We start from the raw sequence: 144,179 nt of genomic DNA on the forward strand, positions 1-144,179 counted from the left end.
GATGAAATATCTGTAAAGCTACAAAAACATTGTGTAAAAGAACTTTACACCTGCTCGATTCCTATAAATGTAGACAAGAACTCAATTATATTGTAGGATATTCATCAGGAAACATGAGTTTAAACAAATTTAATCAGCTGGTGGCAGAAATTTTGAGTCTCTATTTGTCCAATCAGTAGTAGCTCATTACATATTATTGAGCTGATGGTAAGGAAGCTCTTTTAAAAATGTATGTCATTGTTTTGTTAAAAGTACCTGGGTGTCATATTTTAGAATCTTTCGAAGTATGATGTGAAAAGTTAACTTTGCATTAAAAAAACTACTCCTATTAGTTTTAAATAGTTATCCTGTAGTGAAATCCCACAATTCACACTGTTACAATAATTTAAAAAATTGAATCTTACATACATCTTAAGATTAATCTGGAATTTTGATGAGCATACTTCTGTATTTTTACTATCACTGTTTGTAACAAACCCAAAGACAGGATACTAGCAATGATTCCTGTACTGGGAAGTCTGCAGTAGATCTGTCTATTTATTCCTCGTCTATATTTTCCAGTTTCTGCTGGAAAGTTATTCTATATCCACTAGGCTCAGAACAAGCTGTGGTAGAACTAACTGCAAAACCCATGACCTGTCTCCATATATGAGGGGGTATTCATAAAGTCTCAATAATCACCTAAAAAAATAATATTTTTTTTGCAGATACACATCTGCAAGTCTTAGTAGCCAGCAGCACCATACCACACCATATATGGGGGTCGAACCAAAATGGCCTTTGGATTTTAATGTGTAGAAGGGCTACAGACATGTACTTGCAAACAAACATCTGATAAGAATGTAACTATTTTTTTTTTATATGATAATTAAAAATTTGACAACCCCTCATAAAATAAGATCAAAGTGGAATGTTAAGAAAGCATACTGGGTGAAACACTGTAGGAAAGTGGAAGAGACTTACAGATGCAATGAAAACATCTAGTTCTTGCCTAGAAAGATTTGCAAAATTTATAAGCATTTTAAATGAAGCTGCATCCTCATACATCTCACAGAAGAGGGCCATTCAAACCCAGAAGGACTGGTAGCACTGTGATGGAATGCAGAATATTCATGTCCTATAACACAACTAAGATTAGCTTTGATGAAGCCTAAACAGAACACCAAATGTGAACATTATTGCAATTACAAAGAGACAAATGTCTATTGTCTATTTGTAGTATCTATGGAAACATTCTTGTAGAGTGTACCATCAAGACATGTAATAAGAAGGCCAGTGTCTCATGTATGTTTCATTATGGGAAAACTTAAGAGAATAATGTTCCATTCTGTATTGAAAAGTGTGTCTCACTACACCAGAATCATCCACTTTCTTCCCTTCAACAGTTGCCTTTATGTTTCTCTATTTGTTTTATTGACATTTTCTTCATATCTGATCACTGATGTTCGTCACCAGCATGCTATGGGTATTTGTCTACATTGCTGCATGTTGTCCTTTCTGTTTTTCAATTTTAATTTTATTTTTGCTTCCTTTTTTCTCTAGGCACCAGAAGGCACATTGTCCTTGCAAGCCCACCTTCTCCAGCCTAGTTATGATCCTAGTTCAGGTCCTCATACAGACTGATCCTTGGCTGTGGTAACACCCACATATTACTGTGCTGCAAGACACCTCCATTGCTGCCAGTGCTTCAGCAGTGGCTACTTCCACCTTCTGCCTCTCCACACTATGTAATCAAGGCTTATCCTCTAGCCAATGGTGTCTGTTTCAGAATCAAGCTCCAGAAACAGCACCTGCTTTCCTGTAGTGAGTTTGTGACACAGATGCTCATAGTGCATCAAATGGCACTCATTTGAACTATGGTGGCTTAGTTAGGTTGCGGCCCGAGCTCCACGGTTCACTCTGCTAGCTGCACCATAATGACTGTGTTCTCAAACTCTGTGTTATGGCTGTCTTGTATCTACTACTAGATTTTGTTTGGATTACTCTATTTGGATCAGTTTTTCTGTCAGTGATTGTACTTTTGGTGTCAATAAATATGTGTTACATTATTACAAGCTGTTTCCCTGTTTAGTAGTCCCTACAGAAGTGGCAACAAAGGAACTCAGTATAATCTCTTTTTTTTTTTTCCTGGACAGCATTTTCAACAGGGTCAGATATTAACAGTGGTAAATGCTGCTGTCCGTGAACAGCACTCAGAAGCCACACAGTTCAGAACCAGTGCCATGAATTTCCTCAGAGCATGATCAATAATGCCTCTTCAGTGGAAACTGTACTTCAAAGCCTGCTGCAGCCCAGTTGGAAAGTCAGTCTCGGATGGAACAAATTCAGCAAGAAAGGGTTTTTGTCAACACTTTGGAACATCAGCAGCAGCAACAGCTGGCACATCCTACACCATTCCCAACATATGAGGAATTTGCAGAGGCCTGTGAATCATAGAAAAAGCAGTTCCAACAGCAATTTGCTTTCAAAACAAAAAAAAATGCTGACTGTATAAAAGCTCTCTTCTTGTCTTGGATTAAGCTGCCAACGTATAGACTTTTATGTAACCTGGCCCACTGACTGAACCCTCTTTGATGTCATTTGAAGAGCTGTACTATTTACAACTGCATACAACCACTAGCATGTGCATATGATTGTGTCTAAGGTAGAATTTTATCAATGTAAAAAATACCTTAATCATGGTGTACACACCAGAACTGCATGCCCTAGTCAAAAGTATCATTTTGTCAATTCCAAACATAAGGAATCATATGCCAACATGACATTTAGGAATGCCATTATCTGTTCTGTCCTGGATAAAGAAGTTAAACAGCAACCTTTACAGTTTCTGTGACACCAAGTGCAAAAGTGTTGACCAGAAAAAAAAAAACTTTCTGGTATTCGAGAACAGCTGACCAAAACAAAATTTGTTTGTCCTGGACACATTCATGTCATTCGCTTTTGCAGTCACAGATACTGTCAACTTAGTGTCAGCTGAAGTACCTTTTCAGGACTTAGGCATTATGCAAGGAATATGCTGACATTTTCTCTCCTGGAGTTGTTTGTGCAAAGGGGTTCGTGGCTCACATCACACTCAAAGCTTCTGCTCACTCCCACTTTTTCAGAACACATCCTGTCCCATTAGCTCTTCATGAAAAGGTTGAAGAAGAATGGGGTCAATTAACACAACTGGATGTCACTGAATCAGTTGCATCTTGTCAATGTGTAACACCATTGGTAGTCATCAAGAAGCCATCCGGAAAATTGTGCCTATGCAGTGACTTCAGAACATTAGTAAATGCACAGACTCAAATTGATTGATATCCAATACCACAATCTTGAAGAATTAATGGTAAAACTCTCTGGTGGGAAATATTTCTAGAAAACAGACATGGATGAAGCCTACCTGCAGCTTCTTTTTTATGAAGTGTTTATCAACTCCTGTTAGTAAACACTCCTTTTGGCCTCATTAAGTACAAGCGTCATTAAATACAAGTCTTCTGGACTGCCACTGAACTCTGTTTCAATGATTTCTTGAGCAGTTATTGCAAGATATACCCTGCTGATAAATAATCTTGATGTCATCGTAGTAATGGTAACTTCTACTGAGGTGCATCTCCAGAAACTGTGTACACTGTTCCACTCACACTCCATGAAGTAGATTTAAAGTGTAACATGAAAAAATCTCAGTTCTTTCAGCATCCAATTGAATAATTGGGATATGTAACTCCATGTGAAGACATCAAACCAATTACCATCAACATAGAAGCCATTACAGCACTACCTAGGCCAAAGAACACCAAGGAACTGTTGGCTCTTCTCAGGAAGGTTTGCTACTACAGTAAGTTTATCCTCAATACTTCAAAGATCGTTCATCCATTGACTCAGCTATGAAAAAAGGATACCCCATTTGGTCAGACACATGATAATGATACTGCATTTAATGCATTTCAAACTTAGAAAACTTGCCTTCATTCAGCCTCTTGTTTAGCTACCTTTCAGCCTGGCATACAGTTGGTGGTGGTGGCTGATGCCTCAGACTACAGGATTGGGGCTATCCTGGCACATTGGTATTCTGATGACACTGAGCAGCCAACAGCTTATACCTGTAAGACATCGATGGCAGCTCAAATGAATTATTTCCAGATTGAAAAAGAAGTGTTAGTCATTATACGAGGGCTATCCACAAAGTACATTACGTTTAGGAATTAAAAATAAATAAAGTATTGGAAATTTTTTTTATTATATACAGATGAAAGCCACACTTAAATACTACTTTTCTACATAGTTGCCATTTAAATTAAGGCACTTATCGTAGCGATGGACGAGCTTGGAAATTCCTTCGTCATAAAAATCGGCCGCCTGCGCCTTCAACCACATGGTTACCTCTTCTTTTGGGACAGAAAAGGTGTGATTTTTGTGGATTTCCTGGAAAGAGGCACGACAATAAACTCTCAAAGGTATTGCCAAACTCTGCACAACCTCAGAAGAGCAATACAAAACAAGCACAGGGGAAAGTTGGGCTCAAAGATCTTGCTGATTCACGACAACGCCCGGGCCCACACGGCAAATGCCACTCGTGAAGTTCTCGAATCTTTTAAGTGGGAGTTGTTTCCTCATCCGCTGTATAGTCCCGACCTGGCACCGAGCGACTTCCACTTATTCCCAGCAATGAAGAAGTGGTTGGCTATGCAGCGTTTTGATGACGACGCACAGCTTCAAGAAGAGGTAACCACATGGTTGAAGGCGCAGGCGGCCGAATTTTACGACGAAGGAATTTTCAAGCTCGTCCATCGCTATGATAAGTGCCTTAATTTAAATGGCAACTATGTAGAAAAGTAGTATTTAAGTGTGGCTTTCGTGTGTATACAATAAAAAAAATTTCCAATACTTTATTTATTTTTAATTCCAAAACGTAATGTACTTTGTGGATAGCCCTCGTATATGCAAACAAGAAATTTCATGTCCTTTTGTAATGGGTAAAGTTTCACCTGATAACAAACCATAAGCTGCTTATTTCACTGTTCAGACCCTCATCACAGCTCCCCTGTAAAATGGTTCACCAGTTGCAGTGTGGGGCACTCTTCCTAAGCAGATATAATAATGAGACTTATTTCTGTGCTACAGATAAATATACTCTCCCAGCTACCAGTGGGTCCTGATTCGTCATTCAACAAAGAAGAGATTCTACATTTCTACCTCAATGATGAGGCACAGCCCAGGGTCAATGCATTTCCCATTATAGGTGACTGCACTGTGGCAGCCACAGGTGCAGAGCCCATCTTATAGAATGTGTGTCACTACATTCTGTGGGAATTGCCAAGCAGCTGCCACAAGTAAGGCGGAACCCCTATATCAATATTTTCAGCTACAACAAAGGTTGCTTTTTGTTCTTAGAGCTGTGATTGTGGCTACAGAATATACATCTCCGCAAGTAGTCATGCCCCTCTCATTACGAAACGACATTCTGCGACTTCTACTTTTCGACCACTGGAGGTTTGAGGGGGGGGGAGAGGGTATCCAGGACAAAAATGTTGGTCCAACACCATGTACACTGGCCCAGGATTCACAATTCACAGACAAATAGAACAAATTGTTCCGTTGTGCAACAAATGTGCTGAACAGCAAGTGGCTCCCAAGAAGACTTTTTCTCTGTGTCCTATGACTGTACATTCATGGGAACGGGTCCACTTGGACTTAGTTGGCCCCTTTCTAGGAACAAAATGGCTTATAGCAATCAACATATTTTCTTGCTTCCCATTAATTTTCAGCATCAGTTCTATGATGAGGGAGAGTATCATTATAGCCTTATCAAAAATCTTTCCCATCAGAGGTCTCCCCAGACATTGATGTTGGATAATGGTCCACAGTTGCCTCAAGCCTTTTGGAACTTATGTGCAACAAATGGTGTCCAACATGTTCAGGCCTCACCTTTTCACCCACAATAGTATGTAGAAGATGAGCACCTGGTGTGGACCTTTAAATCAGAATTGCTCAAGCACATTTGTGACTGTCCAGTAGAAAACACTTTAACTCAATTTTTAAGTTATTACACCTATGGCTGGTAAGAGCCTGGTGGAGCTTCAGCATAGCCATCAGCCACGCACACTTCTCCACCTCCTGATGCCAGTCCCACACCTGAGACCAGCACTGTCGGTGCTGAAGTTCCACACAGGCACAACAGTCTGTGCGCATGCATTTGTTTGTTGGAATAGATGGGTACCAGCAGTCATGCAGCAACAAAGGCAGCACAAGGTCCCCGTGCTGCAGGTGGGAAAGAGGCAAGTTGCCCACCAACTCAATAATTTCTGGGCAAGGGGTGCCATCATCCCTTCCAGTCACTTGGCATCACCACTGGATGATGATTCTTCTCTGCCCTTTCCTTCTCACCTCCAGGTACCAGTATCCCCTTTTTTTCCTCACCTCTCATGACCTTTACTTTGTGAACAGAAAGTCTTAGGCACACCTTTTTCCAGGCCGTGGGAGGTGACGAGTGACTCAGCTCAACCGTCAGCAGGGGGCCTGACTGCCATCATCCAGCAGCCTCCTGCGTCCATGCTCTGCAATCTCCAGTCACAACATGGGACACTGAAGCATTCCCAGAGACAATGGTGTTCCTACCATTTCACGTCACAGTGGGGGCCCTGGAAACACAGATGACATTGACACCCCTGGCACCTTAGCAGGCACCCTGTTTTGAGCTCTCTTGGCTCCGTCCAAGCATGATCAGACCCCATCTGGCACTACAGCATGCAGCCAGCAACACGGAGGTGGTGGGAGCTATGGCATCTGATAGTGCCATAGACGTATTGATGGGGACCCACCAGTGTGTCAAATCTCACAGTTTTTAGAGTTGCTGATGAGTTGTCTCTCTCCTGAGGAGCAAGGGATGTGGTAATGCCCACACATTGCCACATTGCTAGGTGTCTCTTTCTCCGGTATCAGCTCCTCCAGCAGTGGATACCACTCCCTTCTGTCTCACCACTCCAAGGAATCAATACTCGTCCGCCAGCCCATGGTGTCCATTCCAGGATCAGCTGCCAGGAACATCACTTGCTTCCCTGTAGCAAGTCTGTGACACAGTTGCACATATCATTGCTTGCACCATTCCAACCAGTGCCAATTTATACTAATGCTGCTTGTTTGGGTCATAGCCCAAGCTCCATGCTTCATTTCACTAGCCACATTGTAACAATTATGTTCTTGTATTCTGTGCTATGACTATCTTGTATCTACTACTAGACTTTGTTTGCATTACTCTATTTGGATCAATCATTTGTCATTACTTGTATTTTTGGTGTCAATAAAGAAGTGTTTCTGTGTTACAGTCTGTTTCACTGTGTAGTAGTTTGAAGTAACACGGTTCACGTTTTCCGTCGCCCTTCATATAGTATAGACCAGGAACTGTCTCATAGGCATGCCCGATGTGAACTCGCTGGGCACGGCCCGTGCTGCCTGAGTTGTTGTTGTTGTTCCACCAGCAGAGGTCGCGGCCGAATTCTCGCGTGCCCTCTGGTAGACGGGACTCTACTTGCGGCAACTACAGTCCGTGATGCGCCGTGCCGATGTGCGCCTCCCGCGATCTTTTTGGTGGCTACTGCACTCCTCCTCCTTTGGGGGGTGAAGCCACTGTGATCCACTGCGTCGGAAGGTGGAGCATCGTGCAGGAGTGATGACCTCCACGTCCATCGGAAGGCTGGAGTCGAGGGGATCTGCCAACCCTCGAGCCGGAACCTTCGAATATGGCTGGAAGTGACCCACACGAAGGGGCCCCTGTCGTCCCACCACTGGAGCCCAGAACAGAACGGGAGACAAGCTGTCAAACTCCAGATCCTGGTCCACCTCAGGAGAAGCAAGACCAAGTGGCGGGGATGATGGGGAAGGGACGACCACAGGTGAACCAGCCTCCTGAGAAACTAGGCCTGCGAGGGGGGCTGGCTCTCCCTGGGGCATCTCTAACGATGGCGATGCCGGTGCTGGAGCTGGAGCTACTGGAGACTGCCAAGCTGAGAACCATCGCAGTGTGGCGGAGTCACATGGGGGAGGTGCGATAGTGTCCCCTGAGAAACCAACACGGGTGCCGGCAGTGGGGGAGCCGGTGCCCGAGGGGTCGGAGGGTGGGTGCCCAAACGAGGATGTAGCTGATTTTGGTGACGACGTACCTCCCGGTCCCCCGCCTGCAAGGTATAGAGCCGGCGGCCATTTTGGCGCAGGACCACCGCCGGTATCCAACGTGGATTGTGACCAAACCCACGTGCCCAGACCGACATACCCGGTGGAAAACCGGGTACTCCATTTTGCGAAGACTGGCGAGGACCAGGCCGGAGGAGGTGCAGCAGAGTCCTAGGTTGGTGCCCGTGGAGGAGCTCTGCGGGGCTGCGTTCTCCCATTGGTGTGGTCCGATATGCCGTCAGGAAAAACGTCAGTGCCTCCTCCGCAGGAAATTTGTGCACATACTTTTTCATTTGCATCTGAAATGTGCGCACTATGCGCTTGGCTTCCCCATTCGATTGTGGATGAAAGGGGGGAGAGCAAATGTGCCGAATACTGAAGCGCCTACAAAAATCCTGGAAGGTCTGCAAAATAAACTGAGGTCCATTGTCCGAGACCAGGGTGACTGGCAGACCTTCCACCGAAAAGATTTTTGCTAGTGCCTGGATTGCAACTTCTGAAGTGGTTGAGGAGCAGCGAACCACATATGGGAATCGGGAATAAGCATCAATGACAATGAGCCAAAATCCATTGAGAAACAGGCCCGCAAAATCGATGTGAACACGTTCCCATGCCTGGGTTGCAGGCAGCCATGGAGAGAATGCTGACGTGGGAGATGCCTGTTGGCTCGCACACTGGGAATAGGCGGACACCAAGTGCTCAATTTCTCTATCAATACCGGGCCAGTACACATGTCTGTGAGCCAAGGTTTTAGTATGGGAAACACCCCAGTGCCCCTCATGTAATAACGTGAGGACTTCCCTTCGCAAACTCGAAGGAACAACCACGCGAGGAGCTGTATCTGTACCATCTGCTGGGGATGAATCCATAGATAGCTCATGTTTACTACATGCTGCATGTAGACTTTGGCTAGTTTGGTTTTTACACCCATAGGAAATGTAACTGATGTGATTGCCTCAAGGTACATTCCTTTAGCATTTTGAGTACTGAAATACTTTCAGAGGTTTTTGCCACAGAGTATTCAGATGTTCCTACTGAGAATAATGATCCAGATTATCTACATTTACATCCATACTCTGTAAACCATCGTGAAGTTTAGGCAGAGGGTATGTTCCATTGTACCTGTTCTCCCTGTCGCAGTTATGTACGGAGCATGGGAAGATTGATTGATTGAATGCCACTATAAGTGCTGTAATTATTCTAATCTTGTACTTGCAAACCCTGTAGATAACTGCATCATCTGCAAAAAGTCTGAGGTTACTATAAATGTTTCCCACAAGATCATTAATATGAAACATGAACAGCAAGGGTCCCCACACACTTCTCCACTTCCCTGGGACACAATTGAAATTAGTTCTGCATCTGACTACTCTCCAGCCAAGATAACATTCTGCATCCTACCTACCAAAAAGCCCTCTATTCAGTCACAAATTTCATTTGATACTCCAAATGAAGGAACTTTTGACAATAAGTGTGGGTGTGGTACTGAGTCAAATGCTTTTTGGTAATCAAGAAATACTTCATCTGCCTTATTGCTTTGGCCTAAAGCTTTCAGTATGTCATGTGAGGAAAAGGCAAGTTGGTTTCCATATGATCAATGTTTTCGGAATCCATACTGGCTTGCCTGGAGGAGGTCATTTTGTTCAATGTCTATCATTATGTTTGAGGTCAGGATATGTTCTAAGATTCTACAACAAATTGATGTCAAAGACATTGGATGGTAGTTATGTGGTTCACTTGACATCTTTACATAATAGTTAACTAAATATCCAGATGGACAGAGGCTACATGTGTTTTAAATACATATCTGTATTGTATATAAATATATATATATGTAATATTTAAGGAAGAAACATTGTCAGCAAAAAATCTCAAAAAGGTCTTGACTAATTTAGTTCAAATTTTCACACAATACTCTATTAAAATTTGTATGGCTATAGACTACATAGTTTAAATATATGTAGTGTATAGACATGAATAACATACAACAGGCAAATGTTATTGGCTAAAAATACCCTAATACCCCAATAAACAGAGCTCGCACTGGGAATGGACGACGCGCAAAGAGTCTCTGCATCGTCCATGCCCAGTGCGAGCTCTGTTCAATTTGACCCACAGTTTCCTGATGACTGCTGGCACATAACTTGACAGGAAACTGTGGGTCAAACTGAACAGAGCTCACACTGGGCATGGACGATGTGCATACTCTCTTTACAAATGTAGTGCTGAAGTTTCTCCATTTTGTGACTGTGGAGCTCTGAAACAGAAAATCAATCACATTAGACGTGAATGCCTCTTACGTCCCTACCAGGAGAGTTGGAGCAACCTCATGAAAGATGATGATATGGCTCTTATATGGATTAAGAACATAGATATTGACATGCAGTTAGTTTTATAAGTAGTTTTGTTTTTTCATATTCCTGTTATATGCAGTATTACTGTTATATATAGTTTTACTAATGTTATATACCTGTCATTTTAAACAGATGTGAGCCATATGAATAAATAAATAAACCCTAATAAACATGCAAATGGACATAGGCTATATATTTTTTAAACAACATTGTACAGGTTTTCTGTTAAAACTGACTACAAGAAAAAAAATTCTGTGCTGTGGAAATGTGTGGCTTACTTTTCTGTCTCACAGTCTATTTTAACTATGATATCAGGGCATTCAACTCTTCTGTTGCCTTTGGCCCTAGTATCTTTCTGATGATTTTACCTGCTTCCTTTAATAAGTTTTCTAGGTCACCTTTTATGTGAAGTGTTAGGGTTTCACTAGACTACAGGACTTCAGGTTTTAATACTGTATTATAGTGCCTAATATTAGTGTTTTCGGACAAGGATTTTTTATTGTACACATGTAGGTTCTTCCATAGGCACTTAAGTTTTTGGAGGTGAATGTTTTGTGCTATTTTCTCTTGCACTGTAGGTTCAAGGTCTTCTCATAAGTATTTAAAATATGGCACTCTATTGATATGATTGTATTTGTAGTCAATTTTGGGTATCAGATTTTGTGGTGATGAATTCAGACTTTAGGAAAGATATTTGCAGACCAACTTTCTCTGCACATTCTTTAAGGGTTCCAACCTGTTCAATTGCTGTTATCTTATCATCCACTAGAAAGGCTAAGTCATCAGTAAAAGCTATACATGAAATTTTTATGTCATCCTCCACTCGCCCCATCTGTATAGGATTCCAGCAGTTTTTGTTCTTCAGTTCCTTTTCCCATCCATGGATGACCTTGTCCAGCACAAGGTTGAATAGGAGAGGAAACAGACTATCACCTTGTTAGACGCCAGTTTTGATCAGGAAGGGCTCTGATATTTCACCTATGTATGTATATAATTTTAAAGAAAATTTGTGTACAGAACAGTGTGCTGTTTAATTTTATTCCTCACAATCAGTTTTAACAGAACACATAAAAGGTGTATTTGTGGCTCATCAGCTCATTATTAGAATACCGCTATGGAATCTGAATTCTTTGAAAGTTCATAATCCTACCCGTTAGCAGATTAAAACCAGGCAAAATACTGTCATTGAAGCTACTGTCCTCACAGATACAGTAGCTGGAGAGGTGTCTCTCATACCCCATATTCCAATTATGCCAATCGATTTACCCATTCTTTTTAAGCCCCTTCAGTTTTCAATCAGGGTTTCCTTTGGAACACCAGAGAGAGAGAGAGAGAGGGGGGGGGGGGGTGGAGGGAGAAGAAAAGTGGAGGAGGAGGTAGCCAACAAGAATGGGGAGGAGAAGGTAGCCAACAAGAATGGGGAGGAAGAGATGGACAGAGAGAGGAGGGAGATGGATATTAAGACATACATCCAGTTCCCACAGATATTTAGCAATTATGAAGCATTGCCAGGTTTGCTAGTAGTTTATAAAAAGGGGTGTTTTGTGCATGCTGTAAAAATTGTTTCATAATGTGGAGAAACATTTTATGCTCAAACACTGAAAGCTTAAAATAAAAATGAGGTAAAGTTGCTGACAAGTAAATTTGTTTATGTTTACATGCAAAAACAAAACAGCTAGCTGAAAAAATAAAGCCAAACAACAGTAACAAAAGGAGTTTAGAGGATCTGCAAGAAAATTATTTCAGGCTGCATGCAAATCAGGTGGCATGCTGTATCTGGCCAGTGTGATAAGTTGGAACAAAAATATCCAGTCCTTAATGTATTAACATATGAACAGATGTCTGACATCTATGGGAAAAAGAAGATCAAGGGTGAGAGAATTTAGTGACAGAACAGTCAGCTGTGTTTTAGGCTTCGAGCAATCAAGGTGGCTCACTAGCTGCTGCTGCTGTGAGGTGCTGGTCTTGGCAATGTCTGTAACTGCAGCATTGTCTACAGTGTTCTGCTGCTTACATTGTGCATCTTCCATCACCATCCCAGTGGTCCCAGGTTCACCGTATCTGATTAAAGATGCAGTGTAAAGAGGCTTGACAATATCTGTAACTGCACCATTGTCTACGGTGTTCTGCCGCTGATCATGTGCATCTTCCATGCCCATACCAGTGGTACCAGGTTCATCGGACCCAATGAAAGATGCAATGTAAATGGATCTTTAATCTCTGTAACTGCTGCATTGTCTACAGTGTTCAACTGCTGATACCGTGCATCTTCCATTATTGTGTGTCAAAAGGTTTTGATGTATAAAAGTGGTTTACTCATCACCTCCATCTTTTGCGAAGTCACATGAAGACATAAATAAAGGCATTAATTTGAAATATTGTTGGAATGGTTGTTTGAGCATTTGTGTCAAGCATGGGTGTGCATTGACATCTAGGTAGCAAATCAATGAGAGTGTGCAGGCCGCAGCTGATTCCAAATATTGTTGACCAGCATTGGGATCTGGCAGCTACATGAAACTGCAACAGCTTTCCCTTGCAATGGTTTTATTATTCTAAAATTACAAAACAGCTACGTGTTTGTCTCAAAGTATAGTTCACACTGTCATTAACATAGATAGATAGTCAGTCCCTCTTGGTCACGACACAAGGAAGATCATCTTATCTACAAGGGGGATCATGTTACCTGGCGGGCTTTGGACAGGAACTACCTGTCTTGGTGCAGTAAGTCTAACTGCGCATACGGATGGTGATTAGCTTGTAGTGTGTTTTGGAAAACTTCAGGGAAGTTAGTTCATGAATCCTTTAGATCTCCATTATGGAGCTCTATTTACATGATGATGCTAATAATTAAATTGAAGGAATGAATTTGCTTATGCGGTACCTGTTGAATTTCATTTGCTGGAGAATGGGAGTGTAAGATTGAGAGGAAACTGTCGTAATATGTTGTTCTGAATTTTATGCAGTGTTAGCTATTGTTGGGTTGGTGCTGTGTGCACTTTGCTGTAGGACTGAAAGAGTTTAGAGACCTTGCTGTCCTGCAGCTATGACTTCAACTGCACAGCCTCACAACAACAAAGGCATTGCTATGAGTGAGATCCCAGTTTCAGCCAAGCCAATGCTTTAGCCAAGGCATCACTATGAGTGAGGCCACAAAACCACTGAGAAAACACTTCAGCCATGTCATTGCTGCTGATAGAGGCTGCTGAGTAGAAAAAAATTGTCACATACATGTATTGTGTTATCAAAGTGTTGCGTGTTATAAGTCTATGGTAGTATTCTGTAGAAGTGACTTGCTGAGTGAGGATGGCCTTAAATGGATGTTATGGAAATTAGTTAATAGTAACTAGTAGTAATTATGGTGTTCTGTGTGAGTTAAAAGTATGGAAGAGTCAGGAACATTTAACTTCAAAAGTTTGATAAAGGAAGCTAAAGGAAGCAAAGAAAGATAGAGAGGACTTCAAAGGTTTGATAAAGGAAGGGCAGGAGGAACTGAAAGACAGAGAAATGTTTAGTGAATTAATGAAGGGAATAAATGAAGGTTTTGTGTGGGAAGAAACAGTTCCATGATAATCATGAATTATTAAACAATGTGATGTCAGAGTTATGAAAGAGATACCAGGACCTATCAACCCTTCCTGATGAACTGGTAATGATTAAAGAGGACCAGGATAAGTTAATGGGATTATTATTAAAGGATGTATCCAAACAAGTAACAGAAGGTCACAAACAAATATGAGAGGAAGTTAAAAATGATGAGAAACTTTGTGCAGTTCAGTGGACTTTAGGCTACAGAAAACTCAGATGTGGGTGAATGAAAATTAAAATCTGTAAAATATTCCATGTCTGAAGTAAGTCAGTTCCCTCATGGCCTCGATACAAGGGAGATCATGTTATTTGGAGGACGTTGGTCAGGAGCTACTTGTCTAAGTGCAGTAAGTCTAATTGTGCATGTAGATTTAATTTGGATGTTGTGTGCAAGCACACTGGTTCAGATTTTGGATAACTTCAGGGAAGTTAGTTTGTATGAGCTTTAGCATTCACTAGAGAGATCTATTTAAGCAATGATGCTAATAACTAAATTGAAGGAACAAGTTTGCTTATTCGATATCAATTGAATTTTATTTGCTGGAATGGGGCTTGTTTGGCTTTGTTGGATGGGGTTTATGATTGTTTCCTGTAAGTGAAAATAGTGGAACCATAGGTCTGTTCTAAAATTCTTGTGTATGATCTTTATTTTTGTTTGGAGATTGATGGTGATTTAGTATATCTGAGTGAGGTAATGTCTCAAGACGAATAGATTGTTGTTGTGACAGTCCCTAGTGAGAAGTAATCAAGAAATGTTATTATCTAGTACTGCATAAGTGCTTGGTATTTTTGAAGTTCAGCTCTACCCTAGAGTATATAAAGATTTTGTCCCTGAAACTTTGGAACCATGATGGAGACAACATGTGGCTATTTTTAAATTTGGGAATACATTGTGTGATGAGTGACCATAATTAAATTAGATTTTGTTAGTGGGTTCATGATCAGTCAATACCTGAAGAGGCCAAGTTTTGATTTGTATTAGATAACTGTAATTGAAAAGTAGCGGTGACAGTTTTTGTTTCTTTTGTTGTGTAATTCAGTTTTGATAGTGGAGCTTGGTTTCTTTGCTGGCACTTTGTCACGTTAGTAGTAAGGTGTGTATGAACCACACATGAATAGTAAAGAATGCACAAAAAAGGATGCACCCCTATTGATACAAAATCTTAAATACAACATTTTCTGATTTGGCTGTTCAGTTCCACGTGTGTATTCCATGAATGTTGGAAGCTGATAAGATTCAGAATGGGTGAATGTTTGTCGTATCTCCCAGTTATGAATGAGAGACATTTGCAGTAATTAAATTGTCTCTGGTGATACGACTAACTTACACATGAAATTACAATCAATATTTGAAAAAGGGGGGGGGGGGGAGGGGAGAGGGAGGAAGGGCAGAGGAAGAAAGTGTTTTATGAGTATGTTTGTTGTAAAGTGTTGCAGATAAAGAAAGTGGAAATTCTTCATTATTTATACCTAATGGACTTACTGCAAATAACAGTAAAGTTCATACAAAACGTTAATTAAAGCCCTATGATAGAAATTAGTTCAGAACAGGACAAAAGAGTTGATTTTATGTAATTTATTTTAGAATCATATTCAGCAGTAACAGATATTAGTGATTAATTTTATTGCTTTTTTTGTAGCAAACAGTACAGCCGTTACAATTGTTTAAGTTAGTGACTGCAGTTAAATTTTAAGTACACATCTACTTTATACAAATATAAAATTACAAAATTAGAAATTCAAATTCACTGTTTTATGTCAGACCTTTATTTCTGCCTCTTGTAGGTAACATACTATTAAAATATTAATTTTGAGATTGGCTTCACTCAATAATTTCAATATTTGTTGGTAAGGGAAACTTCACTTTGGCAAGGTTTTTTCTCAGTTTAATTTGATGTGAAGCATACATACACACATCAATAAAAGTTTTTCATCACCCCATTTCCCAGAACTCCTGAAGATAGATGACTGAGGATATTATATCACAGACACAGTCCCTTTGGCTGTTCAGAGATATCACTAAACCTGCCCAAAGATGTAAACAACTATGCATGAGCAATGCCTATTAGTCATAGGGGGTCCATCAGCAAATCAGTTCCAGTCATTCCACCAGGAAGGAGGTACACAGCTCGTGTTGTCTGTAGTTCACCCATGCCTAGATGGTCAATACCACAGTTCGATCACATCCGCATTGTTACTTTGTGCCAGGAAAGGCTCTCAACAAGGGAAGTGTCCAGGTGTCTCGGAGTGAACCAAAGTGATGGTGTTCAGTCATGGAGGAGGCACAGAGAGACAGGAACTGTCGATGACATGCCTCGCTCAGGCCACCAAAGGGCTACCACTGCAGTGGATGACCGCTACCTATGAATTATGGCTCGGAGGACCCTGACAGCAATGCCACCATGTTGAATAATGCTTTCTGTGCAGCCACAGGACGTTGTGTTATGACTCAAACTGTGAAGAATAGGCTACATGAATCACAACTTCACTCCCGAGATCCATGGCGAGGTCCATCTTTGCAACCACGACACCATGCCGTGGTGCAGATGGGCCTAACAACACATCGAATGGACCACTTAGGATTGGTATCATGGTCTCTTCACCGATGAGTGTCGCATATGCCTTCAACCAGACAATCGTCGGAGGTGTGTTTGGAGGCAACCCGGTCAGGTTGAACAGCTTAGACACACTGTCCAGCAAGTGCAGCAAGGTGGAGGTTCCCTGCTGTTTTGAGGTGGCATTATGTGGGGCTGACGTATGCTGGTGGTGGTCATGAAAGGCACCGTAATGGCTATACGATACTTGAATGCCATCCTATGACCGATAGTACAACCATATTGGCAGCATATTGGTGAGGCATACATCTTCATCAATGACAATTCGCACGCCATTGTGCACATCTTGTGAATGACTTCCTTCAGGATAATGACATCACTCGACTAGAGTGACCAACATGTTCTCCAGACATGAAACCTATCGAACATGCCTGTGATAGACTGAAAAGGGCTGTTCATGGGCGACATGACCCACCAACCACTCTGAGTGATCTATGCTAAATTGCCGTTGAGGAGTGGGACAATCTGGACCAACAGTGCCTGGATGAACTTCTGGATAGAATAGCCACAATGAATACAGGCATGCATCAATGCAGGAGGACATGCTACTGGGTATTAGCGGTACTGGAGTGTACAGCAATCTGGACCACCACCTCTGAAGGTCTAGCTGTATGGTGGTACAACATGCAATGTGTGGTTTTCATGAGCAATACAAAATGCGGAAATTATGTTTATGTTGAGGTCTATTCCAGTTTTCTGTACAGGTTCCGAAACTCTCAGAAACAAGGTGATGCAAAACCTTTTTTTGATGTGTGTATTTAGAACGTCCCGGAATCATATGGTCAAGACCTCTGTTGTCATCTGGATAGTCACTCCAGTACTATATAGTTGTGCAGGAAAACCTGCATGTCCCAGCCATTCTAATATGTGATGTTACATACCTCCTTGGGAGATTTCTCTGACCTTGGTTTTTTGGTACATTCCACTGTACTAAAGTGAATGAAAAGCCTTTTTCTGCTGTGATTTATGCCATTACTGTTCTCATTAATTGTATGCCTCTTTTTTTTTGAAACATGGAGATAAAATTGTGTAAATATCAGCTCCCCTTCTTTTATGCTCTCTTTTGCAAAACCATTAACTACTTTGTTAAGCCAAATATCTGAGTGGGCCTGTACCCACATTAGATGTATTGATTTTTGTTGTTGGCTTTCGTTATTACTTCCACCTCATTGTAGATGCATCTGTTATCAGCTTTACACTTTTGATGCTCTAGTTGATCCAAAACACTTCTAGAGTCAGCCACAATTAATGTTTGATTCCCTTTTCCTGTTCCAAACTTAACTGCTTCTTTAATAACAGTTACTTCTCCAGTGTAGGTACTACATCTACATCTATATAGATACTCTGCAAGCCACCATATGATGCATGGCGGATGATACCCTGCGCCACTACTGTCATTTTTCCTCCCACAAATAGAGTGAGGGAAAAATGACTGTCTGTACACCTCAGTATGAGCTCTAATTTATTGTATTTAACTTCATGGTCCTTATGCGTGATGTATGCTAGTGGCAGTATAACTGTTTGGCAGTCAGCTTCAAATGCCAGTTCTCTAAATTACTTAATGATGGTAATAAAAACTTTTTGACTATCTGCAGCCTAGGGCAATATTATGTGCAGCCAATTCCCTCATGAGTTTTGGATCTGTCAGAATCTGTTCATTCACTTTCCAGGTGATGTATCACTTCCATATTAGTTCTAAGCTCTTGACCCACTCTGTCTGGTAGGTAAAGAACATAAGGTTAGCAGACTGTTGCTACATATTCTTTACTGACACTGACAACATTTGGTCCTTTTGTGTCAAAGGAAGCATAAATCTATAAATCTGAGACATCAGAAGCCTGGTGGTGTTCATTTGTATCAATCTGGGTACCGTCTTTCTGCCTACCATTTAGATTTAACTGTGACAGGATGATTAATTACTACAGATATTTGGAGCAGAAACTTTTTAGCAAGAAGTTCTCTATGGATGTGAAGAGGCATTTCTTTGGCTTCTGCTTGAAGGGCATTAGTTGGTGATGACTTCATTGTATGTAGGCACTTCCTAATAGCCCATTATTGTTTTTCTAGTTTGTTTTTGTTGTGTCTAGACAAGACAGCCTAGACACAATGAGAGGAAGCCGAAAGGCACGCGCTTAAACTCACGCAGGCTGGCGTGAGGTCTGAAACAGGATACGTAATGAATGCTATAAAGAAAAGTACGTAGCTTCTGGAATACTTAACTTTAATCCATAATTGTATAACATCGCTCTTGTACAGATATAATCTCCATTTCAATATACTTGGTGATGGCGCCTTGCTAGGTCGTAGCAAATGACTTAGCTGAAGGCTATGCTAACAATAGTCTCGGCAAATGAGAGCGTGATTGTCAGTGAACCATGGCTAGCAACGTCGGCTGTACAACTGGGGCGAGTGCTAGTAAGTCTCTCTAGACCTGCCGTGTGGCGGCGCTCAGTCTGCAATTACTGACAGTGGCGACACGCGGGTCCGACGTATACTAGCGGACCGCGGCTAATTTAAAGGCTACCACCTAGCAAGTGTGGTGTCTGGCGGTGACACCACAGTTTTATAGGGCATTTCCAACTAGAAAACTTCTGTAGTCCATTACAGCATGTATTAGTCTATAGTACAAGAGAAGGAGTATGTCTGGTTGGGCTACCTGCCACACATGACATAAAGCACATAAGACATTCAGAGCTTTTTCTGTTTTCATAACAATAAGAGTAACATTTTCTGTCCAGATTAGTCTGCTATGCAGAAAAAGCCCCAATACCTTTACTGATGTCTGTACTCTAAATCTTGAAGTTCCCAGCTGTATTGTACCATATGAACTGGGCATGTTCAGCATTTTATATAAAGAAAACTGCAGATGGTTTTGATTGTGGCAAATTCAGACCATTCCCATCAAGCATTCACATATCAGATCAGCAGCATTATTCATCCATGAGCACCACAATGCCAGGCTGAAGATCCGTATATATGCAGGCATCATCTGCGTATTTCAGCACATGAATAATGGGGGCAAATATGTTTTTCCAAATTTACTACAAGTAAGGCATGCAAGAGAGTACTTAGAATAGCATTTTCAGATAATCCTTTCCACACTGATAAGGGTCCCTATAAACTGTTGTCTTGCTTTCTAATGTACATAGTTCTGCAGTGTAAATAATTTTGAAAAAATTAAGACAAATATGTGGGACACCTAATTGGTCTCGCTTCTGCAAGTGAATCGCTGATTGCAAAAACAAGCTAAGTCACATTCACTTACTTTTAAGGAAAGTGAGGAAAACAAAATAAGCGCTGTATAAATTATTAGAATAAGGTTAAACTTAAGCTGAAGATTAAGTAGCACGCAACAGGTTTATCGTCAACATATCACACCTACATGCTAACCTGTTTGCATTGCAAAAAAAAATTTTATTGTGTGGATTTAGGTTGTTTTGCAATCAATGCATTTGATGATAAAAAATTTCAAAAGATATGAAAACAAATTAACTATTTTTATTTAGAATACAGTACATGGTTCTTATGTTAATTTCAGGGCTGTAATATGACATACTTGAATGCTTTTGCTATAACAAAAGGAAAATTAATTAACAAAACAAAATTGTGTTTAATGTTTACAGTAGAGAAGTCCACCCAACGTTTCTTGCATACTTGCTGTAGGCCAAGTTAATATTTCATTTCAGAAGGATGACGTACTTTCACTGTCAGGTAAAAATTGTACACATTGTTTAATGTCTTCCATTTTCTTCACCCAAATACATACTTCTGTATCCCTGTAACACTTTTCATCTGGCAACTGTGGTTTCTTCCTTTAGTCAAATTTCAAGGAGAAGTTATTGGGGTGAAGCCCATTAATGAATTACATTGCTTCCACAACTCCAGGCATTGATGATTTATAATGGAAATGATGATATTTTGAAATATTTAGTGGTACCCAGTCAGCCCTTGGAGTATCTCATTTCAATGTTTCAATAGAAAAGCAAGTTTTCTTATAAATTGATGGCCACCATTTCTTGCAGTCTACTATTTCATCTCCATCCACCAAATGCATGATGAAATTACTGTTTGCATTTACTGTAAGCTCCATTAATTCATGGATTTTGTACATTCTCTCTACTTTCTTGAGAGCTCTCTTTATTACCCCAAATACCCTGTCACATGGCATGGATGAATGACTGAGGATAGGCTAAATATGTTCAATCTTTTCAAATCAGTCTAATTCCACAAGAGCTAAATGCAGGTGGATCATTGGGTTGTGTTTGAACTGTTCTGGGCAGTTATTGGAAAAAAGTAAGTGTTCATATCTTGGGTTATATATTCATTGATGTAGCTTAATAGAAAAGTACAAACTTCATTGGGTACTTTCTTTGCATTCCCTTCATGATAGAGATAAAAAAACAGATGACCTTGTATATAGAATATGTATACAAAATACTGCAACAGTCAACTGGCGCAAGTAGAACAGCTCTTGCATTGGGACACAAGGAAGTTGAACATTTTGCATGTAGTCGAAACATGAAGCAGTAGTTCTAGGATTAGTCTCCGACTGTTTTTTTTTCCCATCCTGCACAGCATCATAAAACTTCTTAGAGCTTCAGATATGGACAATCTTCTCTGCTACTGCTGCTTGTTTTGCTACCTCATTAAGATTTTTTGACTTAATCTTTAACGTCAACTCTTCACAGGTGCAGTAAGTGTCTACTTTAGATGTTCTGAAACCAAGTAAAACGTTTTCATGAAAAATCTTATTACAGTACTTGTATTCCACTGGTGAGTTAGGATGTTTGGCAAAAAAAAAGTTGGTGCATTTTTTTCGCACATAGTTCACAGTCAAGGTAGTGCATAGTGTGGCCACCATAATGGGGAATGATCTGATGTGATCTGTAACCTTGACAATTTCCTCTGACAACATAGCATTAACACATTTCCTCTTCCATCTTTTGGTGTCTGCCCACTACACAGAAGTTTGCAAATTCCTTTAACTCTTGCATCAGTTACTGCATAAATGCTTAGAAAAGCTTTTCTGCATATATCAAATCGTTTTTCTTCAATGAGGGCACAGTAGCTAAGAGATTTTTCACACCTGCACCCCTTCTCACTTCTTGGGCGGCGTCTTAACATCACTAGCTGTGATCAGTCCTTGCAGGAATAGGTCCTGGTCATTCTTGCATTCCACATTCCAAAAATAAGCTGAAGCTTGTGTTCTGTTGTCTTCTGCAATAACACTAAAATTGCTTCTTCAACACTTGCAGTCTTCTCCTGTCACCTTTCTCAGAATTTATTTGGCTCTATAATTTACATGTTCCTTTCCATGAATTTTAGCTTTCTTTATAATATTTCTATGATATTCTGAAGAATGTTTCATCCTTTTCTTCTCATAACTTCTGGTACACACCACTTCATCCATTTTCACAAGAATACTAAAATCAACAATGCCAATTTCTTCCGTAAAGTTGTAATGCACTTTACCATAGTGCCAACAGTTGAGAAGAAAAATAACTAAAGTCCTGGACTTTCGCATTTCTGCACTCACCTCTAATTCCGTACCTCTGTTTGAATGGCAACAAACAATGACTTTGGCTGTATTTATACAGGGTCTGGTGGAGCTACATGCAGAATATGCATATTTGCCTAAAACTCAGTTTTCACCAAAAGTGGACTTAAGAGATTTTCGCAATCAGCGATTAAGTATAAGAGAACACCAACTGTGTAATATGCTCCTGATATATCCAAGAATAAAGCTGTAAGATAACCTTTCTTGTCAAATGCTTTTTCTATGTCCACCATGACAATACTTAAATAGTCAGTAGTGGTCCTCACTTTCTAAAAGCCATACTGTGACAATGGCAAAATTTTATTACGTTCCAACCACAAGTCAAAATGTAATTTGTGAAGGAGATGAAAAGTGTTTTCTAAGCCCCATGACAGTGCAATTGGAAAATATGAATCTGCTACTGAAGGATATTTATTGGGCTTTAGTATAGGTACAATTGTTTGTAAGGACAATTCTTGAGGAATTTCATTATCTGTCCCATTGCATTAAAAATCAGTAAAAGTTGAACACTACTGGAGTAAACACAGTCAAAGAAATAAATTTCATTGAAAAGAATAGAGGCATATTTATTACTTGCTTTGCGCCCACTGCTCCGTTCACATAGATTGTATTGTCTGCACAGACTTTTTTTGTTTTTCTCTAATCAAATTTTTATGTTGTTCACAAATTGCAACGCCTTCTAATCTTTTCACACTAATTAAGGCTGTAGAAGCATGTTCTTTTTTTAATGTATTTCTAACCAAAGAGGGATTCTGGTAGCTGGAGTTCAAGGTTTTTCTTAATCATGCAATTTGCATTCCTGTGGTGGTATTTCCACAAAAACTTTCATCCCCAAACACTTGTATACTTATAAACAGACGGGTCCAGAAATATGTAGACACTCTTTGATAGCTAAAATCTTTGGAACAAAATGATTTTGCAGTTTTTCAAGGTAATGTAGTCCATTATTCTATCAACAGATCATAGCATGTGTTTTCCAGCACATGAGAGTGGAGCAATGAATGAATTAGGATTATCGTTTAAGCAATGCAAGGCCATATTGAAGTGGTACTGTAAGTTTGAAAACATGGTGGAGGTGCAATGGCATAATGTGTGCAGAACTCAGGCATCAACACATATAATTTATCACATTCAGGATAAATTTTAATCCGACATGACTATTCAGGGTGTACATAAGGAAAGGTCTGGCTGAATAAAAATATCAGCAAGTCCAGCTTCCAGCACTTTTGTATTGCAACGTGTTACCAGATCACTTCAGAAGTCTATGAAGCTGTGTGCACATGAAAACAGAGTAAGCTGATCATGCATACAACAAATTCTGAAGGCTGTGAAGTGGAAAGTGTACATTCCAAGATCACTGCTGCACACTGTGAACGAGGACATCCCGGATTGAAGAAATTCTTCATGAGGATGAATGGTTTTCTGGGATGATTATCTGGTCAGATGAGGTGCAATTCATACTGAATGGTACTGTAAACTGCCACAACTGCATGTACTGGGCTACTGAAAATCCTCACATTCACATGGAAAAACATGTTAATCTATTGGATGTTAATGTGTGGTGTATTCTGTCAGCACAGAATTTGATTGGTCCTTCCTTTTTTGAATTGTATCTTCATGTTGTGCCATCCCTATGATGTTATTGTGAAAGTTTATGAAACTAGTGCAATGATATAAAAACAATCGTAACAACAAAAATATTGATAAAAGCCATAAAGACTATTTGTTGTGATTATTGCAGTGAAATATTGTAAAATAATATAGAAAAAAAGAACAATGAAAATTACTATTAATGCAAAAACTGTATTTCAAGGATAAATTGGGAACAAAGATAAAAATAGACAGTCCTCTAATGAGGAAGAAAGAGAAAAAACTGACTACTCCTAGTTTTGTTCTTGATTATAGAAGGAAGCCATTGACGATTCATGTTGAGAGTGGTATGTGTTTGTTACTAATAGTGTAAGAGAAAGCATTCTCATGATAATAGTCATTAATTCTATAAAGGTGTAAACTTGAGTTTTCCTTTCAGTAGTGTAGGGAAAGGCATCCCATAATTATTACTGAATAATTTGCAGTTTTCATGTATTGAGCTGATTTTATTTCAAAGCTGCCATTACAGGCGAAAACATAATTTAAAGTATTTCATTATGCCACATGGCTTAAAATAGGAACTCACTCACTGAGAATTATCTTTAAGTGTTTCACGTGAAAGTGAATTAATATTTCATTGCAGAAACAGTTTTTGTGTTAACCTGGACCAGTCAGCACAGATCAGGTCTCACACGATTCACTACATAAAAAATAATTGTAATTCATATGTAAATAGAAAATAGCTTCCAAAGAATTTTAATCAGTTCTATAACAAGATTTCAATGGGAACCTCACAGAAAGCTCAGAGTCTCTTCTCATTAACAGAACAATGAAGCTGGTCGGATTTTAATGTGTGCAACATTAAACTTTGCTACATTTCATGTCTAATAAATTAAACACAAACATGCTAGACTGCTTAAACTCACAGCTGAAAAGAAATTAACATTATGCGCACAACAATCAAAGCCTTTCACATAACCGTCAAGATTTTGGTGCACTTTAACACAGCATTTCAGCTTTGTGTTGCAGAGCGGCACTGCACGTCTGCAAGTAATGAAAGTTACGTGAAACATAATATTCCAATGACAGGTCATCAAAAAACTAAAGTGTGTAGGGCCAAGGTGTCAAAGGAAAGTACGTCTTTTTTTATTGAAAATAGCAAAGCTCAATTAAGGTGGCTTTAATGGTGTTGCACTTTCTAATTTGCAACCACTCATATCAGAGAATATCATTATGTGTTAGTAGAATTGAGTATTCTGCATTTACAACTGCATTTTCCATTGATGTTGAGAATAAGTCATCTTAATTATTTCTTGTGCTACACGAACATTGACAATAATATCATACAGTACGGAAAGTAGTACAATGTGCTGCAAATATCAATTTTTACCTGCCATCTGAGAGGTGTTTGGAAATAGAAGATTTTATGTACAACAAGATGGTGCTTTGCCTCTCTTCCACAGAGGTGTCAGAGCCTACTTGAATGAAAATCTACCTGGATGATGGGTAGGTTGAAGAGGAGCTGTTGAGTACCCACCACGGTCTCCAGATATTACACCTTGAAAAATAGCGTTTATCAATAAAAGCCAGCTACACTGAATGTGCTAGTTCGTTAGTTGGTTGTGTGTTCCATTGATCAATCACACGGATTGGTAGCCATTAAGATGTGGAATGTGTCAGGTGCATAAGAAATGCATGTATGAAACAAGGTTTATTAATATACATGTATTACAATACAAAGTTAAAGATTAATATTTATACTATTTACTCCATTCCCTTAAATGGCACAAAATGCGTATGCTATATTTATAGATTTATTTATACTGTTCAAGCCGTCATCTATGATATAGAAGTAGTTGTCAAGGAGATATGATTTCAATTTATTTTTGAAGCTATTACCGCTGTCTGTCAGACCAAAATCATCAAGGCATCCTGTGTGGGTATAATACAGGCAACACTGACAGCTGTAGTTCAGTCAACAGTTCAGCTGCTACTGGGGGTTGTTTTGAACATATAAAATAACCTCCTCCCCCCCCCCCCCCCCCCACCCCATGCATTAATTGTAAAGGGTCTGTCATTTTCTTCCACTAATATTGACTATCAAAGTGTGTCTACATTTTATTTTTCTGGACTCCTCTGTATAAGTTAAAAGTCAAATACCAATATTCATACATTTAGCTTAATTTTATTTCAATATAACGAAAAATTTTCTTAAAAATTTTCATCCCCTATTTCATCCTCTATAAGGCTGAGTTTCCAAGCACAGTAGAGCGCAATTTTTTAATTTCTAATGGAGAAGCGAAATAAGAATTTCCATAGATTCAGCTCTGAAAATGCTTTCGTAATGAAATAATTTCATTACAACCTTTTATCTCATATTTCACTCCCATAGGGGGTTGAATTTTCGAAAACAATGTTTTTTTAAATTTCTAACTGAGAAGTCATATACCAATTTTCATTGATGTAGCTATAAAAATGTTTTAACAATTCTTTAATAATGATCTATTTTCAAAAACTTTTATCCACTATTATTCCCCCACAGTGGTTGAATTTCCAAAAATGCTGAAACATGTATTTCTTTACTTCTAACCAGGAAACCACCACCACTACCACCACCACCACCATCATCATCACATCATCATCATCATCATCATCATCATCATGTGTTCTGCCAAAAGGCAGGTTTTCGCATAGTAGTTCTCCAGGCTGTCCAGTCTCCTGCCATAAGCGTCTGCTAGCAAGCACTCCCTTCTCAATGAATGTCCCAACTAGTTCTTTTTCCTTCTTTTTCTTACAACCTTCAGCAGACATCTTCTCTCAACAACCCTTCTCAGTACTCTTTCATTTCTCACTCTTTCCATCCAGCTTATTCTCTCCAGTCTCATCCACATCTCAAAAACTACTAACCTCTTTTCATCCTCCCGTCTCAGCGTCCATGTTTCTGTCCCATATAGTGCCACACTCCAGAAAAAAACATTTTCCAAGTCTTTTTCTTAGACCTCTATCTAATTTGCCACATAAGAGTCTCCTCTTTCTGTTGAATGTCTCCTTCGATATGGCAATTCGAGTTTCCACCTCCTGGTGACATCTTAAGTCTTCAGTTATTGTGCTTCCAAGATATTTAAATGCACTTACTTGGCTAATGGTAGATTGTAATTTTAATATTGGACAGTCTGCATCTTGTACTGATGACCATACTCTTTGTTTTTGCTGTCTTTATTTGCATCCCATATTTGACACAAGCTTCATTCAGATCTTTCAGCATGTTATTCACTGTCCACTCACTTTCTGCCACTAATACGATGTCATCAGCAAATCTTATACATTCTATTCTCTTTCCACCAATACATATCCTTCTTTTCCCATCTAAGCCTTTTGCAATAATCTCTTCAAGGTATGTGTTAAACAACAGTGGGGAAAGGCAACAACCTTGTCTAACACCTCGTCCAATGCTGCTTCCTTCTAACATTTCATTTCCAATCCTTATCCTTACTTTCTGGTGTAAATATAGATTCTGTATCAGTCGTCTCTGTTTCCAATCCACTCCTTTCCTCCTCAAAATATCCATCAGCTTGTTCCACTGAACTCTGCGAAAAGTCTTTTCTAAATCTATAAAAACAGCAAAGATTTCTCTGCCTTTTTCCATATATCTTTCCCCTATAGTTCTTAACAGGCCAATAACATCTCTTGTTCCTTTTCCTCTTCTAAATCCGAACTGCTCCTCTGCAATCCCTCTATCCAGCTTACCATATAGCATTCTATTCAACATTATATGGCAAACTAGATATCAATTTTCGTAGTTCTGGTTTCAAAGTTGCCTTTATAGCATCATATTTTCAAAATGCTTTTCATACCCTCTTTCACCCCCTTTGGAGTGGAATTTTGAAGAATCTGTTGTTAAAGGAGCCTGCAGTATAAAATCCACACCCTCTACAAAATTCAAGTTTCTGTCCTTAGCAGTTTGGGCTAAGTGATGGTGAACCTGTGTGGTCCTATTTCACCCACTTAGGTGATGAACTTCTGAAAGCAATGAGACACATATTTTTTGTTTCTGAGAAGCCAAATACCAATTTTCAAATATTTAGCTTTAAAAATGTTTTTGAAATTAAATAATTTGATAAAACATTTTACCCCCTATTTGATCCCCCCCCCCTTGGGGTTTAATTTCAAAAGAAATGTAATGGTATTTTTTTTATTTCTAATTAAGAAGTGGAATAAAATTTTCATGGATTTAGCTTCAAAAATGCGTGCATAATGAAACACATCCATACAAAGTTTCATCCCCTATTTTACACCCTTACGGGATGAATTTCCAAAAACAGTGAAACACCTTTTTTTTTCTAGTGAAGACAAATTCAAATTTTCATAGATTTAGCTTTAAAAATGCTTTCATAATGGAATAGTTTCATAAAGCATTTTATCCTCTGTTTCACCTACATAGGGGTTGAACTTCCAAAACATTGAACCATATATTTTTGTATTTCTAACCAAAAAGCCAATACCAATTATTGTAGATCTAGCTTCAAAACTGCCTTAATGGCTACATATTTTCACAAAGATTTCTAGTTTCTATCCTTAGTGGGTTGGGCTGGGCAATAATGAGTCAGTGAGAGTGAGTGGCCCAGGAAATTTACTCAAGTAGTGTATATTTTAACTACACTCCTGGAAATTGAAATAAGAACACCATGAATTCATTGTCCCAGGAACGGGAAACTTTATTGACACATTCCTGGGGTCAGATACATCACATGATCACACTGACAGAACCACAGGCACATAGACACAGGCAACAGAGCGTGCACAATGTCGGCACTAGTACAGTGTATATCCACCTTTCGCAGCAATGCAGGCTGCTATTCTCCCATGGAGACGATCGTAGAGATGCTGGATGTAGTCCTGTGGAACGGCTTGCCATGCCATTTCCACCTGGCGCCTCAGTTGGACCAGCGTTCATGCTGGACGTGCAGACCGCGTGAGACGACGCTTCATCCAGTCCCAAACATGCTCAATGGGGGACAGATCCGGAGATCTTGCTGGCCAGGGTAGTTGACTTACACCTTCTAGAGCACGTTGGGTGGCACGAGATACATGCGGACGTGCATTGTCCTGTTGGAACAGCAAGTTCCCTTGCCGGTCTAGGAATGGTAGAATGATGGGTTCGATGATGGTTTGGATGTACCGTGCACTATTCAGTGTCCCCTCGACGATCACCAGTGGTGTACGGCCAGTGTAGGAGATCGCTCCCCACACCATGATGCCGGGTGTTGGCCCTGTGTGCCTCGGTCGTATGCAGTCCTGATTGTGGCGCTCACCTGCACGGCGCCAAACACTCTTACGACCATCATTGGCACCAAGGCAGAAGCGACTCTCATCGCTGAAGACGACACGTCTCCAATCGTCCCTCCATTCACGCCTGTCGCGACACCACTGGAGGCGGGCTGCACGATGTTGGGGTGTGAGCGGAAGACGGCCTAACAGTGTGCGGGACCGTAGCCCAGTTTCATGGAGACGGTTGCGAATGGTCCTCGCCGATACCCCAGGAGCAACAGTGTCCCTAATTTGCTGGGAAGTGGCGGTGCGGTCCCCTACGGCACTGCGTAGGATCCTACGGTCTTGGCGTGCATCCGTGCGTCGCTGCGGTCCGGTCCCAGGTCGACGGGCACGTGCACCTTCCGCCGACCACTGGCGACAACATCGATGTACTGTGGAGACCTCACGCCCCACGTGTTGAGCAATTCGGCGGTACGTCCACCCGGCCTCCCGCATGCTCACTATACGCCCTCGCTCAAAGTCCGTCAACTGCACATACGGTTCATGTCCACGCTGTCGCGGCCTGCTACCAGTGTTAAAGACTGCGATGGAGCTCCGTATGCCACGGCAAACTGGCTGACACTGACGGCGGCGGTGCACAAATGCTGCGCAGCTAGCGCCATTCGACGGCCAACACCGCGGTTCCTGGTGTGTCCGCTGTGCCGTGCGTGTGATCATTGCTTGTACAGCCCTCTCACAGTGTCCGGAGCAAGTATGGTGGGTCTGACACACCGGTGTCAATGTGTTCTTTTTTCCATTTCCAGGAGTGTATTTATGTTCTTCAACTTATCAATGAGAGATACGTTTTCTGACGGTAAAGAACTAAAAAGGAAAAGAAAAGGAATTAATAGTTCCTGTTTTGTGCAGAAATGTCTTTCACTAACAGCATGACAATCCTGAAGCGCACAGGTACACTAATCTTGTATGACTACAGAGGATTATCATCAAGGTTTCTCTTATTGTAGTTGAAGTGTGATAATTTGTGGCAGGCAAGATACAGAGCCAGTAATATTGGTTAGATATTTCCATGAAATTTGATAGCTAGAAATTACTAGTAAGTTGCTCTCACATTCAGTTATTTAGAATGATTTGACATAGTATTTCATGTGATGCGAAAGTGTCACATCTAGTACAATTTACATAGCCTCACTGTACCTGGTTAATGATGCAATGTAAATGGGTCTTGGCAATGTCTGTAACTGCTGCATTGTCTACAGTCATCTGCTGTGGCTGCGCATCATCCATCCCCATCCCAATGGTACCAGGTTCACTGTTCCTGATTAAAGATGCACTGTAAATGTGTTGCCCCTCTGCCAGTGTTTTGCTTCCCCCTCCCATCCAGGGATCACCATTACCTGCCACTGCACAGGAAAAAAACTGACCAGTCATGGAGACAGTAACTACTCTGTCCCTTCACAGACTTTGTACCACTGTGGACCAGAATTTGTAATCCGATAGAATAATGTGTGTCTAGTTTTACCCAGGCAAATCATACAGTAAAACATGCTCTCTCAGCAAACATCAAGATGTTTTTTGTTGTGTTTCTGTGTTTAATTTTGAAATTTTTCTGCTTCTTATCAAATAACACATCCATCAGTGAGTCGGTTGTATATTCAACTGGGGTATGTTCATTTCCTGACAGATATCAATTGTGGAATGTACTACAAATAATTACTTTCATCATGAAAATGCTTATAATTTAATACCGTTCATAAATATTGTCTTCCACAAGTGTGACGACATAATTCAAGTGAGTCTGACCTAGCTTAAGATGTCACAGCTCAGTAAAATGACAGGTGATAAATGCTGTCTTATCTTTTGTTCCCATTTGGTTAAGCATGGTCATGTACAATCCCACCCCAACTCCCTTCCCCCATACCGCCCCCTTCACACAGACAAATAATTGTTGACTTGTATGTAACTACTTTATGTCTGTTCATAAACAATTACATAATACTATCATTACTTAAGTAAAAGAAAACTTTTTAAGTGTTAGTAGCATTTTAATGAAGTTTATTGTAATGAAAGCACTCAACCACCCACAAAAATGTAGCACAGTTGTCTTCATAGATAACTGGTGAAGGTTACACTCATCTTGGATCCAGAAATGCCACAGATTTAGTGAGCTTTAAAACTTAAGAACAGCATGTAGCAGGATGAGAGGACCCACCATCCCTGTGGAAAATCACATCTGCATATTAGTACCTTGTACATTATAATGGAATAGACAATAGATTGTATTTTGTGTGCTCTTAAGACTGAACTAAATACAATTTAGTTTTCATCATAGATCCTGTAAATTCTGTTATAGTTGTACTGAACTTAGCAATATCCACTTCTCTGTCAAAACAGATAATACATATGAGCACGTAATCATAATTTAATAATGTATGAGTCTATCGTTCAATAACTTTATGAATTTCTTACAGAAGGAAACAGCTCTACAACTTGTACACAAAAATATTTTAACACATTCCAGGCACATTGCCTCAGAGGAAAGGTGGCTGTCTTGTAAAGAAAATTATTTTCTTAGTCTCAGGTCACACAAATGGTATCTTTAATGGTTTTGACTATTACCAAGTCATAATCAGTCAATCCACTTACAAAGGAAAAACTTGGAATGGTAAAATACTGAGACACTAAGTTACAAAATTGAGGAAACTTCTACATATAATGGAAGTAGCTGTGTATAGAAACTAATCTGATTGTGTAACTCATTTTCTAATAGTTTTCCTATCCTCTTATAAGTATATTTTCACATAGATCATCTGATGTTCATATGAGTTTTTGAGAAAATAATCTAGATCCATTATTATCAATATTAAGATACTGGTTGCACAGACAGTATATAACACTTGTGTATGCTGGCTCTGTCCTCAGGTGCGTAGTGGGAAGGTACTTAGTACATCAGCACTTGTATGCGTCCATTTATTAACAACTCCTCAATGTTGTGAAGATTCATAGTTTTGTGAAAAGGAATAATGAACTGGAAACATATTGTCTTTGGTCATGGACTTACATAAGATTTTGATTCTGAAAATAAGCATAAAGGCCCACATAGCCATTTTGGTCTGTCTCCCAAACCTATGTATATTACTGCACGATGCACAGTTCCTGATTACCAGTTATCTACTCCATGTAACCACTGTATAACACCTCACTGTCCCACCTAGAAGTGTTATTGAGAATAGCGGTAAAGTAAGTATATACACTCCTGGAAATGGAAAAAAGAACACATTGACACCGGTGTGTCAGACCCACCATACTTGCTCCGGACACTGTGAGAGGGCTGTACAAGCAATGATCACACGCACGGCACAGCGGACACACCAGGAACCGCGGTGTTGGCCGTCGAATGGCGCTAGCTGCGCAGCATTTGTGCACCACCGCCGTCAGTGTGAGCCAGTTTGCCGTGGCATACGGAGCTCCATCGCAGTCTTTAACACTGGTAGCATGCCGCGACAGCGTGGACGTGAACCGTATGTGCAGTTGACGGACTTTGAGCGAGGGCGTATAGTGGGCATGCGGGAGGCCGGGTGGACGTACCGCTGAATTGCTCAACACGTGGGGCGTGAGGTCTCCACAGTACATCGATGTTGTCGCCAGTGGTCGGCGGAAGGTGCACATGCCCGTCGACCTGGGACCGGACCGCAGCGACGCACGGATGCACGCCAAGACTGTAGGATCCTACGCAGTGCCGTAGGGGACCGCACCGCCACTTCCCAGCAAATTAGGGACACTGTTGCTCCTGGGGTATCGGCGAGGACCATTCGCAACCGTCTCCATGAAGCTGGGCTACGGTCCCGCACACCGTTAGGCCGTCTTCCGCTCACGCCCCAACATCGTGCAGCCCGCCTCCAGTGGTGTCGCGACAGGCGTGAATGGAGGGACGAATGGAGACGTGTCGTCTTCAGCGATGAGAGTCGCTTCTGCCTTGGTGCCAATGATGGTCGTATACGTGTTTGGCGCCGTACAGGTGAGCGCCACAATCAGGACTGCATACGACCGAGGCACACAGGGCCAACACCCGGCATCATGGTGTGGGGAGCGATCTCCTACACTGGCCGTACACCACTGGTGATCGTCGAGGGGACACTGAATAGTGCACGGTACATCCAAACCGTCATCGAACCCATCGTTCTACCATTCCTAGACCGGCAAGGGAACTTGCTGTTCCAACAGGACAATGCACGTCCGCATGTATCCCGTGCCACCCAACGTGTTCTAGAAGGTGTAAGTCAACTACCCTGGCCAGCAAGATCTCCGGATCTGTCCCCCATTGAGCATGTTTGGGACTGGATGAAGCGTCGTCTCATGCGGTCTGCACGTCCAGCACGAACGCTGGTCCAACTGAGGCGCCAGGTGGAAATGGCATGGCAAGCCGTTCCACAGGACTACATCCAGCATCTCTACGATCGTCTCCATGGGAGAATAGCAGCCTGCATTGCTGCGAAAGGTGGATATACACTGTACTAGTGCCGACATTGTGCATGCTCTGTTGCCTGTGTCTATGTGCCTGTGGTTCTGTCAGTGTGATCATGTGATGTATCTGACCCCAGGAATGTGTCAATAAAGTTTCCCCTTCCTGGGACAATGAATTCACGGTGTTCTTATTTCAATTTCCAGGAGTGTATTTAACAGGCTCCTGGCAGACATGTTCAGAACCAAAGTAATGGAGTAGCTTATTAGCCATTCCTTCCAGACTAATCTGTGGAAATTCATCCAAGAGGGCACGAAGCCCTGCGATTAAGTGTCATTTGGGTCTGGTACATAAATTGCAGTTAACAGACTGGCCAATTAAACAAACTTCAATTACCCCAGTGTTTACAGTAAATTTACACACATAATTAGTTTGATTATTAGATGAAACAGCTACTCAACAGTCTAAGCAGGAGTTCACTGGAATTATCCATACCACCTGTTTTTCTGCTAATATAAGTATATATGAAAAAAGCACAACAGAAATTTCTGTAATTGTTGTTGTTGTTGTGGTCTTCAGTCCTGAGACTGGTTTGATGCAGCTCTCCATGCTACTCTATCCTGTGCAAGCTTCTTCATCTCCCAGTACCTACTGCAACCTATATCCTTCTGAATCTGCTTAGTGTATTCATCTCTTGGTCTCCCTCTACGATTTTTACCCTCCACGCTGCCCTCCAATGCTAAATTTGTGATCCCTTGATGCCTCAAAACATGTCCTACCAACCGATCCCTTCTTCTAGTCAAATTGTGCCACAAACTTCTCTTCTCCCCAATCCTATTCAACACCTCCTCATCAGTTATGTGATCTACCCATCTAATCTTCGGCATTCTTCTGTAGCACCACATGTCGAAAGCTTCTATTCTCTTCTTGTCCAAACTAGTTATCGTCCATGTTTCACTTCCATACATGGCTACACTCCATACAAATACTTTCAGAAACGACTTCCTGACACTTAAGTCTATACTCGACGTTAACAAATTTCTCTTCTTCAGAAACGATTTCCTTGCCATTGCCAGTCTACATTTTATATCCTCTCTACTTCGACCATCATCAGTTATTTTACTCCCTAAATAGCAAAACTCCTTTACTACTTTAAGTGTCTCATTTTCTAATCTAATTCCCTCAGCATCACCCGATTTAATTTGACTACATTCCATTATCCTCGTTTTGCTTTTGTTGATGTTCATCTTATATCCTCCTTTCAAGACACTGTCCATTCCGTTCAACATTCCGTTCTGTAATTATCATAGCTAAAAAAATACTATTTTGGACACAGAAATGCCTTCAGAATTCACAATGCCATCAACATAAACATAATAATTATGAATATGTAACCATATCACACCAACTGATGTTGAGTGTAAACCTAAAATGTGTCTTGGCATAAATAAAATTTAAAGTAGTTGATGGCCACTGTAGTTTTTTTTAAAATAATTAGTCCAAAGTCTTGGATCTCAACCACCATTAACATGGCTAAATTAATCTCCATTTTTGGCACAAAGTGCTTAGACTGCACAACAAATCAACAATATCGTGGCATCCAAAAATACTATTGGCAAGTTCATTCCAAGTGGCGGATGTGTTCTCACTGTTAAGTGTCATGACTAATAGTTAAGTAATGAGAGATACTTACATAAGAGTACTCAGAAGCCACACATCACATGGTGATGTATTCTTGACTTGGAAGGGTTCAGCCGGCAATACGCCGTTTCCAGAGGACGCCTGAATGCTGCAGGTGGCATTCTTCTAGGAGGCACCTTCCATGTCCCCCATAAGACTGCCAACTGTCAAACCAGAGAAAACTTAGGACATTAAGTGTACTCCTAATTAGTCCATTTCTAATAACTCATGAAATTTGGAGAGGGTATCCCGCCAATTATTATAACCTCTTCACTGTCTCAGAATACAGAGCCAGCAGTTTTTCTGTTGACAAAGTTTGTTTGAAATTGTGTAGCTCTTTTGACAACTGAGGATGATGCGACTCCACACACTGTTACTTCATGGGGCAGTAGAGGGGGGGGGGGGGGGTTGTGTTATGAAACCCCATGTTCAATCACAAGAAACAATCCACCAATGAATCTGTTGGCATCCCTTTTGTAATGATTCAAGAATGCTAATGCAGTACCAATTGTCAACTTTTTGATCAACTGTGAGGTAGCATGGCACCCACCATGCACAGATTTGGTGGTGCCCTAAGTGCTGAGTGTCAATTTCATGCACAATTGAACAAGATGTTTCCTGACACTGTTCATGCATGTGAATCATCAGTTCTTTTGAATGACATGATCTACCTTTTGTTCAGTGTATCTTTGATGATGGTGGGTTGCTCTGATCACTTTTCATCTCTAACATCTGTTCTCGTACTCTGAAATATTATGCACCACTAACGGACATTGACTGCATTCATTACATAGTTGCCATAAATTGTCATAAGTCTGCAATGAATGTTAAAGGTTCTAACATTTTCTGCCTGCAGAAAAACCAGTAACACCTTCCACCACACAGTTGATGGGATTTGCTGTCAGCACAGTTGTACTCATGCCTATCTCCATAGTTACCACTTGTCAAGATCTGACTTCCAACTGTATGCAGAAACTGTCCATGTCACACTGAACACAAAAAATTACTGAGCAACTGCTACAAAACACATGCATGCCCCATATGCAAAAATATTCTTTATTTTCTGGATGTATGTCATACATAAACAAACTGACACATAAGGTGTGCAGCAGTCTGTGACGGTTGACACTGCTGTGTGATACAAGATGACTCTATTTAGGGTGATGAATGGCAGCTTACCCTAAATGTAGAAAAATTTAAATTAGTGTGGATGACTAGGAAAAACAATCCTGGTGTGCTTGAATACAGTACTAATGGTGTGCTTCTTGGAGCAGTTATGTTAATTAAATATCAGGATGTAATGCTGAGAAGCAATATGAGGTGGAATGGGCACGTAAGGCCTGTAGTAGGGAAGGAAATTTGTCAACATTGGTTTATTGTGAGAATTCTAGGAAATTAAATTAATCTTTAAAGTACAACCCATTCTTGAATACAGTTTGAGTGTTTTGGGATCCCCACCACGTCAAAGCAATTCAAAGGTGTTCTGCTGGATTTTTTACCAGTAGGTCAGATCAACACACAAGTGTTACAGATACACACTTTGAATGAAATTGGAACTCCCAGGAGGGAAGAAGAGGTCATTTTGCAAAAGACTTTTGAGAAAGTCTAGAGAACCAGCAATTACAACTGACTACAGAACAATCCTACTGTTGCAAATGGACATTTGGCATAAGGACCATGAGGACAAGATAAGAGAAATTAGGACTTGCATGGAGGCAATTCAATGTGATGTTTAGGTACAGGTAAGATGCTTGATGTATCCAGCATGGTATTGCAGTTATGGAATGATACTAGTTATGTGATGCGTGAACTGAACATGGGAAGGACTGATGTGACGAAACATCTGAATGTTACACTTGCATTTTACATCAGCATCCACAGCTAGTTCAACTTGTCTGGAGTTTTCACTGCTTCTACCATATTCAACTACACCTCAGTAGTGGCAGAACTAAAGACTGGATTAATTTTTGTTTTACTTCAAGCAGAAATATTTTTTCTAAATTTATGGTCTGTACAAGTATGCAGGCCCTTCACGCACCAGTACCTTGCCAAGGAGTGGTGGCCTGCATGCCTCAATGAAACAGATAGCCATACAATACATGCCACAACAGTGGAATGTCTGGAGTGGAGCAATTGAACCATGTCCTCCACCAGGGTTTCCTACTCCCAATCCTAAAGTGGTATTCTGTGACTCACACAACCTACACAACATCCTGGTCCATCCCTACCTCATTCTCACTTCCAGTCCCTTGAAAAAAGGGCCATACCCATGTGAAGACCCAGATGTGAGACCTGTCCAATTCATCCACCGAACACAACCTACACTAGTACTGTCACAGGATTATCCTTTACCATCAGAGTCATGGCCACCTGTGAAAATGGCCATATCATATACCAATTCTGCTGCAATTTCTGCACAGACTTTATCTGGAGAAGAAACAATTGTGGGGACTATCAAACATCATCAAAATTGGGAATTATTTGCCACTACTTTCTTAATTACAGCTCTGAGTCTTGTGTATTCTACTGTGAATATAGTACATCAGTGTGGCTCAATAGTGCCCACATAAAGAATGTCAGCATAGAATATAACTCTAATGATAAACCTACATGTATCTAACAGTTTCCTATGCTTAACCACGTTCATGTACCACAAATACAATGGAACTTTGCTGTTGTAAGGAAATATACTAAAACACAAAGTAGCCTCTCTTGTCTAAAGGTGTGGAAATTGACAAACTGTATTCCATAGTCCCTCCATACTTAAAAGCCAGGAAACTGGTTGATGACAGCTTTAATAGACATGGAGCCTGGTAAAAATAGTGGGAACAGTCCTCACTGATATGTGCCTATGACTTTCCCAGTCCCACACAAAAAACCTCTGGACCTTGACTTACGTTGGAAAATATAGACAAGCCTCAGGAGAAGAAATCAGGGCAGATGAGTGGACTCATTCTACTGATGGAGAAAGGTAGATACAATAGAATGTCAGTGTGGTGACAACACATGAGCCATACACCATATTACAGCAGAACAGGCTTTATGGTCTGATGGTCAGCAATTGGGACTTCAGTGTGATCCAAAAGTAATGAAAATATGTTAAAAATCTTGTTTGTGACTGTTGTGATTATGTCATTTTGCACATGTACTTGAATAACTACTTAAAGTTAACGTTTGCATCATATGTATATGATCATGTTTTTGCTCTGCAATATACTAAAATAAGTGTAAAATCTCAGTTTTCCTTATGTAGTGTAAGCTATGTACTTATGTTTACAAGTGTTGGAAAGAATATGTACTTTTGCATAGAAATCAAAGCTGTACTGGTGAGTACTGAAGCTTCAAACACTTTAATGAAATGTGAATCAATGGAGGTACTCACATGACTTCTTCTGCTTATTGCAGCAAACTCCTGCATGCAACAATTCGCTGGAATTTTGATTTAGAAGAAGCAGCACTGGAATTTTGATACTGAGAAGTGTACACTGGAATTTTGTCTGTCACCTGAAAAAAACAAACAAATATTTATTGAATATAGCTTATGTAGATATCTCTAGTCTTGTCATGAAATAAATGATCAGATATTAATAATTGTGTGTTTACACTGTAATCAAAGTGTCTAACAATTTCTCAAAATACAGCCAATGTATGCCTGTCAAATAGCTTAAAGAAAAGCTGCACAGTTTCCTAATTAGAAGCACAGAGTAGTCAGAAGAAGAATTCCTTCATATACCAAATAATATAACTTTGTAATCATGTTGTTGTCAAAGAATTCATTTTAAGAAATGTTAATACTGTAGACTAAGTATACTGATTAAGTCTATTTCATTTATTTATGTCAAATGATTAACAGAGACAACTCAATTTGAAATAATTGTGACACTTCGGCTATGAGCTATGTTCATAAAATGAATATCTTTTGTAGGTATTAAAAATTAGATAGCTGAAGTATACCAAGTGCAAAGATGTCAAAAAAGCAAATCTGAAGACCTTACTTCTATAATATTTCCATTTTACTCACTGTGTACTCTTGTCATTTTCATCCACTCATGCATGGTTACCCAAAAGGCAAAAGGAAATGCTATTGACATAGTCTTTGTACAAAATTTCTCTAAATATCTAAAGTAAAATAGTCACAAAGATTAAAATTATAAATCAGAGGAATATGATTCTCTGACCACTCAACTCAAAGTGCACACAAGTATAAAATGTATGGTATACTGTACTTAGTATGCCACAAATACTGAATACTGTGTCATTCTCAGTTAGGTTACAAGAACTTCATCTCACTGGAAAGACATGAAGAAGGTATGTATAGTCAAAATGTACACTTCACCCAGCACAATTTGTAGTACTGCACTCTTTGTCCTGTTGGCATGTGACTTTGTACCTCAATAGTGAGAGCAGAGAGGCAAGGACATCTCATTAAGTATTGCCGTAAAAGGCCTATTTACCAATGACATTTGGAAGTTCAGTTCACTATATTCCAATATGACCTCATATTAAACTCTTTCTTTTAAAAAGACAAATTGGAAAGGATGGCCTAGAATATTTTGAGCCATAAGTCCACTTAAGGAGTTGGAGCAGGTAGGGAACTTCACTGCACAATCACGTCATCAGTTCTAGTGCCTGCAAGCAAGACCAAATACATTATAAAATGATTTTACATGCCAAAATATGTGTAGGGGGTAACGCTGAGTAGCCAATGGAGTCTCCATGGTTACATGCTAACTTAAAGAGCAATACAGCATAGTTGAAAAGTATGTTTTTAAGAATGCTCTTTTGGAACTCAGTAAGTCTAAAATCCCCCCCCCCCCCCCCAATGAACCGTGGACCTTGCCATTGGTGGGGAGGCTTGTGTGCCTCAGCAATACAGATGGCCATACCGTAGGTGCAACCACAACGGAGGAGTATCTGTTGAGAGGCCAGACAAACATGTGGTTCCTGTAGAGGAGCAGCAGCCTTTTCAGTAGTTGCAGGGGCAACAGTGTGGATGGTTGACTGATCTGGCCTTGCAACACTAACCAAAACAGCCTTGCTGTGCTGGTACTGCAAACGGCTGAAAGCAAGGGGGAACTACAGCTGTTATTTTTCCCGAGGGCATGCAGCTTTACTGTGTGGTTAAATGATGATGGCGTCCTCTTGGTTAAAATATTCCGGAGGTAAAATAGTCCCCCATTCGGATCTCTGGACGGGGACTACTCAAGAGGATGTCGTTATCAGGAGAAAGAAAACTGGCATTCTACGGATCGCAGCGTGGAATGTCAGATGCCTTAATCAGGCAGGTAGGTTAGAAAATTTAAAAAGGGAAATGGATAGGTTAAAGTTAGATATAGTGGGACTTAGTGAAGTTCGGTGGCACGAGGAACAAAACTTTTGGTCAGGTGAATACAGGGTTATAAATACAAAATCAAATAGGGGTAATGCAGGAGTAGGTTTAATAATGAATAAAAAATAGGATTGCGGGTAAGCTACTACAAACAGCATAGTGAACACATTATTGTGGCCAAGATAGAGACGAAGCCCATGCCTACTACAGTAGTAGAAGTTTATATGCCAACTTGCTCTGCAGATGATGAAGAAATTGATGAAATTTATGATGAGATAAAAGAAATTATCCAGGTAGTGAAGGGAGACGAAAATTTAATAGTCGTGGGTGACTGGAATTCAAGAGTAGGAAAACGGAGAGAAGGAAACATAGTAGGTGAATATAGATTGGGGGTAAGAAATGAAAGAGGAAGCCGTCTGATAGAATTTTGCACAGAGCATAACTTAATCATAGCTAACACTTGGAGATACTAGAAGGTATCAGGTAGATTATATAATGATAAGACAGTGATTTAGGAACCAGGGTTTAAATTGTAAGACATTTCCAGGGGCAGATGTGGACTCTGACCACAATCTATTGGTTATGAACTGTAGATTAAAACTGAAGAAACTGCCAAAACATGGGAATTTAAGGAGATGGGACCATGATAAACTGACTAAACCCGAGGTTGTACAGAGTTTCAGGGAGAGCATAAGGGAACAATTGTCATGAATGGGGGAAAGAAACACATTAGAAGAAGAATGGGTAGCTCTGAGGGATGAAGTAGTGAAGGCAGCAGAGGATCAAGTAGGTAAAAAGGCGAGGGCTAGTAGAAATCCTTGGGTAACAGAAGGAATATTGAATTTAATTGATGAAAATGAATACAAATGCCTCAAAAATGAGATCGACAGGAAGTGCGAAATGGCTAAGCAGGGATGGCTAGAAGACAAATGTAAGGATGTAGAGGCTTATCTCACTAGGGGTAAGATCGATACTGCCTACAAGAAAATTAAAGATACCTTTGGAGAAAAGAGAACCATTTGTAGGAATATCAAGAGCTCAGATGGAAACCCAGTTGTAAGCAAAGAAGGGAAAGCAGAAAGGTGGAAGGAATATATAGAGGGTCTATACAAGGGCGATGTACTTGAGGACAATATTATGGAAATGGAAGAGGATGTAGATAAAGATGAAATGGGAGATATGATACTATAAAGGAGTTTTGCTATTTTGGGAGCAAAATAACTGATGATGGTTGAAGTAGAGAGGATATAAAATGTAGACTGGCAATGGCAAGGAAAGCGTTTCTGAAGAAGAGACATTTTTTAACATTGAGATTAGATTTAAGTGTCATGAAGTCGTTTCTGAAAGTATTTGTATGGAGTGTAGCCATGTATGGAAGTGAAACATGGATGATAAATAGTTTGGACAAGAAGACAATAGAAGTTTTTGAAATGTGGTGCTACAGAATAATGCCGAAGATTAGATGGGTAGATCACATAACTAATGAAGAGGTATTGAATAGAATTGGAGAGGAGAGGAGTTTGTGACAGAACTTGACAAGAAGAAGGGACCGGTTAGTAGGACATGTTCTGATGCATCAAGGGATCACAAATTTAGCATTGGAGGGCAGCGTGGAGGGTAAAAATTGTAGAGGGAGACCAAGAGATGAACACACTAAGTAGATTCAGAAGGATGTAGGTTGCAGTAAGTACTGGAAGATGAAGAAGCTTGCACAGGATAGAGTAGCATGGAGAGCTCCATCAAACCAGTCTCAGGACTGAAGACCTCAACAACAACAACAACATGTCTAAAATTGAAATACTCTGGAAAGTCTATGGAAAACCAAGAGCAGAAATTAACACCATTTCTGGGTGATAGTATTAAATAGATCCACATTTAGTGTAGCTAGATACTGCATTAGAGAATTCCAGAAAAGTGATGTTGATTGGAATGGATTTTGACTAATAGGTGAAAAGCAGTATGTGTACTATGCCAACAATTTTGGTGAAGACAAGCAAACATGTACAGGCTCCTACCATACTGAGTCATCACAGGACTTCAAACAGTGACTTTACTGGGTATTGTACTGCTCTTAAAAGTACCTGTTGCTCGCCTAATACACTCATAGAAAACAAGTCCTGATAGCCTTTAGTAGCACAGGCTTTCTGAACTTTGTATCATGGCTCCATATTCAGACTGTGCTAATGGCATGCTTCCCAAGACTTTTGGCTGAGGTTATCAAAGCATTTACATAACAGTGGACTCTCAATCCTTTATTTAATAATTAAGTCCTCCAATGCCATGGTAAATTTAATTGAAGAGTATCATCATGTTGAAGGAGATGTGCACACTGTACTGATTGTAACAGAAAAAAGACAGTTATGCTTAAAATGGGCCATTAGGAATATTATTCTCTTGTTTCTAATGGTCTAATTATACGTGTTTGTTATCATGAGTGTCTCCTGAGTGTAATATTATAGGCCTATTTGAATTACTGCAATCATCAAGCAAACGAGGTTTCATATCAATTTCTGTAATGTGTGTCAAAAGGATAAAAGATACAGACTGCATGTACACTGACAGGAGGAAAAAGGCCATAACATGTGTCATTTCAGGGGGTGCAGCGTAGCTGGATGTGTCCAGAGTCAGAATTTTATCCAAAATCGTTCCCTCCGCACCTGCCATCAGCACCAACACATAATGGAACATGATTAGCTTTTGTTATGGTCGCTTCATTACGTAAAAAATGTGAAATACAGTTGGCAGCTGTTGTACTTTCAGCTAGTATCTAATATAAAAATGAAACTGGCTTTAGCCTAAATCACAGTGAGACACAATAAGGGATGTTCCACATAACACGTACACTTGCGTCTGCTTGTCTCAGTATAATTTTGCATGTACCGCTAGTGTGGTCAATGTGTAAGCAACAGAAGATGATGGCTTCTTTTCAAAAGGCTGTGATTGAAGTCTACCACTCCTTAGTCCTCTAAGTTCAGCATGTAATTTTACTATAAAGTTGCATGGTAGAGCAACAAAATTTTCATCCCACTTCCAAGAGTATAAATGCTTCAGAAACAGGGAATTCTGAAACTAAATTTGTGGTAGATTATGTTGTATGTTGGATCTTTTATTCTAATATCTTGTAGGGTTTGCAAGTTCTAGCTAAAAAAAAACACTCATTATCATAAACAGCTTCAACTTTTTCTTTTAGTGCAAATTTGAGATTATTTATACTCTAACTTTATTATAATATTGTCACAGTGTAGTTTGTAAATGTATTAGAGTATCGATAACGCATTTTTGGGTCCAAGTTGAGCTTCTATTAATTATCACAAATGTTAACTAATGATTTTGAATGTTCTAGAATATAGCTGTGGTCTTATAGTGTCTTTGATTACTAATTAGAATGTCCTCAGTCCTGAGTTCAAACCTGGCTGCTGCTTAAATTTTGAACAAAAATCACAGCATTGGTGGCCGAAGTCTTCTGGCATAAGAAGTTGGCCTTATTCTACCAATTTCCTTGTGAAAGAGGGCAGAGGACTGGACAGATGTTTAGGAGACTCTCTTGCCCTTGGGGCAAAAAACAGCTGATAAAAGACAGAAGTATCAGGAATGATCAATGGCATTAGGATTCATAAGGCAACGGAAACCACTGCATTAAACACACATGATGTGTATCCACAGGAAATACGGCCTGTAATTGAAGAAGTGTGGAGATGATCTCTTCATTGACAAAAGATTCTGAACTAGCCTACCTCCCCCCCCCCCCCCCCCCCCCCTCCTTTTGGATCTCCAGGAGGTGACCGCCAAGAGGGAAGTGACCATGAGAAAAAGATTGAATAACCAATGAAAGGATAGCATTCCAGGAGTCAGGGCATGGAATGTCAGGAGTTTGAATATGGTTGGGAAGCTAGAAAATCTGAAAAGGGAAATGCTAAAAATCAGTCTAGATACAGTGGGTGTTAGCGAAGTGAAATGGAAGGAAGACAAGGATCTCTGGCCAGACAAGTATAAGGTAATATCAACAGCAGCAGAAAATAGCATAATGGGAATAGGACTTATTATGACTAGGAAGGTAGGACAAGGAGTGAGGTACTGTGAAAAGCTCAACAATAGCATTTTTCTCATCAGAATTGACAGCAAATGAACACTTATGACAGTAGTTCATGTATACATGCCAACATCAAGCAGAATATGATGATATAGAAAAAATATAAGAGGATACTGAATGGGTAGTTCATACATAAAGGGAGATGAAAATCTAACAATCATGAGGGTCTGGAATGAAGTTTTAGGAGAAGGAGCAGAAGAAATGGTTACAGAAGAATATGGACGTTACATCATAATCGGGCAGAGATTCTGAAATCAGATATTGGATTGTAAGGCATGCTCAGGGGCAGATACAGACTCAGATCACAATCTGGTAATTATGAATAGTAGGCTGAAGTTTAAGAGACTAGGTTTAAGAGACTAGACAGGAAGAATCAATGTGCAAAGAAGTGGGATAAAGAAGTACCAAGGAATGAAGAGACAAGCTTGAAGTTCTCTGAGGCTATAGATACTGAGATAATGAATAGCTCAGTAGGCAGTTCAGTTGAAGATAATGGACATCTCTAAAAAGAGCAATCACTGAAGTCGGAAAGAAAAATATAGGTAAAGGAAAGTAATTGCGAAGAAACCATGGGTAACAGAAGAAATACTTCAAAATTCAGGAATACAGAAATGCAAGTCACCTAGGAATCAAATAAACAGGAAGTGCAGGGAATCTACAGCAACATGGCTATATGAAAAATGTGGAAAAATAAAAAAAAATGATTTACAGAAGAATGAAGATAACCTCCAATGAAATTAAAAGCAAGGGCAGTACAATTATGAGTGCAATTGGAATTCTACTGTTAGATGCAGAGGAGAGAGTGGATAGGTTAAAAGACAACACTGAATGCCTCTGCAAAGGGGAGGATTTGTCTGACAACATGATAGAAGAAGAAACAGGAGTAGATAGTGAAGAAATAAGGGATCCAATATTAGAATTAGAATGTAGAAGAGCTTTGGAAGACTTAAAATCAAATAAGGTAGAAGAGATGGATAACATTCCATCAGAATTTCTTAACTCATTGGGGGAAATGGTAACAAAACAATTATTCACATTGGTGTATAATGTATGAGACTGGCGATATACCATAAAACTTTTGGAGAAACATCATCCACACCATATCGAAGATTGCAGGAGCCAACGAGTGTGAGGACTGTCATAAAATCAACTTAACATCTCACACATCCAATTTGATGACAAGAATAATATACAGAAAACTGGAAAATAAAATTGAGGATCTGTTAGCTGATGATCAGTTTGGGTTGAGCACAGGCAAAGGCAGTTCTGATATAGTGGCTGATAATGGCAGCAAGACTAAAGAAAAATCAAGACATGTTCATAGGATTTGTCAATCTGGAGAAAGTGTTTGACAATGTAAAATGGTGCAAGATGTTCAAAATCCTGAGAAAAATAGGGGTAAAATATAGGGAAAGAAGGGTAACATACAATATGTATAAGAACCAAGAAAGAACAATGAGAGTGGAGGATCGAGAACAAAGTGCACAGATTAAAAATGGTGTAAGACAGGGATGTAGCCTTTCACCGCTGCTGTTCAATCTACATGTCAAAGAAGTAATGGCAGAAATAAAAGAAAGGTTCAAGGCTGGGATTAAAATTCAAAGTGAAAAGATATCAATGATAAGATTCACTGATGACATTGCTATCCTCAGTGAAAGTGAATAAGTATTACAGGAGCTCTTGAATATAATGAATAGTCCAATGAATACTGAATATAGGACAAAGTAAATCAAAGGAAGACAAAAGTAATGAGAAGCAGCAGAAATTAGAACAGCAACAAACTTAATCTCATAATTGGTAATCACAATGTAGATGAAGTTAAGGAATTCTGCTACCTAGGCAGAAAAATAACCTGTGATGGATAGAGCAAGGAGGACATAAAAGGAGACTGGCACTGCCAAAAAGGGCATTTCAGACAGAGTTCGCTTGTATCAAAGAAAGGTCTTAATTTGAAGAAGAAATTTCTGAGAATGTATGTTTGGAGCACAACATTGTATGCTAATGAAACATGGACCATGGGAAAACTGGGAAAAAGAAAATCAAAGCATTTGAGATATGGTGCTACAGAAGAATGTTGAAAATCAGGAGGACTGATAAGGGAAAGAATGAGGAGGTTCTCTGCAGAATCTATGAGGAAAGGAATATATGGAAAACACTGACAAGATGATAGGACATCTGTTAAAGATATCAGGGAATAACTTCCATGGCACTAGAGGTAGCTGTGGCAGGTAAAAACTACAGAGGGAAAACATGGTACATATCCAGCAAATAATGGAGGACATTGTTTGCAAGTGATACTCTGAGGTGAAAAGGTTGTCACAGGAGAGGAATTCGTGGTGGGCCACATCAAACCAGTCAGAAAATTGGTGACTTGGTGACTCAGAATGAAAGAAAGAAAGAGAGAGAGAGAGAGAGAGAGAGAGAGAGAGAGAGAGAGAATATTCTTGAATGTTCTAGAATATAACTTGAAGACAGAGTGCATATCACATTGATATAGACTCCAGGAAAATTGTCTTAACCAAAAAACAGCACATATCACAACAATATGCAATCCAGAAAAATTATCTTAACTGATGAGTTAGAGGCAGCATAGTAAAGGTAGAGGAAAAATGTATCTACTTATAGAAAGAAACTACATAAACAAAGTATTCTTTTGTGAGCATACTGTTTTAGCAATGAAAGACTTAGTTTAACAAACAAAGCAGTGGATACAAAATAAGATACCAAGGTTGGGGGGGGTGGGGGGGACATTTACATCTGTTGATACAATGACAAACCAAGATGAAATTTTGAACGTCCCAACAGCATTCCTAAATTTGCTCCATGTTCCCAGTTTCCTTATTAAAAAAACTTCTAACAACATCATATTAGCCAGAAAAGAAAAAGACAGGCCAGTATTCACACCACAGATTCCATTCATTTCAATTAACTTACCGTCTAGCTGTAAGAGGCTTCAGTTCCCAGTAAGATTGGTATATAGTATGGCTATCAAATAAAGTGCAAGGGCAAACATTCCAATGTTGCAGAGTGAAACTATAAGAACTGTATTTCTCACATGAACAGCTATATCTAGCATATTCACTAATAACAAACTGCAAAACTTACCTGCATTTTCAGCAAAAAGTTAGATACCAGATATAGTTTATAAGCATCAATATTTTGAATAATGTAGATGCAATACAAATTAGATGATTAACTGAGCTTTTTCCCTCTTCAGAAAACAAATTGAGACTGAGCAACAAAGTTAAGCTGGTACTTTCTGGTTAGTACACAGATAAAATAAATAGCAATGATTCTGGTTGTGTTAAATGTTATATAACTTTCTTTCTGTTTATAATTGCAGCATACCATTGTACATTGACAGTTTGCCTCATAAGATAGTATTCGAGAGAACTGCAGACAGTTTACAGATTTCTGTAAAGTGTACTTACATGGCAGTCTACGGCATAGGCGCTGCAGGTGTTCGCAGCGCGCCGCTTTGGTGCCTGCACAATAGAAATAAATGTATTTAGTATTAGTGTCAAAACTGTTGGACTTTACCTGAGAGATGATAGACTGAAAAATGACTGAACAGAACTGAGATGAAATTTTCAACAGTATATTGTTTAACACGGTATTTTATTTAGAAGTTATTTACGATAAATCATTATTGCCTATGACAGTGCTAATATAAATCCAGCAATTAAAGTTTTCGCAAATAAGCATCTATGGAATACACATAACTCTAACAATGCACAGTGTTTGACAGTTTTCTGGATACATATTTGCTTCCTACATGGATAGGTTGTCAATAAATATGCCAGCAAAGGAACTGTACATCATCAAGTAACACCATTAATTGACACTGACAAACTGCTTGCAGATAAGAAACCTGAGTATCAGACTTATTTCCTAATCAGGTTATTTGCCTTTTGTTTTAATACTGAATGAAACACCATATGGAAAGAGTTAGTAAAAGAGCTTTGGGAGAGGGATCCAGAGCGAATTTCCAAAATGTGTTGTTTAAAATTTTCTTTTTCATTTGTGAGGAAGGCTGGTACAAATAAATACTGAACAATGAACAGTTGTTGAGCTCGGTGTGGCAAGAACATGTTAAGTCTTAAAATTAAAGAAGCTACTTACTCTTACTCAACATTCAGCACCACATCGCCAGTGTTGGCAACCGTCAGTGACGGTAAGGCTGCTGTCCCTGGTGGCGATGGAGACTTTTGGGCCAGCAGCTCTGGTACTGGGTGAGCTGGGATTTACAAAAGGAGATCAGTTATAATTTACCACATTTGTGTTATGATCAAGGTTGCAAATACTTTGGGTGTCATGTGGCTGAAAGATAACACACTAAGACTACAGGGAGTGGAAGCATGCAAATAAGTCCATACTCTTGTCCTTAGGTCAACAAAATGACAGATACTTCAAAGACTAAAACATGGTAAACTGAGCTACTTGATTAACAATGTAAGAAAAGACAGAATGCTACTTACTATAAAGAAGACATATCAAGTTGCAGACAGGCACAATTAAAAGACACTTATATAATGATTTCAACCACAGCCTTCATCAGTGAAAAAAGACGTACACCATTCACACACACAAGCAAGCGCACCCCATGCACAAATAACTGCCAACTCCAAAATCTCGGGCCAGAATGTAACTATCATGGGGGATGCAAGCAGCAATCTGGATGGGGTGGGGAAAGGGAGTGGAAGGGATAGTAGTGTACAAGTAGGGAGAGAGATGAAAGCTGTCTGATGGAGTGTGCAGGGACTAGACTGCCAACAGGTGCAGCTTCAGGAGGTTGTGGGGCAGGAAGGTGGGGATAAAAGGAGCAAAAAGGAAGAGGAGTGGGGAAAGACAGGTGGATGCATTGGCAAAGGGCTGCGAATAAACATGGTGGGGGATGAGAATGGGGAAGAAATGATAGGACAGTGGAGGTCAAAACTGTTGGGTGGAGGGTGTGGGGACAGTTTGTTACCATAGGTTGAGGCTGGGATAATTACAGGAGCGGAGAATGTGTTGTAAGGATAACTCCCAACTGCGCAGTTCAGAAAAGCTGGTGATGAGTGGAAGGATCCACATGGCTCGGGTAGTGAAGCAGCCACTAAAATCAACTGTGTTATGTTCAGCTGCACGTATTTTCACAGGATGCTCTACTTTGCTCTTGGCCACAGTTTGGTGGTGGCCATTCATCCTGGTGATCAGCATCCTGACTGTACACTTGCATCCATCCTCCTGCATTCTCATGGACTTGGGCAATTCCAGTAGGATAATGTGTCAGCAAACACGTCCAGAATTGCTACAGACTGGCTCCAGGAATGCTCTTCTGAATTTGAACACTTCCGCTGCCAACCGAACTCCCCACACAAAACATTATTGAGCATATCTGGGTGCCTTGCAATGTGCTGTTCAGAAGAGATATCCACCCACTTGTACTCTTACAGATTCATGGACAGCCCTGTAGGACTCATAGTGTCAGTTCCCTCCAGCACTACTTCAGATATTAGTAGAGTCAATGCCACATTGTGTTGTGGCACTTCTGCTTGCTCGTGGGGGCACTATACAATATTAGGCAGATGTACCAGTTGCTTTGGCTTTTCAGTGTAGATCTCTACCTAATACAGCTGATGTCAAGGAATCTGGAATCAGTGAACAAATTTTGAAATATCTGATACAGCTGTGGATCATCAACAGTGACTGCTTTCACGTGTGAATGTAAAAACAGATACTACTGATATGAACATAACTAAAAAATTGAGTTCATAAAGAAAGAATCCACTTCTGTTGCAATGAGAATTGACAAGAGGGCAATTCTAGTTATAAAGTCAATGCAGGAGTTATGGAAAATGAGATAGATAGCAGAGGGCTATCAAACTCACTTCATTAAGAACAATCGTATAAACATGGCAGTTGGGTGAGTCAGTATGGAAAGCCAAGCTCATGCCCTCCTACTAGATGATATTTGGATAGGAGAGGAGTGGGGAAAGACAGGTGGATGCATTGGTAAAGGGCTGCAAATAAACATGGTGGGGGATGAGAATGGGGAGGAAATGATAGATCTGTGGAAGTGGAAACTGTTGACTGGGCTCTCTGCCGCCGTTGGATAAGCAGCTGCCAGCAGCAAGTCAAATACTCTTAGCTCACTTATTTGTTACATAGTTTAATTCTTAATTCCTTTGCATGTTTCTGGGTACTTGAATAGTTTAATTCATAAATTTCAGGCATATTATAGTATTTGAGAGTTGTAGCATCATGTTTTAGTACCTGAATAGTGTAAAATTGCATAGTCTGCTTCTGCCACCAAGCAGCGTGTCAGCAGTGCACAAGTAGCAGCATTACTGCATTTACTAGGCAATCTTGTATTTTAATAACCATTTAAATTTTGTGTTGAATTGTTTGTGCTCTCTGTAGATTAGTTCAGACTTTTTTTGCACAACGGTATTTAGCATGGATAGGGACTGCAACTGCTGTGTTCAGATGAGGGCTGAGTTGGCATCCCTTCACTCCCAACTTCAGGCAGTGTTGGCTTCAGTCACACAGCTTGAGGCTGTTGCCAGTGGGCATCACTGTGGGGGTCCAGACGGGGGTTTGTCGGGGACGGCCAGCTCATCCCACACATCCCCGACCAGACTTCAGGATACTACCCACATTGAGGCTGACCCCTCATAGTACAGCGGGAGTACAGTGCGAGGTTGTCTCGAGGTGTGGCAGGGGGCAAAAGACATTCCAGAGGGCCGAAAGGAAGGCCTCTCCAGTTTGTCCGACGAACCGGTTTCAGGCTCTGTCTCCGGCTGATACTGAACTTCGGCCAGACATGGCTGCTTGTCCTATTCCTGAGGTTGCCCCTCAGTCTGAAAGATCTGGGTGGTCGCAGAGGGTGGGCTTACTGGTAGTTGGGAGCTCCAATGTCAGGCGTGTAATGGGGCCCCTTAGGGATATGGCTGCAAGGGAGGGGAAAAAAACCAATGTGCACCCTGTGTGCATACCGGGGGGAGTCATTCCAGATGGAGAAAGGGTCCTTCCGGATGCCATGAAGGGTACAAGGTGCAGCCATCTGTAGGTGGTCGCACATGTCGGCACCAATGATGTGTGTCACTATGGATCGGAGGAAATCCTCTCTGGCTTCCGGCAGCTATCTGATTTGGTGACAACTGCCAGTCTCGCTAGTGGGATGAAAGCAGAGCTCACCATCTGCAGCATCATCTACAGGACTGACTGTGGACCTTTGGTACAGAGCCGAGTGGAGGGTCTGAATCAGAGGCTGAGACGGTTCTGCGACCGTGTGGACTGCAGATTCCTCGACTTGCGCCATAGGGTGGTGGGGTTTCGGGTTCCGCTGAATAGGTCAGGAGTCCACTACACCCCACAGGTGGCTACACAGGTAACAGGGGTTGTGTGCCATGGACTGGGTGGTTTTTTAGGTTAGATGGCCTGGGGAAAGTACAGAAAGGGCAACAGCCTCAAAGGGTGCGGGGCAAAGTCAGGACATGCGGGGATCAAGCAGCAGTCGGTATTGTAATTGTAAACTGTTGAAGCTGGGTTGGTAAAGTACAGGAACTTCAAACACTGATAGAAAGCACCGAAGCTGAAATCGTTATAGGTACGGAAAGCTGGCTGAAGCCAGAGATAAATTCTGCCGAAATTTTTACAAAGGCACAGACGGTGTATAGAAAGGATAGATTGCAAACAACCAGTGGTGGCGTGTTTGTCGCTGTTAGTAGTAGTTTATCCTGTAGTGAAATAGAAGTGGATAGTTCCTGTGAATTATTATGGGTGCAGGTTATACTCCAGAACTGATCTATGTTAATAATTGGCTCCTTTTACCGACCTCCTGACTCAGCAGCATTAGTGCCAGAACAACTGAGAGAAAATCTGGAATACATTTCACATAAATTTCCTCACCATGTTATAGTCTTAGGTGGAGATTTCAATTTATCAGATATAGACTCGGACACTCAGATGTTTAGGGCAGGTGGTAGGGACAGAGCATCGAGTGACATTATACTGAGTGCACTATCCGAAAATTACCTCGAGAAATTAAACAGAGAATCGACTCATGGAGATAACATCTTGGACCTACTGATAACAAACAGACCTTAACTTTTCGACTCTGTAAGTGCAGAACAGGGAATCAGTGATCATAAGGCCGTTGCAGCATCCCTGAATATGGAAGTAAATGCGATTATAAAAAAGGGAGGAAGGCTTATCTGTTTAGCAAGATTAATAGGAAGCAGATTTCAGACTACCTAACAGATCAAAACGAAAATTTATGTTCTGACACAGACAATGTTGAGTGTTTATGGAAAAGTTCAAGGCAATTGTAAAATGCGTTTTAGACAGGTACGTACTGAGTAAAACTGTGAGGGACAGGAAAAACCCACCATGGTTCAACAACAAAGTTAGGAAACTACTGCAAAAGCAAAGAGAGCTTCACTGCAAGTTTAAACACAGCCAAAACCTCTCAGACCAATAGAACTTAAATGGTGTCAAAGTTAGCATAAGGAGGGCTATGCGTGAAGTGTTTAGTGAATTCAGAAGTAAAATTCTATGTACCAACTTGACGAAAAATCCTAGGAAGTTCTGGTCTTACGTTAAATCAGTAAGTGGATCGAAACAGCATATCCAGACACTCTGGGATGATGATGGCATTGAAACAGAGGATGACACGCGTAAAGCTGAAATACTAAACACCTTTTTCCAAAGCTGTTTCACAGAGGCAGACCGCACTGCAGTTCCTTCTCTAAATCACCGCACAAACGAAAAAATGGTCTACATCAAAATAAGTGTCCAAGGAATAGAAAAGCAACTGAAATCACTCAACAGAGGAAGGTCCACTGATGGGATACCAATTCGATGCGACACAGAGTACGCAAAAGAACTTGCTCCCCTTCTAACAGCCGTGTACTGCATGTCCCTACAGGAACAGAAGGTTCCTAATGATTGGAAAAGACCACAGGTAGTCCCAGTTTTCAAGAAGGGTCATCGAGCAGATGCGCAAAACTATAGGCCTGTATCTCTGACATCAATCTGTTGTAGAATTTTAGAACATGTTTTTTGCTCACATATCATGTCATTTCTGGAAACAGAATCTACTCTGTAGGAATCAACATGGATTTCGGAACAGTGATCATGTGAGACCCAACTCGCTTTATTTGTTCATGAGACTCAGAAAATATTAGATACAGGCTCCCAGGTAGATGCTATTTTCCTTGACTTCTGGAAGGCATTCGATACAGTTCCACACTGTTGCCTGATAAACAAAGTAAGAGCCTGTGGAATATCAGACCAGATGTGTGGCTGGATTGAAGAGTTTTAGCAAACAGAACACAGCATGTTGTTTTCAATGGAGAGACGTCTACAGACGTTAAAGTAATCTCTGGCATGCCACAGGGGAGTGTTATGGGACCATTGCTTTTCACAATATATGTAAATGACCTAGTAGGTAGTGTCGGAAGTTCCATGCGGCTTTTCGCGGATGATGCTGTAGTATACAGAGAAGTTGCAGCATTAGAAAGTAGCAGTGAAATGCAGGAAGATCTGCAGCGGATGGGCACTTGGTGCAGGGAGTGGCAACTGATCCTTAACATAGACAAATGTAATGTATTGCGAATACATAGAAAGAAGGATCCTTTATTGTATGATTGTATGATAGTGGAACAAACACTGGTAGCAGTTACTTCTGTAAAATATCTGGGAGTATATGTACGGAACATTTTGAAGTGGAATTATCATATAAAATTAATTGTTGGTAAAGCAGGTGCCAGGTTGAGATTCATTGGGAGAGTCCTTAAAAAGTGTAGTCCATCAACAAAGGTGGCGGCTTACAGAACACTCGTTCGACCTATACTTGAGTATTGCTCATCAGTGTGGGATCCATACCAGGTCGGGTTGACAGAGGAGACAGAGAAGATCCAAAGAAGAGCGGCATGTTTCGTCACAGGGTTATTGGTAAGCGTGATAGCATTATGGAGATGTTTATCAAACTTAAGTGGCAGACTCTGCAAGAGAGGCACTCTGTATCGTGGTGCAGCTTGCTCGCCAGGTTTCGAGAGGGTGCATTTCTGGATGAGGTATCGAATATATTGCTTCCCCCTACTTATATCTCCCAAGGAGATCACAAATGTAAAATCAGAGATATTCGAGCGCACACAGAGGCTTTCCGGCTGTAGTTCTTCCTGCGAACCATATGGGACTGGAACAGGAAAGGGAGGTAATGACAGTGGCACGTAAAGTGCCCTCTGTCACACTCCGTTGGGTGGCTTGCGGAGTACAAATGTAGATGTAGATGAACCCAGAGTCCACACTAAACAAACAAATTACACTTAAAGACGTTTCTTTTAAATAATTATGTGCTTAGTAAGAACTAATATTACATCTCCAGGTTTAATACTTATAGCTTCCATGGTTGTGTTGTGCTGCTGCTATAATCATTTTGCCTGTAAATTGCCTAGTATGTTTACATTTAGTAATTTTAACACAGTTTAATCCATTATGCTGGTATACCATGTTTCTGTATCATATGTAAGTACCTCCTCAAATAAATCTTTATTGGCCCATCATAGATGATGTTTGCTTTCGTTTGTAGTGCCATTATACTTATTGTGCATATAATTAGTTCATGGTTGTGGTACTTTTAACACCTACAATATATACGCCATTGCCACCATCTATTGTTTGTGGTTTATATATTTTCTTACTGTATACTACATACACTGTCTTATTGTGGTCTTTATCCTGATTACACTTGCCACATCTGTTCCTTAACACCATATTTTATGTGCTGTATTACTTTTGTATTTTTGACGTTTTTTATTGTATTTTGTACACTCACTGTAGTCCTCATCCTGACTACATTTTTCATGTTTGTTTTGTCTTACTACATTTTTCATATTTTACTACTTCTTTATTTATGACATCTATGCTGTATATCATACAGTTCCCTCCCACCTCCTTCCTTTCATCTCTATTTTTATCTTGCCTCTCTCATGTTTACATTCATGCTGGTTATGATCTGTTAGGCATTATCTACAATGTTTTATTCATTGCGTATCTTGTATTGGCTTTATGAGGCCATCCTTTTACTAGTGGCTTTTTAATGTATTTATTTCAATACCCACCTGTCAGGCCTACATTTTTTTTCCTTGCATCAAATCTTGCTACCATCCAAATTTCCTATTGGTTCATATGCTTGCCATATGTGCCGCTGTACCACACTAGCCACTTGGCAGATCAGACTAGACAATTCCTTGTTGGCCTTGGTGACATGTTCTGCAATCTGATGGCATGTAAATAGTGCTCAGATTTGCTCATTATATGGACTTTTGCCTATCCAGAACCTGACTACTGAATGTGTTGTGGTTTTCAGTCCCTTACATATGGGAGGGTATGAGCTTGGCTTTCCATACTGACTGGCCTGACAGCCATATGTGATTGTTTTCAGCTAACTGAGCGTGACACCTCTCTGCAGATTATCTTGTTTTTTCACCACTTCTGCACTGACTTTATAGCTAATATTCTCCTCTTGCCTTTGCAACTGTTAGTACCTCAGGATGGAGCTATCTTGCTCTGAATTCATCCATGCAGTTAACAAATAAATTCTCATTAAAATGGAAGCAGATTCTTACTTTACAGGTATGTTACTCAGTTGTGGCTGTCTACTGCATCAAATCCTTTGTAACAAAAAAATAAGGGTTGCTCAGTGAGAAATGCAAAGATGCTTGTTGTAAAACTCCAAAGGGTGACAAGTAAACAAACAAATGGATCACGGAACAAACTGAAATTGAAGGTGCCGTTATGAAAATGAAATGGATGTGCATAGGACGTGTAACCAGATGAATGAAAGGTTGCTGGACAAAGGAAGTTCTTTGCTTCATTCTAAAAGATAAGACTAAGATAATGGCTTAATGGAAAATGAGTGGATGATTATCAGAAACATGCAGAAGGAATATGGCACATACATAAGCTAAAGACCACTAGGTAAAGAAAATCTAGACAAAACCTTTATGCAGCAGTGGATGTCAAATAGCTGAAGATGACAGCGAATGATGGAACCTTACTATGTGTATCCTTGCCTATAGAACACAAGTGCATGTCACCCAGTCATGACCTTTGCTGCTGAAAACAATTATTGCCATGTTGTCGGTAGCCAGTATCATTTTATTTAGCTCATCTACTTGACAACAATTCAAAACAATGTGTATTAGTGCAAATGTAATCCTTTTCTACAATACCACAAGTGCTCTAAACTCTCTTCAAGTCTACTGCACATGAAAACAGAGTACTTACAGTCATACCCAGGCCGTGTTTGTGTCAGATCTTGGGCACTACTGTGAAAAGAAAAAAAAAATAAGTCTATTATTCACCCAAAAAGGCTTTGCCACTAATTGATAAATTTACAAAATGATATCACACTAGAAAAGACTCACTTATTTTGAAACAATGAACATAACCACAAGTTACAGAAATTTTAATTTATGACAGTAATCATTTCCAAAAGTTAGATGCACAAACAAATGGAAGTGTGTGTTTTTTAAGAGCAAATCCAGTAATTAAAACACAGAAAAAGTCTGCGGTAGCCTGCAAAGCACATCCCTTTCCTCCACTCTATTTTCAATGTCTTTCCCGAAATTTTTGGTGCACATTATCCACCAAAAGAAATTGCTACAATTTTTAAGAGATCTTCACTACCATTGCTTGAAATGCCTCAAGAATTGTTAGCATGCAGTTTCACATTATACATTTCTGTGCATAATTTTCTGTGAGATTCGTGTTAGTTCTATGAACGGTCATACAAATATTTTAACCAGGATGTAATGATATGACAGATCACAATAATATACACTTAGATCTAAGAGGATAAGAACCTGTAAGTGGTTTTGGTTATTTATTTATATTGTACTATTTTATTATGCAAGATCGTTGTGCACTTTGAGCACAATAAATTTTATCTTTTTTCCCATCCAGACTAAAAGTCAAGAACATATTATATGATAGTTCATTGATATGTGAATAGTAGTGCAATAATTCATTTTCTGAAATAGACTTCTGACTTTCTGGTTCATTTACAAAAACAGTAGCTATTCTCTACTTGCCAATCGTAATTGCTATTGTTGCCACACAGTCTTGGATTTATAATCCAACTCAAAAATACTAAAACTGTTCAATTCCAAGTATTCATACCACAGTGTGATTGATGTCTATATTGGCACATTTGAAGTATCAACATAATGACGTTAACCTGGTTTTTGTGCCACAAATCTGCTAATTTTACATTCAAGTACTGCCCTTTATTTACTTTAAACTCATCAATCAAATTTAATTAATTATATCCATGTTGCTCTCGTTCCAGTCAGTCAACACATTCTGTACTGGAAATTTTGGCAAGATGCTACATAATTCGTTAGAGAGAGAGAGAGAGAGAGATAGAGTGAGAGAGAGAGAGAGAGAGAGAGAGAGAGTGAGAGAGAGAGAGAGAGACAGGGGAGCAGAAAGGGGGAGGGATTAAAAGAAGAAAAGTACTACTTACCTAAAAGCAAATGTAATGCAACATTCTAAAATTTTGCTCTTTTTTTATTCGTATCAGTCAGCTAATCCTCAAAGATCCCTTTGACCATAGATGGCTTAGGACATATCCAATTAATTTGATGTGCCCTCCATTTTCAACCCCTTGGATTATAACATATATATTGATGAAATGCAATGTGCCTTTTGGGCTCAGCTAAATCTAAGAGTGTGATTACTGTTAGCTTGCTTTTAATGTTTAATAAATGGATGTAATTTCCCTGTATTGGAACTGTCTGTTCTATAGCGAAGGCTTCTTAAGCATTATGACTTTTTCATTACTTATTTGTCCTTTGTAAACATTTTTATAAATACTGTATGCTAACCTTGTTGGTGCAATAGCATTTAAGCCATAAGGATGTTTCTCTCCATGCCTTATGCCCCCCCCCCCCTCACCAACCACAAATCTCTGACTTTGGTGTATTTTTGTCTGAAATTCTTCCTTCCTGATACTGCAATCATTTCATGTTTATCCTACATACGTATGTTGTATTCCATAGCAAAATCACAGTGACTGTCCCTTCTGTATTTTTTTAATAGGCTTAATATTGTCAGAATTAATGCAGGCACTACCTAGCAGTTTCAGACATTTCATTGTTTTATAAATTTTATTATTGCAGTAGCACTAAGTCAAAAACAGTACTTCTCACCATACTTGACACTTCCTACCTTCCCTCTCAACATAATGAAATAAAGGTGATGCATTTGTCTATAATGTTGGATTCTAACAGTGCTATTTGTTATTGACTCTCATCTGGATGAACTGTGAATGGTTTGTGATTGCAACCCCCCCCCCCCCCCCCCAATCTTCCTTTGCTGCCCTTGCCACCAATGAATTAATGTACTATGTACTTTTGTTTATACACTTTTGACAGTCACTTTTTAATTTTTGTTATAGGGTTTTGGTATATTACTTTTATCTTTATCTAACACTATTTCTGCTATGATTTGAGCAGCTCAGGGGAACACAACGGTAAGCACCATCTCAGTGTATTTTGCGATAGATGGCTACTGATGCCACCTGTGAGGTGCACAATGCAATATGCTTATTAGTAATCCTAAATTCACTTAACAGATGACAGGGTGAAGATTACTGGTAAGCGCGGGTATCCATCTGTTGCGGAAACATAATGGTAAGTGACAGAGAAAATGGCAGCTAGTAAAAACAACCCGGTACTTCTACTATTATGGCCAGATTGAACATGACAGAAGATGATGAGTATACTGATATTTCCGCCAAGGATCCAGAATACATTCCTGATGACTCAAAGGTATGTTAATTTGTAAATATATTGTATTTAGTATGTTTCACGATCATAATGGCAAGTGCATCTACATACCATTATGTTCCTGAAGTACACAAATTTTGAGGTTATACTTGAATCACTACTTCTTTTGGCTAAATGATGTGTGTATGCACATTTTTCATTTACATTATTATGCGTAATAATATTAATGGTAACAATAATAGTAATTTTGGTGTTATACAGGTTAATAGCAAACAAAACAATGAACAGTGTGTTGCTGCTGCACAAACAAGTCAGGAAGGGGTGCTCGAAGAGACGAAGAGGTCATCACGGAAAAGGCTGATGTTATATGTGATTGCAGTCTCTCTTGGCATATTCCACTGATGAATTCTTCTCAGGTTATCAGCCAAGTGGCGGCGTCATCTTGTCGCAACGTTTCAATGAGTTTCGTACCCATCAACAATGAAAAGATGATGCCACCACTTGGCTGATAACCTGAGAAGATTCATCACAAGGCTGATGTTTGATTCTCAGTGCAAAATTAAACACAAGAGGCATAATTTGGGTGAAAAATATGTTTCATGTACAGGAGAAAGTTTAACTAAAAAAAGGGTGGGACCTAATTGCCAGTGCCCTCATTAGTGTTTCGACAAAGTAGGAGATTCAAATGTGATGAAAACATTCAAAACATTTTGGGAAATACGTGATTTTAACGTTCATGCATTTTTATTTGGTGCAATGATGCAGTTGCGTCCACGTGCTTACTCTGAAACAAGTGCTAACCACGTCAGGGAACACATCAACAAAATACTGAAATACAAGGGTCACTACAGACACTGAAACAATGGTGGCAGATTGTACCTGGGTGCAGACTTGACAATCGCCCCCTGTTACGTTCACTATAAGAATGTCTTCTTCAAGGAGATGTCCTATGATCCTGTATCTGCAGAGAAGTTCAGGCGAATTTTCACTGAAGAATATAACATAGGAGTAAAGTCACCAAAGAATGGTATGTGTAAAAATGTGACATGCTAAAAGCGAAAATTGAGAGTATTGTTGACCCCCAGCTGAAAGCAAGTCTTGAGTTCCAGTTGGAATTACACCAACATTGTGGATAGGTTGGGCAGGCTAACATTGGAATTGAGACAAAGTGAGTGGAAGCAGACAGTAATCTTCATGTTGTGACTTTTGATTTGCAGCAGACTCTCTCAGTTCTTAAGTTAAGCTGTGGCACAGCTTTTTACAAAAGGAAAATTTGGTTATATAACCTGAATGTTCATAACTAGGGCAAGAACAAAGGGCACTGCTTCTTGTGGAATGAGACTACTGCTGCCCATGGAGCAAAGGAAATTTTAAGCTGCCTTTTACATTACTTTGATGAAAATGACATAAAAGGAGAGACTTTCATCATGACATCTGATGACTGATGTGGTCAAAATAAGAACTGGAACATAGTTCTGTTTTGAAAGTACCATCAAACAGGGTGATTTTAGATGGTTTTGTCATTATTTTGATTGTAGCTTTCATATATAGTTAGATTAAACTGATTTTTATGGAAGTGGTAGGGTATACGTGTAACGAATAAAATATCCCATAACCAGAAAGTGTATGTATAATAGGTATATTTATCTGAGGCAGTTAAATAAAGTGTCCGAAGTGTCCCCATGGATTGGGGTGATTTCGGACACATGTGTTTTTTAAATCTCTGTCCGAAGTTACGGTACATAGAGGGCGAATTTGGAAAGTTACTGCCTTTTTTAAAATTGTACATGCTTTTTATTTGATTTTGGTGACATTTTACACATGGTGGGAAATTTTCCAGCTTTCCCTTGATATTGGAGAAAAACATCTTAACAGTCTCTGTGCTCACTTCTGCACGAGCTCGTTTAATATTTTTGCTTAAGCAAACGGAAAGATCTTCCGACTGCTGTTTGTGGAATAAATGCACCCATTTTCCTCCTGGCAGATTATTACGAAATTTCATCTTTTTTCGGCCAGATTTATCTGGGCAGCCTTTAAATAAATATCTAACATCCAATTTAGTGAAGGGAAATCCCCAATGTGCAGCCCTCAAGATTTCCTCTTCTTCTTTACTTAGCACTGGCTGTCCTCCCACTTTTATCGGATGTGCTTCCTGCACTTTATTTTGTAGGGTTGATTTAGGTATACCATACAAATCACACGCTTTTCTGTATGATAATTATAAGAGTCGAGGGACATGAAAGGGAAGCAATGGTTGGGAAGGGAGTAAGACAGGGTTGTAGCCTCTCCCCGATGTTGTTCAATCTGTATATTGAGCAAGCAGTAAAGGAAACAAAAGAAAAATTCGGAGTAGGTATTAAAATTCATGGAGAAGAAATAAAAACTTTGAGGTTTGCCGATGACATTGTAATTCTGTCAGAGACAGCAAAGGACTTGGAAGAGCAGTTGAATGGAATGGACAGTCTTGAAAGGAGGATATAAGATGAACATCAACAAAAGCAAAACAAGGATAATGGAATGTAGTCTAATTAAGTCGGGTGATGCTGAGGGAATTAGATTAGGAAATGAGACACTTAAAGTAGTAAAGGAGTTTTGCTATTTGGGGAGCAAAATAACTGATGATGGTCGAAGTAGAGAGGACATAAAATGTAGGCTGGCAATGGCAAGGAAAGCGTTTCTGAAGAAGAGAAATTTGTTAACATCCAGTATTGATTTAAGTGTCAGGAAGTCATTTCTGAAAGTATTCGTATGGAGTGTAGCCATGTATGGAAGTGAAACATGGACGATAAATAGTTTGGACAAGAAGAGAATAGAAGCTTTCGAAATGTGGTGCTACAGAAGAATGCTGAAGATTAGATGGGTAGATCACGTAACTAATGAGGAAGTATTGAATAGGATTGGGGAGAAGAGAAGTTTGTGGCACAACTTGACCAGAAGAAGGGATCGGTTGGTAGGACATGTTCTGAGGCATCAAGGGATCACCAATTTAGTATTGGAGGGCAGCGTGGAGGGTAAAAATCGTAGAGGGAGACCAAGAGATGAATACACTAAGCAGATTCAGAAGGATGTAGGTTGCAGTAGGTACTGGGAGATGAAAAAGCTTGCACAGGATAGAGTAGCATGGAGAGCTGCATCAAACCAGTCTCAGGACTGAAGACCACAACAACAACAACAATTTACCACTCTGAATATCATAAACTGCTTTATCTAAATGTTCTGGGTCATAATTACACCAAACTGTAGCACCTCTCCTGCTCTTATACATTCTTGGAATTGTCTGAAACCACCCCACACAGTACACAGTTTCACAAAAACTGTTGTTATTTTATAACCTTGCATGAGAAACTCAACAAACTTGTACAGAAATTATCTCAATGCTGTTAGCTACTGAGTGCACTGACAATTACAGTTACAATAACTTCCAACTCGGCACAGCAATAGAAAGTTTCCATTTTATGATAATGCATGGATTCTTAACACGGAGACTGTTCATCAGTTATTCACCTAGGGAAACAACTGACACAAAATAAAAGTTGTGGAAAGTACTAAATATATTCTGGCACTTAAAATAACTGATGCACGGATGTTAAAATAAGTAACTCTTTGTTTCTATGCAGTGGCAAAGAGCAAATAAACCATACCGTCTGAATTCACCCCGGTGTCCAAAATCACCCTGTTTGACTGTATCTAACATCAACTGGAAGATTTCGTGTGACTGAACACCACTTCCCCATTAGTGGGCACATGATGTTGCCCTCTGATAGAGATTTTGTGAGGACTGAAAATTATGTTCATTGGCAACTGCAAAATGTGTACAGTCAAGATCAGTGGTTGGATATCATCCAGAAGTCATCTAAGGAAGAATCCATTTTTTGTGTACAATATGGAAAGAGAGCGTTTCTTTCAAATAGGGCACTCAAAACGAGCATCTGTCTTAAGAAAGAAGACAGTTGATAGTCAAGATGTCAACCTAAGGAGTGTGTGCAGGTGGAAGGTGACCTCAGAATTTCCGCCATCTTTATTCATAAGCAAGACATTCTGTCATGACATTTGGCATGAAAAATGTTCGAGAAAATGTGGAAGGCAATGCCCTGTTCCTACCCTTTGACTTAAATACAACAGGTCAAGACTTATTGAATAGAAGGTAGTTGCTGACATCCTGTTGCTCGTAGATTACATACCTCCAGTCCATCGTGGATTTTTCCTGTCACTAAAGCCAACTGTTTCAGACAGAGAATACAACAGTGATGAATGCCAATGTAGTGTAAGTCAAGTGTTGAATAGTCGCTGTAAATTTTCATAAGTAATTTTCTATCACCATGTATTTTAATGATGTATGGTTGGTAAAATGTAATCACATCAATACAATCATAATGTAGTACTTTTTGTATATTTCATTTTTTTTATTCAGTTCCCAGTTTCATTTATGTCTGCATAGAAGACAGATGTTAAAAGCACTACAGAATAAAAGCAATGTTAAAAAAAATGTTCAGATTTGTTGGTCAATTCTAACTTTAAATCCACTGTCTCAAAACTATGATTTTGGCACTTATCATTGTGTTCCCCCAAGCCACTCATTTGTTTGTCTCCTTTTTATGTAGACTATGCTTTTAATGCCACTACAGCCATGCTACAATATTGCCTAATGACATGTGTTGGGAGACTGTTTTTAGAACAGCAGACTGCCATCAGCTAAGCACTGATGTTGAGAACGTAATTATGAGTCACAAAACTGTATGTTAAGGAACTATCCTTGTACTTTTATGTCAATTATGGTTCATTTGGCACATAATCTGATGATGGACATTGCCCAAACTATGTCAGCAAATATAATTTTTATCAACAAGAGATCTGTTGAATTTGGCAACTCAGTTAAGAATTGATATAAGATGTGTTCAGAATTTACACAATGGTTTCAGGCCTCCTGTGTTACTTAATGTCACAAAAAAGCCATTCTGAGCTGTACTAAAATATTACTCTATATATATCATGTGTCAGGCTAGGTGATAGACTTCCATCAACTTTGTTCCCCCTATTGTGATATTCCTACGTACCTCACAAGAGAACTCCAGTAGTAATTTTCAAATTACCATATGTGGAAACATCAGTGGCAATGGAAGCTTGTTTGTCACTAAATATTTGAGAAGGAATTTGCATTCTGTTCATTTCAAGAAGTCATGAATAAGTATTTTCCAGAAAATTCTCCCATCTGTTCTGAAACCCAGAAAATTCCAGTCCATTTATTGTGTGACCATTGCAAGGGAATAGAAAGTTACCTGTAAAAGATTCATAGAAGAGACAGTCACATGTTATTTTTTACTGAAATTTGTTACTCTGATATTTGGGAACTAGTAATTGCTTCCCTCCAGTATATCACTTGAGCTATTTTACAAGTCTTGACTGGAAAGTGGATCAATATGCTTCTGCTATCATACTACACAAAGCCACCTGGTTGAGAAACCACAAATTCCATAGTGATGTAATTTTGGTAGTAGTGTAGCATGGTCTACACATTCAGAAGGATTTATTAAAGAACACAAGACACCCAAAAACTGTGATTTTTATCAACACCTCTTTCAATGTCAGTCAATACAATCATATAAAAATTGATGAAAAAGCTATTCTCTTTCTTTCCCTAATCCTGTATCTAATCATAAGATGAGTTTTAGAGAGTCTGTGCTATGTAATAATAGAGACAGTGGGGAGGGAACATTCATTATTATAGGATTGTAAGATGGTGGTCTAGAGGTATACAATGCCACAAAGATGAAGAACATTTATGATAATAGCTGTAATGTTTGGTTTCCATTGCAACATGATGCAGTTGTCAACTAATAAGCCATTTCTGAAACTAAAGCAAATCAAACTCTTCATCTGCATCTACATCCATACTCTGCAAACCACTGTGAAGTGCATTGCAAAAGGTACTTTCCATTGTACATGTTGTTAGCTTCTTTCCATTCCACTCACATTTGATTTGGAGCACAAGAAGAATGACTGTTTAAATGCCTCTCTGTGTGCTGTGATTAATTTAATTTTTCATAGTATGTTATTAGCATCATCAAGTAAATCCGTTTCTTGAAACTTTGTATTTAGGTTTCATAGGCTAGTCTGTGTCCATCTCCACATGTCTGGTATTTCAGTTTCTTCAGCTTATCCATGAGACTCTCACATAGGACAATCAGTTCTGTGACCACTCCTGCTGCCCTTCTCTGTATGTGTTCAATATTCCCAATTAGTCTTGTCTGGTATGGATCCCAGACACTGAACAACATTTTAGGATGGGTCATACTAGTGATATGTAAGCAATCTCCTTCATGGAGTGATTGAATTTCCCTGATAGTCTACTAATAAACAGAGGTCTGCCATTTGCCTTACCTACAACAGAGTCTATTTGATTGTTTCATTTTGTGGGGATGTAGAACCACTCCCTCTGCCCCCAATACTATCACTGTCCTACCACAGCAAGAACAGCTGTACTGTTGCCAGATCAGTCCTCTGTAGTGTGTGCTCTATGCTACATGTATTGTGTACATACTGTGGGAATAAAAGTATTCACAGTAAGTGACCGGAGTGCAAATGATTATTTATTGTCATAATTACCATCCCACTCCCCACTACCTACAATTTCATATCTTTACAAAATGTTACATCACAAAATTAGTGTGAGTTGATCAATTCCAGGTATGCCGTGTTGATAATGTAGTAATAACATACTATGTTTCTCTTTTATCCTTTTTTATTGCGTTCTGTTAAGTGCCAAATTTCAAAATTTTGAACATATAAAGAAAGATACCAATATTTGCACCACTTTGAAATCTTATCAAGATGTGGATGAACGTTTCTGCAATCTTTCTCATATAGGACTTCATTATTGATTACTACACCAGCTGCAAAAATTCTGAAACTACAATTTAAACTGTCTGCTACATCACTAATGTACAAAATTAACAGAAAGGGCCCCATCACACTTCCCTGATGTACACCTGAAGTTAGTTCTCTCTCCATCCAAAATAACATGCTTTTTATTGATTTATTTATTCTTCATCTATGGACTCTAAATAGATAATTTTCACCTGAGAGCATAGAGTTTATCATACAATCTTATACGCAGATGCGGATGAACATCTGTGTTCTGACTCCATTTACCATTTTACACTACATCAAGGCTTAGATACAATCTACGTGCATTGAAGAGAACAGGATTACACTTTACAGGAAAATATGAGGTTTTACATATTTTCTGGTACAACATAATGTATAACATCCAACTTGCTATTTAATATACACCCATACTGTGAGTCCTTTCTACCGAAATATCCTCAATCCAGCCATAAATTTCACTTGATACCACTTACAATCATACTTTTGTCAAGTGTAATCTGTTAGTAATTAACGTTTACTGAAATAAGTAGTAACTGTACTGTGTATTTTTTTCACTTTTGATGTGGTTTGTCCATAGATTAGTTTAGCCTGACTGGGAGATGTACCTAGGCAGGATATGCTCATTAGTAATAATGGCTAGTATAGGATCTAAGTACCATCACTATCCTACTTCATAAATTATCGTTGTTCTAATGGCACTTACACTTCAGTGAATTAAGTGTAATTCAACGATTTTCTCAACTGAAATTTCCTTTTGTTGTAATTGCTTGCTCCTATGACTTCCTGATCAATAAAGTCTCTAACAGATCCACACATTAGGTCACATGAGAGAAATTCTGATCACGTGAAAGAAATTCTGATTCAGTTTACCTGTAATTGGTAAGAAATTATGAGTGTAGGTTTTGCAAGTTGCTTTAAGCTGAGAGACATCTTTATTTTCTCATTTTAATTATATGATACATGTTTGTAGTTTCCTACTCTCGCATTCATGTTCCTACATGACTCACTCTGCCATTGTTCTATGATATATGTATCACACTGGCATTACTTGATTTAGCCTCCCTAATAACAGTATTTTATCCATCAGAATAATAGTCCTTAGAACTTCATAGTGATGTCTATAATGAGGTGCTGAAGATAATTCTTGGGTATGCCACAGTATTTGATACAACCTCTGTGTTCCTCTATGTGATACACTGATGCCCTTTGTGATTTGCATTGGTTGTACCATTAGTTACATCCATTATCACTTTCACCGTCACCAACCTCAACTAAGACCCACTTGTCCAACTAAATATCAAATGAATGCTGAATTGTGGTTCAGTTCATCATTAGATTGATTGTATAATAAGGTGATGCACTGACTGGAATTTTAAGGCAGAAAATATTGGCAACATATTATATTAAACAATCACCCCCTTCCCCCCAAGCTTTTAAAATGACAACAAAACACAGGAATCCACTCTACTCATTCCATACTTAAACACTAGTCACACTGAAGATTACAATGTATCTGTGTATAGCTATCTGATTGGTGCACATAGCTGCATGAGAGAAGTACAAGCATGCAGATGTTGTGTTATGTGTTAGTTTCCTGAACTTACCTGCCATGGTTGGTGCACGGCATACAGAACCAGACCCCAGAACTGTGAAGGAAAAAATAAAACACTAACTTAGATAATGTTTGAGTGGTGGCACAGAATGGTGTTACAAATAGAACAACACATGTCCTAGTTGTATCTGCAGAAGTGTTCAGCTTAGTATAACTATGATTGTCTGTTGCAAATACTGTACACAATAACACCAGTATTTTCAGTGATAAGGATTTCTATAGGGTGCTAAAAATGACTTCCTGTATATGTCCTGTAAAACAGTGTACTGTCTGCTTGTGTCTGTATATGTGTGGATGGATATGTGTGTGTGTTCGAGTGTATACCCGTCCTTTTTTCCCCCTAAGGTAAGTCTTTCCGCTCCCGGGATTGGAATGACTCCTTACCCTCTCCCTTAAAACCCACATCCTTCCGTCTTTCCCTCTCCTTTCCTCTTTCATGATGAGGCAACAGTTTGTTGCGAAAGCTTGAATTCTGTGTGTATGTTTGTGTTTGTTTGTGTGTCTTTCAACCTGCCAGCGCTTTCGTTTGGTAAGTCACATCATCTTTGTTTTTTGATAAATAGCTATGTATATACATAGTTACGTATGTATGTGTGTGTATCTCCAGCATCTACTCCTAAACCACTGCATTGAGTTCAATAAAATTTTATACACATACTGCTTGCTGTATGAGAATCAGCAATGTAGGGGTTAGAACCAACTAGCTCCAGTAGAAGTGGAGACATGAGCAAAAAGGGGTTTCCAATCCCTTACATAGGCTGCCATGCATGATAGGCAACCTGTGTGGGTAGTATTTGTACACCTTACAGAGGCTACATACGTGGATGAGCGTGGTTGAGCAGAGAGAGGGGGAGAGGAAGGAGATTGATCATGAGTCATTGGGGAGGATGAGATGGACAGAGAAAGGGGCTCGGAGGACGCAGACAGATGGAATTGACATAGAGAGGAGCAGATGGATGGTGAGAGGTTGGAGGGGAAGAAGGTGAGGTGTAAGAGGCAGGTGGAAGATGGAGAGGTGTAGTGAGGAGCTGGAAAAGAGAAGAGGGGAAGGGGAGATGGATGTGGGTAGAGAGAGGAGAGAAGGAGATGTGGAGAAAGAGGGAAAGGAGTAAATGTGTGCAGTATATGTGCTGTCTGTACCTGCAAGTGAAGCCAGCAGTGAAAGACCAGAGAAATATAAATGACCACAAGTGAGCTCATATTTTTAATATGAGACTTGTATCTTTTCACAAGAAGTAAGAATAAATGATGGTTTTTCAATATTTGATCATCCATATACCCAAATAAACATTGCCAGTAGTAAAAACCCAAAAATACTTCGCACCCCACTCAGTACTACATTAATATTATGGCTGCTGTCATGTGTTATGGCGTGTTGCACAGGTACCCACTTGTGTTGTTAAAGTAATTAGGGTGCTACCTATTCTTTTCTTCACTCTCATGTTCATGCTAAGAGTAACTTAGGTAATATGCTCACCCCTGAAGCCTTAGTTTTGGAACTTCTGGCAGTTGTATCTCAACAACATTTAGTTTCAAATGTAAACTGCCATAAAGTTTCTGTCTATTGAATAAAGAAACATACGTTTCATGTTCTCTTCTAGAATTTGTATAATGATTTCAGTCCTTAATCATTTCTTTGGATCAATGATCTTTCACAATGTCATTCAACTGTAAATCCTCTTCTTGTTAATATACAGTATACTGCACTCTCAGTTCTGGTTGATAACACTGGATATGTTTTCAAGAAGCAAATTAATATGGCACAATGTTTCATAATAGATATTTCTACCAAATATTTGAAGAGCTTGTGACATTATTTTATGTAGCTAAGTAGAGTTTTTAACTGACATATGAATACTGTGTATATGCTGAGTGGTTGTGTTTAATGGTTACCATTTGATTCATGATTTTTTTCACCTAAACAGTTTTGAAACAGCAGTATTCTACGCATGCTGGATATTGTGAACTTCATGGCCATGAAGTATTGTTGTGATGAATGCCAGTTGCAATTATCTATAACAATTTTATAACATCCTGTCTCCATTGTGGGGCATAACTGATGTTCAGAAACAGTATTTCTTATGTTTTGTTTTGTATTGTAAAACTCCCATTGCACTGTTCTGAAATCATTCATACTTGTGATAGTGGTTAGTATAGGAAAAACTGGAACTACACCTGTGTATGGCTTATTCCAGTGATTATTTCACAATAAATGCATGTCAAATGAATTCCCCAAAAGCAGATACACCACGTCTGTTAATACATGGGTTAAAGAGCACAGGAGATGTTTAAAGATTATAATGATCTCTTGTTGGCCAAGTTAGGATGTATTTTCTCTAGCAGTAACACAAAAGACAATGAGCCAGTAGATAAAGGTTCAAATGGCTCTGAGCACTACGGGACTTAACGTCTGAGGTCATCAGTCCCCTAGAACTTAGAACTACTTAAACCTAACTAACCTAAGGACATCACAAACATCCATGCCCGAGGCAGGATTCGAACCTGCGACCATAGCGGTCGCGCGGTTCCGGACTGTAGCGCCTAGAACCGCTCGGCCACCCCGGCCGGCCCAGTAGATAATCTGAGCATTTGACTATCTCTGGCAACTCTCCTTCTTCCCAAGTTTTAGGAAGCTGAAGTTACACAAATCTTATACAGTTGGTTCAGAGGCTACAATCATGGAAGGGTAATGCCATAAATATCACCAAATAATTTAACTGAAAGAGAGTTAACCAAAGTTTGCCTTCATAATTTGTTATGTTATCCTATTACAGAAAATGTAATGACTGAGTTATTACATGAAATTTTTAAAGGAATGAAGTGGAAACTGGCACCATGTCATATGCAGACAATTTTTCTTCCATAATTATTGAGAAGTTAAAAGAGCAGATGTAGCAAAAACATATCACACCTGTATACATGATTCAACAGTGATGATATATAAAAATAATTTTGCTGCAAACAGTACTGTTTAAATGTTACCAAACAGAAAGTTCTTGAAAACTAGGAAACTTGTTACATTGATTGTATTTTGTTTATGATGAAAGAATTTACCACATACTTCCTTTTTGGCATAGCAAATGGCTATGTTCACATTAATAATGTAAGCAACACACAAAGTTTTCATAATACAGAAAAGTTAAAACACAATTGGCATTGATAGCTCAGATGGTAGAGCACTTGCCTGCGAAATGCAAAAGGTCCCACGTTTGAATCTCAGTCCAGCACACAGTTTCAATCTGACAGGAAGTTTACATATCTCTCTTTCTTCCATTTCAGATGCAAAGGTATGGAGTCATTGTGAATTAGGGGTATAGATAGGTTCCTTAGGTGACAGCATTTCATCTGGCCAAGTGCACTAATGTGTAGATGGTTATTTCAAACACTTCCAAACCATGAACTATTTTAAGGCAGCTGTAGAAAACAACCACTAACTAAAAATATATTTATCAAACAATGGAAAATCCAGTATGGAATGTAACAATACAAGAGAAGGAAAGTTGCTACTCACCATATAGCAGAGATGCTGAGCCATGATAGGCACAATAAAAAGATTCACACAATCATAGCTTTCCGCCATTAAGGACTTTGTCAGCAGTAGACACACATACACGCACGCGCACACACACACACACACACACACACACACACACACACACACACACACTCAGGCAAGCACAACTTGCACACACACCTGCAGCCTCAGAGAGCTGAAACTACACTGTGGTCAGCAGCACCAGTGCATGATGAGAGTGGCGACTGGGTGGGGGTAAGGAGGAGGCTGGGGCGAGGAGGGGGAGGGACAGTATGGTGAGAGTAGCAGACAGTGAAATGTTGCAGTTTAGCCAGAGGGTAGGAGAGAAGGTGCGGAGGGGGGAGGGGGTAAGTAGCGGAAAGGAGAGAAATAAAAATAAAAATAAAAAAAATTAAAAGACTGGGTGTGGCGGTGAAATGATGGCTGTGTAGTGATGGAATGGGAACAGGGGGCTGGTTGGGTGAGGACAGTGACTAACGAAGGTTGAGGCCAGGAAGGTTACGGGAACGTAGGATGTATTGCAGGGAAAATTCCCACCTGCGCAATTCAGAAAAGCTGGTGTTGGTGGGAAAGGTCCATATGGCACAGGCTGTGAAGCAGTCATTGAGATGAGGGGTATCATGTTTGGCAGCGCGTTCAGCTACTGGGTGGACCACTTGTTTTTTGGCCACCTTGCAGTTCAAGGATTACATGGCAGAAGGACTCTGTCAGCTGTCACCCATTCTAGCAATCCAGCAGGATCTCCAGTCACTACTCAAATTCTTAGGCCCATCCCAGAACCTCTCCCCAGAGTCCATCTCTCTACTTACCTCTACCACTCCCCGCACTCCCACCTTCTACATGCTTCCTAAAGTCCATAAACCCAACCACCCAGGATGCCCCATTGTGGCCGGTTACTGTGCCCCCACTGAGAGAATCTCTGCTCTTGTAGACCAACACCTTCAACCTATTACCCGGAACCTATCCTCCTATATAAATATATAAAAGATACAAACTATTTCCTTGACCGACTCACCACAGTTCCTCTCCCTTTACCTTTACGTCACTATTGATGCCACCTCCCTGTACACTAACATTCTTAATGACCATGGCCTTACTGCTATCGAACACTACCTTTTCAGATGCCCTATGGATTCCAAACCAACGACTTCCTTCGTAGTCTCCATGACCAAATATATCCTAACCCACAATTACTTCTCCTTTGAAGGCATTACCTACAAACAAATCCATGGTACAGCTATGGGCACCCGCATGGCACCATCCTATGCTAACCTACTCATGGGCCATCTAGAGGAATCCTTCGTAAAAAAAGACCAGAATCCTAAACCCTCATCTGGTTCAGATTCATTGATGACATCTTTGCTATCTGGATTGAAGGTGAGGACACCTTACTCACATTCCTCCAGAACCTCAACAACTTCTCCCCCATTTGCTTCACCTGGTCTTACTCAACCCAACAAGCCACCTTCCTAGATGTTGACCTCCGCCTCAGAGATGGCTACATCAGTACCTCTGTCCATATCAGACCTACTAACCACTAGCAATACCTCCACTTCAACAGCTGCCACCCGTTTCATACCAAGAAGTCCCTTCTGTACAGCTTAGTCACATCTGCAGTGATGAGCAGTCCCTCTCTAAATACACCAAGGATCTCACTGAAGCCTTCACGGACCGTAATTATCCTCCCGTCCTTGTACAAAAACAAATCTTCCATGCCTTATCTTTCCAGTCTCCCACCACCTCCCAAAGTCCCACAGCCCGGCCACAGAGGAGCATTCCCCTCATAACTCAGTACCATCCGGGACTGGAGCAACAGAATTACATTCTCCGCCAGGGTTTCAATTACCTCTCGTTATGCCCTGAAATGAGAAATGTCCTACCCACTATCCTTCCCAACCCTCCTACCATGGTATTCTGCTGTCCACCGAATCTACACAATATACTCATCTATCCTTACACAACCCCTGCTCCCAATCCCTTACCTCATGGCTCATACCCCTGTACTAGCCCTAGATGCAAGACCTGTCCCCTACATCCTCCTTCCACCACCTACTCCAGTCCGATCATTAACAAAAAATGGTTCAAATGGCCGTGAGCACTATGGAACTTAACTTCTGTGGTCATCAGTCTGCTAGAACTTAGAACTACTTAAACCAAACTAACCTGAGGACATCACACACATCCATGCCCGAGGCAGGATTCGAACCTGCAACCGTAGCGGTCATGCAGTTCCAGACTGTAGCGCCTAGAACCGCTCGGCCACCACAGCGGTCCGGTCACTAACATTACCTATCACATCAAAGGCAGGGCTACCTGTGAAACCAGTCATGTGATTTACAAGCTAAGCTGCAACCACTGTGCTGCATTCTATGTAGGCATGACAACCAACAAGCAGTCTGTCTGCATGAGCAGGCACCGACAAACTGTGGCCAAAAAACAAATGGACCACCCTGTAGCTGAACACGCTGCCAAACATGATGCCCCTCATCTCAACGACTGCTTCACAGCCTGTGCCATATGGATCCATCCAACCAACACCAGCTTTTCTGAATTGCGCAGGTGGGAATTTTCCCTGCAATACATCCTACGTTCCAGTAACCCTCCTGGCCTCAACCTTCGTTAGTCACTGTCCTCACCCATACAACCCCCTCTCTGTTCCCATTCCAGCACTACACAGCCACATTTCACCACCACACCCAGTCTTTTAATTTCTTTTATTTTTATTTTTATTTCTCTACTTTCCACTACCTACCCCCTCCACCCTCCGCACCTTCTCTCCTATCCTCTGTCTAAACTGCAACACTTCACTGTCCGCCACTCCCACCATACTGTCCCTCCCCCTCCTCGCCCCAGCCTCCTCCTTACCCCCACCCAGTCGCCACTCCCTTCATACACTGGTGCTGCTGATCGCAGCTCTCTGAGACTGCAGATAAACATGAGTACAACACCCATAACACAGCACAAGCGCGATGCAGAAAAACTCTTGGCAGGAACTCTTGGCAGGAACGTGTTTAGTTAGGCACTCTGTAACTGTACTGCAGGGCCAAACTCATGGTTACAGAAGAGGAATTGCTGATGGCCTAGCACTGTTTCACTGTGATGGATCTGAATTGGAGAAGCATGATTTTATCTGTACATAACAAAAAGCAAGACTCCCAAGATAGTGAAGAACATCAGCAGATTGTGAACCAGAGTATGCAGAATAAACACCACAATCAGAAAAAAGTCACTGCCTGAAATTTTAGCCAAAGCTGACACCTATTACAACTGCTGATGACACAACAGCTGCCACATAGCTACCAAACCACACCCACATCTACTTCCATATCCTGCAAATCACTGTGAGATGCATGGCAGAGGGTACATCCCATTGTACCAGTTATTATGGTTTCTCTGAGTGTGCAGTAATTATTCTAACCTCATCCTCACGATCTCTATGTGAGTGATTCATAGGGAATTGTAGTATATTCCTAGAGTCATTGTTTAAAGCCTGTTTTTTAAACTTTGTTGATAAACTTTCTCAGTATAGTTTATGACTATCTTTAAGAGTCGTCCATTTCAGTTCCTTCATTATCTCTGTGACACTCTCCCACAGAGTAAACAAACTTGTGTCAATTTGTGCTCCCCTTCTCTGTATAAACATCCCCTGTTAGTCTTATCTTGTACAGGTCCCACACACTTGAGTAATATTCTAGGATGGATCACACAAGTGATTTGTAATCAGTCTCCTTTGTAGACCAGTTGCATTTCCCCAGTATTCTAACCACGAAACTGAAGTCTACTACCTGTTTTACCCAAGACTGAACCTATGTGATCATTCCATTTCATATCCATACATCCAGGTATTTGTACGAGTTGGCCGATTCCGACAGTGACTCCTTGATATTATAGCCATATGATACTACATTTTTTTTCATTCTGTGAAGTGCACAATTTTACATTTCTGAACATTTAAAGCAAGTTGCCAATCCTTGCATCATTTTTAAATATTATCAAGACTGACTGAATATTTATGCAGCTTCTTTCAGGCAGTACTTCTTCATAGTGAAGCTACTATTAAGATTGCCTGCAAGGTCATTAATATGTAACATGAACAGCAAGGGTCCCAACACACTTCCATGGAGCACACCTGAGGTTACTTCTGTATCTGATGATACTCCATCCGAGATAACATGTTGCATCCTCCCTGCTATAAAGTCCTGAATCCAGTCACAACTTTCACTTGATATCCCATATGATCATACTCTTGACAATAGGCATAGGTGTGGTACTAGGTCAAATCCTTTATAGAAATCAAGAAATACTACATCTGCCTGACTGCCTTGATCCAAAGTCATGTGAGAAAAGTGCGAGTTGAGTTTCACATGATCAGTGATATTGCAATCCATGCTGGTTGGCATTGAGGAGGTCATCCCATCAAGATACCTCCTTATGTTAGAGCTCAGAATATGTTGTAGGATTCTACAACAAATTGATGCCAAGAACGACGGATGGTAATTTTATGGATCCCTTCTACTACTCTTCTTGTATATGGGTGTGACCTGTGCTTTTGTTAAAGAACTGGGCAGGATTTTTTGTTAGAGGGATTTATGATAGGTTATAGTTAGAAGAGAGGCTAACTCAGTTGCAAATTCATTACGGAATCTGATAGAGATTCCATCAGGCCCTGGAGCTTTGTTCAGTTTTAATGATTTCAGCTGTTTCTCCACATGACTGACACTAATACTTATTTCATTCAGCTTTTCAGTATTATGAGGATTAAACTGGGGTAATTCTCCTGGGTTCTTCTTTGTAAAGGAACATTGTAAACAGAATTAAGCATTTCAGCCTTTGCTTTACTACACTAAATTTCAGTTTCTGTCTTATACGTTAGGCACTGGACACTGACTTTGGTGCCAATAACAGCCTTTACATACAACCACAAATTCTTTGAGTTCTTTGCTCTCTTGATAGCCAAATGCATTTCATTCAGCATCTCTCTATCTACAACCCTATGCTTTGTTGCACACCTATTATGCAGTCATCCCTATTTCTTTAGAAATTTCTTTACAGTGGTAGTATATCATAGAGGTTCCTTGCCATTACGAGCAGTTCTACTGGGTATATATTGATCCAGTGCATAGTCAACTGTTCTCTTAAACTTGAGCAATAGTTCCTCTACATGCTCCTGCCCTGCACTGAAAGTTTGAAATTCCTCATTTACATATGACACTATAGTTTTTTATTTTTTTTGTCTATTTTACTGAACATATATATCTTTCTGCTTGTTTTAGTTGTCCTTTGTACTTTGGGAATCATTGTTGCCACAACCATGTCATGGTCAATGATACCAGTTTCAAAGCTGACAGCCTCAAAGACATCAATTCTGTATGTTGCCATTAGGTCCAATATATTTCCACCGTGAGTGAGGTTCCTAACTATCTGTTCTAAGTAGTTTTGAGAAAAGGCATTTAGTAATGTTTCACAGGATGTCTTACCATGCCCATCACTAACAAAACCATAATTTTCCCAGTTAATTGTTGGATGGTTAAAAGTCTCCACCAATGATAACAGTGTGATTGGGGAACTAATGACTGGTACGTAAATCTGCCAGAATGAACAAGATGCATTAGGGCTCAAAGGTCTTTGACAAACTTCCATTTCAAATAAAGCAAAAAACTGATAGTTCCTATAAATTCCAAAGATAATTGAAACACCCTTTATTACCCAACTGTTCTACAAATTATCTGGCAACTGATGGTTGAAGATTGAAGGTTATTGTTAGCTGCAAGAAAAACCAGTGGCTACTTTGACCCTCTATTGTAATGGAACAATAGTAACTGTTGTGTGACAAATGTCAATGTGACTATGTGGATTATTAGGCTCATTATACAGAATAAACTGCAGCTATTGAATACAACAAAAGAAGAACAAGATTTTTTTCTGGACTGGGACATTCTCATCAGCTTTATTATGTTAAATTTACTTTGAGAAAGCACAAATGTTATAGAATCATTCTGATAATTAATTATTGAAAAATTTTCTAATATCTATCTCACTTTTGTCTTCCCCCATGAACCATGGACCTTGCCGTTGGCTTGCGTGCCTCAGCGATACAGATGGCTGTACCGTAGGTGCAACCACAACGGAGGGGTATCTGTTGAGAGGCCAGACAAACATGTGGTTCTTGAAGAGGGGCAGCAGCCTTTTCAGTAGTTGCAGGGGCAACAGTCTGGATGATTGACTGATCTGGCCTTGTAACATTAACCAAAACGGCCTTGCTGTGCTGGTACTGCGAACGGCTGAAAGCAAGGGGAAACTACAGCCGTAATTTTTCCCGAGGACATGCAGCTTTACTATATGATTAAATGATGATGGCGTCCTCTTGGGTAAAATATTCCGGAGGTAAAATAGTCCCCCATTCGGATCTCCGGGCAGGGACTACTCAAGAGGACGTCGTTATCAGGAGAAAGAAAACTGGCATTCTACGGATCGGAGCGTGGAATGTCAGATCCCTTAATCGGGCAGGTAGGTTAGAAAATTTAAAAAGGGAAATGGATAGGTTAAAGTTAGATATAGTGGGAATTAGTGAAGTTCGGTGGCAGGAGGAACAAGACTTTTGGTCAGGTGATTACAGGGTTATAAATACAAAATCAAATAGGGGTAATGCAGGAGTAGGTTTAATAATGAATAGGAAAATAGGAATGCGGGTAAGCTACTACAAACAGCATAGTGAACCCATTATTGTGGCCAAGATAGACACAAAGCCCATGCCTACTACAGAAGTACAAGTTTATATGCCAACTAGCTCTGCAGATGATGAAGAAATTGATGAAATGTATGACGAGATAAAAGAAATTATTCAGGTAATGAAGGGAGACGAAAATTTAATAGTCATGGGTGACTGGAATTCGTCAGTAGGAAAAGGGAGAGAAGGAAACATAGCAGGTGAATATGGATTGGGGGGAAGAAATGAAAGAGGAAGCCGCCTTGTAGAATTTTGCACAGAGCATAACTTAATCATAGCTAACACTTGGTTCAAGAATCATAAAAGAAGGTTGTATACCTGGAAGAATCCTGGATATACTAAAAGGTATCAGATAGATTATATAATGGTAAGACAGAGATTTAGGAACCAGGTTTTAAATTGTAAGACATTTCCAGGGGCAGATGTGGATTCTGACCACAATCTACTGGTTATGAACTGCAGATTGAAACTGAAGAAACTGCAAAAAGGTGGGAATTTAAGGAGATGGGACCTGGATAAACTGAAAGAACCAGAGGTTGTAGAGAGTTTCAGGGAGAGCATAAGGGAACAATTGACAGGAATGGGGGAAAGAAATACAGTAGAAGAAGAATGGGTAGCTCTGAGGGATGAAGTAGTGAAGGCAGCAGAGGATCAAGTAGGTAAAAAGACGAGGGCTAATAGAAACCCTTGGGTAACAGAAGAAATGTTGAATTTAATTGATGAAAGGAGAAAATATAAAAATGCAGTAAATGAAGCAGGCAAAAAGGAATACAAACGTCTCAAAAATGAGATTGACAGGAAGTGCAAAATGGTTAAGCAGGGATGGCTAGAGGACATATGTAAGGATGTAGAGGCTTGTCTCATTAGGGGTAAGATAGATACTGCCTACAGGAAAATTAAAGAGACCTTTGGAGAGAAGAGAACCACTTGTATGAATATCAAGAGCTCAGATGGCAACCCAGTTCTAAGCAAAGAAGGGAAGGCAGAAAGGTGGAAGGAGTATATAGAGGGTTTATACAAGGGCGATGTACTCGAGGACAATATTATGGAAATGGAAGAGGATGTAGATGAAGATGAAATGGGAGATAAGATACTGCGTGAAGAGTTTGACAGAGCACTGAAAGACCTGAGTCGAAACAAGGCCCCGGGAGTAGACAACATTCCATTAGAACTACTGATGGCCTTGGGAGAGCCAGTCCTGACAAAACTCTACCATCTGGTGAGCAAGATGTATGAGACAGGCGAAATACCCACAGACTTCAAGAAGAATATAATAATTCCAATCCCAAAGAAAGCAGGTGTTGACAGACGTGAAAATTACCGAACTATCAGTTTAATAAGTCACAGCTGCAAAATACTAACGCGAATTCTTTACAGATGAATGGAAAAACTGGTAGAAGCGGACCTCGGGAAAGATCAGTTTGGATTCCGTAGAAATGTTGGAACACGTGAGGCAATACTAACCTTACGACTTATCTTAGAAGAAAGATTAAGAAAAGGCAAACCTACGTTTCTAGCATTTGTAGACTTAGAGAAAGCTTTTGACAACGTTAACTGGAATACTCTCTTTCAAATTCTGAAGGTGGCAGGGGTAAAATACAAGGAGCGAAAGGCTATTTACAATTTGTACAGAACCCAGATGGCAGTTATAAGAGTCGACGGCCATGAAAGGGAAGCAGTGGTTGGGAAAGGAGTGAGACAGGGTTGTAGCCTCTCCCCGATGTTATTCAATCTGTATATTGAGCAAGCAGTAAAGGAAACAAAAGAAAAATTCGGAGTAGGTATTAAAATTCATGGAGAAGAAGTAAAAACTTTGAGGTTCGCCGATGACATTGTAATTCTGTCAGAGACAGCAAATGACTTGAAAGAGCAGTTGAACGGAATGGACAGTGTCTTGAAAGGAGGATATAAGATGAACATCAACAAAAGCAAAACGAGGATAATGGAATGTAGTCAAATTAAATTGGGTGATGCTGAGGGGATTAGATTAGGAAATGAGACACTTAAAGTAGTAAAGGAGTTTTGCTATTTAGGGAGTAAAATAACTGATGATGGTCGAAGTAGAGAGGATATAAAATGTAGACTGGCAATGGCAAGGAAATCGTTTCTGAAAAAGAGAAATTTGTTAACATCGAGTATAGATTTAAGTGTCAGGAAGTCGTTTCTGAAAGTATTTGTATGGAGTGTAGCCATGTATGGAAGTGAAACATGGATGATAACCAGTTTGGACAAGAAGAGAATAGAAGCTTTCGAAATGTGGTGCTACAGAAGAATGCTGAAGATAAGGTGGGTAGATCACGTAACTAATGAGGAGGTATTGAATAGGATTGGGGAGAAGAGAAGTTTGTGGCACAACTTGACTAGAAGAAGGGATCGGTTGGTAGGACATGTTTTGAGGCATCAAGGGATCACAAATTTAGCATTGGAGGGCAGTGTGGAGGGTAAAAATCGTAGAGGGAGACCAAGAGATCAATACACTAAGCAGATTCAGAAGGATGTAGGTTGCGGTAGGTACTGGGAGATGAAGAAGCTTGCGCAGGATAGAGTAGCATGGAGAGCTGCATCAAACCAGTCTCAGGACTGAAGACCACAACAACAACAACATCTCACTTTTGTATTCCACAGTGTGTTGTACGCCTGGAGAGTTCCCTTTGTGATGATACCCACGAAACGTGACAGACGGGTGGACGGATGGATTGAAAGACTGAACTACAGGTTTTGAATCAAAGTATCATGGAAGCTGCAGCACTTTATCACGTATTTTATGTAAATTTTATGTAATTATCTTTTGTCTTGAACCCACAATAGTAAAAGAGAATTCTGCTCTACTAAATGTAACCTCTTGTTTTTTTCTGTTTGATGATAGCTAGTCCTTTGCTTTTCATTTCAACCAGCCTCCTCCACAATTTTTTCCTCTAGTTCTTTTCAATCTTTTCAGACAACAATAATAGTTACAGTAATAATTAACATTTTATCAGATGCATGGTTGTGCATTTCACTTTTTGAAAAATAAAGTTTTGTGGTTGTCTATTGGTAAGGAAAAAATAAGCATACAGTGTTTCCAGGTTGATATGGAAATTACAGCTTACATTCAAACCACACATTTATCCTTCCATAAGCATGACAAAATAGGTAGAGCAATAAGCATTGGTTTCCCATTTAAATAATAACTGGATTCGAAGCTGAGACATTCAATTCAGATCAAATATCAGGACTATTCCTTCAATACTACTGCAGTTGATTCATGTATGAACCTGCTGCAAACAGGAAAAAATGTTAATATCCTTAAGAAGTTTGGTTGTCCTTTCATAACCACTGTGTAGTACACCTTACACACTTCTTCTTCTTTTGTAGATCATCTGAGGATGGGATGGCAGTAGATCTCCACTGATTTCCTCTTCATGTCTATGTAGTGGTTACATCCGACATTTTCCATAATTTTGTCTGTTTACCTTACTGGTGGTCTTCCTTTAAGTCTCTTCCCACTTACACAGCCCTCCATTATTACCTTCAGTAAACCACCTCCACTAGGACCTTGCCTAGTACTGCAGTGCGGGTCTCCCGCATCGTCCCCTATGCTCTGTTACGGAGTACGGGACTTCATCATCATCATCATCATCATCATCATCATACTCTCAGGGGTCCTTCAAATCTCCTTAGGTGGCCAATAAGTTTCAGTCCTCTTTTGACAACTTACTTCCACAGGTTTCTTTTCTCGGTCACTATTTTAATGACCTCTTTGCTGTAATTATGTCAGACCTCTTTATTTTGATCACGTATTTGTAATTAGTACCACATAGAGAAACAGGTTAGTTTCTTCTCTTACTCAGTCCACAGACTCCACATATTACAGTTGTAACATACCACACTCCAAACATAGACTTTGTAAAACCTTTTCCGGATTTCTGGGTTGATGTGTTTTTAAATTAAGATCTTCTTTTCATTGGATGCAACTTTTGTTTGAGGAATTCTACTTCTGCTTTGCTTTGACCATCCCTTCTGAAGTTACCTTCTAAATAAATAAATGAGTCAACTTTCTCAAGTTGCTCATGAATTCAGGCCTTAGCTTTCTCTTCTTCCTCACATTCCATCACTTCTGTTTTAGACTTATTTATTTTCATGTTACATTCTTGCCCCACAACCTTATACATTTTTATTAACATGATTTCGAGATCATCTACACTTTGAGCTATGCCAGATGTATTATCTGTATATCATAACACATCTGTTCCTTGACCGTATATTAGTATACTGGTCTGTGAGTCTTCTCTGACATTTTTTTCTAAGTGCCTCTTCTGCACAAAGGTTAAAGATAATGGGTAACAATGCACAATCTTGTTGAACACTTTTTCATATCAGAGCCTCTTGCTTTGTCCTTCCATTAAAATTACATTCTCAGAATCTGTGGGCAGCTTTTCTGGTTCAAACATCGCACAGAACATTAAACACATCTCATTTTTCATTTTAGTTCCTCCTGATTAAAGAATTTATCTTTACATTATCTATACCAGAAGTTTTGTTGTTTTTCAGTTTCTTCAAAAATAATTCAAATTTGTCTTTCAAGATAGGCTCACCCAGGCTAATTACATCTACTTCCATTCCTTTCTCATTTGTGTTTTCAGGCAGTTCTTCTCTGCTGTACAGTTTTCCTCTGTACTTCCTGCAGTTTCATCATAATTATCCAACATATTACCATTATCGTCCACAACTGTTCTGCTTCTGTTTCTTCTGTCTCCAAAAAATGTTTTACTCATTCCTAATTTTTGTCTATGTTTTAGTCACATCCCAGATGTGTTTGATTGCATTCAGATCTGGGAAGTTGGGGGCCAGCTCATCAATTAGGGCTCACCACTGTGTTCCTCGAACCATTCCACCACCCCTGGTCTTGTGACACGGCACATTATTTTGTTGAAAAATGCCACTGTATCGGAAAACATGATCATCATGAAGGGGTGTACGTGTTGTGCAACCAGTGTATGATGCTCCTTCACCATCACTGTGCCTTGCACAAGCTCCACTGTACCCATGTATGCCCACATGAAAGTTCCCCAGAGCGTAATGGAGCCACTGCCAGTTTGTCTCTGTCCTGCAGTACAGGCATCAAGTAGCTGTTCCCCTGAAGATAACAGATTTGTGCCCTCCCGTCGGCATGATGAAGAAGATATGATGATTCATCAGATCATACATTGCTCTGCCACTGCGCCAAAATCCAGAGCTGATGATTGCGTGCCCATTTCAGTCATAGCTGCGAATGTCATGGTGTTCACATCAGCAGATGCACGGGTCATCAGGTATGGAGGCCTATCTTTGGGATGGTTCAGTGCACTGTGTGTTCAGAAACACTTGTGCTCTGGCCAGCATTAAAGTCTGATGTTAGCTTGCTGCCCATCCTATTTTACCAGTCTGCCGAACCTACGATATCTGACATCTGTAATGATGGGGCGCTGCCTAACCTCATGACTTCTGGATGTGGTTTCACCTTAGTTTCGTTATTGGTAGAAGATGTTCACCACAGCACTCCTCAAACACCCAACAAGTTGTGCCATTTCCAAAATGTTCATCCCAAGCCTCTGGGTCATCACAATTTGCCCTAGTCAAGCTCAGATAAATCAAATGCCTTCCCCATTTTACACTCGTACAGCACATCCACTGATACTACATGCACCATGTGTGTGTCTGACTAGCAGTCAATCCATGCCAGGTGACATTTCTGTCATGTGGACGGGTTTATATTGATAGTAGGTCACTGGTCATAATATTCTGGCTGATCAGTGCTAATTATGAAATAACAGCCAGATATTGGAAAAAGTAAAATAGTAGTATGTTGCAGAATAAAGGAATCATTAATATCAGAAGAGAATTTTGATGGATTTGTGGAAACTATCATCCACACTAACAGCTTTGACTGATCACACTCTTTGGTTTAATTTCTCTTTCATTTTCACAAGTTGACTGGTTTGCATACTATGTTTTTGTGTATTCAATATTTGTGAATAAAATGGTATTCAGTAAGTTAATGTGTTGGTTCTACTATTTACTCATCTACTCCAAACAGACAGAAGTTACCGCAGATTTATTTGTGCTAGGATGGACATCAGAAAGCAACACTATGACATCTCAATAAGGAAATTATTGCAAGGCAAGACAACAATAAAAGCAGCAGTTTTATACCTAAATAAATCCATAAGTTCCTTACATTAATTAACTATTTACAGAGAATTTTTTTGTTAAGAAAATAATTTCTTAGGTACGTTAATCTTCATGTGGCTTAAATATTGACACATCAGAAAATTGCACTGAAAATACTGAAGTGTAAATGTGGCTATTATATGCCTATAAATATTTGCAGTAAATATTCTATATTAGTGCTATTCTAAGAAATTAAAAACAGTGAACCCCACAAATGTTTTTGGAATGTGGATCCAAAAAACCATGAAAAGGAACACACACACCTGCTACAACAACAAGAAGCTATGAACAATTCCTAGATGTAAGAAGTAGGTGTACAAGAAAGTAGATATTAAAAGCTGAGTCACTTCTGTGATATCAGATCATTTTTGGGATAACATGCCAATTAGTAAAAGCTGCTTCACAGCACAAAAACAGCTTCATCAGAGCAATTAAAATTCTAGCGTCCACAAACTCTTGCAAACCCCTACTTACATCACTCCAGATTCTGCCATTGCCGTTGTCATACATTTTTTGACAGTTGCTTTTATAAACAAAATTTGGATAAAGAGAAATATTTGATGCTAGTTGTTGAGTTTGATCAGTGATGTAGGAATCATGTGACAGATGTTGTAAACAGCATGGTGACTTTTCTTTCATAAAGATTTAAAGTCACTTACTTTGGTTTAGAAAGGCATCAGTTATTCAGCAGCAGACATTTTCAATAACATGCCAGCAACAATAAAAAGTTTAACTAATAATCAAATTCAATTTGAGAAGAGTCTAAAGAATTTATTGGGGGCCAACTCTTTCTACTCCACTGATGACGTTCTTAGTAGAATCAACTGATGTGTGTATGTTATTAATAATATTACACGATTTGAACATTGTGTACAATCTGACTTCTGTGCAAATGTTGTGCTGTAATGTGATGATCATTGTAAATAAATGCTGTAATAGGCTTTTTTTTAATTTTATTCTAATGATGTGTGGCTACAATAGCCTAAAAATTATCTTATGCACTGAAGTGTATTGAACATTTAATATCAGGTGACAAGTTTTATATACTTTTAAATGTAAATATGCTTAAGACATTTTTTTTACCTATTCCATGTCCTCGAGGGCAATTTCATTGGGGATCTGTGAAAGGTACATTAGCACATCTCTTCTTATTTTGTAAATATTTATTGTGTATTCCTGTCTTCTGACATGTTCCACATCTGAGAGGATCTCTGTACTAGGGATCAACTGGAATTAAAACTACATTTAACGTAATCTAATTTAATCTGATGTCTACAGGGTGATGTTAGTGGCACTTTTTTTCAAATTGGCTAAGCTACAGATCAGTCTGTCATCACAACAAGAGTTCTTGTTTTCACCAACTCACAACCATACTGGCACCCTCCATGCTAATCTAGACGTCAAACTAAGCTTCAGATCAGTCTGTTACAATAACCACATTTCTTGCTTTCACATTTTTTGGCTTTGGCAACTAACAACCTAACCATGGAAATGCTCAAGTAACATGGTGTCACTGCAGCCATTAACATTACACTACTACTGGTCAGAGCCAATGACTAGCATCATCAAATGTTTCTCTTGACCCAAAACTTTCAGAGACTGAGGACAATTTAGTGTGTACACATACAGGAGTTCACCATGTGACAACATGGTAAATATTGAATCTTCTCAGTGAGCACACAAATACAACTTTCAGATAAAATGGACCACTGCATCTGGAAAAAGATCCTTACAATAAACTTCCCCCTATATAAAAGACAGCAAAAGAAACATAAAAATTCAAAATTGCTCTAAACTCGCATTTGGTCAATAGATGCCATTATATTGGGCTAGAGTGTGATACTGAATGCATATTTTGTAGCGAGTTGTCCACCACAGTAGCGGACTATAACTTTGACTCGCTGTTAACATGAGTAACATCGCATAACTGGCTCACAAGTAATGTCGTGCGTGACGAGAGGGAAATTCGCCTTCCTCAAAGATACAGCCTTATTACTTTCTAGCATGGAAGTCAACAAGGTGACATGTTTGGCTTGGGCAAGTGTCAAATATAGAAATATGTTGCCAATAATGGCCTAATACCTAGTGCTACAGCACATATGAGTCGGATACCATTTGTTCACTTACGTCGGCTTCATCAACTTCGAAACAAATTGTCACCTCGGTTCAGCCACCAAATTGCCCTCAAGATTTCGCGGACCTCTCTTAACAATAGGTTCCTAGATGTGTTTATAATTAGTCCACTAATACATGATGCTATGCAGAGAATTATTTATAACTGCTGGAAAGATTACAGCTCGCAACCAGATCAAAAGTGTTGAAATAATGCTGATGAGGGACAAGTAAGGGTAAATTTCAGAACTACCCCGGTAGTCTTGATGATAGACAAGTTGACAACGATAAATGAGGGCCGTGGTGGGTTTTAGCACCACTTACGGATATTCTGTGGATTGGATGCGAATTGTTGCAGATGTAGCGCCTGTTTGGGAGGTAAATGAACTAAGTGGAATTTGTCGCCTATTTTTTCATACAAAAATCAGTGACTTTGATCTGGAGTGAGATGGTTTAATGAGGTGTAAGGCATAAGAGTTTCTCAGAATTTGTCCTGATTTCCATGTTGATGATTAGCTTGGGACCTAAGAGCACTGCTCAAATTTATCTGCAAATTCCTGTCCATACCATGCAAATTATATATTTCACTGTGGCGCCGTTACTAATTTACCTACTGAACACAGTTTTGTCGTGGATACCCCACGGCATATGATGGACCTATGACCCCACTAGCTTTGACGAGGCGCACGGAAAAGGTAGGCCGCGGCACGTTTGCCACAGCACGTTACAGAGCAGGTCACACGAGTGCCAGCAGCCGTCTTCGGTGGGGAGCAAGGAAGTGTTCAAGACGAGTTTAATAGTTCTTGACTGTGCATTTAAATTAATTCAAGCTCTCGACAGTACATGACAAAGTTAATGCTTTATGTGAGGTTCTTTTTCTATTACATATAACTTTCCCACGGGTCCTGCAGGGAGCGAGTGTTCACGAGGTGTGGCGAACAAACCTACTAGTGTGACGTGACAAGTTCGTTGCAGAGCCCATATTTGTCGTGGGGTCCATAAGTTCGACCAGTGACGTCGTGCCATGCAGACAGATGCAACACACACAAGATTTCAAGAGACCGACCAGCAGTCAGTTTCCAGTAGCGCTAAAATATAATCACAGACTATAAAACCACGAACATTTTTATTTATGGCTATAGAAAGTAACGGCCCAACCGCGGAAATATGGGAGTTTTTGTCGGGGATAATCTAATAAATATAGAAATAACGGATTTAAACATTAAAAACTAAAACTAAAACTAAACTCCGACCGAATAGGCCTTAGAAGGCACAACGGCCTCCATGTCCCCGTTGGACAACATCTAACATAACAACTGTCAAAATAGATTAATAGAAAAATGCACAATATGCAACCATGAAAGAAACAAAATACAGCAAAAACCCACGAAAGCTAAGGATACAAGGTATAACAACTTGAGTTGTGCTGTACAGTACACCTTAAAAGACCGATACCGTTAGAGAAATCCTACAAAAACAGCATTACACACCAAGCAAAAAATCACTAAAAGTAACGAAATATGATAGGCCATCGACAACCTAAGTTCTTTATAGCTCAACTTGACACACCAATACCAAAAGATAAATGCTAAAGGAAATCCCTCTACACACCTAAGAAAAAATCACGAAACCCAACAAAACGTAGTATCGGCAAAATGAGTTCAGCTATATACCATAACTTTATTACAACACCAACAGCAAAACAGAAAAACTTATATAGCCAACAAACAGCTCTTGTTGACAACTGCTATCTCATATGTGGAATATTTTTCGTAAATATCATTTTCAGCGAATGGGATGACAAGTTTTATGATTTTTAATGCGGTAGTAGATATATTTTTTGTCTGCATTCCAATATCAAAGAGAGGGCACAGAAACACAGTATTATACAGGGAAGAAACAGCTATTAAATATTACTTGTAACTCATGCCTCGCCCGCTTCTATGAAACAAAACATCCGTTCTTTGTCGTAGTGAAATGTGTCATGTGACGCAGTACTTGCCTCGGGCCTTTCCAGCTGAAGGAGCAAAGACCAACCCCTGACTCGGCGCGCACGGGATCTCCTGCCACCCAGTCTCGAAGTCGGCCCATATCTGCAGCGGGTTCGAGGGCAGAGATGACGCCCCAGGTCTTAAGGACCTCGTACCTATGAAGAACACATGGAACTGACGGCTACAGATTCTGGAGCAGATATTAAACCAAGTGCTTGCCGCTCATAATCCACAATGGAAGAACGTGTAAAGGATTTAGATATGTTTTCTAAAATTGCTTAGAAATTACAGGCATGCTAATTCCACTCAAGATTCAAACTGTTGTGAACAGCGCCGTAAACCGTGTGCATTCAGCGGTGTGCAACCACATACCTTTTATAAAGCACGGAAGGTATATTTCATCGATTACATCCACCAACACTGCACCGCGGACGGTCTGAAGATTGCCGATGCGTGGACTAATGCAACGGTTTCGCTTAGATTGTTGCTCTGTATTGAAATAATCGTTTAGTACATCCTGACAATCACAGAGATACGCAACACACAGGAAACAAAAACAAAGTACATCCTGACAACCAGAGAGATACGCAACACACAAAAAGAAACAGCAGATTGTCATAGATTTTCGATATTTTAATTAATGTATTTTTAGCTTCTGTCATATATATATATACATTTTAGCCATCAAAAATTAAAAGGATTTACAAGTTTATCAAAGTAATACCTAATCACCTTAATACAGACATTTCCGGGCACACATTCTTAATGTAGGTTGATTCTTACAAAGAAGAAGACAAAAACCAGCCACTATTGCTGCCTTCTTGTTTGTAAGAATCAACCAACATTAATTTTACACAGCCACGGTCTCACCATGTCAGTTTTAGACAGAATAACACATTCTTAAGTTTCCCTTCACAATGAAGCTGTTATGTCACAAACATTCAGGGATTATGGAGAAGGTTAAATGTGTCAGTTTGAGGAAACGGACCCTGGTCCGGAAACGACCGAGTCGGAAGTTATCATCGAAAAACTTTCTGATGCCTCTGACACTGGAATACATGCTCGGGCACTGTTGTTATTAAGACTGTGAGATAGGCAAGTTTCAGAGGTGATAGTATGGACCAAAATAAGAAATAAAAAAATCCAGCAAATACGGGCACTTGTTCAGGGATGCGTTTCACAGTAGCGGAGATGAACAAGCGCTTATAAGTCTTAAGGTATGCATTTTACAGCCCATATTTAGTTGACGCCGTTTTTGTTGTTTTGTCCATACTACCACCTCCAAGAATATGGAAACTAGACTTGGCCACTGTTTCTATGTTTCGATACAGTGTATCGATACGTGGAACTGTTTCAGTGTTTCGGAACGGCTGTGGTTCACTGTTTCGAAACAGTGGTGTTTCATTCCGCCCCTGTTTCGGATAACCGCACCAGATTCGATCTCGAGCCAGACACAGAAACTGTATCGTTGTTTCAAAATAAGGCTGTTTCAGTCCACCTGCGCATGGAACGGACTAATTGTATCGAAACAGTGATATTTCATTCCGCTCTGTGTCGTACGAGATTCGGGCTCGGCACAGATACTGAAACACAACATAACACTTCATGAAACACTTTCAAGAGTGTCGAATTCTTTTTGACAAGCAACAGAATGAAGCTTAAGATATCCGAAAATAAAGTTTCGTTTCTAGCTGACTGTCCTATAACGAAATGGCGTAACATCTGATTTATAAACACTAATCAAACAATGAAACAACACATACTATTCCCATTCAAAATAATAAATATGTGAAAATCATTCAATTAAATTACACTTTTTTTTAAAACATACGCTTCTCTTTTCATGTACAGTAATCGTATTAAGAAACGCAAGTAAGCCTACAACATTTTGAATAAAAAAAGGCTTAGACATATACATAAATTTGATCTAGGTATAGTTCCAAGCAATCTGTTTGACATATCACTGTTGGTGTCATGGTGAACGGGAAGGGCTGGGAAGCATGATGACTTTATAGTAAAGGTTCGAAACACCTTGAAAGACAAAATTTTTTTCTGTTATATTTTGTTATTTATTCGAATTATTTGGCGTTATTTGTGAGTCTATAGTCACTGTGCCTATTATCCACAATGAATCCCTTTGTGTGCATGGAAATTAGCAGGATGGGTATATTACCCATACTAACGGAATGTGGGAATCCCAGTAGCATATCCGTTGTTTCTGCAGTTTGCTCCTACCTCCAGTTCCGTTTGTGGTGGTTCTTCTGTCTTCAGCTATGGCTGTCCTCAGCCAATTGAAAAGTATGAAAGTCACAACACGAAAGCAGCTCATTTGCTGCAGGAAATACGAAACTGCCAAGACGCCCAGGTGATAGTTTCATACTTTCTGCGAAATGATTAGCGCTCTCGCACCTCATTTGTGTTTATATGGACATACTTATACAGTAGACATTCAGGATGATTAAATGTGTACGTTTATTAGATTACAAAACACAAACTGTTTCACTGTTTCGAAACAGCGTATCGAAACATTACATTGTACTGTTTCATTTGTTTCGAAACAGTTAAGTGTTTCAGTTTGCCCATCTCTAATGGAAACCAAAGAGCTTGCAGTAGAGAAAATGTATTTCACAGTATCGAATATGAACAAGTGCTCATAGCTCATAAGTTATCTATTTTAGAACCTACGTTTAGTAGATATTCTTTTGTTGTTTTGGAACGATACTACCACCTCTGGAAGTTGCTTTCCGTAAAATCTTAGAGACAACAATACCCGGTACACATATTCCATTGTCGGAATGTATCAGAACGATTTTCGCTTCTAACTTTCGTCTCCGACGTTTCCGGACTAGGGTCCCTTATCGTAAACTTACACATTCATCAGCCTTGAAAGTTTATAACATCATCACCATATTTCCCTGTATAAAGGGTGAATCAAAACCCCAGCGAAAAAACTTTCAGAGGGACACCTTCTGAGTATTTTGGTATATGGAATCCGCAGTTTGCGATGGCTCGTTACCCGGTGATAGTCTAATTATGATTTATGCTGTTTAGTACAGCAGACACCCTTGTTTCTGTAAAAATGCCGTCGCAACAGTCAAGACACCTGTAATGTGCAAAAGCGGAAACGTAGAACACACAACACAGGGTAATGCAACAACACTCAGTTCCAGGGCCGTTTCTGTAACAAGACTTGGCGGCCGCTGAGGACAGTAAAATTTTACGGGCCGCAAAGGGCAGAACTATCTAATTTCAAATCAGACAGCGAAAAAATTGAGCAAATGAGAAGAAAAACTGAAAAATAGGAAAAACTGAAACACCTAATTGTTTTCAAAAGCGCACGGAACAGTTACTTAATAAATCTTTATTTACATTGACCAAAGTAAACACATTGTCTCTACCTACCTTAAAACTAAATTGCCGCTACTGAGACTTTAACTTACGGTTTAACGACAACTGTGAGGAACTCAATAAGCTGTAAACAGTCGCTCGTCCATAATTTGTGGCCACTGATTGCAGGGAAGAGAAAGAGTCAGTGCTTGTAGACAAACACAACGTCCATGGCTCACTCGGAGCCATGTCGGACGAATGGTCAGAGGCCAATCGCTTAGACTACGGACGCCATAGGGATGGCTAATAAAAGTTGTATAACTGTCAACAGAAACCGCAGACTAGGTGCCACTTATTTATTTAATCGCAAGAAAGTGGATGCTGAAAAAGATGAGATTTATTTTCCATTTCAAAAATATTTCAGTTAAAACATAAACAAAATAACACCACGATTACCCAGATGACCTAGTCTGATGTTTCGGCATGTCTCTTATCAGTATCACATAATTTCTGAATTCAAGGAAAAATCACTCTCACCAGAAAATAGTTACACAACTTCATTAGTCCATTTTCTTGCAGTCAAATAAAATAAAAAATTGATGGTAAATTTGTTTACACTGATATATTCAGCTGAGTTCTAGTTTAAAATGTTCCACCCATTCTTCCTATTTCATTTATCACGAGAAACTGACGACAAAAAATAAGAAACTGAGGACATTTGTTGTTCTCAATCAGTTTTAAAGGAACTGAGAACAGAGCGTGGAAACTGAGGACTGTCCCCAAAAAATGAGTACGTCTGGTCACCTTAGTTTAATGGTTAAAAGTGGAATAGGAGAATTACATTGTTGTGCCGTTGGATGTTGGCGGTGACTGGGGGGGGGGATATCGAGGAGACCGGTAGTTGAAAAAGATGGGGTGTCATTTTTTAGTTTTCGCCTAGGGCGGCAAAACACCTAACAATGGGCGTGCTCAGATGCAAAAATACCGTAGCGTGTTTGCCTTCGGCGCAGTAACGGCTCACTGTAGTCGCCGCTGTTGCTGTCCTCCCATTATATTCTGTGAACCCACAAACGAAGTGCATATCGACCTACTCTTCATCAGGAAATCTGTCTGTAGTGGTATTGTGTATCACTTTAACGCGTAACTAACACTGCCGGAAAGCAACACTCCAGACAGAACCACTACTGAATGCAAACTTGGGGACAACGAGTTGAAGAGAGCATGAATGTTGGCAACAGCAGGTACTGTGAGCGGTTAAACAAGACACTCAGTGCATACAGTCGGCATTTTCTCTGTTGTTCTGCACAATACAGGCAGAACGCTAACTGGGCTAGAAACGAGACTACACTCGGTATCTCCGTAACGAAAAGCCAGAAACCACGGGTCCCTTGTACGAAAATACTCTGAAGATATACCGCAAAAACCTCTGAATATTTGTCGGTGGAGTTTTGATTCACCCTATTCAATGTACCACTAGATACAAGTTAACAACCAACCACTTGTTTGTACTGAAACATTTAATTCGGTGCTTAAATTAATTTCAACGTCCACCATTCCTTTCATTAGTTTGCCTATCGATAAATATCGAATATGCGATTCTAAATCGATCCCATGACTGTGGTGGGGGGCGTTATGAGCAGTATTTACAGCGGTCGTTACAGCAACGACAAAAGAAGAGGCTTGACTATAATAATTGTAATTACAAAGAAAATGACTTACCTCACTCGTCGTGATGTGTTTGCTATGGCAAGCATTCCCTTTTCGCCATAACCTTAGTTAAACTCTGCCTTTGCCAGGCAAAAATATGTGTAGTGTGTCACATGTGTCAACTTTTCTTTGGAACTGTAAGTTATGGAAATACAAATACTGAAACAAGTAAAGTTGGTCTCTTTCTCCTGGACGCCATTCTCTTTTAATGGAAGATTTCGCTGATTTTCTCAGCCACTCGATGTTCTGCGTGTGCACACTGATATCATCAGAAGACACGAACTCTACACAATGGTTCACGAACTCGTGGTTGAATCCTTCTGCCCTCATTGTCTGATAGGCTTGAAAGCTGTCTATAATAACTTTGCAAACGGGCAGTTTGAAGTGCTTTATCAAACTGGCTAATGTCACCTTGCCTCTGGAGAACACTCTTATCATGAAGCACTTCCGGGACTCTCGTTCCATACCACCGAATACCCAAATAGGCTATGTTCGATTTCATTCTTCAAAGATCGTCCTCTCTGGTATTTCCTTCTTGCTATGTGCGACTCGTCCACTTCAACAACTTTATTTGGCCCACCGATCGGTACACTGTCATTCGTCACTGTTGCATGACGCACTTCTCTGCAAAATCCGAAATAGTCGCACACGGTACTGGTAGATAAGTCAGTTTCCGTTGCTTGCAGAGTGTAGACCGTAATCCAGCAAAATAGAAGAATTATGCTGCTCTGGATTCATAATTTTGAATAGTCAAATCATGTACTCTTCTTGATAGTCGTTCGTTTCCCACAGTTTTCATAGTGAAATTGTAAAAGTATTTCACTATCAGAACTCTTCTTACGAACTTTTACAGACTTTGCCCCACCGCAGCCTACCCATTCCTTGCTTTTGTCATCCGGTATTAGTTCATATTTCCGACAAAAATCAAACAATTTTCTACCTTACAGAAGCACGGAATTAGATTTTTCCACGTGATGCATTTGGCCTCCCAACTCAATACTGACATAAATCGTGTAGGTTTCCCTAGCAACTCACAAATAATTTATCATAATACTCGCTACCACAGTCGCGTGATCGATTTAGAATCGCACGCTCGATATCTATCGTTTGGAGCTCGCGGCTTCGATAGGTAAACGTTCTTGGAAATTGTCCTTCTTTTGCAGTAAATCTGGTGTTTCAAAACATTTCTGAATAAAACATCTAATAGCGAACAAAGCCTAGTTCAAACATAATACAATGACGGACGGTTGTTGCCTACAACTCCATTGCCAACAATTCGAATAGTTTATGTAGGTATCTCACCATTTTACAAGTCTACAATATAGTCGCGAAAATTGGTTCACTTTGTGATTACCGACGTATTCGCAATGTTGAAATTATAGTGCACGGAAAAGTCTCATGCAGGCGACCGCGTAATTGGACAAAGTCGTGGACTGCACCGTGTACTTTGCATAATATTTTGCATTTTTTGTATTACAAAATAATGGATTTTTGGGCTATGATTTGGAATGTAATATAAATTGTTTCCGTTCTACGTTTACCACTGCCGACAATGCAGAATCGCAAGCTGCTACGACGACTCCATATATTTTACAGCTAATTGGAGCTATGCAAATTCCTACCGAGACAAGTGGACGCATGATCACTCTGTAAGGACAAGCGATGAACAGATAATGCGGCGGAAGCGTCACTTACCCCACGAAGAGGGCTGCGAGCACAGCGAAAGCAAGATAGATCATCTCGCGTGCGCGGAAGCGAGCTGCCTGTTCACGTAGATGCAAGCTACGTGTTTCTGTAGAAGCTAGCTAGATGTTTCGGTAGAAGCAAGCTAAATCTTTCCGTAGAACGCAAGCTGTATTCGTAGAAGCGAGCCAACTGTTTCCGCTGAGGCAAGCTAAGTGTTTCCGTGGATACGTGTTCCGCGAGAACTCAATTGTTGCTAATGAGCAGGCATCTGTTTCGTCAAATTCGTGGTCAACAATAGACGCCCTAAATGTCTCTTACCTTGGCTACAAATGTTCGAAGTCCATTGTGTACCTGCGCGACGACATGATTCGTATTTGCTAACCAGAGAACGTCAAATATTCAGTAAGTTAATGCATGAAACTTCTCCAGCACTGCACTCAACTGGACGGCGTTCCTAGACACGCGTGGCTCACTGTTCCTTCTTTATTACGCAGGGAATCTGTGATAGCTGTGTGAAATGGCTGCCCCGCAATTTCTCCGCCAAATAATGGATCCTTGTCAAATAAACTTCAAAATAATGGAGAAACGGAAATAATTTTCAGCCATAATAACGCTCCCTTACTTCAGTGGAACTGGTTCAGGATCCCTCTCGAAGAATTCGAGCGCTTCAGACAGGTGTTTCCACCAAGAGGGATGGCGCTGTGGTTAAAGCTAGGCCACATACGTCAGTGGCACCGTGAGTTAACATTCACACTGGTCACCACAAACTCTCTGTGAGAGCACAGTGTTCAGTACGGCGGCAGCTGAAACCAAAAGGCCGGGTGTTTAATGCAGTAGTGCAGGTTTGGTACTAGAGCTGAGGCAAGAGTTAAATACAAGGAAATGCAAACCAAGATGATTGATCCCAAAGTGGATTACCCACAGGAATAAAACGGGGTTTACGAACACACCTTTAAAAGAAATAATACTCGTAGGGGAAAATGTGTCTGCCGTGGCAAACCAGCCAACAGTTTGATTGTAAATTTCATCCACAGACGCATCATTCTTCCGAGTTTTTAGAATTTAATTGCCCCCGTTCACGCACGCATTACGAATAGTTCTAATTTTTTTTTTTACTTTCGAAAGTGTCGCACCACATTAAGGACCTATATCCCGCATGCAATTCAAAATTTTCCTCAAACAACCGTTTTTTGTGATCCTCTTTCTGGTTCCACACAGCGGTTGTTCTAAAATTCCCCTTGTAAACTTCCAGGACTTGTAGAGCCGACTGAGTAGACAATTTTTTAACTGGAGCCACACGCGGCAACGTACTGTTTACGTGCTGGAGCCTTTTGAAAACATGTTTGCTAGGTAGGCATGCAACAGGGTAGTTATGGTGCGGTGTGGTTACGTCGGAACCACTGATGTCATTTGACGTCCGTCCTACCTCTCTGACCTGGTTCGTGCCTCATTCACGTCTCTCCGAGTGTTAGAGGAACATGGCAGAGAATACGTTTGCGGAATATAGCAGTATGATCCTTGTATATGACGAAGCTCACGGTAATGGAACAGCTGCTCTTCGCCTTGGGTACCGTTACCGTCAGCAGACGTTGACTGTGGCGCTCCGAGGGGACGTCGCACACCAAAACTGGAAGAGGCTGTGCTCAGTCACGTTGACGAGAACCCGTCAGCGAGAACACGGGCAATGGATGTCGCTCCCAGCGCCATCTGGTAGGTTCTGCATGACCAGCAACTACATCCATACTATCTCCAAGGGATGCAGTCACTAATGCCAGCCGGTTTTGCACCACCACGATTAAGTTTGATTTTCGTTTCTTTATTTATTAATGAGTGGAATTGTAAAACAAGTGATGAACTGGGTTACGCCCAATAAATTACTTTCAAAAGTGGTCGTGTTACCAACATGTTTTCAAATGGTTGTAGCACGGAAATGGTACGTTTCCGGACATCTCGTCTCCTATGTTCCAAACTTCACAAAGGCTCTCCTGCAGACCTTGCCCGTGAAACGCAAAGGTCCCGACTTCGAGTCTCGGTCCGGCACACAGTTTTAATTTGTCAGGAAGATTCAGTTGTTGAAATGTATGAAAAAAAACATAAATTAGTTAAAAACTGCGGCGTGCACACTCTTTATTCAACATGTAAACGTCACTACAGATATTCGGATTTAGGTTACGACATGTTCGATATGCATGCCATGATTGGCGATGATGTGGCGCACACGAATAGTGAAATTCTGCGTGACCAGTTGAAGTGTCGGAACATCGACGCTGTACTCCTCTAGGACATCAAGCACTCTACTGGTTCGATGGGCTCGAACCACGTCTTCTCGAAATCAGGCTCACTTTGGATAGTGGGGATGGAATCATCTTCTAAAACCATGACGTACCGTTCGGTAGCCAAGGTGCCATCAAAGAATATCGCACCGATTATTCCGTTCAAATGTTTGTGAATTCCTACTGCACCAAACTGCTGACGTCATCGGTCTCTAGACTTACACAGCACTTAAACTAACTGATGCTAAGAACAACACACGCAAACACACCCGAGGGAGGAGTCGAACCTCCGGCGGGAGTGGCTGCACAATCCGTGACATGGCGCCTCAAACCATGCGGCCACTCTGCGCGGCCATTATTCCGTGACTGGGCATTGCATACCACATAGTCATCCTCTGCGAGTGAAGACTTCTCGATCGCGAAATTCGGTTTCTCAGTCCCCAAAATGCACCAGTTTTGCTTATTGAGAACCCATCCGACTGAAAGTGGGGTTCGTCGCTAAACCAAACCATGCCGTGCATACTAATTCCCATTATGCCCCGCGGCCAACCGTGAAGTTTGATCGTTCTAACGCAAACAGTTCAGAAGTTTTTTATTTCATGTAGTTCAATAATAGTTACCCTGTATACACAAGCTTTGTTTAAATCGATATTGTAAAACGCAGATATCCTATGAGAGATACCATCAATCTGCAGTAAATCACAAGTTTCTAGACTCTATTTTCTCGACATTCGTTTGCTAAGACGAGCGAATGTAATGACTTTTCGACTTTTCTCTTGTTGTTTGAGCGCTAGTTCTTTCTGTCTTGTCTTCCGTCTTTTGTGCTGTGCTGTTGAGTTATTCTGTAAGTGTCTGCTCATGTTTGTATTTTTTGCTGGCTTCACATAAGATTAAACTTCTGTGTGTGATCAGTTGTACGGTTATTATTAGTAGAATACTTCCCTCTCCTCGAATTTTGATATGCATACGTATTCATTCACTGTTTTTCAGAATATCCAACGGCTGGAACAGCGAAGTCGGCAACTAATTGTTGGGAGACGTAATGAGCGAACACATCCCATGTTCAGTCCTTAATTTGTGTTTGAACACAATACAACGCGGTCCTGAGATATATTACCCGTCATTTAAAGTATTTTGCAGTAAATTTTGTGCAAGCTGTGACAGAATGTTTCGATCATTGGTCTTCAAACAATGACGTTGTCGATCTTCAATACCAATCAGACACAGACCCCACTGTACTATTTTTAATCGTTGGTGGTAGCACGAAGGTCTGTATTCTCATACGGCAATGTGTAATGAACGTATGTACTTCCTTTTCGAAGCGCGAAACTCATGCGGTAACAGAATCACCATCATGAAATGATTTTTGGCTATTGTTGTCTGCAACTGTTACATTCATATCATTTAATTTAAGTACAGGTAGTTCAATTAAATCGCCTCTCTGAGAACATTTACTAGTTTAAAGGAAGCAAATGGGGTAACACTTCAACACACACACACACACACACACACACACACACACACACACACACACATTCTTCAACAGAAAATTAACCAAGCTTAATATCAGAAACTGCGTAACAGTTGTACCTGCTGGCCACATTTTAGACATGTCTTTCGTTAGGATAATGAAAATGCTCTGAAATCCAACGAGTTACAGTAGCAATATTCTAGTTAAACTGATTCAGAATGCTAGAGTTTGGAAATACATACACATGGTAGGACGCGAATGTTGCTAATTAGTAATGTCGGAAGGCTAGTGGCGTTACGAAGCATAGCCGACTCTAACTTTTTAGTAGCGTGGGATAGAGTAGCAATACTTCAGATACGTCACCGAAAACAAGAGGTTCACACAAGCAAAGGTGATACTAGTGCAGTAAGCCATGAGCAGCGGTGCCATGTCAGTTGTTTTTATGTGTGAATACGACTTAATGCACCGGTTCAAATTCGGAAGGAACGTGGTTGAAACCCTGGCAAGCAAAACGAATTCGGGTTTTCGTGATTCTCCTGATCAGTTTAGGCTGAGTGCAGGGGTAGTTCCCCTAAGGGAAGTGGTCGATTTCTTTCTCATTCTTGTCCAATCTCTAAAGGTCTTTCAAATCTATACTCTGCAAACCACTGTGATGTGCGTGGAAGATATGCACTGTGGTGACAAAAGTCATGGGACACCTCCAAATACCGTGTCGAACATCCTTTTGCAGAAAATCGACCTGGCGTGGACTCAAAAAGACGTTGGAAGCTCCCTGCAGATATAATGAGCCATGCTGCCTCTATAGTCGTCCATAATTCTGGAAGTGTTGACAGTGAAGGATTTTGTGCACCAACTGACCTCTCGCTTATGTCCCACGAATGTTCGATTGGACACATGTCGGGCTATCTGGCTGGTCAAATCATTCGCTGGAATTGTCCAGGAAGTTCTTCAAACCAATCGCCAACAATTGAGGCCCCATGACATGGCATTGTTGTTTGGCAATATGAAGTCTGTGAACGGCTGCGGATTGTGTCCAAGTAGTCGAATATAACCGTTTCCAGTCAATGATAGAGTGATTTGGACCAGAGGAACCAGTTTATTCCGAGGAAATACAGCTTACACCATTATGGGGCCACCACCAGCTTGCACAGAGCCTTGTTGACAGCCTGGGTCCATATTCGCTGGGTCTGCGCCACACTCGAATCCTACCATCAGCTCACACCATTTAAAATAGTGACTCATGTAACCAGGCCACGGTTTTCCAGTCGTTTGGGTTCCAACCGATACGTCCACGAGCCCAGGAGAGGCGATGCAGGCGATGTCGTGATGTTTCCAGAGACACTCGCGTGGGTCGTCTGCTGCCGTAGCCCATTACTGTCAAATTTCACTGCACTGTCGTAGCGAATAGGTTCGTCGTACGTCCCACATTGGTTTCTGCCGTTATCACGCAGTGTTAGTGTCTGTTAGCACTGACAACTCACGCAAACGCCGCTGCACTCGATCGTTAAGCGAAGGTCGTTGGCCACTGTATTGTCCATGGTGAGAGGTAATGCCAGAAATTTGGTATTCTCGGCTGATTTTTGACATTTTCGAACTCGGAATATTGAATTCTCTAACAATTTCCGAAGTGGAATGTCCCATACGTCTAGCTCCAACTACCATTCCGCGTTGAAAGTCAGCTAACTCCTGTGGTGCGGCCATAATCACGTCGGAGAGCTTTTCACGTGAATCACCTGTGCGCAACTGACAGCTACGCCAGTGCGCTGCCGTTTTACACATTGTGTACGCATTACTTCCGCCATCTCTGCGTGTGTGCATATCAATACCCCGTGACTTTTGTCACATCACTTTGTCAGTTAATAGGACGTCTTCCCGGTTCATTCACGTATGAGTGCAGGACTGCAGGAAGAATCGTTGTGTACGTGGCCAATCGTGTCGTCGAGATCCCTTAGGGAGGAACCCACAGAGGTTGTGGTGTTTTCCTACATTACGCACTTTAACTCAGAAACCACTGGCCGAACTCAACATAATCGAATTCACCGTTTGTAGCATTTTCTGTGATACGGCATTTCTTCTATTCATCAACGGGGTTTTCAGCTCCACGGGTCAGATTTTTTCCTTATTTTCAACATTGTTTATAGGAGAAATCAAAAGAAAGGACAAACATGCTTATGGTTTATAATTTATATAAAAAACAGCTACCAGCCACATGTATGGTTTAAAAAGGTTTATTCTCTTCAGACCATGACCGGTTTCGGATTTTTCTTTACAAATCCATCTTCAGATGGCAGATTACAAGCGTTCTTGGTTGGACCTAGTTTTGTTTGTGTTATTCGTTTGCTGCAGAGCTGTGTAGTTCTGTCTGAAGATGGATTTGTAAAGAAAAATCCGAAACCGGTCATGGTCTGAAGAGAATAAACCTTTTTAAACCATACATGTGGCTGGTAACTGTTTTTTATATAAATTATAAACCTTAAGTACAACAGCCACGTTTCTCAACATGTCGACTTTCGACAAAATAAACATGCTTATATCCTTTTATTCATCTATCTTTCAACTGCATTAAAAATTTTTTGTCCAAAAAAATGAAGGGGCTATTAAACGAAATGCCGCCGAAGATGATAATGCACGCCGTGCACCGGTAGGCGGGTGGCCTTGGTTCTACATCTACATTTACATATGTACTCCGGTAGCCACCAAGAGGTGTGTGGTGGAGGGCAAAATTAGCGCCAAAGTCATATCCCCCCCCCCCCGCCCCCCCGCCCCCCAACCCCCCCACACCCCCTCCACTGTTCCACTCGCGGATCGCTCGAGGGAAAAACGACTGTCTGAACGCCTCAGTAAGAGCTCTAATTTCCCTTATCTTTGAATGGTGATCAATGCGCGATTTGAAAGTTGGTGGTGAAAATATATACTCTACATCCTCGGTGAGGATTGGATTTCGGAATTTAGTGAGCAGCCCCTTCTGTTTAGCGCACCGTCTATCTGCAAGTGTATCCCACTTCAAGCTTTCTGCGAGATTTGTAACGCTCTCGCGATGGCTAAATGTACCAGTCACGTATCTTGCCGCTCTTCTTTGGACCTTCTGAACCTATTGAATCAGACCGAACTGGTAAGGGTGCCATACGGACGAACAATACTCTTAAGACTGGACAAACTAAAGTATTGTAAGCTACTTCCTTTGTTGAAGGACTGCACCGCTTCAGGATTCTATCAATAAACCGCAATCTGGGGTTCGTCTAGCGCGTTACTGAGTGGTCTGAAACAGACCAGACCAAAAGGTCATTAAAATATATGAAAGTAGCTGCGGTAAGAACCTTTGAAAAGTGAAAAAAATTTCATTGTTTCACAAAACGGCGGCCACTTGAAAAAAGTAAAAAGAATCGACTTTGTTTCGGCATTCAAATGTACATAAAAAAGATATTTTGAAAATTTGTGATCTGAGACTTTCCCGGCCTATATGCTGTTTGAAGGGTTCTCGGGAGAAAACTTTAACTTTTAGAGGTTCCGACCATAGTCAGTTCTACTCTCTACAACAATCGTTAAGGGGCATCAAAATCGGCCGAGTAGTTTTTCGGCGTTCCAAAAACCCAGCAAAAAAAGAATAGTGACTTTTAGGAAATCGCAAAGTTTTGAAAAGTGCTTTCGTTTTTTTTGGGATTTATAATTAGTCTGCGATGACTGAAGCACACAGTATGCCTTGCTCGATCTCGTAATTCTCGTTCGCGTGTACCACTTCCTCCGGGCTTCTTCACTGGCGGTATACGCGCGGTGCGCTAAGCGTACAAGGCAGCCCGCTATGCGCCTTCAACAAAATTCGAACGCCGTGTTGCCAAGTTGAATGCCCATGATGTTCATTGTCTGTGCGAGTCCCATGAATCCGGCGTTGAAGACATCTGTAGCCAAACTTCTTGCAATTTCCACTACTTCTTTACCGGACTACACGTGTTTTGGGGAAAGCGTCGAAATCAGCGGATTTATCGACTAGTTTTGAGTGCTCGCGCCAACATATCTTTCCAGCAAACTGTCAGTCGATAGGTCTTCGTATACAGGTCTGTTTGGCTCCGAGCGCCGTCCGTAGGCGCTCGAAGACGCGGGAGTGCCGGTCCGCTGATCGTGTACTTCGACTATATGCAACAGTTTGCGGACAAAACGGTTTTGCCCACAAGTTCGCCATAATAGAAGGTATTCAAACATGCAATAAAAGAATAAGCTTCTAGACCAGAAAATCCCCTTAATAAGGGTCAGTTCTGCGCCAGTTCAAAATGGCTCTGAGCACTATGGGACTTAATTTCTGAGGTCATCAGTCCCCTAGAGCTTAGAAATTCTTAAACCTAACTAACATAAGGACATCACACACATCCATGCCCCAGGCAGGATTCGAAACTGCGACCGTAGCGATCACGCGGTTCCAGACTGAAGTGCCTAGAGCCGCACGGCCACACCGGCCGGCTCTGCGCCAGTCTTATAAATATTTTCCAGCCCAGTTTTACTTTCCCCACCCTGGGGAATTGGCGCATATTGTAGCGATCCACAACCGGAGGCTGCATTTCGAAAAATCAGATTCACATAAATCAACTTACCGATTTTCTGCGATAACAGTGGAAATTTTCAGATGGGCAAAGCCGCTGGTTGACCATGTTTATTGAGACTCAGGCAATAAAACCCTGACACTGTGCGGTGTCTGCGAAGGGCGTGAGGCCATCACACGACACGAGATGCACCGCCTGCAATGCCTTTTGACCCCCCTCCCCAAGCTCCACGCAACGAGAATAGTTCGCACCCTTGAAACCCAAAGGCAGAGGGAGAGACGGAGAACCGCCAGTGAAGTATAAACTTTCGTCTACATTTACATCTACATCTATACCCTGCAATCCATGTTATGTTGTATGGTGTAGAGTACTTCGGACAGCACTATAATTTCCGTCTTTCCTGTCCCAACCGCAAATGAGGTGCAGCGAGGTCGGTTGTCGACAAGTCTCCAAGCAGCTTGAAGGTGTCTGATTTTCCCACTGCGGGGCACACGTGTGAGAAACTTACGATCTCGGGAATTCAGTAACTATGATCTTCTCCGTGATGCACACCACCTGTCTGAAGTGTCTACCGCTGTGGGTTGGTGAGCATCTCCGTACAGTTCGATTGGCTCTGGACGTTACAAAATAATGTATTTCAAATGCCAGCGCTGACACAGACCGTCAACTGAACGGCACTTAACGAAACGCAGCGCCAGTGTGAAGTTTTGGATGTAAGAAAGTTTTGACGTTGACTTTGATAGAAGGACACCGGTGTCGTCTGCCAACGTTAGAAATCATCCAATTCTCACAGCGCTCATTCATGATACAGGAGCAGATTGTGTGCTTCTGTGCCTTCTTAAGCCGTATTTTATTGAAAACAATTCACATATATCGTTTATTTTTCATTCCTAGTTTCAAATTTTTTAACACAGCATTAGTTTCGATCTTCCTGGCTCATCTTCAGACCTATAAACAAAGTAAAATTAAACATGTGCTGCCTGTTATTTCACAAAAGTAAAAAAGTAATTTACATATAAGTAGAATTTATTTATGTAGTAGCATCAGCAACCTGTCTCAGAACCACACATCAGAGTAGTGTGGTATGCAGCTGTGGTCTGTGTTCTAAATTGGTAACTGGTGGAGGGAGGGGAGAGGTGAGAGGGAATGGGAAATGTGGGAGAGGGAGGAAATTGGAGCGAGGATGTTGAGAGAGGGGACAGAAGGCAAGCTGGGGAAGTTGCAAGGATGTCACGAGTTTAACGGATTTACAAGTACTGTACATTCGATAATCCGTTATGCTCATGGAATCCTTCCCTATTTGTTCTTCACTCTTAATATTTCAACAATGTTTTTTAAATTATTTTATTTTTATCAATTTTAGCGCAAAATTCTCACTTTTTAGACGTCACTGCAGTATTTTACTGAAGGTGGATCAGTGAAACTCATGATGTCCTAACACTCCTCCTGCCTGTCTTCTTTCCCCTCTCCTGATTATACTTGCATCACTTTTCTCCCTCTTCCTGTTTCCCTCCCCTCTTTCGCCACCACTCTCATTCACCTCCACGTTACCAATTTAAATCATGGACCATAGTTTCACATCACAGAACGCTACGTGCGGTTCTGACACAGAGACAACTGGTGGCCTACGCAACTTCATAGGTAAATTCTAAATTTATGAAGAGTACTTTTCTATTTTTTGTGCAATAACTGGCACTACAGATTTAGTTTTAATTGGTTTTTAGGTCTGGAGATGATCGAGGAAGACCGACAATTAGAGGTCTGCGCGGATAAGAAAAGTGCAATCCGCATCCGCACCGCATCCGCAAGGTCCTAATCCGCAACCGCATCCGCATCCGCAGCAATTAATCCGCATCCGCATATATTTAAGTTTTGAATGAGTAATTAATAGCAATAGACAGTGGTACTTAGGATTATCGTATGTAATGGCATAGTTATTGTTAGGGTGCCATTTCTGCGACAACTTAGCTACTTTTTACATATACTAAGATGGTATCTGTTCTTTCGGACATGTCCGAAAGAACAGATACCATCGGTGACCATGCAGCTCGTTAGAATGAAATTACAATGAAATGAGCACCCTTAGTTGCTTACAGGCGTTGCGTTGACATACGCCAACGGGGGCAGATGAAAACGTGTGCCCCGACCGGGACTCGAACCAGGGATCTCCAGCTTACATGGCAGACGCTCTATCTATCTGATGGTAGACAGTGGGCAGGTTTGCCACCCAGAGAGCACTTCACAGGCCACACAAAAGACACGGTCGCGGTAACGGATTAAGCGCAGGTCTCTTAGGTACAGCTACGTCGGTCGTAGCCAGGGGCTGAGGACAACAGACATCCGCTCTACCCCGGCCCTGCAACAGACTTGAAGTTTTCAATTAACATTGCAACATACGTACTGGGCAGATGCCTTGTTCATTATCCGCAGATGACCCGCGGATGTCCGCGCCGGTCGCGATTTTATCCGCCAAGTAACAAATACCGCGGATATCCGCATCCGCGCAGACGTCTACCGACAATAGTGATGTATTTACAGTGTGTAATTCGAACTGAAAAATAAACGATGTGTGGGAAATGAGAATTGTGTTAAATATTAGTACAGTTGCTGTTCTCTGGCGACGAATACGTCGAGCGTATTGTTTTTTATTGTTTGGTTAGTTTTCGTGACGCAATGCGAAGGTTGCAGGATGACTGATAATTACCCTACGAGTCCACAAAAAGAGGTAAAATATCAGACAGAAAATTTTTTTCTAATTTTACAGTGTCTGGACAAAAATAGCCTATACTGTACATAAACAGTTTTCCTTAACAGTCAAAAAGTCAATTCTTTTGAAGGAGAGAAGACAGACTTTTTACTTTTTTGGTTCTGACAATGAGAAAGAATAATTTACGAGCTAACATAGTGTTCTGTATTGCCTTCCGAATATTATTTCCTGCTTTTGTATGTATATTTTTTGTAGAGCAGATAAATAGTGACGTTTTCAAATATTTGGCAGACAGTTTTCGCATTCTTTCACAAAAGAATTATCTACTGCACAACCTTTGTCAAGAACAACCGCTATGAATTTCGTTTTGGCAATAAATAAACTGTGCCATAATTGTCAGTTCATGTAGAAGTGTCCATCATTGTTCACCGGCCCCATTATCTCTGTACTTCAGTATGTTTCGATTTTTTGTAGGACAGACGGTATCTAATAACCTAACTTTAGACTGTTCAGACCTGAGCTAAATGACGTGACGCTTTCACGTTCCTTTTGGCGTGAGCAGCCTGCTATTTGACGGTGACGTTCCCTTCCGTTCTGTGAAGTTCACGTGATGTCCGTTATGAGTCGATCTTAAATCTTGCATTCTCAGCAAACGATAACGTAATAAACAGCCCAGTTCTTCTTTGGATTTTTTCCATCTCTTCTTTCAGCCCGGTGTGGCAGCGATACCAGGCTGACGAGCAGTGCACAGGAATTAGTCACACGAAAGTTTTGTAAGCTATCATCTAAACTTATATGTCTAGATATTTCACGGTTATGACAGTTTGCAGCCTTTGATCGACAGTTATGTAATTGCACTATTGGCTTTTCCAATTATTTATGTGTAATACTTCACATTTATTTAGTTGATCTCAACTGTCAGTCCCTGCACCCTCTGATACTGTGACTTTCTGGTACAATATAATCAACTGCAAACAGCCTCACAGACCATTCAGTGTGTCATAGATTACGGACACTTTTAGTCTATAAGAAAGGCATTTTCATATGCAAACCATGCTGATTTTTATTTTATTAGCTGACTTGTTTTGGCATAATCCATAAGTACGGACTATCACACTTCTACCATAACGCTTCAGATGGATGTAACTAATTGACCGTACGCCATTATATCCTTTGAATCACTTTACTGTGTGCAACACCGGCGTATTTGCGAAATTAACCAGCATCATAGATACTAAGCTCCAGCTTGCCGGCAAGCCACGATAAAAACGATAGTTCGTGGCTATAATGTGTATCGGCACTCGCCGTTAAAAAAGGGCAGTGTGATTTACGTAACTGTAGCTTCCATCTGCATACAAAATTCCTGTTACAGAATACGTCCTTTGTTTAGGTGCCCATGGAGGTTGAACCAACCTCCATGTACTGCCGTACATTGTACAAAAAGTAGAAAAGTACTCTTCATAAATTTAGAATTTACCTATGTAGTTGCGTAGCCAACCAGTTGTCTCTGTGTTAGAACCACACGTCAGAGTACTGTAGTGTGAAACTGTGAGCCATGTTTGAAACTGGTAACGTGAAGGTAGGGGAGAGGGGTGGGGAGAAGAGGGAAGGGAAGCAGAAAGAGGGAGAAAAGTGATGCGAGGATGGTCGGGACAGGGGAAAGAAGGCAGGCAAAAGGAGCGGTAGGAAAATAATGAGTGTAAACGGATTTACCTTCAGTAAAATAATGCTCTGTTGGTATCTGAAATTTTAAGAGTGTGAAAATATGGTTCAAATGGCTCTGAGCACTATGGGACTTAACTTCTGAGGTCATCAGTCCCCTAGAACTTAGAACTACTTAAACCTAACTAACCTAAGGACATCACACACATCAATGCCCGAGACAGGATTCGAACCTGCGATCGTAGCGGTCGCCCGGCTCCAGACTGTAGCGTCTAGAACCGCTCGGCCACCCCGGCCGGCAAGAGTGTGAAACCTTTGTTTTGGTAACATACAGATATTTATGTTACCATGTGCAGCTAAGATGTCAAAGAGTTCCACTGTGAGAAAGCTGTACTGGACGAGCACGTCCTACATGTTAGGCGTTGTTTGGTAATCACAGGTTCCCTTTTACCTTCTAAAGACATGTTTATTGCTGGAGGTCATTTTACTAGTAAGTTGGACGGATGCTTTTGTCAGCATTCGCAGAACCTACATAACTTCGTCAGCAGACAAAAACACACATACACACACATACACAGCAATGCTAATGATATACACACGTTTCATGCACAGCACTAGCCAAACATTGCTATATCTTCCTGCACAGGACGTGATTCAGCAGCACATATAAGTTATTGCATTCACAGAGACTGGGACTTACATTTGAAAGGTGAAGCACAATTTTTTAAGGCTGTGATTCATCGTTGCTACTGTAAGATGAGTCATAAATGTAATAACTTCAAGCATGGCGTAAGGCGTCGGATTTTATGGACATCTTACATGAAGTAATTAGAACAACATTTGTGTTTTAATTGCGCTAAGAGATGGAGTATAAGTTATTTAGAACAATGACATATGCATACAATGAGAATGACCTTACTAATCGCCTGTATTGCATGCTCAATGGATAATTGGCAGTCAGAATGCGGCACAATGTTTTTCCTGACAAACTGCAGGAAACGAGGACAGGCATTGTGAAACTAGCTGTGCGTGGCAGGGACGGAACAGCAGTTTCTTTGAACTGGCCGCTTCAGTGCAGTGTCACGGGCGGGGGGGGGGGGGGGGGGGGGGGGGGGCGCTTTCCAGAGTCAATGGCACAGCAGGGGACTCAGCCTCGCCAGCTGAAAGCCATCTCTTAGCAGTACACATTGTTACAGACTCAGGCCTTGAGAGTTTGTGGAAGGTGGAGTGGGAAGCGAAGTCTGTATCTGCGAACGGCTACAGGGCAGCCGCAGTACAATGTCTTCAGCTTAAATTTAAAAAACCAACAGCCACAAGCTCCTCTGAAAAACTGGCGCTAATGGAAGTTTTTCTGGAAATTTCCACTCGAATGCTACGGATTGACTCGAAATAGGAAGGGGGTACTCGTTTAGAAGCGATCCCTGTGATTGGACAGGAAAGTGCGGTCTTTTGCTGTTCTTTTGCAATAACGGAGCTGTGGGCTTTTGTGAAAAGGCCAGTCGGGGTTTGAACCTTCTCCGTGAGTGGAAAGGGTGTGTCTCGGTGTGCGCCATCTTGCGCCCAATACAGAGACACTTAGTATCTGATTATCGAGTCGATGTACCACTGCGTCTCTGTGAGCTATAATTATATTCGTCACTCTATAAGTAGAGCGGGGAAATTAAGATGCTCTAAGAGCAGTTGGACATTAGATGTGCTTTTTATTCTCACGTGTTCGTAATGAGACTCTGTCTTTACCTGACCAGTGGGCAAGCCGCTCATTTCACTTGCACACGGCGCGATACCAAAGCAGTCCGGGGAGAGGAGTTTTACGGACAATATTAGCCTTCACAAGCTGCGAGTTATTTATATATATTTGACGACGCCGGTGCTGATTTTGTGCTTAATATTTGACGATGCCACAACTATGGCTCCAGTACATTAGGACATGTTTTTATGAAACAGATTTTAAGATGGTCACCATAGGTCGAAGCCGGTAGTCTGATGACAAAAAATTTGTGGCCATAAACGTAAACTAAAGGAAATATTAGCCCTAGTGAGTAGGCAGGTTTCAGGGGTGCAGCGAGCGTCCACCGACGGTCCGGATGCCACTAGCAGACACTCAGCAGCAATCACTTACGGTGTCGTTTTGAATGTGGTGAAATGGTTCAAATGGCTCTGAGCACTATGGGACTTAACTTCTAAGGGCATCAGTCCCCTAGAACTTAGAACTACTTAAACCTAACTAACCTAAGGACATCACACAACACCCATGCCCCAGGCAGGATTCGAACCTGCGACCGTAGCGGTCACGCGGTTCCAGACTGTAGCGCCTAGAACCGCTCGGCCATCGCGGCCGGCGGATGTGGTGATACCGCAGCCGGACAGAAAACAGGGCCTCAATTAAATAAATATGTTGAGTTCCATGCCACTTTTCTGCGTCCAAAAGCTGTCAGATTCATTTGGGAGTTGGTTACTTTTTCTTGCTGTAGTTTGAGTCCTTTTTGTATTTAGTTAGTTTGTGTTGTGCAATTTATTTAAGAGGGCGACATGTCCAATATGAATTAATAGTAGGCCAGAGTTAGAGAGACAGTTAAGGATAGGGGATATTTCTGGCAACTAAAACTTTTAATCAATCAAAAAAATGATTTTGAAAATAAATATATAAAAATTCTTTTTTATAACATCCCATGCCGCTCCAAAGATAGTATTGTAGCTAAGTGGTTAGTGCAGTAACTTTTCATTTAGAAAGTCGCAGGTTCGAAATTCATGAAGAACAGCAACATTTTTTATTTCTAAATCGAATCAAAATAATTTCATTATTATTTTTATTTAGTTTTTTAATGTATTTTTTTTAATTTCTAACACTTTGCTATGTCATTTTTACTATCGTATTGACTTTTTTATTCATCCTTATTTTTTCCTGTCATTGTTTTTTCATCTGGAATGTGCCAGTATCGTCTGTAGTACACAGCCAAGTGCCAAACAGGACTGCTCGTCAATTGGTAAGGCTGCAGTTCGTAGCAGCCAGTGTGAGGATAATTTCAAGTAACCAGTGAATGATAGCGAGAAATTACAGTTCATTCTTTAGCGCTGAAACTGAAATTTTTCTGCCTTGAGTTAGACCGTAGAGGTTAGCTTTAACTGTGGAGAACAAAGTGATCGTGATTTTAGTTCTGTCCCAGATTTCTACCGCCATTTTCTCGGATACGTTGCACATCACTAGGGTAGGACAAGAGTTTAAATTCAAGGCTACAATGTGCGTCGTCTGCCACAGTTCAGTCATTGGTCACTTAAAATCCGTATCTGGCATTTCCGTCATACTTCGCGGTGACTACTTCCACCGCTCCTCTGCGTTAAAAATTAACAGCATTTGTAAAGCGATCCACCGTGTTTCTGTGTCACCTATAGCCGAGAGGTTAGCCGGCAGTGACAGACATTAACTATCAAGTAATTTTAATCAGACTATAGTAGTTGTACGCACCGACGGTGGCTGGCCGAGTACATGTGTGGATGTAGACGTGAAGGAAATCCAAAACGTGGCGTGTTCGGTAGTCTGCGTGCATTCACGATCACTAGCTGAAGTGATGCACTCACAAACGAGATACACTGCAGATCTAGGCAGGCTGATACTACCCGCACGTACAATATGGCCGTCGCAGCAACATTGTTTTCTGTTAACCTGCAGTACTGAGTTAACCTTGCAGGACCGTAAGAGCCTTATACTTTTCTGCTCGTTTCCGCTGTTAGCTACAGACGTTCTTTTGCTTATTTATGTTACTAAATGGGTAACATAGTTCATAATTCATGTTTCATGATGCACAGACTGAGTTGGTTCCCTAGCCAACGGCTTCCAGGGCAACAGATTTTTCCGTATTCCATATGACTATTGAGTGGATATAAAAATTTAAATACTTTCATAAACTACTCATCAGTTATTTCAAACGTTTAATACAGAATCTGTGTATATGTCTTGATACGTGAGGGCTCCGATGTGCAAATTACCCACATTATATCCTCCAGTGTTTGAAAATGAAAGCGCTTAGCGACATGTAAGAAACATAACTTTAATCCTTTATGAAACTTTTGACGCTGATAAATATATTTATTCTCCTTAGTCTTAAGTTTATGAAAACGTACATAGTTTTTACAACATCGCTCAAAACTTTTATGCGTATTTATGCCTATTTATAACATTTTAAAGAGAACTATCTTTCCCAGTACAGAGGAAATATATGACTATATAAAAACTAATCTGAAAATCATAGCAACAGAGGTGTTGGGTACAAAAGATGGGAACCACAACCGTGCAGCAGAGTGGTGGTCAGAGGAAATAGAAATCCTCGTTAGAGAAAAACGGAATGCGTTCCTTCAGTGGTTGAATGATAAATCAGAAGAAACAAGATCAATAAAGAAGGAAAAAAAGAATGAAGTGATGAAAAAATAAGGATGGCAAAAAATGAAGCATAGGAAAGAACATGTGCGAAGCGAAGGTTACTAGCAAATTAGGATTTGGGAGAGCAAAATAAGCATGGTCAGTATTAAAAGGGCTTCGACAGGATACAAAAAGCAAAACCAATCTCCAACTGATAACACAAAAGGAATGGGAAGAGTATTTCCAAAAATTATTAAATGAGGACAGGGAAGAATATCTAGAAGAAGGAACAGTGGAAGAAAATGGACATGAACATGATGAGATCCAGATTTTAGAAAGTGAAGTGTTTCAGGCGTTGAGAACAGGAAAGAATGGTAAATCACCGGGAACAGGCAATATCAATCTGGAGTGTCTGAAATATGGTGGTGACAAAACGGTGAAACTGATAACACAGCTCTTCAACAAAATGATACATGTAGATTCAATACCCAACGAGATGAAGCTAGGTTACATTAATACCATATTTAAGAAAGAGGATCGCAAAATCTGTTCAAATTATCGAGGAACTTGTGTTACAAACACATTAATGAGAATTTTTGCAAAAGTAATTAAAAACAAACTGGAAAAAAATTTTAGAACCCAAGAACAATGTGGTTTCACGGCTAGGAGATCATGTGTAGACCATATTTTCACGTTACGACAGATTTCGGAGAAACATAGGGAAAAATCGGAAAATTAATTTTCATAGATCCAGAAAAAGCGTATGATACTGTTCCAAGAACATTAGTTTGGTGTGCACTACATATGGCAAACATAAACCCTTCCTTGATTAAAGTAATACAACACATGTATAAGGATAACATTTGCCAAGTGAAAGTTGGTAATAAACTTTCACAGAAATTTAGAACAAGCAAAGAGCTTTTACAGGATTGTCCCATGTCACCATCATTATTTAAAACCTATATAGATATTAGCCTTAGAACATGGTCTCGTAAATGTAATAGTATAGGATTAGAAATAAGAGATGGAGTTTATCTACATCATTTATTGTTTGCTGATGATCAAGTAGTCGTAGCACAAGACGAGGAGGATGCTAACTATATGTGCAATCATCTAGCAGTAACATACAAAACTTAGGGTTTGAAGATTAATTTCCAAAAAATAGAACACTTGACTAATGATTCAGATGAGTTATACATTGAAGGAAATCAAGGGAAAATCAGAGTCAGGAATCAATAAAAGAATTAGTAGCGGACGGAAGGTCATTGGGATGCTTAACTCAGTATTATGGAGCAGAAACGTAATGAGCAGAACTAAAAAATTAATATACAAATCCATATTAGAGAGTGTGATTCTGTATGGAACGGATGTCTGGACAATTAACCTGAAGCACATTAAAAAATTACAAGCTATAGAGATGGACTTCTGGAGAAGATCGGCAAGAAACTCCAGGAAAGAAATGATAAGGAACACCGAAATAATAAGGAGAATGGAAATGAAAGAAAGAATATATGACGTAATGGAAGAAATTGCAGTGGTACGGGCATGTACGACGAATGGAGAAAACCAGAATACCAAAATTCACACTGGAATGGGAACCGGTGGGGAGAGGAGGAAGAGAACGACCTATGACCACCTGTCTCCAAAATGTACAGCACACAATGAGGAGAATGGGCGCAGAGGAAGAGGACACACAAGATCGAAACACCTGGAGGAATATTTTGAAAATATGGATTAAGAACGTGTATTCTTTGTATTGTAATTTCCGAGTAAATTATTATGTTGGAGATAAGCCTCTGTAATGAGAAAAAGCTGAAAATAATAATAAAAATCTTTCCCAATAGCAACTGCGACTACTGGTTCAAATGGCTCTGAGCACTATGCGACTTTACTTCTGAGGTCATCAGTCGCCTAGAACTTAGAACTAATTAAACCTAACTAACCTAAGGACATCACACACATCTATGCCCGAGGCAGGATTCGAACCTGCGACCATAGCAGTCACCCGGTTCCAGACTGAAGTGCCTAGAACCGCACGGGCACACCGGCCGGCAACTGCGACTACTGCCACAATTTATGTCCTGATTCACGCTATACGTATGCCAGCTATTTTACAGGAACAGAAATTAAACTTCGTCCGTCATCCGTTAATATGCTTCCAAGACAGCAGAATCTCTTCACTTCACCTACATCGTCTCCGTCCCCGGTAGCTGAGTGGTCAGCGCGACAGAATGTCAATCCTAAGGGATCGGGTTCGATTCCCGTCTGGGTCGGAGATTTTCTCCGCTCAGGGACTAAGCAGCATTAGTGGCAGAACAACTGAAACGAAATCTGGAATACACTTCACATAAATTTCCTCAGCGTGTTATAGTCTTACGTGGAGATTTCAATTTACTATATATTGACTGGGACACTCAGATGTTTAGGACGGGTGGTAGAGACAGAGCATCGAGTGACATTATACTGAGTGCACTATCCGAAAATTACCTCGAGCAATTAAACAGAGAACTGATTCGTGGAGGTAACATCTTGGACCTACTGATAACAAACAGACCCGAACTTTTCGGCTCTGTAAGCGCAGAACAGGGAATCAGTGATCATAAAGCCGTTGCAGCATCCCTGAATATGGAAGTAAATAGGAATATAAAAAAAGGGACGAAGGTTTATCTGATTAGCAAGAGTAATAGAAGGCAGATTTCAGACTACCTAACAGATCAAAACGAAAATTTCTGTTCCGACACTGACAATGTTGAGTGTTTATGGAAAAAGTTCAAGGCAATCGTAAAATGCGTTTTAGACGGGTACGTGCCGAGTAAAACTGTGAGGGACGGGAAAAATTCACCGTGGTTCCACAACAAAGTTAGGACACTACTACGAAAGCAAAGAGAGATTCACTGCAAGTTTAAACGCAGCCAAAACCTCTCACACAAACAGAAGCTAAACGATGTCAAGGTTAGCGTAAGGAGGGCTATGCGTGAAGCGTTCACTGAATTCGGAAGTAAAATTATATGTACCGACTTGACAGAAAATCCTAGGAGGTTCTGGTCTTACGTTAAATCAGTAAGTGGATCGAAACAGCATATCCAGACACTCTGGGATGATGATGGCATTGAAACAGAGCATGACACGCGTAACGCTAAAATACTAAACACTTTTTTCCCAAGCTGTTTCACTGAGAAAGACCGCACTGCAGTTCCTTCTCTAAATCCTCGCACGAACGAAAAAATGGCTGACATCGAAATGAATAGAAAAGCAACTGAAATCACTCAACAGAGAAAAGTCCACTGGACCTGACGGGATACCAGTTCGATTCTACACAGAGTACGCGAAAGAACTTGCCCCCCTTCTAACAGCCGTGTGCCGCAAGTCTCTAGAGCAACGCAAGGTTCCAAATGATTGGAAAAGAGCACAGGTAGTTTCAGTTTTCTGGAAGGGTCGTCGAGTAGATCCGCAAAGCTATTGGCCTATATCTCTGACATCGATCTGTTGTAGAATTTTAGAACATGTTTTTTGCTCGTGTATCATGTCATTTCTGGAAACCCAGAATCTACTTTGTAGGAATCAAAATGGTTCAAATGGCTCTGAGCACTATGGGACTCAACTGCTGTGGTCATCAGTCCCCTAGAACTTAGAACTACTTAAACCTAACTAACCTAAGGACATCACACACATCCATGCCCGAGGCAGGATTCGAACCTGCGACCGTAGCAGTCACACGGTTCCGGACTGCGCGCCTTTTTCTTTTTTAGTAGCTTTTATATTTATTTTTATTTTATTATTAAGATTTTTTTTTTTTTTTTTTTTTTAGCAGGAACAGGGTAAATTAACAAAAGATCTTTATTGGTACAAACTTAAATACAACAGAAATGCCATCCTTCCGGCGAAAAGAACACAAGACATTATACTCGTGCCAGGCGAGCAATTTTTTTTGTTTTTATGAACAAGGTGTAGGAAAAAAAGAATAATGATCCTGATGTAAGCAAGAGGTGTGAAGCAATATACAGTGGAGTGAGGGAAAGACCACTGTGTTCTGGTATAGTGCATAAACGAAAGGAAGCGCGTGTCCATGCGCCTACTCCACTGTGGGTTAAAATACACTCCTGGAAATGGAAAAAAGAACACATTGACACCGGTGTGTCAGACCCACCATACTTGCTCCGGACACTGCGAGAGGGCTGTACAAGCAATGATCACACGCACGGCACAGCGGACACACCAGGAACCGCGGTGTTGGCCGTCGAATGGCGCTAGCTGCGCAGCATTTGTGCACCGCCGCCGTCAGTGTCAGCCAGTTTGCCGTGGCATACGGAGCTCCATCTCAGTCTTTAACACTGGTAGCATGCCGCGACAGCGTGGACGTGAACCGTATGTGCAGTTGACGGACTTTGAGCGAGGGCGTATAGTGGGCATGCGGGAGGCCGGGTGGACGTACCGCCGAATTGCTCAACACGTGGGGCGTGAGGTCTCCACAGTACATCGATGTTGTCGCCAGTGGTCGGCGGAAGGTGCACGTGCCCGTCGACCTGGGACCGGACCGCAGCGACGCACGGATGCACGCCAAGACCGTAGGATCCTACGCAGTGCCGTAGGGGACCGCACCGCCATTTCCCAGCAAATTAGGGACACTGTTGCTCCTGGGGTATCGGCGAGGACCATTCGCAACCGTCTCCATGAAGCTGGACTACGGTCCCGCACACCGTTAGGCCGTCTTCCGCTCACGCCCCAACATCGTGCAGCCCGCCTCCAGTGGTGTCGCGACAGGCGTGAATGGAGGGACGAATGGAGACGTGTCGTCTTCAGCGATGAGAGTCGCTTCTGCCTTGGTGCCAATGATGGTCGTATGCGTGTTTGGCGCCGTGCAGGTGAGCGCCACAATCAGGACTACATACGACCGAGGCACACAGGGCCAACACCCGGCATCATGGTGTGGGGAGCGATCTCCTACACTGGCCGTACACCACTGGTGATCGTCGAGGGGACACTGAATGGTGCACGGTACATCCAAACCGTCATCGAACCCATCGTTCTACCATTCCTAGACCGGCAAGGGAACTTGCTGTTCCAACAGGACAATGCACGTCCGCATGTATCCCGTGCCACCCAACGTGCTCTAGAAGGTGTAAGTCAACTACCCTGGGCAGCAAGATCTCCGGATCTGTCCCCCATTGAGCATGTTTGGGACTGGATGAAGCGTCGTCTCTTGCGGTCTGCACGTCCAGCACGAACGCTGGTCCAACTGAGGCGCCAGGTGGAAATGGCATGGCAAGCCGTTCCACAGGACTACATCCAGCATCTCTACGATCGTCTCCATGGGAGAATAGCAGCCTGCATTGCTGCGAAAGGTGCATATACACTGTACTAGTGCCGACATTGTGCATGCTCTGTTGCCTGTGTCTATGTGCCTGTGGTTCTGTCAGTGTGATCATGTGATGTATCTGACCCCAGGAATGTGTCAATAAAGTTTCCCCTTCCTGGGACAATGAATTCACGGTGTTCTTATTTTAATTTCCAGGAGTGTATATAAAGTAGCGCGGGGAGTCTCAGATGTCAGCAGGGGGGGCGGGAGTGTTGTCGGCGTGTGGCAGCATCCAACTGAGCGGGGGTGACGTAAAGATGGCGTGTAGGTAATTGGCGAAGAAGGCGCGGTAGCGCGGTCGGTGTTCGACTTGACTGTGGGCGGTTTGCAAGTACTGCCAGAAATCAAGGCGTGATTTGTCGCCATCATTATACATGTAGGTGATTGTCCATCCCTTGACCCATACAATCGCATGATTTTTGGCGGCGGGGAAATAAGTATTCTCAGGATGGATAAAAGTCCATGGGTCAATCGAGTCCGGCGGAACACGGAGGTAACAGGCAACGAACTGTCGGGCCAGTTTCCAGACGTCACTGGTGGCAGCACAAGTCAGTTGGTGGACATCGTCATCCACGAGGTGGCAAATGGAACAAAGTGGAGAGTCCAGTAGTCCGATGGCGTGAAGGCGATGATTTGTGGCGAATTTTTCATTTGCGACTTGGTACCATGTTGCCCGGACGTGGGAGGGAAGAAAAGGCTGGTGGATATGACGCCAAACCGCGGGCCACCGCTTGGACGGATGTCTCACTTCAATATTGTTGATGGATAAGGAACGAAGCAATGGGGTGTAAAAATCTTTAGGTTGAGGAGAACGCGTGGTCGGTAAGTGTGTGTGAGCGTAACTGAAGTCGACGATGAAATCAGAAATGCGCGCCAGATGGTGCTTGATGTGTCCTACTGGTACTGGTGGTGTTATGGTTGCGGGTACAAGAATTTCCAGCAAGCTGCGCGTAAGGGAGGTGCCCCCGTGCCACTGCTTGTGCATGGTGGACATGTACAAGGACGCCGCTCGGAGTCGCACAATGACAAGGCCGAGGCCTCCCGCTCGCGTGGGAAGGGTGAGCGTGTCGTAGCGGACCTTAAAGAGCGTTCCGGCCGTAAGGAAGTATCCGAAAGCAGCCTGGAGGCTGCGTCCAATTGTTGATGGCAGCGGAAGGACCTGTGCGATGTGGACCATCCTGGACGTCACATGTTGATTGAGGTATTGGACAAGTTGTAAAGAATCGAGTCGTCGGAGAAGATTTTGTCTCACCGTCGTGCGGATAGTTTGCAGTGCACGCCGAAAATTGATGGCAGCGGAGCGGCGCACTGTGGAGGTGAAAAGAATACCAAGGTATCGTAGTTTTGGTACACACGGGAGAGGTGCTAAGTCGGCGTGTGAGAGGCCGCGTCCAATGGACATCGCCGCGGATTTAGCCACATTCATGGTACTGCCCGCTGCAGTGCCGTACGTTCATATCAAATCAAGTACCGTGTGTGTTTCACTCCTTGAGCGGATCAAGAGGAGGAGGTCGTCCGCATACGCACGGCATTTAAAACTGTGCTGTCGCAAGGTGAGACCAGAAAGGTGGCCAGTCAGACTCCCGATGAGTGGCTCCAGGCTCATGGCATAGAGTAGGGTCGAAAGTGGGCAGCCTTGCCGTACGCAACGCCGGATCGCCTCTGGTCCCGCCACACGGCCATTAACCTGAATCAGCGATTCAGCTGTGCCGTACAGGCGCCGGATCACGTCGATAAAGGCTGGTGGAAAACCCATACGGTTTATCACTGAGAAGAGAAAAAGATGCCGCACTTTGTCGAATGCGCTGTCAAAATCAATGGCAACCACTGCGGCGCGGAGTTTGCACGCCGCTGCCAGTGCAATTAAATCGCGACATTCTCCTGTGGCCGTTTGTATATTAACTGAGCCGCCCGGAGTTGTCTGTTCCGGGGATAGAATGCTAGGCAGGACCTTGCGGCATCGCGTTGCCAGTAGGCGTGTAAAAATTTTATAGTCTGCGTTTAGCAAGGTCAGGGGACGGTAATGTGCTGTCGTCACGCCTGGTGTCGGTTTGTGGATGGGTATAATAAGTCCCGTGACGAAAGACGGCGGTACGGCGTTCCCCATCGTCAGCAGTTCGTGGAACATCATTGTCCACCGTGACGCCATTAGTGTGAGGAAAGCGCGATAAAATTCTATCGGCAATCCGTCGACACCAGGTGACTTATTCAGAGCGCCTTTTTTGATGGCATCGTGGACTTCGTCACGCGTAATTGGCTCCATCATCTCGTCTGCTTCGTCGTTGGTGAGGGTGCGGGTTACGTGTGGTAACACAGACTCCTCAGCGTGGTTGTCGGTGGTCTCCTCCTGGTACATTGTGCGGTAGTGGTCGACAAAGGCACTGACGATTTCGGCCTGGCAAGTGACGTACTGGCCGTGACAGGTGTTGATCTCGGTGATGAGTTGTTGTCGTCGATGTTTCCTATCGGAGGCGATATGATGCATGGTGGGATGTTCTTGTTCCGCCGAATCTTGACATCGGGTTCGCACCATAGCCCCCTGCAGTCTACGGCGTGTCAACGTTACAATTTGCGCCTTAATCCTGCTGCGTTCCCTCTGGGTGTCGGGGGTGGGCGGTTGGGCGTCCAGGTCGCGGAGAACGGCGTAGAAATAGTCGGTAGTGTGCCGGCGCCACGCAGCTACTTCCTTTCCATACTGAATCAAAGTACGTCGAATGGCAGGTTTGGCACATTCCAGCCACCAGGTCAAGGTCGTGCAGTATGTAGGTAAGCGACGTTCACAGGTGGCCCATGTCTCGGTAACACGTTGAAGACATTCGGGATCATTAAGATGGGTGGTGTTTAGCTTCCACGGTGCACGACTACGCCAGACCACTTGCTTGGGGAAGAGAATGTTGCAGATGTAGGCGCAGTGGTCCGAAAAGGCCAGGGGCCAAAGTTCTGCACCTTGGACTGCAGGTGTGAGTTCCCGAGACGTAAATTCTATCAAGGTGGCTCGCGGAGTGACTCGTCTGGTAAGTATGTCCAGGTGCGTCGCCGTCGCGGAGCAACAGATCTCGGATGACAAGACGCAGTTCTTGACAGGTGTTGTAGTGGGGCACTTGATCTTTAGGGTGCAAGACACAATTAAAATCACCCCCAAGCAAGTAATGGTCGCAGCGTCCAAGAAACAAAGGAGCGATTTCTTCCGAATAGAAGAGGGCCCTGTCGCGTCTGCGGGTGGAGCCTGACGGAGCGTAAATGTTGACGATACGCGTCCCCATGACGGTGACGGCCATGCCTCTGGCAGATGGAAAGTACGTGAGATCGTCACTGGAATGCCTTCTCTGGCGTACATAGCTACGCCGCGTCCCAGGTGGTCACCAGGAGAAGGATAAGTGTTATAACCCGCGACGTCTGGAAGTGTGACCAAGTGTACTTCCTGTAGTAGTGCGATATCGACGTCTGACGCCCATATCATCTCTCGCAGCAGTTGAAGTTTCACGGGGAGCTAATGGTGTTAGTGTTGATCGTTGCTATTCGGTAGGTTTGGAGCCGTGCCCCGCCGTGGAGGGATGCTCCACCGGCGGAGGACGACGAGGGGCGAGGCAACGGCGAGTCGTGCCGTACGCCACCTGACGGCGTTATCAGCGGCGTAACGATGCTTCCATCTGGGGTAACTCTGTCCCCAAAGTATGGTCCGGGTCCTCATCGACGTCCTCGCTCCACACCATTGAAGGCGCTGTCGTGGTGATGGTCGTACGTTCCACGTCGGTCGTAGGGGCGGAGGACGTCTCGGCGGCAGTTGCAGCGGTGGAGTCCATTGGTTCAGGAGCACCTGTGCGAGCCAGTAGAGCAGGGATCGACACAGCCACAGTCGGCGTCATGTTGTCGTCATGCGTGTCGTCGTGTAGGTTCTCCGAGGTCTCGTCGGGTCGGACGGCATCTGCAGCATCAGGGGGAGGTGATCCGTCTCGTTCCGAGACCGTATGGCGCCGCCTCTTGCGCCTCTTAGGTGAACGTTGTTTGCGGGTTCGTCCCTCCGTGTCGGAAGACGGAAGAGAGTCGCGACGCTCCGAGAGGAAGGCCGTCGCGGGAACGTCAATTGACGGGGCGTCCATATGGTCGTGCGGGTGGGGGTCGGAAGTCGTCGCTGCTGGTAGTGGCGCCGGAGTAGCGTCAGGCTTCGAGCGCGACGTGCCGGCCCCGGCGGTATCCGTAGCAGCTGGAAGGGTCACCGGTACGTAGGCCGACGGGCGGCGGCCGGTGGGAGGAGAAGAGAGCGCCGATGCGTAGGTGACCGGTAAAACCGTCGTCGGAGCCGGAGGTGCCACGGTAGCGGCTGGCAATTGGGTGATTCGTCGCTGAAGACACTCAGATCTGAGGTGGCCTTCTTTGCCGCACCCGGAACAGGTCTTGGGTTGGCCGTCGTATATGACAACCGCGCGGCACCCGCTAATTTGCAGGTAAGATGGCACGTGGCGATGGAGATCGATGGTGATCTGCCGTACACCGTTAAGAACGGGGTATGTTTGGAATTGCGCCCAGCGTTCGGCAGTGTGGCCATGTACAGTGCCATATGGGTGGAAAGCCGCGATAACGTCTTCCGCCGGGAGCTCGAACGGGAGTTCGAAAACTCGTATGGTGCGCATTCCTAAGCCGGCATGGTCGACGGTGACCGCTCCGACATTGCCGTCGGCGTGGCAAAAGCGTAAGCCATGGTTCGTGTCACGAAGTATTCGTCCACATACCGCGTCATTGACGACTTTGACGTACACCGTACTGCTTAATATGGACAAATGGATGCCCAAGATATCGGAAGCGGGGATCTTAGCAATGTCGCGTAGGAAGCGTTCCACTTCCAAGGCTTTTGGTCGTGCGTAGTCGTTGCAGAAGGTGAATCGTAAAGTGGATTTTCTAAACCAGTTGGCCATGGTTCGAGTGCACGTAAGCGACACGTAAGTGACGGCCGCGGAAATGTAAACAACAGCGAGCGCGCGCGCTTCACAGGCGGAAACAGCAACACGTCCGCACTGCACGGCGGCGAAAGCCGGACTGCATTAAAAATGGTTCAAATGGCTCTGAGCACTATGGGACTTAACATCTGTGGTCATCAGTCCCCTAGAACTTAGAACTACTTAAACCTAACTAACCTAAGGACATCACACACATCCATGCCCGAGGCAGGATTCGAACCTGCGACCGTAGCAGTCGCACGGTTCCGGACTGCGCACCTAGAACCGCGAGACCACCGCGGCCGGCTGTAGGAATCAACATGGATTCCGGAACAGCGATCATGTGAGACCCAACTCGCTTTATTTGTTCATGAGACCCAGAAAATATTAGATACAGGCTCCCAGGTAGATGCCATTTTCCTTGACTTCCGCAATTCGATCGATACAGCTCCGCACTGTCGCCTGATAAAGTAAGGGCCTACGGAATATCAGAACAGCTGTGTGGCTGGATTGAAGAGTTTGTGTTACGGGACCATTGCTTTTCACAATATATATAAATGACCTAGTAGGTAGTGTCGGAAGTTCCATGCGGCTTTTCGCGGATAATGCCGTAGTATACAGAGAAGTTGCAGCATTAGAAAAGTATAGCGAAATGCAGGAAGATCTGCAGCGGATAGGCACTTGGTGCATGGAGAGGCAACTGACCCTTAACATAGAGAAATGTAATGTACTGCAAATACATAGAAACAAGGATCCTTTATTGTATGATTATATGATAGCGGTACAAACACTGGTAGCAGTTACTTCTGTAAAATATCTGGGAGTATGCGTACGGAACTATTTGAAGTGGAATGATCATATAAAATTAATTGTTGGTAAGGCGGGTGCCAGGCAGAGATTTTTTGGGAGAGTCCTTAGAAATTGTAGTCCATCAACAAAGGATGTGGCTTACAAAACACTCGTTCGACCTATATTTGAGTATTGCTCATCAATGTGGGATCCGTACCAGGTCCGGCTGACAGAGGAGACAGAGAAGACCCAAAGAAGAGCGGGGCGTTTCGTCACAGGGCTATTTGGTAAGCGTGATAGCGTTACGGAGATGTTTAGTAAACTCAAGTGGCAGACTCTGCAAGAGAGGCGCTCTGCATCGCGGTGTAGCTTGCTGTCCAGGTTTCGAGTGGGTGCGTTTCTGGATGAGGTATCGAATATATTGCTTACCCCTACTTATCTCTCCAGAGGAGAACAAGAATGTAAAATTAGAGAGATTCGAGTGCGCACGGAGGCTTTCCGGCAGTCGTTCTTCCCGCGAACCTTATGGGACTGGAACAGGAAAGAGAGGTAATGACAGTGGCACGTAAAGTGCTCTCCGCCACACACCGTAGGGTGGCTTGAGGAGTATAAATGTAGATGTAGATGTAGGTGTTGTGTTGTCCTTATCATCATCATTTTATCCCCATAGACACGCAACTCGCTGAAGTGGCGTGAAGTCGAAAGACTTGCACCCGGCGAACGGTGTGCCCGACGGGAGGCCCTAGTCACACGACATTTACATTTATCTACATCGTGTTTGTTTTAAGTTTACCGCTATTGTCATTTTGCTACTCTTATTACTTTCGTTTTCCTACGATTTACTCATAATCTGTGCGCATTAGGCTCTTCATTCCATTCCCCAGGTCCTGCAATTCTTCCACACATTCACTGAGGACAAAATGTTTCCACGAATCTTATCCTTTATATCCTTATATCCGAATTTTAGTCCCATTCCTAAACCTTTTATCTACCTACGTGATTGATTCTTCCGATCAGCGAATGAACAGAAGGGAAGATAGCTGCATCCCTGTGTCACAACAGTTTAAATCAGAGCATTTTGTGCTTCGTCTTTCATTCTTATCATTACCTCTTGGTTCTTGTACAGCGTGTCCGAGAAGTTCCCATACCGCTATGTCAAAGCAGAGAATAATTACACATAAAAGCTGCGTAACGAGTTGATCCGTACGTGTACCATTGAGTCTTATACCCATGCGCCCATATTCTCCCTGATATCTTGCGGTAAGTCTCAAGAGTCGTGGTTTGAAAAATTACTTCAACACTTCTGTGAAATTCTTCATTAGCGTTGTACCGACATTGAGCTACATTGATTATTCCCCGTAATGACTTGTCTCGAGTGGTAACGTCTGGCTTCGTGGTGACCATTTAAATGGGGCTGGAGGGCCTGCTGACCGATTCCCAGACCAGCGACCTTGAGATATTTCATCAACGAACTCGTATAGAATGAGATTTTCACCCTGCTGTGGAGTGTGGGCTGATATGAAACTTCCTGGCAGATTAAAACTGTGTGCTGGACCGAGTCTCCAACTCGGGACCTTTGCGTTTCGCGGGCAAGTGCTCTACCATCTGAGCTACCCAAGCACAACTCACGCCCCGCCCTCACAGCTTTAATTTCGCCAGTACCTCGTCTCCTACCTTCCAAACTTCACAGAAGCTCTCTTGCGAGCCATCCAGAACTAGAACTCCAAAGGATATTGCGGAGACATAGCTTTGCCACAGCCTGGGGGATGCTTCCTGTAGTCCTTTTCCCTCCATACATTCAACAATAGTGGTTTATAAATCGAAAAATCGTTCCAGGTATTCCCCTTGACGTAACCAATGTCCTTTGCAGTAATTTATGGAGTCTCCACACGTTTCGCTCAATTCCATCGAAAACTGTTGCAACTGACAGTGTAATAATGCGTGCGACTTCAGAAATTTTGCCATTCGCGTGCCCCAGGCCTGCTTATTTAGCACAAAATGCTTCTTTAGATACTCATTAATCAATCCTGTCTGTCGATATTCGTAATTTTTTACTCTTTCACATTCAACTACACTATTAAAGTCCTTCTGCATGGTGCTGTAATGTCGTATCATAACAAGACTGCAGCGACCATCGTTTATGGTTCAAATGGCTCTGAGCACTGTGGGTCTTAACCTCTGAGGTCATCAGTGCCCTAGAACTTAGAACTACTTAAACCTAACCAGCCTAAGGACATCACACACATCCATGCCCGAAGCAGGATTCGAACCTGCGACCGTAGCGGTCGCACGGTTCCAGATTGAAGCGCCTAGAACCCCTTGGCCACACCGGCCGGCCATCGATTATGGAAGTGCAAAATAGACATTAAGAATTTTCATCTCTCTCTAGTGTCATTCCCATTCATTGTTAAAGGCTCGTTTTTTTTTCTTTAAAAAAAAAAAAAAAGGCCACTGGGCCCATGAACTTCATTTGCATCAAGAACAAATAGCGAAGCGTGTACGGCCTGACATCAAGATTCAGCCGAAAAGTGCCGCAGCGCAAACCTTTGCCAAATACTTCCGACAACAACGGAGCAAAGCCGAGAGGACCCAACCCTCGGGCCCACATGCGGCCCACGGTCTCGAGTACGCTTTGGCATGTCGTGGCCGGCCGTGAAGCAAGCCTGCGAAACGCACAGTGCAACAGAATAAAAGTGGCCGACGCAGTTGTTCAAATTTTGTCATAGTCAGTCTACTACTCTTGTAACACAGACGATATCTTTTAACCGGAAAGAATCTGCTCAGTTCATGTGAAAGATGCCAATTACCGTTACTGACCAAACTAAATATGATAGAACGAATATTGACCGCTCTGTTGGACTTTTGTCTCGAATGAATTCAGTAATTCAGCAAGCGAAGAATGACTTTTTTTTTAATCGCACAGTTGGCGAAGGTAGGGGACGAGTCTTAGAGTGCGAGGATATCTCCATACGATCGTGAAAAAATGTAACAGGACATAGAGAATGCTCCACTGAACAATTTGAGATAGGGAACCTGGGGTCGAAGAAGGAGAAATGGAAATAAACTTGTCCACAGCTTTGTCTAGCATTACTGTTTCCCATCTTATATACAACTAAGATGCAAGTTTACACGTACTGTGCTGCTTATTTACATGTACATTCTTTATTTTCTGCAAGGAAACGAGGACGACGAGCCTGTTTATTAGTAAGTATTTCCTGCTCGCTGGATTGGAAGGGGAGGTCCTATCCACGGCCTGCTATGTCGCCTGACCTGAATCCCCTTGATTATTTCAAAAAAATGGTTCAAATGGCTCTGAGCACTATGGGACTCAACTGCTATGGTCATCAGTCCCCTAGAACTTAGAACTACTTAAACCTAACTAACCTAAGGACATCACACACATCCATGCCCGAGGCAGGATTCGAACCTGCGACCGCAGCAGTCGCACGGTTCCGGACTGCGCGCCTAGAACCGCGAGACCACCGCGGCCGGCCCTTGATTATTTACCATGGTGTATCTAAAATGACGTGTGTGTGAGACCTCAGTGGATACAGAGATGGAAATAGTTGCAGAGCTGTAGTTGCCTGTGATGTAATTCGAAAGACACCAGTGGTGTTTGCAGCGTGCGTCAGAATCTTGCATTGTGGTCGATGGCCCTCAGCCTCAGAACATTTTGTAACGTACTGTACAAACGGTACGTTCATCGTGTCAATGATGGTATTTGCAGTTAACTGTAACTATTCTAAACAAAACAGTACACACTAATGTGATTTTATGCCTGTTATCTCCTTTAGCTTGCTTCTCCGGCACCAGTTTCCCTGTCTCAAATTGTTCAGTGGAGCATTCTCTATGTCCTGTTAAATTTTTGCGCGCTCTTACGGAAACTTATTGTATATATTAGTTAATAAGATAAAGTTAAAATCAGAATGGTTTGGTTTAAGAAATAAAATTTCATATTAAAACTGGGCAACGATAAGATGAAACAAAGTGTTACGAATATTGTAACAGGTAAAATCAAATTATTAAGAAATAAAGAAAAGCCCTCGATGGATGAGTATAGAGCTTTTATGTGGACGCAATTTTGCCCCTCATCTGAGCTGTCCCCAGTGGTCTCTATGACCGGTATGTTCCAACTCTGAGGTTCCTGACCAGAGACGAGTCTACCTGCTTTGCAAGCCCGTTCGTTTTTGTTGCAGCAAAACTTCACTCAGTTCTTAATACACGCGAGTTCTGATCTGCTTCTTACTAAGGGTGTAACCTCTGTCGCAGTTGATGTTTTTCTGTTGCTCGTATATCGATCGATTATTCATGACAGACCAGTATCTTTCAAAACCTTTCTTCGGTTATAGCCTACGCGCTGTAGCTCTGAGAGACAAAGCTCTGCGACCGTTGGTTTGCTTGGCTGTAGTTCTTCCACTTCTGTTGGACGTAGCGATCTCCATTACTGCGGACCGGTTGCTCTACATATCGCATACTGCATTCTCATGGGAGTGTGCCATTTTAGTCTAATCGAGCGAAAGATTTTCTGCGACGTATTTATGATAGCGTTTTTCCCACAGTTATTGCGACATTCTGTTATAGTTTTCGATATGCTTTTATAAGGACGCTAATACCAACAGAAAATATAGATGGTGTTAGAAAATATGCATGAGCAACAATTGTGAGTGTCACTGACAACGAGAATACGTGTAGTACGGAGGAAGCTATTATTGAACAACTGTCTGCTGCCACTGCTGTCTGCTGGGCCTTAATAAAAATGATATTTCATTCAATTTTGATTTACGATTACATGCTTTCGTGAAGTTCTCCTTTTTAACAATATTAATCTTAAATTATTTGTTACGTTAATGAATGTTAGACTGGCTGAGTCTTAAAACATAAGCATACAAGTTGAACATTGGAATAAACTTTTCATATTAATTTCCTCGACTAGTCAGTTCACTTTAAAGCAAGAAATCTTTAGTTGTTAATTACAATTACGGCCCACACGCGCGCGAGAGTATTTTTTCTTACCTCCGTTAACCATTGTATTGTTGTCGGAGTCCTGGCTCTGGCTCTCGGCTATGGTACTGAAAATAAGAATCTTAAAGCTACGTATTTTCTGCATCGTCGGGCGGCTGTGGAGAAGAATGAATATTATATTTATAGCGGGCGAGTTTTTCGCTTCCGCTAAATTTTTATAAGTTGATATCGCCACGTAATGGCATCGTTGGCTGCATCGGCCGCTGCGATTGTTGAACTGTAAATTACTCGAATGCAGGTTAATTCAAAGGAAGGCGGACATGAAATCGGGATCACCTCTTACAAATTAAAAGTGCACAATAACATTAAATCAATATATTATCTGCTTAATTCATACAAATATGCTTACATTTGCCAGCAGTCGCAAGATGTCCGTCTACACGCAACCAAGACAAGAGAAGAAGTGAAGTCGCCTAAAAACTTAACAAAAGAGCGTATCTTGTCGTCTCTTTAGATCATTTTGTTATATTTCTTTGCACTCGAAACTTACACAGAGAAATTATTATTTTACGGGTACATTATAAAAAATCTGTATCATTCAAGTTTTAAGTGTCTCTTCTTTATAAATACTGTTTTTTAAGTGTTGTCTTATTACCTCACTGGGGACGCTATAATCCCTTGGTCTCCCTCTACAATTTTTACCTCCCACACTTCCCTAGTTTCAGACTGACGACTCCTTTACGCCTCTGTATGTTTCCTCTCAACCTAATCCCTACTTTTAGCGAAGTTCTGCCATAATTTCTCTTTTATCCAATTCGATTCAGTACCTCCACATTTGTTACTCTCTATTCCTATCTAATATTCAGCATTCTTCTGTAACAGTACATTTTGAAATTTTCTTTTCTTCTCTTATCTGAACTGTTAATGTCCACTGTGGCGCCTCTTTTCAAGATTTAAGTTATTTTTGGTATGTTTATTCATTTTCCCTTTCTTACGAGTGATGAATTGTAGTTAATAAACAGGCAAGCTGCCTAAGATAATCAAGTACCAAAGGGAAGAACTACAAATTAAATTTAATTTTGTTTAGTTGTATCTGGTTTAACTTCTGCACATGGGTACACTCCTTACAAATACCTTCAGAAAAGACTTCCTGACACTACTTAAATTTATATTACATGTTAGTGCATTCCTCTTTCAGAAAAACAGTTTTCGTGCTATGGCCAATCTGCATTTTATATCCTTTCCATTTCGGCTATCGCCAGTTATTTAGTTGCCCAAATAATAAAGCCCATCTACTAAATTTGGTGCCACATATTCTAATGTAATTTCTTTAACATCGCCTGATGCAATTCGTCTGTATTCCATCTCCCTTGTTTTACTTTGTTGATGCCCATCTAATAACCTCTTTCCGTGATAGCTGTTTGCTGTTATTGTATTACCAAGATGGAGGTGGTACAGTATGACCTCGCTTGTTGTGTAACACAGCGGGCAGCCTTACAGCACCGCATGTGTTTGGTGTTAGACAGCTGGGAACCATGTTCCAGCATGTCACAACTTAACGTTGTAGACTCAGTTTCAACGTCCAGCAATACTTGACAATGACTATGTGTCGAAATAGTAACCACAAATAATTAATATTTTTAGCAGCTAAAAGCGTAAAGTCTTCATTTAAAACTAACAGCAAGGCTAAAGACTCAGTCCTCGTGAGAATTCTTTTCAAGACACTATCAATTCCGTTCAACTGTTCTTCCAAGTCCTTTGGTGTCTCTGATAGAATTAGTACCTCATCTACAAATTTACCTTAACTTTAGTTCCCACTTCGAATTTGTCCTTTGATTCTTCTACTATTTGCTCATCTAAATGCAAAACTAAAATTTGTAATTAATTAACTAATGAAAGTATACAAAGCAGCTCACGAAACTCAGCAATAACAAATACAGCAGAGTATTCTGGAATAAGTGAACACGGAGGTTCTACAGTATGTTATTTCCAATTTCAAATTATCATTAATACGCACAATCAGACATTTTGAATGCAACAAGATGGATTGGGAGATCAATCTACGAAATGTTAATTTTCGTATAACGTGCGCTATTCTATGCTGTTTGTGCCGTCTTCGTTTAACGTATCCACTAGCTGGAGTGACGCTGTTTTTGCTCTTAATGTAAGAGAGTGTTTTCTTCTGGAAGCGGGTGGAGCAGATGAATGAGGTGTCCGGCTGTTTTCTCCGACCGCCTACTTAACGACTCCCGTCGAGACGGAGGGAGATCCATTACCCGTCTTCACATTTTACATTCAGCAACCGCACAGTGGGTCCATGAATCCGGCCCGGAGAAAAGAGAGTCAGTGGGCCTTTCCTTGTGCAAGATTAACTGCGACTCGTGGTCCCCGCCACTGGGTTCCGAGACTGCAATTTGCAGAATCAGTACTGGAAAACTTGCAGACGGCTAATACGGCAAGTAATCTCTGTGTTGTGTAACTTACAGTCAGACGAACGCGTGCATGAAATATCGTACTTTCAGATAAACTGCTGTGGTCTTTAAACGTATTGTCCTAGTTGTCGACCTAACAATACTACCATACTGGTATCACCTCATCAAATCAAAAGGACACTGAAATTACTACTAAGTTGATTCGGGAGTTTATATAGAACAGCAGGGCAATGTAGTGAACAGACCAGCAGTCTTAGCCATGGGGCAAAACTTCCGTGTCACCAATGAGTTTGGCTGAAAGGGGTGGATGCACGTGTACAGATAGCTGCAAATCCTAGACGTCTGGTATCTATCAACGTGTGGCTCGGGAGGATGGGGGTGGGGGGGAGGGGAGGATGTCGCTCCATCCATACTACCGTAAGAATGTAAACACCGAAAGTCCTCGATAGGCTGCAAAGGCTTTACTTACTATCAAGTATACATTTACTGCACTAATGTTTGGAATGAGTGAAACGCCAAGACCGAGGGAGGTGATCAGAATGAAATTTATTCCACCGACCAGGGACATGACACTCCGCAAATGACTAGCAGTACAAACATGCACATGTGCTGTGACTGCGGAAATTCAGCACGCAGTAGCACCACCACGTGCTGCACAGAGGGTCACTAGACGGTGTGACGTGGAATAATCAAAGAGCACCTGAATATGCTACTGGGAAATAATATGCCACGCGGTACGTAGGCGCGTACACGAAGCATCAACGGTGGCTGCAGGAGGGCGTGAACTAACAAGTTATTGACCGACCATATCCGAGACATGTTCAATGAGTGACATAGCAGGCGAACTGGCAGGCCAAAGAAGCAGTGGCGCCTGTCGTCCTTCGAAGAAAGCTTCCATATTCCTCGACATATGCGACTGCGCATTGTCCTGCTGAAAAACGTCATGCGGAAGGCCCTGCAGAAGGGGCAGTGCACCGGGCTGTAAAACCTCCCTGATGTAGCGGTAGCTGCTGAGATTGCCCTCAAAACATAGGAGGCGAGATCGTGTGCTATAGGCAATGGTGTCCCGAACCATCACACATTTCATTTGTCTGTCATGCTGCTTAGCAATACAGTCTGCCAAACGCATCCACCACGGTGGGGTCGAACGCATATGCAGCCATCAATTTAGGAGAAGTGGAAGGTAAACTGGTCAGAAAACGCTACGTTTTTCCATTCAGCACGATAGTGTCGGCATTCACGTATGCATTGCTGCCTATGGTGATGGAGGGTTCTGATCAATGGAAGCCTACGCAATGGCATCCGTGACACCAGTCCAGCCAGCAGAAAAGGGCATGGAACCGTCGACGCAGAGATGCTCACACCCGATGCTGTGCTCCAACTAGGACAGTTGATATATTTAAAAATATCGGGAGTCCCATGTATCGATATTTTAAAATATACCTTCGGCCCTGTTAGATCGAGAATACTATATATATATTGATATGACGACAAAAAATACGTCGACTTATCGACCTACAAAAATATCGGCTGCACATTGTAGGCCTAAATATACTTCCGGTTTTAGAGCTGTGTATGCAAGTACTGATTTATTGTTAGATATTCCGTACATCAACAAGCTAGCAGCCTGATTATCCCCCTTAGAGCAAAAATTGAAAGGAAAACGATGGACGTTCAGCTTTGCGATAGCCACCTTGATAACAATGGTAACTGCATATAAGCAGCACAATAAAATGTATCCAATGGGCCCGTCGTTTGGTTTCGTCATATATCGGATTTGTCTGGAACACTTCGTATTGATTTCCCTGCTTTTTTTTTCTTCATTTCTGCAAATTCCAACTAGCAGCAGTTCTTAATCTTCAGCAGCTGTTTTTGAACAATGCCGATGTGAGGAAATAGCTCATTATATGTGTTAAAATAGTTTTTAAACGCATGTAGTGTGCTATTTTTTCACATTGAAGGCCTTGTTATTCCATTCCGCCCCCCCCCCCCTTCCCAGTGCAAGCGAACTACTTATTTCTGCCACCTATCCTTGCTTCACACAGTCAAAGAGAGAAAGACTGGACGTGCTGAAAGCTCAAATGTGGTAAGACTCTTTTAAACAGTGAACGTAAAATTATGTTCTACTAAAATGTAGAAATGTTTGAAATTGTACATTTCAAACATTTACCGAAAATGGCGATGAACGGAATATAAAATAAAAATGTTGGAACTCGGTATTACCATTATGATATCTATATATCGACGTATAGTTGGAAAGGTATTCCCTTTACACGTCGACAATTTTTGGAGAATGTATCGATCTATCGGAGTTTTATCAACAGCACTCGCTCCAACGTCGCTCTAACACTCTGCACGAAGCTGTCCTATCCGTTACGGCCAAGCGGACAAGATGGCGGTCATCTCGCGCTATGGTCACATTGTGTCTCCCAGTGCCGTGTCGGCACTGTGCACGGCCTTCTTCTCTCCACTGGTTCCACATATGCCTCATTGTTGAAACAGCGTGCCCTGTACGAGCCGCAATGTCACGGAACGACGGACCCGCTCCCTCGGAGACCAACCATTCTGCCCTTTCGAACGCACTCACGTGCTGATATTCCACTCTGTGATGTTAGCGAGTCATAGGGTCGCTTTGTTATACGTTGCCACTTCGTATGACGGCTCCATGCTGACCGAGCACTGCGGAACACTGACCTGCACGGTCAGACAAAACAGGCCGCCGTTGGGCCTACGTGCACGGCACGTTCTGCCATTTAAATCACTTGTTGGTGGTACCACCGTTCTACACGTCCTCTTATCGTACCGTGCTGCAGACAATTGCTTCTGAGTTCTTCACTTTTACAAACAGCCGTGTAGATTCCAAGATTTGCCGCCGTTCTCCCGTTGCCTAAGTCTCTTGCGGGAGGCACTTGTTTGCGGCTGGTTAACACATTTCGCACGTTATTTTATATATAGCCTCTGTCTTCCCCTATAGGTTTCACCACCTACTACTGTCCCTATAGTACAATGGAAGTTATTCCGAGGTGTTTTAACACTTGTCCTATCATTCTGTCCCTTCCTCTTGCCATTGTCCTACATATGTTCCTCTTTTCGCCGATTCTGCGGAGAATCTCCTCGTTTCTTACCTTGTCAGTCCACCTAATTTTCAATATTCTTCTGCAGCACCACATTTCAAATGCTTCGATTCCCTTCTGTTTCGATTTTCACACAGTCCACATTTCCACTACCATACAACACTGTGCTCCAAGCGTATTTTCTCAGAAATTTCTTCCTCAGGTTAACTCCGAAGTTTGGTAATAGTAGACTTCTCTTGGACGGGAATGCCCGTTTTGCCTGTGCACATTAGATTTTTGTTCCCTGCTTGCTTCGTCTGTCTTGTGGCACTTTGCTTCCAAGATAGCTGAATTTCTTGATTTCGTGATCACTAATTTTGATAACTTTATCGCTAATATTATTTCCACAAGCCCTCATTACTTTCGTCTTTCTTCGAAACATTCGCAGTCCATATTCAGTACGCATTAGACAGTCCATTCCACTCAACAGGTGGTGTAATTCTTTTCCACTTTTACTGAGGATAGTAATATCATCAGCGAATCTTACAGTTGATATCCTTTCACCCTCAGTTCCCTCTCAGTCTTGAATCTACTTCTTGCAACAGTAAAGGCGCACCACTACGTCTGTGTCTTACATCTTTTTTAGTTCGAGCCATTCTATTTTGGCCTTCCATTTTTATTGTCTCATCTTGGTTCTTGTTCATATCGTGTATTATTTTTCTTCCCCTACAGCTTAACCTATTTTTTCAGAATTTCCAACATATTGCACAATTTTACTAACAGATTTTCCACATTGACAAATTCTGTGACCGTATCTTGACTTTTCTTAAGGATTGTTTCCCGCGTCGTCAGAATTGCCTCTCTCGTGCCTTTACCTTTCCCAAATCGAAACTGTTCGCTATGATCGGCAAGTTAACCGTTTTGAAACACACTTTGTCGCCAGTGCTACGTCTCTGATCATTGGCGGTCTGTGACTACACATCCCGAGCTATCATTGCAGACCGACCCACATAACAAAAGCCTATAAGATATTAGAAAGCAAAGAGGATTTGATAATTAAGCAGGAACTGGACGAGATTGAGACTAACTTCAGGAGAAACAACAGCAGACACTTTTTCGGGATATTCAAAAAGAGTCTGATTGGATACAAGGGTAGAGAACTGTTTATAAGAGATAAGAAAGGGGAGCTGGCTGTTAGTGGAAAGGAGAACTGTCGGATTTTTGCAGAGCACTTTCACGACCTGCTGAACTGTGAACAAGAAGAGATGGAACTGGGGACTGACACAGAAGACAGAGAGCCACGCCCTCCAACCAGGTATGAAGTCGCACACGCCATAAGCGATCTAAAGAATAATAAGGCTACTGGAGAAGATGGTATAGCAGCCGAGATGATAAAGTGGGGAGGCAACAAAGCAATCGACAACATGACCAACATAATTCACCAGATCTGGAGAACAAAGAAATTGCCAGAAGGATGGAAGAATGCAATTGTAGTACCAATACATAAGAAGGGGGACAGGAGAGATGCAAACAACTACAGAGGAATATCGCTACTAGAGGTCGGATACAAGGTTCTGTCAAAACTATTGCTCAAGAGAGTAGAAGAACAAGTAGAAAGTACAGTTGGCGACTACCAAGCGGGATTCAGGAAGGGAAGAGGTTGTATAGAACAGATATTTATCCTGAAGCAACTGATAGAACATAGTGCTTTAAAGAACAAACAGACAGTAATAACCTTCGTGGACTTCACAAAGGAATATGACTCCATCGACAGACAGACTCTTGTTAGGATCCTGAAGAACAGAGGATTTGATGGAACTACACAAGAGCTCATAAAAGAAATTCTGACAGACACAAAAACAAGGGTGAGATTCAGAGGAGCACTGTGAGAAGAATTTGAGATCAAGACGGATGTTAAACAGGGAGATGGATTGTCACCATTGTTGTTCAATATAGCACTGGACGAAGTGATATGGCAGTGGAGAGCAATAATCGAGGAAATGGGAATACCAAAGAGCCATGTGGGGGACAAAAAGGACAACAGAGCTCAAGTGGACTGCCTAGCCTTTGCAGACGACATAGCAGTAGTAAGCGAGACGGAAGAAGACGCAAAGACACAACTGGACAACTTAAGTAAGGTTGCCAGAAAGTTGGGACTGGGGATCGCCTATAAGAAGATAAAGACATTACATACCACTGCAGACTGGGAAACACCGGAAGGCACTGTGCAAATGGTAGACAAATTTAAATACCTGGGAGAATTAACAACAGGAAAGAACAGGAGCAAGGAGGGAATAACAGAGAGGATAAAGAAGATGAGGTCGGCTTTCTGCATGACGAGAGACATATACAATAAAATGAATATATCCACAGAGGCAAAGATAAGCCACAACAAGGCAACGGTGAGGAGTGCAGTGTTATATGCTGCTGAGGCGATGACACTAGGAAGAAATGGGGCAGAACAACTAGAGAAAGAAGAGAAAAAAATACTGAGAAAAATACTAGAGGTGGAGAGAGGTGGCTGCAAAGACCTAGGGAAGAATTGTACCGGAACATGAGAACAATATCCGGGGAAATCAGACTCAAAAGGGTAAGGTTTGCTGGACATGTAGTTAGGATGAGTATTGACAGAATGACAGTGTGGGAGACAACAGGGAGGACAAGGGGAAAGACAGGAACCAAGTGGGTTGTTGAACTTCCGAAGGACTGGTTGGAATTGGGAATCAAGATCGAAGGAAAGGAAAATTGGAGGAACAAATATACACCGACCAATGTGCCGGAGATCAATGACAGAAAATAAAACAGGAGAAACGGAAACTACCCGTGGTCCTAAGGAGGCCGTAACGCAAGAAGAAGAAGAAGGAGAAGAAGAATTAAGCAGCTATTCAAGATGCTCCGCTCTCAATATATGACCCACCCATCAACTTGAACTTCAAAGTTGACAGTTTAGATCAGTCATGAGCAACCTCTTGTGACCTGCAGGCCTGATTCACATATTTGCTTAAGCTCGTGGCCCATTTCGCCACGTGACGCAACAGCAGCGCTGTTAGCGCCTGAAGTCAAAACTATAGCGTCCATGATTAATGTTTATGGAATGACGGACCGATATGAATGGTACCACTTTCATGCCTCACCACGCCGTCAAATTACACCTCAAAACAAGCGTTTTTGAGATTGAATTCATTTTATGTTCACCCCATGGTCAGATGTTTACATTCGCTTACACGTCATGGACATTAAGGACGTTGTATGATTATAATTCCAAGTACGTTCTTAAGTTTGATTGCATTTATTTTTACAACAGGCCTATTTCGGCTAAAATGCCTCCACCAGATTATCTGTAAGTAAACGGTACATGATTTTCGTGCATTGTTCCTAATTCTGTAGGTAATTATTAAATTGATTTCATTATTATACATTTTTACATAGTCTGACGGTTTTAACATCCATGCGGTATCGGTAATTTTGTTACTGCCTGTCTGCTTGCTAATTACGTTCCTTTGGTGTTACCGGGATAATAATGGTTGGCTGTCACCTTATTTGACTTATTGTTTGTGTAGTTCACAGATTATATTATTTATATCAGTATTTTCGTAACAGCTTCACACTTCTGTTTATCATTATTTATTATTTAATGTTTTTTCTTTGGCCTTCAGTGTTTATAATTGCTGTTATCTAGGTCTTTGTTAGCGTTATCCTTTTTCTGGTTTTATATCTATATATTTTCTTTTTTATAACTCTATGTATTTTTTAGCTTTTGGTATTATTCACAAAGTTTGATAATCCTGTTTTCTTAGTTCCAACTATCAGATTAATAAGTCACAGCTGCAAAATACTAACGCGAATTCTTTACAGACGAATGGAAAAACTGATAGAAGCCGACCTCGGGGAAGATCAGTTTGGATTCCGTAGAAATGTTGGGACACGTGAGGCAATACTGACCTTACGACTTATCTTAGAAGAAAGATTAAGGAAAGGCAAACCTACGTTTCTAGCATTTGTAGACTTAGAGAAAGCTTTTGACAATGTTGATTGGAATACTCTCTTTCAAATTCCGAAGGTGGCAGGGGTAAAATACAGGGAGCGAAAGGCTATTTACAGTTTGTACAGAAAGCAGATGGCAGTTATAAGAGTCGAGGGGTATGAAAGGGAGTGAGACAGGGTTGTAGCCTATCCCCGATGTTATTCAATCTGTATATTGAGCAAGCAATAAAGGAAACAAAAGAAAATTTCGGAGTAGGTATTAAAATTCATGGAGAAGAAATAAAAACTTTGAGGTTCGCCGATGTCATTGTAATTCTGTCAGAGACAGCAAAGGACTTGGAAGAGCAGTTGAACGGAATGGACAGTGTCTTGAAAGGAGGATATAAGATGAACATCAACAAAAGCAAAACGAGGAGAATGGAATGTAGTCGAATTAAGTCGGGTGATGCTGAGGGAATTAGAATAGGAAATGAGACACTTAAAGTAGTAAAGGAGTTTTGCTATTTGGGGAGCAAATAACTGATGATGATCGAAGTAGAGAGGATATAAAATGTAGACTGGCAATGGCAAGGAAAGCGCTTCTGAAGAAGAAAAATTTGTTAACATCGAGTGTAGATTTAAGTGTCAGGAAGTCGTTCCTGAAAGTATTTGTATGGAGTGTAGCCATGTATGGATGTGAAACGTGGACGATAAATAGTTTAGACAAGAAGAGAATAGAAGCTTTCGAAATGTGGTGCTACAGAAGAATGCTGAAGATTAGATGGGTAGATCACATAACTAATGAAGAGGTATTGAATAGAATTGGGGAGAAGAGGAGCTTGTGGCACAACTTGACTAGAAGAAGGGATCGGTTGGTAGGACATGTTCTGAGACATCGGGGGATCACCAATTTAGTATTGGAGGGCGGGGTGGAGGGTAAAAATCGTATAGGGAGACCAAGAGATGAATACACTAAGCAGATTCAGAAGGATGTAGGCTGCAGTAGGTACTGGGAGATGAAGAAACTTGCACAGGATAGAGTAGCATGGAGAGCTGCATCAAACCAGTCTCAGGACTGAAGACCACAACAACAACAACAACAACATTTTCTTATTTATTACTTATTTTACATAATATTTGCCTTTTCCATATGACACTGCTGGATAATATCGGTGTAATCTATTTTCATAGATAAATTTGGATATAGGCTGTGTATAATGCTGTGTATTCGTTACTATTCAATTACAAATGGAATTAATATTTCCTTCTTGTTATTTTTGTACTATATGTTCTTTCTAATGTTTGCATGTGCATTGTTCTACCTGCTTGTTGACAGGTTTTCTAGCTTTGCTGTATGTTGCAGTATTGTTTGTTCGAATGTATATCTTATTATGAATTTAGATATAATGTAAACTCTGATTGTCTCGCGTTATGTGTCTTTGTGTATCTGACCGCTGTCCTGATGGATAAATTTAATAAAATTGTCTGTGTATATTTTGTGTTTCAAGTCAATTTGCTCATTTAGTATTGTTTGTGGGTATTTGTGCATATGTACATCGATTTCCATATGTTCCAGAAGGTTCATTATTGGTCCTTTCGGTGTTGCGTGTGAATTATGGATAGAACGATCTGTATTACTTCCTGTGTGCTGTTCGACCTCTAGGTGGGGCGAAAAAGTAAATGTATTATTGTCGCTGTCTAATGTGTTCACGTTATTTGACCTACATAGAACATAATGCTGTTGGGTGGTTTTGTTTTACCCGATAGAATTTGTGTTCTAAGACTGTGTATTGTTTGGTAGGCGATTCATAGATTTGTGTTTTTTAGTAATGTGTTAATTTTGTTAGAAATTTTTCGTAGATATGTATTTGATATATGAGTAAATTTTGGTTTTATGGGCATTGTAATCATTATGGTGTTCCACCTATTGTAGTATTTTAATCTCTTTCTGTATTGTGCTGGCGTAAGCTGTTACCAGCAAAACGACTGGCAAGAATGTAGCAAGGAGATCGATAGTGGGCGCTGATCAAGTGCGCCTGTCAGGAAAGAGGCCCGAGGCACACTCGCAAGTAACAAGCGGCCAACGCCCTCTCGATTGCAAGTATTTAGATCGCCAGCGCTGACCGTCGGTCCCAAGCTCTGTCTCAGTTACTAGTTTACTAGCTCAGCGTCCGTCTCAGTCTCTCAGTCACTAGCTCAGTCACTATTCTAGTTGGTGTCTGTCAGCTCACATCACCTGCTTCGAGAATGTATAATGGCAGGAGTAGTGCTTATTGTGGGACTTGTATTTAACCAGCAGTGGGGCTAACGTGGCCTATTAGTGAAAGCTTGTACCACAACACATGGACTCCCTTAAGATAAGTAGCTTCCTGTAAATGTGAATAAGGATCCCTGTTAACACACGTGCTGTAGAAAGAGGATACTGGCCACCAAACAACATCCTCTCCCTTGATTCCTATGGTACAGGACTCAACATGTATGGCGTTTTTCTAATGGCAGGTTTATTATTCTGTTGATTATGGCATGACTAATGCCATTTTGCAAAATTTCTGTGTATCATAAAAGTAATTCCCTTTTTTCCCCAAGAGATTAAGAGCTAAATAAACATTTTGAACTTTATATTCGTTTATTTCGCACCGAAATCGATAGGAACTAACTATTTTTAAGTGAGGTAGATTTTGAGTGTAGACCAGTGTTATTTGTCATTCATGCCAGTAATATTTGTAATGAGCAATAATCTGTTAAAAATAAATCACCTGTCATGATACAGAAATAAGTAGAAAACTTATCATTGCGGAGTTACAAATGTACGTACTACGTTCAGTAAGAGTGGTCATTTGTAATATTTTAAATACATTTTCAGTGACAGCATGTTTTTCACGAAACCTACGTACTCAGCGCAGATGCTCAAACATACATCCAGACATTTAGCGATTTGCTGCAGTTACTAGACCATCTTGAAAGGGTGCCACCAGTTCTCACATAATCATCTTCAGAGTATTAAAAAAGTTACAGAGTTTGGTAATTGCCAGTGGAACGGGTTACTAGGTCCCCAGATGCTGTCGTAATGTCGTAAAGAAACGTAAGGGTCGTGGAAGTAGTGAGCATGATAATTCCTACTGATTAATAGAATCAATGGCAGGAAGGTATACTGGGAAATGAGTTCGAATGCAATTTACGTAGAGCGGCATATTACGCTTTGACGATGTGGCCGCGTGATTTGCATGGTTGCAGGATAACTACCTGGGATGAAAGAAGCAGGCGCGGACCAACAATGAGAGTGGTCGTGGTTTTTTCTCTCTCTCTCTCTCTCTCTTTTTTTTTTTTTACTTTACGGGAAGAAAAGCAGAGCAGTGTTGACAATGGACCAGAAAATATGGAGTAGAGTAAACGTTCAAAGGAAAAACAGGTCTCTAAAAATGGAATAACAAAAACGGTTGAACTGTTATTTCTGTGTTGCCGTTAAATAGCTGAATGTGTTTTGCATAAGACCTGGTGCCTGCTGTAATTGCTGTATAATAGTTAAGATGCGAGATACCATATCAGTTAGACTAAAGATAGAAAAGTCATAACCAGGCCCGAAATATAGCTTCGAACTTGAGTGTTCTAACGCAGAACTACCCACTACATTAACTGCGCAGCACGTGCGCGTGTTATTGAAGCGAGATATTTATCGTATGCGTGATTACAGCGATGACAAATTGACTTCTTTTTATGTTCACTTTTTACCGAAAATATGTACGGAACGAAATTTTGCTACAGACATTTCTGTGCTGTTAGTAAGCAAGAAATCACTCTGTGGCGTCTGAATGCGCAAATTTTGATTCACCTTCCATAGTGCTAACATCTGTTCCCCTCCGATTGCAGAAGTTCAGCACTGCCGGGCTAGGCTACCATTTGGATGGGTGACCATCAGGTCCGCCGAGCGTAGTTGGCAAGCGGGGTGCACTCAGCCCTTATGAGGCAAACTGAGGAGCAACATGATTGAGAAGTAATGGCTCTGGTCTCGTAAACTGACATACGACCGGGAGAGCGATGTACTGACCATTTGCCCTTCCGTATTCGCATCCAGTGGTGCCTGTGGATGAGGATGACACGGCGGCCGGTCGGTACCTTTGGGCCTTCATGTCCTGTTCGGACGGATTTTAGTTTTCTGGATATGGTATATTGTATGACTACTACGGCAAATAAATAAATAGCGCGTCATTGATTCATAATTGCTTAGTAAAATGTAGCATATGATTAGAATTGTATGAGACTAAAGTATATTTAACAGTGTCCAATCCTCTATCAAAATAAAAAGGAAGAGATTTTCAGACACGTACGAATATCGAAAATACTGTTACACACTTAGATTTAGGCCAAAGGGGAACATAAGCAGGCACGCCTTACGCAAACATGACAGCTCCCTCCGGCCACTCTAGTCTGACTGTTAGCGGGCGGAGATGCAGTAGTGGAAATCAGTATAGAGACAGGTTTCCACGAATGTAATACTACAGTGTGTGAAACACACATGTATCAAATTCTCTATGAAAGTTGTAGATACATATAAGGCAAACAATCATGATGGAATTACATAGTTTCTTTCATTACATGAGGAACAAAATAAGGCAAAATGTCCACGCAAACAAAATCGTTAAGACATTTGCATTTCCTAATATGGAAACTGGCATAAAGGCACTCAGTGTCCTATTGCGTTATTGCGTTTTTAGTACTTTGCCCAACCTCTGTTCTTCCTAATTACCTCATAAATTCTTTTCGCCATTGATTTTGTTACGTTATATAGTTCTTGCAGTGAAACTGTCGCCGTCTCTTCTCGTATCGCTCTTTTCAGCTCAAATACGGCCTCAAACTACCTCCTACTCCAATAAAACTTGCCTTGCAAGTATTCCCCAACGGTTTTGCACGGAGTTCAAATCCGGGCTACATTCAGGTGAAGACGTCGATATCTTTATCTTTACATCACTTTTTGGATCTAAGAGAAACATACACAGCTTACTGAAACATTACGCTTCGTCCCCTAGGTACTCATACATTCTAATCAAGTCTGTGTCTGCCATCTCAGTGTACATGTTAGAGTTCATTCTAGTGTACGGCCAAGCAGTGCGTGACTTACCTTTAGCGCAGAAGGCTGCCCAAATCATTACACTTCCATCATCAAAATTTGTGCTCATTCTTACCTGCTGCTCTGTTCTCATATCATGCCAATAATATTGAAATCCATCTTGCCCATCTAAATTAAACTTCTTCCATCACTGAGGATCACTGTATCCCAATATCAAGTCCAGGACACATGTTTCTCAGCAAACTACAATCTAGCCTGTTTGTGGTTGGGTCTTAGAGCGGGTTTCTGCACCCGTTTCGTGAACGTGAGATGTTGGTCACTAGGCAAAATTTATCGTACACGTTTTGCAGTTTCTGGCAAGTGTAAATCACCAAGAAATTGAGAAGAACAATGGCGTGTGGCACTTGCCTTGCGCGCCACTAAACCTTACTAAGCCTCAGATAATTTTCTACTTATCTCATATTTTCCATTCTGACCATATCGTGCGTCCAGTCTAACGAAATTATCAATCACTGTACTTGGACGGTTCAACTTCTTGGAAGTTGGACGATTAGTGAGGTCTATTTCCTTGTATGTACCGATTTTTGCTTTTGGATCACATGATGACTATTTAGGTACAGACACAATCATGGTTAGTGTACACAACACGAGCTATTATTAATGGTGTCTGTCTCCTGTCTTCAGTACAGGCATTTAAGCACACACTAATACCGCCCGGATCCGACTGGACTACCTTCATACCGAGTTCCACACCCTACCGTCGGAATCGTTGATGTCCGGCTATATTTGGTGGTGTACTGGATTCCATAACTATTGCACTTATATTGTGCACAAGTATTCCAACCGACAATGTTCAATTCCTGCAAATATCCACGCTTTCCATTACTGTAGCGGTCATGAATGCGTGAGGTATGCCTGAGTGCGTGAATGTGTGTGTTTTCCTTTCTTTTCTGTAGAAGGCTTTAGACAAAAGCTAAGTATGTGACATTTTATTCGTTGTGTCTATCTGAAGCTCAAAGTACCATCTTTACGGTTAATAGCAGTCTACCCTTTTCGTAATTATTGATATTTCAACCTGGACTTTCCATTGCGTATTAACGTATTTAACAGAATCAAAGTTGACATTCGAAACTCTTCATTACTTTAAAAAGTACTGTTACTCCTTTCTCGGGAAGCAGAGGAGATTCACAGTAACGTTGCAAATTCTAATCGAAACCGTAAGCAGCTGAATGTATTTCTGCCCCCTCAAAAACGGTAGTGTCGAAGTTCGTTTGGAATTGCAAACACTCAAGACTCTCAACCTTTACCAGGAGCTACAATAGTAACTGGCTGTCTATCGCGTATAAATACAAGGAAATGATCCACTAGAAGTAATCTTTCGATGTGCAGACACT

Source organism: Schistocerca americana, chromosome 2 (assembly GCF_021461395.2).
Source record: "Schistocerca americana isolate TAMUIC-IGC-003095 chromosome 2, iqSchAmer2.1, whole genome shotgun sequence".
Lineage (NCBI taxonomy): Eukaryota > Metazoa > Arthropoda > Insecta > Orthoptera > Acrididae > Schistocerca > Schistocerca americana.